Source organism: Chlorocebus sabaeus, chromosome 14 (genome assembly GCF_047675955.1).
Source record: "Chlorocebus sabaeus isolate Y175 chromosome 14, mChlSab1.0.hap1, whole genome shotgun sequence".
In the NCBI taxonomy this organism is placed as follows: Eukaryota; Metazoa; Chordata; class Mammalia; order Primates; family Cercopithecidae; genus Chlorocebus; species Chlorocebus sabaeus.
Window position 1 is genome coordinate 20,884,307 of NC_132917.1, and position 144,179 is coordinate 21,028,485.

The window sequence follows — 144,179 nt, forward strand, 5'->3', positions numbered from 1 at the left end:
ATATCCTCCCCTAGCCAATTCTTACGTTGAAGTCCTAACCTGCTAGCCCCCAGTACCTCAGAATGTGACTCTACTGGAAGAGGGGCTCTTTAAGCAGGCAATTAAGTTAAAATTAGGCCATTAAAGTGTGGGTCCTAATTCAATATGACTGGCGTCCTTAGAAGAAGAGCAGATTTCAGAAGAAGAGGAGATTTGGACACAGAGGAAGAACCATGGGAAAATACAGGAAGCCATCGTCAAATCAAAGAGAGAGAGGCCTCAGAAGAAACCAACTCCACCAACACTTTGATCTTGGAGTTTTAGCTTCCAGAATTGTGAGAAAATAAAGTTCTGTTGTTTAAGCCACCTTGCCTGTGGTATTTTGTTATGGCACCCCTAGCAAACCAAGGCAGTGCGCGCGCTCTCTCTCTCTGTCTCTCTCTCTCTCTCTCTCTCTCTCTCTCTATATATATATATATATATTTTTTTTTTAGTTGAATTATCTTTTGGAATATTGCTCTATTGCTCTTTCTAAAGTAGCTCTTTATGTAGTAAGAATATTTACTTTCTCTGTCTCATGTTGAAAGTTGTTTTCCTAGTTTTGCTTTTTCTATTTAGCTTTGTTTACATTTGATTACCTTTTAACTTTGTTTACAATGAGGTTTTAAAGTTACACACAAATTTTTAAATATCAGTGCAGTCAAACCAATCATTTCTTAATATACACAGAGTTGTTTCTGAGATTTTTATTGTGTTCGTTTCCAATATATGTTTATGTTGGTGCTAGTATCATACTTTTTAATTATTATGAATTTGTAGTATGTTTTGACATCTGTTTCTATTATTCTTTTCTTTATAAATGCAGTGTTTTCAAATTTGCATAAGAATACTAAATTGAGATTTAATAATGGCTTGTTTTTGCTGCAAATGTGCTTCATAAAAGTGTGTTTGCTTTAATTCTTTTAGATTGGTCAGTTTCTTTCAAACTAAATAATTCTCTCATATGGCTACTTTTTTCCTTTAATTCCCTATTGTTCATTTTGCTATCGATGGTTGTGTTTGGGGTGGAGGACTGTATATTGTTCCAATATTGGAATTTATATAATTTCTCTTAAGAGAGAAAGAAAAGTAAAATTACTTTAAATTTTATTTTGCTAGATCAGGGGACTAACTGCTTTTAAAGATGCAGAGCAAGAGTAGGCAGCAGCCTCTTGGCAATAATCTCACCCATATGATGATGGGCATCTTTTTAGAGGTTTGCTTTTATTTGTTTTTTTAATGTAACTAAATAGGTAGATACTCTCAGACTAGCATGAGGCAAACCTAGCAGGCCTGCAGGAACCTGAGAATGGGCGCCTCCTTAAATGTTGCACCCTAGGAGCTTCTCTTGCTCACTTTGGGCTTTTCTAAGGGTGGGCCTGGAATGAGTGCATTCTTCTGTGTGTGGAACAGGTGTCTCTCCCTGGAGCTGCGGGCAGGATTCGCAATGACAGTTGTTTCCTAGTGCACTCTCGTCTGTAGTCTCCGGCACCCTAAGTTTTGAGAATTGTTACTGGGGATTCTGCTTAGGGTGTCAGTACCACTCACTTACTTCCAAGTTAGGAATTTGAAAGGGGAGTTAAATATATTTGATTGTTTTAAGATCTTCAAGGCTATTTACTTTGGTATTTTCTTCCCATCTTTTCCCAAGCTATATATTTCAAAAAGAGTTGAAATCAAAATTCTATACAATTTAATTTTCTGCCTTTTTCACCTAAGGGCATATCAGAAAAATCCCCTAGCTTTTGATAAACACAGTTTTAATGGCCATTCAACATTTCATTGAAAAGGTATATATCTCCAGGTAATCACAGGGATGAGAAAAAAAGTTTTGCTTTGCCATTTGACATCTGATTGTTTCTGTTTAAGAGATCTTATAAGCTTATTGGCAATTCAGTTTTCTATAAATATGTATCTACTCTATGTAATGCTGGGTATTTCTTAACCCTGGTGGCTGTGGAGGGGAGATAGGTAAGGAGTTTGGATTATAAATTGTAATGTGAAATATAAAATATGTTTTTGGAACACTGAGGAAGAAATAGTTTGGCCTTGGTATTTTGGGGTATGGCTTCACTGATGAATGCATTTGAAATGGCCCTGAAGGCTTAGTAGAATTCAGAGTGAGGAACAAAGGGCATTCAAAGTAGGAAATAAAACAGCACGAATGAAAGCATGGCATAGAAAAAGCATGGAATTCAACGTTGAATTGTTTATCTGTGCTTATGACAATCCACTGTTAAGTCTAGACTATCTCCTAGCAAATACTTTAACCGTATCCTTTTATGGACCTTTATAGCTGCTGATAAAAAAATCTAGTCAATTATGTTTTATGTCCATGTATTTCCTCTTCTCTCCTTTCTTTGTTGGCAGCTGTGAAAAATAAAATGAGAGGCAATGAGTTTGATATGTGTCTTTTGTTCTTCTTTTGTATTCTGAGTTTAATTAGTTTTATAAGAAAATGTTTTGGGAAAGGGCAGTAGCCGTGGAAAGATAGGAACCAGAGAAAATGTCTGCATGGTTTTGTGTGGAGATGAGTGGATAGTTTTTCACAAAATAATTGTGGTATTCAAAGCCAGTGTGAAAACTGAAATATAAAATAGAAAACCACTTTTTGTCTTTTTACCGTTCCTTGTACACATTTCTCTTAACATCAAGAAAATTCAAGAATTGCTGAAAGTGTAGAATTTTGAGAACAAAGGATTTCTATCATATATATTGTGAGCTATAAGTGGGCATTTTATATGTATTTTAATGTTATCAGAATATATTTTAGGGGTAAAAACCACCAGCTCTGGAAAGAAGAAGGCCTTCTTTTTTTTTTTTTTTTTAATCAAATTAGTAAAAGGGCAGTGAGATTTGTTAAGGCCAGAGATGTAATGATTAGATAATATGTCAAGTCTGTGGAGAGCACTAATTGCAGCAAGAGATTAAAGTCTCTGTTGAAATCACTTAAAGCGCTGAAGATTTGTTCAAGTAAATCAGAACAATGCCCCATGTCACTAGCACTATCAGCACCCGATGAATGAACATCATGTGCTACTGCTTTCTGCCTCTTTTCACAATTGTCCTCAGGACAGTGTGGCTGTAGTTATCATACTGAGGAAGATTAAGAGCTTTGCACCTCTAATAGCAAACCTACAATTGCCCAATGGGGGAAGACATAGTGGTTTAAGTGTAACAAAAGGAAGATCTGCATCAGCTTAATTTATCCAAGCCACCAACCTATTGAAGCCACTTAGTAAAATAATTCTGAACTTTACTCAAGATAAAACTTCATGGCAGTCATCTTTTAATTTGAAAATTAGTAAATTAGCATTTCTAGGATAACTGTGCTGTGATTCAAATATAAAAGTAGTTAAATGTAATCTCCCCCTTCCTTCTTCCTTTTCTTCAAATTTAAGAAGAGAGATTCCTTCTAGGGTTAGATGTAAGTGTATTGGCTCTTAGATGAATCCAGTCACTTCCTGGTAGGCAGAATGACTAAGAATACTTTCCCTATGCTCAGAATGATATGAAGCTGTTGAAAATCACACTCTGAGATTAAGGTGCCGTGTAATACAAATGAGAGGTGTCTTCTGATTTTGAGCTTTGTAAGTTCAGAGGATATTGTGACAGGATTTAGGATGAGGTGTGGAACAGCAGTCAACTTGAGAAATATAGGGAGAAACGTATATTTTTAAAATTTGGATACATGTTAAATAAAACTTTTATTCTAAGGACTTATTTAGGTTTAAAAACTTTTTTGAATTTGTAAATGCAACTATATGCTATGTTAAAACATGGCTTACAAAATCATCATTTTTACTGTGTATGGAGATATTAAATCCTTTAAGAAAAAAACAGATTTTTGTTCCTAATTCAGGGAAATATTTTATAAACTTCTTTTACAAATATTTAAAACCCAATTTTTTTTCATAGTTTTTTACCTATTAGAGTTTTCTTAAGGTAATGATATCATTCTTTATAAAATAAGCCCTAGAACTTAAAAAATAATTGAAATAAAAATCTTGAGTATGGAGATGGGGTGGGGATTATTTTTATTGCTGCCAGTTTTGCTCCTAAAAGTTTGTTTTCTCCTTGGAATTTTCTCACTTTGGTACTGTCACCATGCTGTTTAAAGGATCTGTCCCCAGGGCCACATCAAGATTTTAGAGGATCTTAGTGACAGAAGATCACTGATAAATAAAAATATATATATATAAAAAAGACTTCACAGGCTCCAAACACTAAAAAAAATTTTTTGCCGGAGTGATTGTGCATGGAGGGTTTTATGTTATTACTAAAAATATGAAAGAGTGAGAGAGTAAAGGTGACTATTTTTATACTTCTAATAATGACTAGTTCAATGCATTACATACATATGTATTTTATATGTAACACATAAAATTCATTTAAACATATTTTAATGCCCTTACTTGCATGTGCTTAATCCAACACTGGCTGCCTCTTTAGAATTTAGACGCATGATTTTTTTTTTCCCCCCCACACAACTCCTTCTGCCTAAAACTTTCGCAGAGACATTACAGCCAACATCATACTGATAGCTTTCAGGCTCACAGATTAACATCTATAATGTGTATATATATATAAAAAATATGATATCAGTTCAATATCATGTGTTCATGAGGATAACTAATGTTTTAAAATTATATATAACTAGTATAAGAGCAATCCAGTAGGAATATACACATGGGATGATGTTGGACAGACAGAGAGAAAAAAACCTTCATTCTGTTACGTCTCTGCTTTGGAAACGAGAATTTTCCTTGAATTGTCCACCTTGTTTCCTTGCACTAAATTACTACCAGTAAGCAAAATCTGTTACCTGTGTGAATAGACTACACTTGTCTCAAATATCATAATTCCAAAAAAGATCTTGTTCTCATAGCATTTCCCTGAGGGACTCAGAACTGATTCATTCTACAGATATTTTGGTGTGTTGGCTGGATGCAAATCATTTCATAAATATTTATGCAAGATCCGCGTTTGGAAGACAACTGAATAATATCATTCCTGACCTCAAGGAGTTTATTTCTGATAGGGGAGATGAGGAAATTACAGTTATCTATAATAAAAGGTGGGTTGGAGTAAGTTCTGTATTAATGTTTATTTAATATTTAAGGAGTGGGCAGAGTAGGATTTAGTGCCATAAAAGTATTTTAATTTTAGCTCAGACCAACAAAGACTTTTTTTTTTCATTCTTGTACTCCATAGCCATGATGGTAAATTTATTTCCAGAAAGAACACTGTCAATTTGCCATTAAGAAACAAAGACATTAGATGAAAAGTTTGAATTCTTATGTGTACTTTGCCATATAGGAAGTTATCTTGCTCTTCCCACTCAAATAATGAGAGCAAACAAACAAAGGAAAACACCTGCTTATTTCACCTCTAATTGTGTTTTCTTTCATCCTGGCCCCCAAAGGCCAGATTTAGGCAACAGCTGTGCACCATGTGTGCCCAGAATCTGGAGAAATATGGGCCATGGATCTGCTGAACACACTCATTCTTTTTTTTTTTTTTTTCATGGAATAGTCATGATTGAGTTTAGTGTATTTTTCCACTTTAATGTTTAAGAGTATGCACAATGAGGGGTAATACACACACATAATTAAAATTATTCTCCAAAGCATAATGGATATACTATCACATCTCATCTCTTAATATTTGGCAGCTACAAAGATATGTGAAGAGTTGCTCTCCCTGTGGCCTACTTTTTCAGGGGAGGGGAAGAGGTCTAGCTGTTTTCCCAGTGATGAATCTGCAGATTTTAACTAGGGAATGGTATGCAATGGAGTCCTTCGAGATCGTATTGGGAAATATGGAAACTTCATCTTTGCAATCAGGACATTGCTGAGCTACACAGAGCAATGTAGGGGACACGGGAGGGGGTCAAGATGAATAGTCATTTGTTCTGGAGTACTTTAGATTGTGTGTGCTAGAGCTGGCATTTAGGTTTTCCTCAGAAAGGATTTCAAAATGTTATCAGCTTTGCCACTATGAATCTGCTTGTTTCATGTGGAGATACGGAGCCAACTAGTCAATTTAATGTGCAATAAAAGAGAAACATAACCTTTCAGAAGATTCTGTGGTGACTTCATCCTTATTTGCGATTCTGCCTGGTTGCTGGAGGCTCCCAGTAGTATTCAGGTGCTTGGGTAGAGTGCTGGGCCACAATACTTTTGCTACATTCTAAATATGACTGTATTTATTTTATTTTAAATGTGCTTTATTTTAAGACAGCCTAATTATTTTTTAAACAATGCCTCCACACCAAATAAATCAAGGTATACATAAATGAGAGCTCAAGATAACGTCAGTCCAATTCCTTGAAGTCCTGGTTTTGTGTGGATGTAAAAAAGCAGCAGCCAGTTACAATTACAAGTGATACAATGAAAGTAAATGGTTAAATTGATTAACATTGTCCCTATTAAAGTCACCTTTAAATAAATTCATATATGGGATCATATCCTCATGGTAGTCTAGCAGACCCAATATGCCATATGGACTCATGTTTTCACCAAGAAAGAACTGACAGTTTTTAAAATTAGTAAAAATATGCTTGATTTGTTTTTTACAGTAGCATCGTAAAAGGGATTTTTTTTTTTCTCTTTGGTTTCTGTTATTCTTGCCTTTGATTGATATTATGTAGTCTTTGAGGTACTTTTTGTAAAGTTTGTTTTTGAGCTTTCTTCTTTAAATGATTGCTCGTGACTATCACACTGGCGATTACCGCAACATCTGTTACTTTTCCTTCTGTACTTTCAGCAGAAGCAGCTTGACCAATGAGCGAGATATCAGGGTTGCCCCCTGTCCTGCTCTTCCCAGCCCAGCAGGGACAGCCTATTAATGATCTCCTGGATCTGGTGATGAATTTTGGAGAATATCTCCATAAATGATCATAGGCTGGTGAAGGGAGACAATCGGGCACAAACTCTATGGATATTTTCCTTGACATAAATTATGTAAAAATAAAAGATGTAATAGATGTGAAACCTACTGGCTCTATTAATCAGACATTTTTAAGTGTCAAAATAGAGTAAATGGGTTTGAATTTTGATGAGACTATGGCCTACTAAATTAAATGTGGTAATGAAGATTTACAACAAAAGTGGAAGTATTTCGGTAGAGGTTTCTAGTTGACTTATACATAAATCACTGATACAACCCCTTCCATTTCTTCCCTGCCCATAAAATTCCCCAAGACATGCATTGTTCAGGAAAGTTTATAAACTGCTAATGGCCGCTGAAAAACTGGAATATCCTGAGTTGCTACATTGCCTCTGTTTGTGGTTTGGAAGATTTCTTGTCCTTGATGGGATAGAATTAGTAACGATGTGATTTAGGGAATCCTGTGCCCATGATGTTATTACCTATACCTTTCCCCATTTACAAACAAAATTGGGCTCCAACAAAATGTCATTGATTTTGACCACGTTTACTATTGCTATTTCTATACTATCATGTTGATGCTTTCAAATATCAACATATTTACTCACAAAATAGAAATTTTGATATCTTACCATTTTTTTCCTTTTGCACAGCCCTTTCTAGTTGCTGACGTGTCTCTATTCTCAGAAGGCTAAAGGCAGCTCTGAACAACATCTCTGTGTTTTTTGCTGAAAGAATGTCTTTTGATAAACAGGTTTATCTAGAATCTTTCCTTTGTTAAATTTAGCAATCACCCTCTTTAGTAGGATACGCTTTTATAGTTGTGGGGAAATGAACAAGCTGAGTATCCTCAGATTCTCTTGAAAAGCAAATAGTTATAAAAAGTAAACCATATTGAACATTTCAACATTTCCTTTTGGATTCATGGAGTTTTATGACTAATATGAAAATGAAGGTTTAATCTTTACCATTCGACTGTTTGACTTTATTTATCTTGGTTTATTTTTCCTTATTGGAAGAGTGGGCTGGGTTGGGGGAAAATAAAAATGTCCACTTATAAGAAGAGATCCTAATAAAGAATATTGCTGGCACTGATATTCAGCTTAGAGGTTTCAACAATACAGCTTATTTGAGCTGTACATTTAGTTACTGTGTGGTAGCTCTTTCCCTGAGAAAAGAAAGCATCTTGTAAAATGTGTGTTATTTTGTCAGACTACGGAGAGCAAAAGTTTATGGTGTGGCTAGAGACGGAAAAAAAGTTCTGTTAGGCTTATCAGTGCTAATTGTGGATATTTTTGGCAGTTTTTCTGAAAGCTGCTAGCTTCTGTTAAGGAATTTTAGAGTTAAAAATAATTCAGGTTTATTATTTAAATAATTGGAAAATAGATTGATTTTTTCCTGTGGCTTAACTAATAACAGTAAAAATATTAGAGGCCTCTGTTATACAACTTGCGAAACAAAGCATTACCAATACTTTTGAAAGCCTTTGTGCACCCCACCCTAATTACATCTGCTGGCTTTATCTAAGGAAGCCAAAGTCCTGATTTCAGTCATCATCATTTCAATGGTTTTCTATATAGTTTTACCACATTTGTGTTCAATGCTAACAAAATGATGCTTAAATTTTCCATTTTTCAGTTTTCATATAATTGACATTTTTCATTGAATAGCAGTTCAGCCATTGTGATGGATGTAGCGGTACTTAATGCATTTCCTAATATTGGTCATTTGTGTCTTCTCTGTTTTTCTTTATCAGCTTGCCTAAAGGGTTATCAATTTCATTGATCTTTTTGAACAATTAGCTTTTGGGTTCTTTCATTTTCTTCATTGTTTTCACTTGGAACACTTTTTTTTAAAATATGAACATATAATGCTATATATTTCCTTCTAAATCCTGCCTATCTGTATAAGCATATTTTGGTACCTTGAGTTTTTATTATGCTTAAACATTTTCTACTTTTCGTTGTGATTTCCTATTTTATCCCTTGGTTATGTAGAAATATATTTTCAATTTCCACATATTTTGATTTTTTTCAGATATCTTTCTGTTACTAATTTATAGCTTGATTCTTCTGTGACCATAAAACAACAGATTTGACAATTCCAATCTTTTACATTTGTTAAGATTTGTTTTATACCTGAGAAAATGTTCTGTTTTGGTCAGAGTTCCATGTGCACCTAAAGAGAACATGTATTCTGCTATTATTGGGGGGAGTGCTGCATAAGTGTCAACTAGGTTAAGTTCGTTTTAGAGTCTTTCAGGTCTCCTGTGTCCTTACTGATGTTTAATTTCATGTCTTTATTGATTATTAGAGAGAACTATTGAAGTGTTCAATATTAGTTGTGGATTTCTCTATTTTTTTTCATTCTGTCATTTTTTTTCTTTCTTTCTTTCTTTTTTTTTTTTTTTTTTTGCTCTATGTGTTTCAAAGCTCTACTCTTAAGTACAAACACATTAAGGGTTGTTATATCCTCTTAGTGCATCATCTCCTTTAATGTGATGTAATATCTACCTTAAACCTGTTAATATTCCTTGGTATGAGCTTTACTTTGTCTTTCAGATGTGATTCCTGCTTTCTTTTGATTAACATTTATGGGTATATTTTTTTAATCATAGTTTTAAACATTCTATGTTTTTATAAAGTTGATTTCTGGTAGATAAAATATAGTGTGTTTTTTCAATTCAATCTTACAATCTATGTTATCTCCATTATTTATCTCTGTTATTGGCTTATTAATTGTATCTCTGTGTTTACTTTTCTCATAGTTGTGCTAGAATTTTCAATATATATTTGTCACACTGCATTTGTTTTTTCATACTCCTACTTCACAAAGTATTTTTATTAGAAAGAACTGCTTGGATTCTATCAAATATCTTTTAGTTATAAATTAAGATGATTACATTCTGTGCTTTTTGTAGAGAAAATAAATTAATTGCATAGATGTCGTAAAGCTGAGCTCTATCATTAAATAATAATTTAAACATTCATCCATACTATATGGATCCTTTTGTAACTTGCTTCTTACATTCAACATTTTGTTTTTGAGATTTAATCAAATTGACACATGAAGATTTATTCATTTTAGTTACTTCATAGTATTCATCATATGAGTAAACCATGGTTTATGTATTTATTTCTCTACTTCTGGTAGTTCTCATTTCTTTTGGCTATGATAATCAGTGCTGCAATGAATATTTTTTGTATTTCTCTCCTAATACATTGTTGATTAGAAGTACAAATAGTGGGCAACTTCCTTCTATAAATGCCAACTATATCATGTTGGTTAGTTGTGTTGTTCAAGTCTTTTATATCCTATTGATAAGCTTTCTATAATCCTAAACATTTATACACCTTAATAAGATAACTTCATAATGAATGGGTTAGATAACCTCAGTAACCTATAAAGGAGAAAGAAAAAATCCACAATTATAATAGAAGATTTCAGGATCCCAATATTAATAATTGATAAAACATGTAGATAGAAAACTAGTAAGGATATAGAAGACTCAAAGAATACAATCAACCAACTTAAGCTAGTTGACATTTATAGAAAACTCCACCCAACAGCTTCAGGATATATATTCTTCTCAAGTGCACATGGGACATTAACCAAAACAGACTATGTTTTGGGCCATAGATCAAGCCTCCTCATATTTACTAGAATTCAAATCATACTGTTTGTTTTCTGACTATAATGAAATTAAAACTAGCAGCCAATAATGTAACTTATACTTAAAAAATGAAACAATATACTGCTAAGCTATCCATGGATCAAAAGTAAAGTTACATGGAAAATACAAAAATATTTTTACTTAAATAAAAACAAAAGTACAACAAATCAAAATTTATGAGATACAGCTAATGTAGTTCTTAAAGCGAAATCTATACCATTAAATATTTATATCAGAAAGAGTATGGGTCTCAAATCAATGATTTAAGCTTCTACTGTAAAAAAACAAAAAAAAAATATAACCTAGGGCAAGTAAGAGCAAGGAAATAATACAAAAACAGAAATAAATGAAGATGGAATCAGGAAAACAATGAATAAAATCAACAAAAATAAAAGCTGATTTTTGGAAAGAGCAATATAAATGACTGACTGAGGCTGACTTATCAAGAAAAAAAGTATAAGTTTTTTACTTATATCAGGAGTAAAATAAAAAGGAATACCAGTATAATGCTTTCAGATATTAAAAGGACAATAAGGAAATATTATTACAAATTTCATGCCCATAAGTTTTACAACTTTGATGAAATTGAAAATTTCCTTGATAGATGCAAACTACAAAACCACCTTTGAGAAGAAATAGATAATATGAATATATTATTTGTTATATTAAATAAACTTATAATTGAAAACATTCTATTGGTATGGAAACTCTATGCCCACATAATTCTATTGGCAAATTATACTAAACACTTGAGGCAGAAATATCGGTTCTAGGCTGGGCACGGTGGCTCATGCCTGTCATCCCAGCACTTTGGGAGGCTGAGGAGGGTGCATCGCTTATGTTCAGGAGTTTGAGATCAACCTGGACAATGTGTTGAAAACCCATCTCTACTAAAAATACAAAAATTAGCCAGGCATGGTGGCTCATGCCTATAGTCCGAGCTACTCTGGAGTCTTAGGTGGAATGCTTGAGCCCAGAGGCAGAGGTTGCAGTGTGCCTAGGTGACGCCATTGCACTCCAGCCTGGGCACAGAGCATGCCCTTGTCTTAAAAAAAAAAGAAAGAAAAAAGAAATACCAATTCTACAGAAACTCCTTCACAAAGAAAAGAAGAGGAGGGAACACTTCCCAACTTATTTTTTAGAGGCCAGCATTCCCCCGATACTAAAACCAGAAAAAGGACTTATAAGATAATTAAACAATAGACCAATATGCCTCATGTATATGATCTGAAATTGTCATCAAAATGTGTACTGTCATTTTAGCAAGTGTCTACTGTCATTCTAACAAACTATGTACTGTCATCCTAGGAAGGACTTGGGGATGCAAATTTAAACAAGAGAATTTTTAGCATCCAACATGTTAAATTTGTTTTGCTCTATTTAAAGCCTGTCTCAGATTTTGACATTTGGACTTTCAATTAAAGTCTGACCTTTTGTTGAGTTTGAGTTGATTAACCTTTTGCAGTAGATAACTTTCCTTTAAATAGTGCCAAGAGATCCTCTGAGGAAAGAATCCAATGAATACTTATTTATAGTCATAATATTATAACTCATCAATTTTTATACTTTAAATCAGATTAAAGTATTAACTATCAAGGAAAATTAAACTTGCTTTAAAGATTTTTTTTTTCTTTAACAAAAGGAGTAAGGGTTAAACTTTGCATTGCATGTAGAGAAGTTGGAATTCTGAGATATTTGTCTGAGAAAATGTAAGGCGTCAACTCCTTTTGTTGGGGCTTAGGTATAATTAAATGTCTAAACACTCTCAGTTTATAGTAAGAGTTATGCCAGATCATGCAAACATATTCTGGTTTTAGACCTGACACTAAAGTCTGAAGTGTCAATGACTTCAGTTTTGACCATAGTTAGAATGATCTTAGTTATCCCTCTAACCAATAAAGTGCCTTTGTGACCAAGTATTTCAGTTGTCCAGGACTTAGGGAGCTCCCAGGATATTATACTTTCAATGCTTAATCTGGGAAAGACCTGGGTAAACTATGATAACTTGGTCACCCATGTCATTCTAAGTTTTTCTTTTTTTAATCTTTTTTTTATGTTCCTTGTAATGATTAAGACTTTCTCTTCTATGTGATTGATTTAAAAAGACAATTCTTATTTGAATCATTGAGCACATAGCTCTACCCTCAAAATTGTTCAAATGCAGTGGAGATTATTTTCATATTGCTGGTGTTATGCCTTTTAATTGCTAAAAAATCTCCAGGGACCACTTGCACATGCTTTGTAGACACCACTATAATCATGGTGTTGCCCTGGTATAAATATAACATGTTTCAATTTTCTGAATAGGAGATACATGAAGATATTCATTATTGAAATATTGCTAGCCCTTATTTCTCATTTCTGGCAGAAAATGATACCAACAGAATTTTTAGCAATCAAAAAATAAATGTAGGAGTCTTTATTCGTTGAATATATCAACAATAACTTCATTCACCATGTGCTGGAACACTGGATGATATATAGGGACTAAATTACCTTTAAAAAATGGCTATGGCCCAGAATCTTACTAAAGATGTAGAAGATGTGTCTTTCGCTTTGCCTTCTGTAGAATATGTCTTTTTGATAGATTTCTTAGGGTTTTTGTTTCTTCTTGTCCTTTAATCCAGTTATAGGTGGAGCAATAAGAGCGTGGCTGAAGAGGAGAGATGGAATGAGAAAGTGTGAGTAAACACCTAAGACGTGAGACTAAAAGGAAAATAGTGACTCAATTCAAAGGTTGAACTGAGCCTCAAGGAACATAGCTGTTGACTGCTGCCCTGCTTCCATTTCTAGGCAAGCCCAAACTTCCTGAGTGTTACAGGATGAATAAGGCAAACAGTCTTAACAGCTCAAGAGCTGGCCTACTCCTACAGGCACCATGAGAGTGAGCTTCTATAATATCTTTCCCTAGCTCATGGCTCCTTTCCTATATATAGGAATAAAACAAGTTTTATTATAAGTAAGAAAACATGGATATAAAACATAATTGCTTATTATCTCCATCAACCTGACCAGACTCAACAGGAGAATCAAGAGACCATTAATACCTCAAATCCTCTCAAGGGCCAAGTTAACCCTTTTACGTGTAATTTAAAATGTTCTGTTTTATAGTCTTGCTTTTTTGCTATACCACCCCTTCCATCATACCTGAACTTTCTAAGTTGGAGTTAACTAGGCCAAATGTAACTCTACCCCCTAATCATTTATGTTATATGCATATGGTTTTTCTCATTATAATGCCATTTAAAAATTTATTTTATTTCATTTTCAACTGACACATAATAATTATACACATTCATGGGGTACAGTGTGATGTTTTGATACATATATGCATTGTATAGTGATGAAATCAGGGTATTTGGCTTATCTATCACCTCAAACATCATTTCTTTGTGGTGTGAACATTTAAACTCTTCTCTTCTAGTTATTCTAAAATAGTTCATACAATATCATTAACTATAGTTACTTTATAATGTCACTTTTCTTTCATAAGGCAAAAAGTTCTGTTGCTAGGATAAATTGAAGTAGAATATGCACATTTCACCTTTGACAGATTTTTCTTTGACAGGTTCCTATGTTGGTATTGCCTTCCTTTCCTTCTGTGGTCTAATGAGGGCAAACCAGACCCTCTTTATTGGCAGTATCCACTGCTTCTAAGGTACTTCAGAGACAATAGTAAAATTATGAAGCATGATCTCTACCTTCAATAAACTTAAACATCTCTATGCATGGCTTCAAGGATAACATTCACAGAAGAGTAAGATCCAATTACGTAGCAAAAAGTATAATCTTATTTTTATGTGTCATTTAACATTAATAGAGGTTCAGTGAATATTTTAAAATAAATATGGGTTTGGGGTGGATGGATAGATTTAGATGATGTGGAGGTAAGGAAAAGAAATGTTCAGCATGCAAATAATTCTGGAAGCAAAAGCAAATATGATCTGTGTTGTTGGAAGCGGGGACTTACTGAATTATTTCCATGAACAACAGCAGATGGGAAGAAGTGGGGGGATAAGAATGTTCACTGGCAATGGTGGGGCAGGGTGGTGAGATAAGCAGTACTTATGAAAGGCCCTGAACATCAAGGGCAGAATTTTGTATTCCATGTGAAAGATAACAAGGAGTAGCTATAGAATTTTTGAGTAAGGCAGCATCAAATGGAAAATAATCCTTTGTTGTTAATTGGTGAGTATTTTGCAAATAATTTTTTTTAATTCAATATGTTTGGTTTGTTTTATTACAAAAGTAGAATATTTTAATTATGAAATTTAGGCAGTAGAAACATGTAAGTCTTCTTTTCTGCTTTTCTACTCACTATCTGAGTGAGATGCAATTAATTTGTGTATTTTCCCCAATTTTTCTGTGCTTCTATACAAACCTATAGGTTCATAACATATATGCTGTATTAATCCACTCTCCTGCTGCTGTGAGGACATACCTGAGCCTGAGTACTTTACAAAAGAAAGAGGTTTAATTGACTCACAGTTCTACAGGTCTGGGGAGATCTCAAAAAACTTACAGTCATGGCAGAAGGGAAAGCAAACATGTCCTTCTTCACATGGTGGCAGGAAGAAAAAGAATGAGTGCCCAGCTAAGGGGAAAGTGCCTTATACAACCATCAGATCTCGTGAGAACTAATTCACTATCACGAGAACAGGATGGGGGAAACCACAGCCATGATTCAATTACCTCCATCTGGTCCCTCCCGTGACACATGGGGATTATGGGAACTACAACTCAAGATGAGATTTAGGTGGGAACACAGCCAAACCATATCATCTGCATACAGAGTTTAAGCAAGATCGGGATCGTAATATTTTTGAGAGAATTTAAAGTAATATTTTAATTTCATCTTTTGCTAGAAACTCTGATACTAAGATCAGCAGTGAAAGAGAAGTTACATTGTAGTACATTTGGAAAGATTGATTCTTGTGAATAGCATCTCTTTAAGATGTTTGAATAGGTAATAAAGCCATGTGACAGGGAAACATTTCACTGGCTGCACTATTAAGCAGTCATATTTATTATGGAGGAAAGGAAAAGTTATCAGGACTGTATGGTAGAAATAAAATGAATTAATTAAGTAAATTAAGGCAAAATATTTAAATTAATTAGACCTCATGGAAAAACAACAAATTAAAGAGAGTGTTAACATTTTCATTACCTAAAGAGTATACTAAAGTAAAGATACTAGTGTGGCATGACCAAATGAGATAGAAGAAAAAATCATCAACATCAAATTGTGCAACAAAGAATGAGATCACAAGGGGAAGAATTTGCATTAAGTGTAAAGGAGTTAAACTGGGCTTTTCTGCTTAGAAATGCTGTGGTTACAGTAGCTCTTTTATGTCTTCTGTTTACCTTTGTGGTTGGTGTCAAAACTCCCAGAATCTAAAATTTCACCCTAGTTGCCAGCTAATAAGTTAGCCTGTTACTGTTTCATAGATGTTAGCAAAAGATACATGATTCCTGGGTCAGAGACAAATGACTTTATTTCTCGTGGTACACCAGTCAGCATGAACATAAGCATGTTTGTCATGTTTCTCCTAGTCCCCAGGTTATTCAGAGGCAACATGGAGAGTCCAAGATGGATGCTATGCATACAGTGGATTTTTATTTCAGCCAGGAATGGCCACATAATTAGTGAGAGTCAGTGCAAAATAAAATTCTGTGCTCATTATTCAAAAACCAGTGCCGTTAAAGGCATTAGAATATAACACTTTCCAGAACAGTGGAAATAGTGCACAATACCAATTCAACAGTTTTATTTTATTTCTTGATATCCATGTATTCTATTAAGTTCTCTAGCATTGCCTTATTGATGAGTAATGAAGGACTAAAATGAAAAGAAACTGTGATGCCAGGTGCGGTGACTCATGCCTGTAATCCCAGCACTTTGGGAGGCCAAGGTGGGTGGATCACCTGAAGTCAGGAGTTCAAGACCAGCCTATCCAACATGGTGAACCCTTGTCTCTACTAAAAATACAAAAGTTAGCTGGGCGTGGTGGCGGGCACCTTTAATCCCAGCTACTCAGCAGGCTGACACAGAAGAATCGCTTGAACCTGGGAGGCGGAGGTTTCAGTGAGCCAAGATTGCGCCACTCTAGTCTAGACAACAAAGAGTGAAACTCCGTCTCAAAAAAAAAAAAAAAAAAAAAAAGATAAGAAACTGTGGTTTGCTATATCTTCCCCTCTCCTTCTATGCCATCATTTTGAATGTTAAGTGGCAGGAAGGAAGGAAGGAAGGAAATACAAAGGAAGTAACATGAGTGTGAAAGGATATGATTAGGTTCCTTGGTTGCTTCTGTTTTTTAGAATGCCATTGCCTTTTTGTATATTCTAAGCAAGTTCTGGTACAATGGAAAGGGTGGGGTCATGGGCTGTCAGAGCCCTTACCTACTCATAGATGTGACATACTTACCTTGTACTTGCTTTGAATCTCACTGAAATCCCAGAATTCTGTGCTGGTGAGCTATTACAAATATCATGTGAATGGGGCCCCAAGGAATGGTGGGCATGCATATTGTACACCTCTCCTCTGCTCATTTGTGTGGTCCATTGTCTCTTTGTACTTCACTTACAAAATACAAGTTCAAAGATAAAATCATTAAGAATGTTAAGATGACGTAAGAAGAGTATTAAGCCAAGTGCAGGGCTGTCTTCAACTGAGTCCCTGTGCGACCACACAGATTGCATGCCCTTGAGGCTGGCCTTGATTAGAGCTGAGGAACACTGATCTTGGAGAATTCACCACCTGTATAACAAACAATAAGCAAGCTTTCTCTTTATTTTAAAAGGAGACATTACCTCATTCTTAAAGATTGTTTCTTGCAAATGTAACCCTGAAAAATGGCCTAGGTAGAGAGCTGTCAGTATATTGCATGCTTGGCATAACCAGTAAGAATGTGCAGAGATCCCAAGGCCCATTTCAGATTGCCTTTCTCAACAAAAATCAAGAGGGCAAAATATTTTTCTATGTGTCAAAAGCTTTGAATTGAAATTTTTCTGCTTGGAAATTCTGTGGTTACTGTAGACCTTTTGTGTCTCCTGCTCATCTTGTGTGTGGTTGGTATAAACAATAACTAAATTTTATGCATACATACTGACTTGTCTGTCCCATTTGTCTGCTGTTTGGATGGAAAATTTAGGGAGTCTGGAGGATAAGGTGTCTTGCCTTGGTGAAAGGAAAGATTCCGGCACATATGTGTGTCCCCTTACGGATAATGTGAATGGATGTAGGGAACGACTACTCATCTTATTTCACAGCTTGATTTATAAACTGAATTCTGGGTTCTGAAGGGGCAGATATGTATTGATCAGTTGTTTATTGAATACATTTTTAGTCAGCTTTAAAAACTTTTGCCAGGCACTGTGCTAAGGTCTGGGGATATAATGGTCATCTAGATAGACATAATTTCTGCCTACAAAAAGTTTACATTCTAGTGGGTGAGGCAGTAAAGTAGTAGAGAAATAAATAAAAGCATGTTGTCAATTCTATGAAGGAAATTTAAAAGGTGCTATACTAGAAAATAACTGGATAGGAGGAACTCACTTTGGAGAGACTGCCAGGGTAGTTCTCTCTGAAGAGACTGTGTATCTAACATAAAAAGCCAAGGGAAGGGCATTCCAGACAAAGGGAACTGCAGGTACAATGATCGTGATTAAGAAGGAACTTATTCTGTTCTAAGAATTGTTAAATAGTCAGTCTAGCTAAAACATGGTAAATGAAGGAGAGAGAAGAGGAAAGATTGAAGAAAGAGACAGAGTCTTCACAAAAACCTCCCTGAGAAAGGAGAATGCTAATACACTGTTGGCAGGAATGTAAATTAGTACAGCCACTATGGAAAACATTATGGAGCTTCCCCAAAAAAGCTGAAAATAGAACTACCATGTGACCCAGAAATTCCACTGCGGGTATATATCCAAAAGAAAGGAAGTCAATATATCAAGCAGATATCTGTGGTCTCATGTTTATTGCAGCCCTTTGCCAAGATACAGAATCAACCCAAGTGTCTGTCAACAGATGAATGAATAAAGAAAATGTGGTATACATAAACAATGGAATATTATGCAACCACAAAAAAGAATGAAATCCTATCATTTGCAGCAACATGGATGGAACTGAAAATCATTATGTTAAGTGAAATAAGCGAGGCACAGAAGGACAGAATATTACATATTCTTACTTATATGTGGAAGTTAGAAAGAAATGGATTTCATGGAGACAGAGTAGGTTAGAATTTACCAGAGTCTGGGAAGTGTAAGAGGAAAGAGGGATAAACAGACGGTGACTAAGTAACATACAAATACAGTTAGAAGTAATAATATCTAGTGTTTGATAGTATAGTAGAGTGACGGTAGTTAACAATAATGTATTACATATTTCAAAATAGCTAGAAGAGAAGAACTAAAATGTCCCCAACATAAAGAAAAGATAAATGTTTGAGGCAATGGAAAGACCAGTAACCCTGATTTGATAATTAAACATTATATGTATGTATCAAAAATATCACATGTACCACAAAGTATGTATAACTATTATTCATTAACTAAAAAATCTACTCTGAGTTGTAGCTCCCTTCAAAAACAAACAAACAACTTTTTATGGGTCTTATTACCGGGTTACCCTTCGTGGTGGCTTTATGGTATCCCTCTGTCTTTCTCTTTCTCCCTTCCTCTCTCCCTCCCTGTCTCTCCTAGGTTTCACGGGGTGTGACAGTGGTTTAGGGGCAGCTCTATCTTTGACTTTAAGAATCATCCCAGTGTAGTAGAGGATATGAAATCACTGAGGCTGTCAGCACAGAGTGTATGCTGTATCTGTAGACTAAATAGAGCCATTAACTCGGAACCGGAGGGGCTGGCATTCAGGAGGCTTCCTGGAGGTTTTTGTTCATTGGAAACATGCACCAGAACACCGCTATGAAGCTTGGCATGTGTGTCAGCCTAACTTAAAACTTTCTGTAGGTTTAAAGTGAGAAGAAGAGAGTTTATTGCAGATTGTCAAAATGGGTAGGAATATACAAAAGCAGATGCCAAGAAAATATTTCCTTGGTCAGGATAGCCAAGTATTATAAGATAAATGGGAGGACAGTTATGTGACCATACTAGAAAGGATATTATTTTGTATGATATAAAAGATCACATTTCTTTTAAGAACCTTAATCTAGATAATTTTTCTAAGCATTTTATAATATGTTTCTGTCATGTCTTCCTCTGATCCCATTTTCCATGTTATAATGCTCCCTTTCTTTGGGATCACTTATCCTGTCTTGTGTTGACCTAATTTTGTGGCTAATTGCCACATGGAACCTAAAATGCTGCTGCTGTCTGGGTCTGAAGTGCTGTCAGTTACACATCGTATTTTATGTAAAAATCTACAATGAAGACTAGCAATTATTTCAAGTAAAATCATTGGCTGTTCGCTACAATGTGGGGTATAGATAAAATCTAGGATAACCTCAATGGCTAAAAGAGGTGAGGAAGGGATTTTGAGAAAAAAGGAACAACTTCCTCAACATTGCCTTGATATTGCTGGAGGTATTTATGGTCTTTTGTGTGTGTGAGAGACTCAGGTTCTTTGGATCAATAGTTGGTGGAGGTCCCTTCTCCTGAAAATGCATCCCAGCTTAGAGGAACGTGTTCATTTTTGATGTCCTTACACTGTAGGCTCTGATACAACCTTTTAAGGGAGGGACTGAGTGTGAGAATGCTTTTCCTCACCCATGAGTTTATGAATCTTATCCACCAGTAATATAGAATGAAAAAAATCTGAAAACTTTAAAAATCCCTGATGGAAGAGCATACTTATGACTTGAACGTTTCATACTTGTTAAGACTTACATTATGGCCCAAAATGTGGTAGATGTTCTGGGTACACTTAAAAAATACATGTATTCATTCTGCTATTGTGAGTTGGAGTGTTCCATAAATGTTAATCAGGTCAAGTTGGTTCATTTTGTTGTTCAAGTCTTCTATATCCTTTGTGATTCTGTATCCACTTGGTCTATCAGTTTTTCAAAGAGCATATAGAAATCTCCAGTTGTAATTGTGAATGTGTCTATTTCTCTTTGCAGTGCTATCAGTTTTTGTATCATGTATTTTGAGGCTGTATTATTAGGTGCAGAAATATGTAGGATTATTATGTCCTTTTGATAAATTGATCCATTTATAGTTATGAATTTATTTTCTAATGGCTGTTAATTGTCTTTTCTTTGAATAATACTTTGTCTGATGTTAATATAGCCATTCTAGCTTTTTTTTGATTAGTATTATCATGGTGTATAGTTTTTTTAGTCTTTTTCTCTTAACCTATCTGTGTCTTTATATTTAAAATGCAGTTTTGTAGGTGGCATGTAGTTGGGTATTGCTATTGTATCCAAGCTGACAGTCTCTGGATTTTAAATTGTGTTATCAGATTATTTATATTTACATTTAATGTGCTGGTTGATATAGATAGGTTCATACTTAACATTTTGTTATTTTCTATCTGTTTATTCTTCATTCCTCATTTTCTTTTTATTTTTCCTGCCTTCTTTTTGGATTAATTGATCCTATTCTATCTCCTTTGGTGGCCTATTAGCTGTAACTCTTAGCTTTGTTAATTTAGTGGTTACTTTAAGACTTATAGTTACATATTTAACTTTGATTTTCAAGTTATATTATACCACCTCACATATAGTATATGTGGAGTTGTATGGTTCTGTTTCTTTAACACATTTGTTTTCAGACATTTTACTTATAAATATGTTATAAACTCGGTCTTGTATATTTATCCAAGTAGTTACCATTTCCAGTGTTCGTTCTTCCTTTGTTTAAACGCATATTTCCATCTTTTATCCTTTTTCTTCTGCCTAAAGAAAGCGCCTGCTTTTCCTGCCTTCTTTCTTTAACATTTCTTGTGGTGTGGGTTTACTGGTGATGATTTTTCAGCTTTTATATGCTTGAAAAATCTCTTATTTCACCTTCATATTTAAAGTGTACTTTGGTTAGATATAGAAAAATAGATTGACAGATTTTTTTTCCAGTATCTAAACATTTCACTCCACTCTCTATTCACTGCAATGTTTCCGACAAGAAGTCTGCTGTCACCGTGATTTTTGCTCCCCTCTGCTTAGCACACTTCCCTCCGTTCCTCCTCCCACTTCCCTCCCTCCAGCTGTTTTTATGATTTCCTTTTTATCACAGCTTTTGGGCAATTTGGTAATAGTGTATCATGGTGTAGTTTTCTTCATATTTGCATGTGTTTGTGGTTAGCTGGAATTATTGGATCTATGGGTTTATAGTTTTCATTAAATTTGGAAACTTTCCATTATTTCTTCACGTACATTTTTTCTGTTCCTATCACCCACTCACTGACTTTGAGGTTGAGGTAAGCAGTGATTTGGGTGGAAATCTACCATTGCTTTGTCTGGCCCTTTAGTTCTGACCTAGGACCCCATCCATACTTTTGTAAATTAAAAAGTATTTTCTTTTTCACTGAGAAATCATTTGTCAGTATTACCAATTTCCAGTGCTCTTGCCACTGCCTTTCTCATTCTGAGATTTCTTGTGCATTTTGGTAAGCAAATCAAGGGTAAAGGAATTCAGTGCTACCATCTGCCTTACATTTTAACTTTTTGGTCTTAACTTAGAAGAACATTTTTATAATTTTTCCTGTGCTCTGATGTTGTTTCATTTAAACCTAGAACGATGCAGTTGTTACTTTTGAATCTTAATGACCTGTGTGATGTGAAGCTAAATTTGGAAGGCTGGAGTAGGGAAAGTTGGAGTAGATTTGCTATCCATTGGATTCTAATACTGTAAAATATGGTTTTCTTTCCTCAAATTTAAAATGCCCGATTTAAATCTCATAAATATCTATGCCCTCCAAGTTATGTAATAAAATTAAACTAAACTCTAGTAAACATCATTCTCTATGCTGCAATATGAATAAGATATCAATTATTTGGGGGTAGGAGTCACACATATGTATATGGCAATTTCTCATTAACATTGACAATATCAGAGCTGTTTTTACATTTGATTAAAATACTAATTTAGCTGCTTAGTAAATGATTGAATGCCAAGAGTGTTATATAATCTGTTCACTAGGAATTAGTAATTGTTGCCAAGTATGAATGAGTCATTTCCTTGATAACACAGGAAGTACCAGGCTATAAGTTTCCATTAAGGAGGTTTGGTCAGGACTGGACTCAGCACTGGCAGAGAGGCAGCACAGCTATGTGGGAAGAACAGAGGCTGGTCTGAAGGTCTAGATTTGGATCCTAGCTCTGTTACTTAGTACTTTGTGACTTTGAGCATATTCACGTCTCTGAAAGCTCAGCTTTCCTTCTGTAAAATATCCCAATGTCTGTTGTAGAATTATTATACATAAATAGTTATATATATATGTGTGTGTGTGTGTGTGTGTGTATATATATATATACACACACACATAGTGTCTGCCTGTATTGTTGCTCGGGGCTGCCCTGGACTATGTTTGAGTAATACTTTCTGTTGTACCTAAGATGGAATTTTTTTCCCTCAAAAAAAGAAGAAAAAAACAGTACTCTTTAGGGAGAGAGGGAGAGACTGGAAAAAAATGGTGAGTACTGTCTTTGTTCCAGGATTTTTCAGGGAAAGATGAGGTAGCTTTATATTATATTGTAGTCAGTTTAAAATTTTTCTATTTTGTTTCAATGATGAAAAAATCCAAAGAAAAAACTTAGAAACAAAATGCCTCATCAATAGCTTTGTACAAATATAGTATGAACATTGAGAACAACTTGTTTTGCTGTTAAATGTATCTTAAACTAGGATACTCAGGGTTTTGTCAAATGGTATCAGAATTAGAAACAGGCTTAATTTTCTTTTTGGGTTGAATGGCTACATCTGTTCTTCAACAGTTGGAAAGCCACTGTATCCAGGTGAAGTAATTTTGCTCAGGAATTAATTGAAGATCATGGAGATACTCTGAAACCAAGATATAGGAGAATCAGTTTCAAATAGTCTTTTTAAGCAGAACAACAACAGCAGAATCTGATAACTACCAGAAAAAAATTGAGATGACTGTAGCCTGTGGTAGGGAGAGCAAACAAGATGAAAAACATAGTAGTTCGAGTTTTTTTGTGAAGGTGATGATAAATAAGGAATATTAATCTCTATTTTCAGAGAAGCCCCCTCATCTCATGTTGGTTCATGGGTACATTGTTGTTCTGAAAGACTGTCCATTATTACTTTGTTATTACAGTCATGTAGTGTATACAGTGGTAATACAGTGGCAGTACTACTATGCACACTATTTTTTGTGCATAATAGGCTTTTGATTTGTTCTTTCAATAATACTTATTAGATACCTATTATGAGTTAGGGGCTGAGGGTACAATGGCAAACAGGCAGACAAAAATCCCTGCCCTGATGGAGCTTAGATTATAGTGGAAGAAAGCAGACAATAAACAGATTAAGAAAATATTTAGTACACTGGAAGATAATGAATGGCATGGAGGAAAATAAAGCTGGAAGATAATGAATGGCATGGAGGAAAATAAAGCAGAAAAAGGGATAATGTGTGTGTGTGTGTTTGGGGGGATGGCTCATTCATGGAGGAGGCCATATTAGAGCAAACATCTGAAGGAGGGCTGTGAGTTAGTTATAGTAAGTGTCTGGAAAATGTGGAGGCTTCGATATGGAGAGACCAGCAAGTGTACAGGCTTTGCATGGGCTTTTGAGTGGTCTCTCGTGTTTGAATAATAGCAAGGAGGCTAGTGTTCCTGGAGCAGAGTGAGTGAAGGGAGAGGAAGAGATGTCAGAGATCACAGGGGGTCAGATCATAAAGACCTTCTAAGCCCCTTCTGAGTTTGTTACTTAGAGCAAAATGGGAAGCCAACACAGGGCTTTGAGAGAAGACTGATAGGATTTGACCTATTTTTAAAGGTTCAGTGTAGCTTCTGTATCGAGAGTTAAATATAAGGGGGCTAGAGAGGAAACACAAAGACTAATAATCCATTAAACAGAGCTATGTTAGTGGGTCACTCACTTGCTTCCTTATAAATGTTGTGCCAGAGAGAAGATTAGTGGCGAATACCCATTAAACCTCTGTGAGATTGGAAGGGTTGGCTTCCTCGAGGGGAACGTAAGTTTCTTTTGGCAGATAAGGAAATACTCCTCGGTGATACAGAGGCGTCCTTTCTCTTATTAGTGGTGACTTGGTGACAGGAAAGTGAAGTTGCAGGCTCCGGCCCACCTGGATGTTTCAGATCTATTTCTGGAAAACAGGTATTAGGAGGTATGCAAGGAACCTCTTTCTTTTATTTCAACTTAAAAGTTCCCTAATTGGATTGAGTTCAAGTTCTGTGTCATGGTTCTGTTTTGCTGGGAGAAGCTAATAAAGAAGGAAACTGTGGATTCTTCGGTGTAGGACAAATGGAGTGCAGCAATTAGGCAGTATTGTCCCTCCACTGGACAAAAGCCTTAAGCAGCTTGGGCAAACACCAAACAAAAACCTGTCACATGCACACAGTTGTAGATGCCTGGTGAAATCTTAGAAAATGTCTTCACATTTATCTCGGCCAGTAATAGTCTTTTCACAAAGCATTCCACACTGTGATAGCTGTATCATTAGTCTGATAATCTCAAGTTAATTCTCTATTGCTTTTTATATGGTTTGCTCAGTATATTGGTTTAGAGAAAAAGCTTGAACAGCTTAAAGAGATTGGCCTAAGAAATTGCGGGCTAGGTGGGAAAGGAGGATAGACTACCTTTAGGAAAACGTATAGTTAAATCCAAAGGTAGTGATTGTCTTTGGATAAATGAATTTCTACATCTGTTCAGTAGATGGTGAGTAATTCCCACGTGTTCCACCCTGTGCTAGGTACATGGGAATTCAACAGGGTGTCTGCCCCAGAGATGCTAATATCTCTTAGGAGAGATGATTACAGTGACACATGACACCATATGAACAATTTTCTGTCCAACCTACGGGTGGTATGGGTGGGGGGATTCTGAGTCTTTCCCCTAACAATTAGCCATATGTCTTTACAGTGGAGACCGGATATAAAGCAACAGTAAACACAGCAATTCAAAATTCATTATTAGCCATTCCTTTATGTCTAATATCAGATGACCCCTTCAGAGCATTTTGTCTTATAATATTCTGCACATAGAGTTTTGTTTTCTGCTTCTCAATCAAGTAGTTAATAAATATCAGGGTACCATCTAGCTGTCTTAAAATGCTATAGCTTCTTTCTTAATCTTTCTGTGCTATTGAATATTGGTTGCTATATAACTTAGCATAGAACTGGTTGTTTTGTTAAGCACAAAATTTCAGTGGCTTAAAGAATGCAATGAAAGTCTATTTTTTGCTCATTTAAAGGCCTGGTGCAAATGTTTGTGGTTTCCAGGTGGCTTTCTTTCACGTGGTGATTCAGGAAACTAGGATGTTTCCATTTGAGGCTCTACTGCCCCCCGAGGTCTTGGAGTCTTCTGTGTTCAGTCAGCAGATGAGAGTAGAGGATAGAGAGTTCCTACCTGAGCAGTCACTTCCTCTTCTGTGGGAAGAAAGCACTTACTTTTGGTGAACGGGTAGCTGATCTTTCTATGTATGATTTCTATTTTTTGCAAGTTGCCAATGGCAGTACTTTTAAATAGTTTTGCATAAATGGATTTTTTCTATTTTAGATTAATGTATTTGAGATGTATTTCTAGAAGTAAGTGTATTAGATAGACTTTAATTATAAAATTATATTGAATTATATTTTATTTAATACATCAATTAAAATCATAATTTATATACCTGTAAAGTTATTGGATATGAACCATCTCACTTCATTATTGTTCAGGCTCAGCTGAAGAATGTCTTTGCTAGCCTATATCCAGGATAATGAAAACCATGAGAAAACAGACATATTTATATTGTCATATTTAACTGAAGAAAACGCTGTTGCTACTATATTCAACTCGAAACATGAGTTAACTAATTTAACAAAAGAGATATACATACTGATAGGCTAAAATTATTTTACCAGTATATGCGACTTGAAAAGAAAATTAGAACATATGTCTAATAGTCTTTACATTCCTTTTGTTTATTTATAGACAGAAGAAGAAAGATATAATTTCAGGCTTCTTAATTTAGATTGAATCTGCCCCAAAGCAGGAAACATTCTTCCTACACACACATTAAAAGTTACTATTTGGAGTCTGGGCACGGTGGCTCACGCCTGTAATCCCAGCACTTTGGGAAGGCAAGGCGGGCAGATCACGAGGTCAGGAGATCGAGACCATCCTGGCTAACAGGGTGAAACCCATCTCCACTAAAAGTACGAAAATAAATTAGCCGGGTATGGTGGCAGGTGCCTGTAGTCCCAGCTACTCAGGAGGCTGAGGCAGGAGAATGGCGTGAATCCAGGAGGCGGAGCTTGCAATGAGTTCAGATTGCACCACTGCACTCCAGCCTGGGGGACAGAGCGAGACTCCGTCTCAAAAAAAAAAAAAAAAAAAAAAAAAAAAAAAAAGTTATTATTTGGAAAAGGTAATCCTTTTCATAACTTGAGATGAAACTAGATATGTGAATGAAGTTGAGCAGATCACCAATGTGAGGGATTATCATTTTGTTTTGTTTTGGTATTTCTGGCATAATTAAAACAAGACTAAAGGCTGATACTGGGATCTATTTTGTGTTAACTAAGATAATAAAATGGAAAAAAAATACATTGCTTTATAGTAAAAATTAAGAAGTTTGCATAAGAAATGATGGTGTTGGAAAAAATTCTATCAGAATTATTTTGGGGGAAAAACACCCCAAGCATCTCAAATATTTGTAGAACTCATTCCAATTTATAAAGCTTTCTCTACTTTGACAAGCTATATCACTAAATAACTACAGGTGGAGAGCATATGGAAAAATGTTCTCATTTGTTAGTTATAAAATGTTTTCATTGAATTAGCAGCCCTCCACTAATTTGGTAGGGCCCAGAAAATTCAGAGACACTCTTGAATTACTGGGGGGTGTTGTAGAGTAATACTGACTGAGGATGTTCCCACCACATAGCTAAGTGCCTGACGTGCACTGTGCTACCTGTGTACAGTAGATCTCATCCTCACAGTATCTGCAGGGCCCCTGAGGGCTGCCACATGGCAGTCAACAATCCATCATGGCTGCTTCCTGCATGACTTGATGTGGCATCTGATGAGCATGAGCCTTGAGAAACTTCTCTCACTCTGTTCAGATTGCTCCACATCTGCCAAGACCTCCGGGTCTGGGACTGCACTCCACTTAGGTCTCTATCTCTGGCGTTCCTCATATTTTTTTATTTATTTTTCCCGTCATTAATATTTCTTTTTAAATGAAGTATACTATTTTACTGCTTCTTGAATAGTATAGTATTATTCTTTTAAGTTATGGCATCTTTTTGTAAATACTATGTGGTTCTGTTTTGCTTTGTACACTCTTTCTTGATTAAGATGATGATTTTTTCAAGATCCAGCATTTGCTAATACCCAGGTTGAATGATTTTTCCTAGTTCTCACTTACTTGTTCTCTTTAAAACTCATCTTTAAAATAGTTTTTCAAAATTGAAAAAAATTAACACATGCGCTAATAAGTAATTAAAGTAGAACAAGAAGATCTGTCTGCTTGATGCCCACATCCACCATTTACTAGCTGCATAAATCTGAGCAAATTGCTTAACTTATCAATCTGGGAAATAGGGATGAAAATATTCATTTCATAGTGGGTTGTGAAGATATTCAATCTTCGCATGTTCACATGTTCAATGTTAAAGTTATATAAGAAAGTGCTTTACCAATGGTAAATTGCTATATATAGATGTTAATTATTATTGCCACTAATGGAAAATATGTTAGCACTTTTTCCTACCATATTTTGGGATGGAGACTGGGGAGATAGTTTCAACTACTTAATGTCTATTTGTTTATTTATTTATTTAAACTCAAGTCAGAATTTTTCTGAGAACTGTGGAAAACTTGAATATACGTGAGGGAGAAAGCTTTGAACCTTGAGGTGAAAAAGTGAGAGGAGACAGTGGCAGATAAATAAATGGAGAAGTTCTTTTATTAAGAAATTGACTTCTCAAACCGTACTTACTTACAGTTCTTTGTATATCTTTCCAGAACTATTCCATTCACAGGTGAACTGTGTGTGAACCACTTTTAAAAGAGTCAGACACAAATGCAAGCATACCATATGCTCTACTGCACTTTATGCACTTGACAATATATATTTGAAATCACTTTCCATTCATAAGAATCCACTTAATTCCTTTTTAAAATGATTTTTAAGTAAATTCAATTGTGTATATTTAAGGTATACAGCATGATGTTATGGGTTACATACAAGTAGTAAAATGATAACTATAGAGAAACAAATTAACATATCCATCATCTCACATAGTTACCCATTTTTGTGGTGTGGGCAGCTAAAATCCAATCAATTTGCAAAAATCCCAAATACAATTTTATTAATTATAGTTCTCATGTAGTATATGAGATCTCTAGATTTGTTCAACTTACATATCTGCTGCTTTGTGTCTCCTGACCTACGTCTCTCCATTTCCACTACAACCCTTCACCCTGGTAACCCCTGTTTTATTCTCTATTTCTGTATACTTAACTTTTTAAAGGTATATTCCACATGTGAGTGAAATCATGAAATATTTTTCTTTTAATAGTTTCATGACATTATTTTATATGGATATAAATATAGTTTATAAAAATCAGCCTACTTGATATATTATTAAACATTTTTTTTATGTTATTAGCACTGCTGCAATGAGTACCATATACCTTACCTTGTATCTACCAATATAATAATATAATAAATACCTAGAAATGCTGAATTAAAGGGCCTGGGTGTTTTACATTACAACGTGTGTTGCCAAATTGCCTTTATTTACTTTCATTTTATAGAAATGAGAACTTTGTTACATATATTGCAGTTTTTCATTTTTCAATTTGTCTTGTAATTCTGTTTCTATTTTTGCATTTAGAATTTTAAAATATTTACATATAGTTACATTTAGTGACTTATTTTCTTTTATGATTTTCAGGGTTTTGGTTAATCTACTCCAGAATGTTTTGTTCTTACCATTTTACAATATCGTTCTCTAAATCTTTAAATCTTTATTTGCTGGTTTTCATAATGCACTATAGTTATGTAACATGTCACTATTGGGGGAAATTAAGTGGTGGGTATAGACGACCTCTCTGTATAATTTTTGTAATTTCTTGTGAGTCTATAATTATTTCAAAATAATACACTAAAAGATAATAAGGTAAAGTAAAAGGTGAAAAGCATTCTAGTTTAGAAGTGCCACAGGAAAATTCAGCAACTCTTGCCTTCTATAAGTGCTCCAAGAAGACAACTCTTTTGCTTTAAGTGCCAATGGGATCTGCTGAGTTTTCCCATAGTGTGCTCTGTAGTAGTGTGATAACAACAGAAAACAGCAGCCACTGTGCATCTGGGTAGCACTACTACTAATTTTCTCATTCGTATATAACATTTCACAACTTCCCAGCATCTTTACGTAAATATTGTCATGTAATTCTCTCAACAGCCTTGTGGAGGCTCAGTGTTAGTATTTGTGCTGTACGTACGTGGAGACAAACTCATGGAAGCTAAGTGACTTGTGTGTGGTTACAGGATTTGTAAGCGACAGAGTTGAGGCCCTCCCCCAGTTGGGGCTGCTTCTGATAGGATACCACAGTGACCTTTGACCTTTGGTGACTGTTTTAGGGCAGGAGAGGACTCTGTTCTCTGCAGTACACAGCTGGTTGACCTGATAGCAGCTGTGTAGGCCCTGCTGAGAGGAGGAGTGCCATAGGATAAAGAATGTTGGGGAACGATTGGCAGAGACAGAGAAGGATGTAGCCAAGAGACAGAGTTGCTGTGACCATTGTTAACATTACTGAACTGCAGTCAATCATTTGAGTACCTACTTTGTCCAAGATTTATGCTTAGCATTTAATATGTATTATTTTATGTGTGCTTGATAAACTGTTTTTAACCTTCATCTTATAGTTGAGGAAAACAAAGCTTAGAAATAGGTAGCAATATACCCAAAGAACTTGGCTAGAAGGTGGCTGAACTCAGATCAGAACTCTGGCCTTCCTGATTCTTACAGGTTCAGAGAGAAAGGAATGAGTAAAATAGGATTAGATAGGTTTACAGATCCTTTTGCTTCCTTTCCAGGAAACGTGACTACACTGTTTTATTAACTTGCATGTGACAAATGAGATCCGAAGAAACTTTTCTTGGGAGTTATCACTTTCTCCCCAGAAAGACACAGTGGTCCTATTGCTACCACCGTTTCTCTTGCCGTCATTCCAGCCAGGCAGCAGGCTCTACAGACTGTGAGTGCGGCTATTGATTACCTTTGGCCATACATGCTTAGAGCTGTGACAGTGCTACATGCATTTTACAAGCACTTGTTTTCTGAATTTCAGCCTCCCATCCTTCTTGTTTTTATAGATGATGACTGTATTTTAATGGAATCTGAGAGAGTAGACTGGAGAAGTGCCAAGCCAGCAATTAGGCACAGTAGTTTAGTGACCTCTCCTGTGGAAGAATTGTAAGGCTCTGGAGGATAGGGACCTCTTGTAAAATAATGCATTCAGATTCAACAGACATTTACTAATAAGCATTACAATGTGGTAAACCCAGTGCTAAGCTCTTTATATCTGTAATCTTTGCAACAGTCCTGCAGTGGAGGAATTGTTTTCATTTTGAAGATGAGGGAAGTCTGAGTTCATTTGACTGTCCTAAGATCTCATCTCTCATCACTGACAGGGATAGGATTTTGACTCAGATCTCTCTGACACCAAGTGCAGCTCCCTTCACAGAATTGGTGGGTGAATCCTTGGGTGTGCAGAGATACTTACTAATTGTAGGTGCTTTAATTATTTTAATCTGGGAGTTTTCCTTTGCTGAATCCTGACTACCTAAAATGTACAGCCACTGATGAAGATCATCTTTTCAGCTACATAGTATGTTGTCCATTGGTGTCTGAGCAATTTTTCTTCCTTTAAAAATACCTGCTTGTTATTGCCACAGTTCCTAGGCCATCCATGCTCACTGCACTCCCCTTGTTTCCTCCTAAATCTCTAACCAGTAATTTTCAGTTTTATTTGCAAGCTCTTTTACCTCATGGAGTCCTTTCAGTGTTGAGGCTTCTCAGGGTTTTGTTTCGGACCGTTTCTTCTACTCTACATACTCCTCTTCACCACCACACTCCCCTGGCAATCTTCTTCATTTCAATTCCACCTGTAAGTGACAGTGTTCACAACTGTTCATCTAGACCCTATGTTTCTTTTGGGTTCCAGATCTATATATTCAGCCATTTATTCAGAATCTCATTGGAATGTGCCATAGACGTTTCAAATAGCCCATATCCTTCCCTACTTCTATGATGGCATCATTCTTGAATCCTTCTTCTTATATTCAAGCGATCACCAGGTCTTAGTGAGTCTACTCCTAAATATTTAGCAAAACCATTTTCCTTCTAACTTTACTGCCAACCCCAGAGCAGGCTGCTACCATCTCTGTCCTAGTTTTTCATGCCTCCAGACTATCTCCTCTTTGAATTCATCTCCATACTACTGACATAAAGCTTTTTTGTTTTCAAAAACCTAATTATGCTTATTCTCTGTTTAAAGATTTTGCAATAACTTTACATCTCTCTCAAGGTGAAGTCAACTTCTTAACCTACAAGGCCCTCAGTGTCTGGCCTCCTGTCTCACTTTGTTATCTTCATCCTTTCCCTCTTCCTCTAAACAAGCTACTAATGTTTTCTGACCTCTTGGTGATCTGGGATAGGCTCCCTTCTCTGGGTCTTGCTTTCCTTTTTAATAGCATTTATCATATGGAATTATAACTTTTTACATGACTGCATTCCCCCAACAGACTGTAAGATGCTAAAGGTCAGAGACTCTATCTTGTTCACACCTCTCCCCAACCAAGCACAGTGACTGACACATTGCACATACTCAATAAACATGTATTGAAGTTCCTTTTTATAGCCCTTAGCCCAGTACTGTGTAAAATCAGGCACACAGTCATTTGTTTCTATTTGGAACCTGTAATGAAAATATCAGAAGATTCAGTCATGTAGAAAACAAGAAAACCTCTCTATTTAACAGTGTTTTTCTCCTGTTTATTACATTCCCTTAGTGAAATATAGGTGATGCGATAGAAATAATTATTATATCACGTAAAGTGCAGCATCTAGCTCACCTTTACCGTACTTCAATCTTGAAATTTCTTGCCGATCAGTCTGAATTTTATATTAAAGAAAATTCAGAAGATCAAGAACAAGTGACTTATTTAAACTGCAGAAATTGATTTCAAAGAAGCGATATTATAAATTTAGCAAGAAGTAAAGCATCAAATGACTTGTCAATTTACTTTAACTGATTAAAATATGCTCGGGGCATGACTTCTCAATATACGGGTCAAATATCATAGGGAGAGTTTTCAGTGTTCATGAGAAATATGACTAGAAATTAAAATCACCTTTTTCAACTAAAAAAATGCACACTGCCACTGTAGCACAGGAGATAAGAGTCATCAGCCAGGTACAAGTGGTGTGAGCATCTGTTTATGGAGAGAGGGAGGATGTAGTGCAAAGGGTAATGATGTTCTTTGTGCCCAGGAATAAATGTCATAACTGGATGGTGCCTCGATTTCTCTTTGTCTATCTCAGGTTTATTGCAAGCATCAATGAAAGGACTATTGGGAAGAAAGGCACAAAGCATTAAATAATCTAGAATGCAGATTAAGAAAACTCAGGAAAATATAGTCCAGTTTTGAGCATAGCTGGAATTGGGGGGTAGTTATAAGATTTGCTTCAGCATTATTATGGTGCTTTTAAAGTAGAAATCAGCAGATTTGAATTATTTTCACCTAAGTGTGAAGCACCTCCTCTTGGGGTAAAGTGATTGAGTAAAAAGAGGTAGAAATATGATGTGTTCTGCAACAGTTGAATCCTAGAGCTGTTCAATGGTGTGAGGAATAATAAAGGGATGGGGGAATTGGGCCACTGGCAATGGGAGCCCCTGAGCAGCTACTTGCATGGTGACTAGGACCCTGTCTTGAGACAGACATAAAGGATAGGGTAGGGTAAGTTGAAGGGTAAAGAATAGAACAGGAAATAAAGTGGAGTAGGAGAAGGAATTTTGGTCACAGAAGATTCAAATAGCCTTCAGGTTCCTCTTTCTCTTCCTGTTTTCTTTTCTTTTTTTTTTTTTGACTGGCCCAGTGACTTGTGGAGTCACACACACTAGCATAGAACCTTCGCCATCTCCCAGACACTTGCAACCAGAAACAGCAATATTTCCAACCTGCTTCCTGCACTTATCTAAACTTTGAAAGCTCTGTGTAGTATATGTCAGTATCATGATGCCAATTTGACAGATGAAGAGAAGGGCTCAGGGAGGCTAATGTGACTTGCCCAAGGTCACTTAGTGATTTGTGTCAGAACAGGAGCTGCTGCCTCTGTCTCCTGCCCCTGCTGCTTTGTGAAGCCACATGCTGGTGGAATATGTGACCATTATGTACTGTGTGTTAGTAGAATTGATACTGTCCTTCATAACCCCAGGACCCCAGCCAGAGTTTTTGACAGCTTTTGGTCAGGTGGAAAACTGGGAGGAAATCTAAACAATATGTTTGCCTTTCTCTTCTATTATTTTTGGGAGAGATTTTGTTGTGCTTCCCAAGGAGGCTATTTTCCATTATAAATGATGCTGCTTACAATAAGACTAAAAGCTTCATTAAGCTAAAAAAAAGAGGAAAAGGAAACAAAATAGCTCACGTATCAGTATTGCATGGAAGCAGTTGTGAAGAATACATTAAAGTTAATGAGTATTAGGCTACTTAAATTATTTACAAGACTTCAAAAATTTGAATATGCTGTCTGGAAATAGAAGTTGGTTCCCTGCCACATTCTGGTCAGTTTCCTAGACTGTAGGATGATTGGGTATTTTCTCTGGGACCCCCACACTCAGGTGTAAAGGGGGGGTCCCTAAATGATTTTAGCTTAGGTAAAATGAATGGGCTTCAGTAAAATCCCACGTAATTGTGTGGAGGGTCCAGCCTTGTCCCCTACCACACTTTCCCCTTTTCTCATAGAAGTCATCAGCTCTGTACCATTCTAAACTTAATCTGAGGACTGAAGGGCTCATACCTCCTATAGGCAAAGATGAAGTCAAAAGGATGATTATTTAATGACAGAGTTTGAGGCTATGCTCTATCTAGATCTGTAATCCAACCTAGGCATGAAGGATCTCGAGTTACCATTCCTCTTCTGTATGATTTGCTTCAGAAATAATTGTCACACCTGTCACTCTTGTCTGGGTCTGAGAGTTGCAGCCAAGATCACATTTTAAAATCTTCCTGAAGAGTACAGTGTAGAGGCAGAGGGCTAATCTGGGAGTCAGGAGACTTCCCTTGTCTCATTAATGTTCGTAACTCGCCATGTAGCTTTAAGGAAGTCTAGTCTTCTTTCTGGACATCAGTTTCTACATCTGTAAAATGAGTTTCATACCATGTTGGAAAGGATTGTTGGATTAGATTAACTATTAGGTTCTTTCAGTGGAGCTTTGGTATAGAAACATGGGACTTTGTTAAGATATATTTCAAATGTACAGAATTGTGTCCTTGAGGATAATAAACAGCCATTGGCCAATATTAAAATGTTGCCATCTTTGCATCTGATTTTAATGTAACAAAAACTTTTGCATGAAGTTGGAGGATGCTGGGTACCCACATCTGATCTCATTCTACATCCTTCTTTTCTCCCTTTCTGAAGGTAATTACTATTTTGAATTTTGTGTTTAGTATGACTGTATGTGAGTTTCACAGTTTTCAAAATATCTATATATTCCTAAATAATACATAGGATTGTTTTCATGTTTTCCAACTCTACATAAATGACATTATATTGACATACCATTCTGCAACTTGCATTTTTGCTCGATATTCTTGCATGTATGATGATTTTTATTATTGTAGAGCTACTTCATTTCTTTTATAATAACTACTACTGTATATGATGCTTTATTGCACAAACATACCACAATTTATTCAGCCATTCTTTTACTGATATACATTTGCATTGTTTTTAATTTTTCACCATTCCAAATAATACTGTAATATTCTTCTGTGGCAATCTCTCCTACTGCATGTATGTGAATGTTCTCTACATATAAAGCTGGAGGTGGAAATTGAGTCATTGGTTGTATATATCATCAGCTTTACCAGATGTTGCATAATACTCAAAAGTATTTAATCACTTAAAACTCTGACAAAGAGTATGTAAGATTTCTGGTTTCTTTTCGTCATTGCAAACACTTGACATTGACTTGCTGCTTTTGCCAATCTGATGTGCTTAAAATTATTTCTAATTTTTGTAATTTATGTTTCCCAGATGACTGAGAAATGAAGTTGAAACTGTGGTTGAGCATATTTCTATATTTTTATCAGTCTTTTGGCTTTCCTGTTCTGTAAGAAATCTATTGGTATCCTCTACTATTTTCTTTACTGGATTGTTTGCATTTTTAATATTGCTTTGTATGGGTTCTTTATACATTGTGGATATATATTTCACAGTAGCATGTGTTGAATGCTTCTGCTAGTCTGTAGCTTTTTTTAATCTTTGTGACATTTTTGTTTTTAATTTAATCAGTGTGACAGATTGTATTTTCCAAAGATAGCCACAAGGGTGTCTGCTGTCCAAGAGACTCTTCTAGAACTTTGCTACTCCCTCAAAAGATGGAACCTATGTCTCTTACACCTAAAATTGGGGGAGACCCTGTGACCGCCTTGACCAGTACAGTTTGGCAGAAGTGTTGTTAGGTGACTTCTAATGCCAAGTCACACACAAAAATGCTATTTCTGCCAGGTTATCTTGGGATACTTTGTCTTAGAATTCAGCCCTCATGCTGTGAAGAAGCGCAAGCGGACTACGGGGAGGCTGATGAGGCAAGGAACCAAGGTCCCTGGTCTGCAGCTTCAGCTTCTGGTCTTGCAGAACTTGCAGCTGCCAGCCTGCACGAGCTCTCTAGCTTGTGAGTGAGCCATCCTGACAGAGGGTTACCCTCAGTCAAGTAGCACCAGATGTGAAGAAGAGAAAAGTCATCCCCACCAAGGCCTACTTACACTGTGGATTTGTGAGCATAATTAGCCATTAAGTTTCGGGTGGCTTGTTAATAAGAAATAATCGATAGAGCCAGATCTATCATTCTTATCTGTTACTGTGTCTATGTGTTATCTGTTACTGTGTCTATGTGCATGCATACACACACATGCATGTATATTCTTAAATTCTTTTCTATAATACCTCACAACCATAAAGGTATGGATTTATCTTTTTATCCAAAAGTTTTAAAGTTCCACTCTTATCTTTTTAGTTTATTTAATACTCTCATGAATGTATCGTGTGAAGTGGGGCCCTAATTTTTTCCATGTAGATAAATAGTTTTCCCAACACAACTGGCTAGTCTATCTATGGATTTTAGTGCTACCTCTGTTCTACATACATTTCTGTATACTTGTTTTTTGTTTGTTTGCTTATTCCTGTGCTAATACCACATTGCCTTATTTGCTGTAGCTTTAGAATCAGTCTCCACATGTGTCAGGACACGCTCCATTATTCAGTCTTCTAATTCACATTATTGTGATAACTTTTGGCCTTTCATTCTTCAATATAAATTTTAATATTAGCTTGTTGAGTTCTACAAAATACTTTGTTGACATTATTGATAGATTAATTTGGGAAGACTTGTGTATGGCTACATCACTTAGAATTTTTCTATTATAAATGGCGTATTTAAATATTACATTTGAATCGTTGCTATTATCAAGGAATACTTTATTTTTTCATTTAGGTATGATTTACATGAATAAAATAGACCCATTTTAAGTGTGTGGTTTGTTGAGTTTTGAGAAATGTATACATTCCTATAACATACATCTTTATCAAGACCTCCCTCTCAAATGTATACATTCCTATAACATACATCTTTATCAAGACCTCCCTCTCATCCCAGAATGCTGTCATCTCTCTTTCTAAAAAGTTCTTTCCCAGCCAAAGATAGCTACTGTTCTGGGCATTATCTGTGTAGAGTAGTTTTTTCTCCTCTTGATCTTCATGTAAAAGAAATAATTCAGGATGTATTTTGTTTAGTGCAGTTTCTTTCTTCCATTACAGCTTTTGTGAGATTTATCCATGTTGTCAATAACAATAGATTTTTCTGTTTAACTACTGAATAGTATTATATGGTATAAATATGCCACAATTTATTTATACTCCTGTTTGTGGGCATGTGGGTTATTTTCAATTTGTGACTATTATAAATAAATTTACTAAAGATATTCCTCTACAGGTCTCTATGTGGGCATATATTTTCATTTTTTTCTTGAGTAAATACCTAGAATGAAATTGCTGGGTCATAGGGTAGGTGCTTATTTAACTTTGAAGAAATTTCCAAATTGTTTTCTGAGTTGAGTTTACTATTTAAATTCCCACCAGCGATGCATAAAAGTTTAAGTTACTCCACCAGCATTTGTGCTGTTAACTTTTCAGATTTTCACCATTTTAGTGAGCATGTGGTAGCATCGAATTAATAGTTTAAATTGCATTTTGTTCTTATTATTAGTCACATTGAACATCTTTTTATGTACTTGAGTGTCTTTTCCAATGTTTGCCCGTTTTAAAATTTGGGTTCTTTGTTGTTTTATTCTTGAATTGTAGGATTAAAAAAACTATGTTCTGGATACTAGTCTTTATCAGATACGTTTATTGAAATATTCTACCATTTTGTTTTGTTGATGTTGTTTTTCAAAGAGAAGATCTTAAACAGTTGATGGAATCCAATATATACTTTTTTTTTCTTTTAGAGTTCAAGACTTTGTCATGCTATCTAAGGAATTTTTGCCTGTTCCAACATTATACATGTTTTTTCCTATATTTTCTTCAGAAAGTTTTAACATTTTAGCTTTTATGTTTAGGTCTGTGATTTACTTCTCACTATTTATTGTGTATGAGGTGAGGTAAGAATCAAGGTTCATGTTTGTTTTAATGAATATCCAGTTCTTTCAGCACCATTTATTGAAAAAAACCATCCTTTCAAATTGAATTACCTTGGCACTTGTTAAAAATCAATTGGACATGTATGTATAAATATATTTTTGGACTTTGCATTCTATTCAATATATCTGTGTAGCCATCCTTATGCCACTACTATACCACTTGATTCCTTTAATTCTGTGTTAAGACTTGATAAAAGGTAGCACTAGTTTTCCAATTTTGTTCCTTTTATAAGTTGTTTTGGCTAGCCTAGGTCCTTTGTGTTTTGATGTAAATCTAAGAATCAGCTTCTCGATTTCTATTCCTACCCAAAATATTAAACTAGCTGCTTAATACATTTTGTCTATGTTCTAGTTGGTTATAGTGAGTGTGCAAGTTCTGTGCCATCCCTAGAATGAAGATGTGATGATTAAGTTTTATGTGTCAGCTTGGCTAGGCTACAGTACCTAATTGTTTGGTCAAACACTAGTTTAGATATCACTCTGTGACTATTTTGTAGATGTGATGAACAACTACAACCAGTTGACTTAAAGGAGATGACCCTTGATAATGTGGGTGGGTTTCTCTCAATCAGTTGAAGGCCTTAAGAGCAAAAACTGAAGTTTCCTGGAGAAGAAGAAATTCTGCCTTAACACTTTTACTCCAGTCTGCTGTACTGCTCTATGGATTTTGAACTCAAACATGCAATGTTTACTCCCATCTGAGTTTCCAGCGTACCTGTTTGCTCTACAGATTTTGGGCTTCAGAAATTGACTGATGTAGAAGGGAAGGAAAACTCTTACTTTTTAGTCATTTGCATTTCATAGTAAGTTTTCCCATTGACTTACTATTAGGTTGCTACAACAGTAATCATGATTTTTGCCATTAATTGATGGCAAAAACCATCAATTTTTACTGTTGCACCAACCTCGTATTAAGTGTGGCATAAATCTGAGGGAAACTTGAAAGGTAAGCTTATATAAAGGAGAAAAGTAAGAAAACTTCATGGAAACTCCTCAGAAAGGGTAGTTTCTCAGTGTACAGAGCTATGGTTAAGAGTAATTGAAAATACATCCTCTTGGCAGTGTGCATTTTACTAAGCATTTCACATAACTAATGATGTCATCTCTTTATGCATTGATACCACTTCTGTGGGAGGCCCAGAGCTCGGAATACAGATACCCTCCAGGAACTCATGGTTTAATGAGACAGTCATATAAGCAGATAGCATGCCATGAGTACTATGAGAGGGCTAAGTGAAGGTTACTGTGGGAATACTTAAGAGCTATGGGCCATCCTTTAATTAATCAAATACATGAAGTGAGTTATTAGAAATAGGAGATATTCCAGAAAGCGGGGAGCTGAGAAGATGGCAGAAAGCTTCAACTTTGCCCCTGCCTGTAGTGGACAGGACCAGACCTTGTAGAGCTGGAGTAGCTCTCTGCAGGATAGGCTATATGTCACAGGAACCCTCCACTTTCTCACTTACACAATGTAGGATCTTCTTGGCTGTGGATAGCGTCACAGTGAGATGGCCCCAAGAGATTTATTTTGCTTAGGGAAATATTCCTTGCTTATGTGTGGACCTGCAAAAAAAAGTCCATGCCTGCCTGCCTACATAGGTAAATACTTTGCATAGCAGAACTGATCTACCACAGCTAGGAAATTCTAATGAGACGAAACTCGTGTTTAGGATCTCACCATCTACAGCTTCCCCTGGCAGCCATTCCCCATGGGTGAATGAATAGGCCTTGGAGATGGTATCCCTGTGTTTTGGGGATGCTGTCGATGCTCTGAGGGCTGTGCTTGTGCATGCCCCATTGTTCACTTTTTTGCTTAGTTTACAATGGTGCATTTATAGGAGAAAATGAAAACTCAAGCCTGGTGTTGTGTTCCCCAAAATCTTTGACTTAATTTCGAACTTGGCTGTCAGCCATGATGTAAAGATGATAAGCATCCTCAATAAGGATTTTTCAGATAAGAAGTGGACTCTCATTGGTGCTCTTGTGGCTCAGTTTCTGAATTTCTCATTTTCAAATTAGTGAGAAGTGGCAATGAGGAGCATGGGGAATACCTATTATTTCCTGGTCCAGAAGTGTGAAGTGTGTGGGAAAGTAAATAGCTATCACATCAGCCAATTGTAAGGAACAGTGCCTTCAGGGGTAAGGCAGATTTCAGGTAGAGGGAGAAGTGATAGGGAATACTCGTTAAAGGGGCTGAGGATATCAGGGATTTTTTTGATGCTGGACTGCAAGTTCCAGAGGGCCTGTGTAAGGGAATTGAGAAGGGGTAGAAGATGGGGTCAGAATATAGGATTTGAAGAGCCATAGAGAGATGAGGGATGACATGGGAGATTTAGGCCATTAACCCAGTCGCTCATTCCGAACCTTGGAAACATCCTGTTAATCAGCAAATATTGTTAATTATAATCTTAACATAGATCCCAAGTCCTAATTCTTACCTCTTGTACTGTGACCTCCTTACTCCAAGCTGCATTTTCCTGTTGCCTGGATTTCTAAGTTGTCTTCCTTCCTCCATTCTTGCCTGCCTTCTTCTTCTCCTTATTGCAGCCAGAATCTTTTTTTTTTTTTTTTTAAACATAATCAGATTATGTTTTTCTCCTGCTCAAAAGCCTCCATGGGATTCTCATCATGCTTAGAACAAATTCAAATTCTTTTTTTAGAGCTTTTATTTTAAGTTCAGAGGTACATGTGCAGGTTTGTTATATAGGTAAACTAGTGTCACAGGGGCTTCTTGTGCAGATTATTTCATCACCCAGGTACTAAACCTAGTACCCAATAGTTATTTTTTCTTATCCTCTCCTCCCTCCCACTCTCCACCCTCAAGTAGGCCCCAGTGTCTGTTGTTTACTTCTTTGTGTCCATGTGTTGTCATTATTTAGCTCCCACTTATAAGTGAAAACATGTGGTATTTGGTTTTCTGCTCCTGCACTAGTTTGCTAAGAACAATGGCCTCCATCTCCACCCATGTTCATTCTCTTTCATGGCTGCATAGTATTCCATAGTGTATATATACTACATTTTCCTTATTCAGTCTACCACTGATCGACATTTAGGTTGATTCCATGTCTTTGCTAATGTGAATAGTGCTGTAATAAACATGTGCGTGCAAGTGTCTTTATGATATAATGATTTATATTCCTTTGGGTATATGCCCAGTAATGAGATTACTGGGTTGAATAGTAGTTCTGTTTTACCTCTTTGAGGAATCCCCACACTGCTTTCCACAATGGTTGAACTAATTTACACTCCCAACAATAATGTATAAGTGTTCCCTTTTCTCTGCAACCTTGTCAGCATCTGTTATTTTTTGACTTTTTAATAATTGTCATTCTAACCACTGTGAGATTGTATCTTGTTGTGGGTTTGATTTGGGTTTTGCTAGTGATCAGTGATAGTGAGCTTTTATTCCTATGCTTGTTGGCTGCATGTATGTTATTTTGAAAAGAATCTGTTTATATATTTTGCCCACTTTTTAATAGGGTTTTTTTTTCTTGTAAATTTGTTGAAGTTCCTTATAGATGCTGGATATCAGACCTTTGTCAGATGCATAGTTTGCAAAGTTTTTCTTTCATTCTGTAGCTTGTTTGTTTATTCTGTTGATAGTTTCTTTTGCTGTGCAGAAGCTCTTCAGTTTAATTAGATTCCATTTGTCAATTTGTACTTTTTGTTGCGATTGCTTTTGGCACTTTTGTCATAAAATCTTTGCCAGTTCTTATGTCCAGAATGGTATTGCGTAGGTTGTCTTCCAGGGTTTTTCTAGTTTTGGGTTTCACATTTAAGTCTTTAATCCATCTTGGGCTGATTTTTGTGTATGGTGTAAGGAAGGGGACCAGTGTTAATCTTCTGCATATGGCTAGCCAGTTATCAACCACCATTTCTTGAATAGGGTGTCCTTTCTCCACCACTTGTTTTTGTCAGCTTTGTCAAAGATCAGATGGTTTTAAGTGCACAGCCTTGTTTCTGGACTCTCTATTCTTTCCCACTGGTCTATGTGTGTGTTTTCGTAACAGTACCATGCTGTTTTGGTTACTGTAACCCTGTAGTATAGTTTGAAATTGGGTAGCATGATGCCTCTCGCTTCGTTCTTTTTGCTTAGGATTGCCTTGACTATTCAGGCTCTTTTTTTTTTTTTTTTTTTTTTTTTTGGTTCCATATGAATTTTTAAGTAGTTTGTTTTAGTTCTATGAAGAATATCATTGGTCGTTTAATAGGAACCACACAACATCTGTAAATTCCTTTGGAAAGCATGGCCGTTGTAACAATACTGATTCATCCTATCCATGAGCATGGAATGTTTTTGCATTTGTTTGTGTCATCTCTGATTTATTTGGGCAATGTTTTGTAATTCTTGATCTTTCACCTCCCAGATTCCTACCAAGTCTTATACGAACTTCTGTACTCTGGCCCATAGCTGCCTTTCTGGCCTCATTTTCCACCATTCAACTCAATTCCTGCTGCCATGAGCCACACCAAGCCCTATGCCCTCCTGACTTGGGGAGTCCTTGCCTCTCCTATATCCTCCATCTTAAAGGCTCTTCCTTCAGATTCAAGTGGCTCATGCACTGATTTTGTTTAGGTCTGTCTGTTTTATTCGAGAGCTTATCCTCGGCCACCAGGCTAAAATAACACCTTCTTAACAATTCCCTATTTCCTTATCCTGTTTGACCTTCTTTCCTAGCTCTTGACATGACAGAACACTATATTTGCGTATTCACCTGTATACTGTCTATTACTCCGACTGTCTCCTCTCCTCATGAAAGTTCTGTGCAGGAATTTGATCACTGCTGAATTCTTATGCAATAAACAGTTTTTTAAAAAATGAAAGAATGATTGAATCTAGATTAGATAGTGCTTCCTAATATTTATATTTTAATTCTATTTTAATATTGTCTCATGTCAGAAAGCTCTGTATGGAGACTCTTCATTTCTTTGCTTGAGGGACCATTTTCTCCTTTATTATTTGACAGAGATTCACATCTATCTGTGATTATACATCATCCTGTATATCAATTTTTGTCTTTCATTACTTCCCAACTAGAAGCCACTGATTGCATATTTGCCTCGTTTATTTTTACTGCTAAAACTTTGCATGTCTGTGTCCCTACTTGCAAAATCTCTCTGGGACCTCCTTGCCTGTTGAATTTCCTTTCATTACAGATATAAGACAGGCAAGGGGGAGATTGTTGAATACTTTAGGATAATCTTAAAGTGAGCAATGCCACAGGTCTCTTAATTCTGGTACTCAAATCTAGTCTCTGCAGTAGGATTTTTAGCTATGCAAGGCACACCTCTTTGTGTGGTAGGTTTTCCTAGAGCAGAAATAAGTTTCATTCAATTTGTATTTTAGAGGTTTTTTTCCCATTTTACTTAATATTTTAATGCACATTAAACAGAGAAGGAATAAAAGCTTCAGGATGGGTCTAACTTTGGGCCATAATGGATCACAAAAACCCCAACATTGTTCCCCTAGATATTGGCAATGTTCTCCAGAAGCCTCATTTTTCTAGAAAGACTGAATAAACTGATCAGATGTTACTCATGTGTGCCCACTATAAATCTGCACAACTCTGTAATCTTAACTATCATCACTGTTATTAGAATCACCTGTACCTGAAAGTGTAACTCCCATCATGGGCCCACTCTTGGGGGAAGTTTTATCTGTTGGGGAGGTCACAATATTTTAATTATTAGAGGACCTGTCTTCAACTAGGTGTCATATTTGAACAAAGCTGTCATCCAATAACCGGAAACAAATGTCAATGTGGAATTAATTTGTTTTATAATTAGCATTCAATCTTTGATGTCAAATGGATATAATAATTTAATGGTAAGAATTAGACTTTATTGTAATTAGTTTAAAAATGATGACTACATTCAGAGCCATGCAAATTTGTGGAGAGTTGATTTTTTTTAAATCTATATATATTCCTTGGTTGAAAACTACTCTGACGATGTTGATTCTGGCCAAAATATTCTATACATTTAGTGCTAATGCAATATCATTTTCAAGTGTTTAAAATATTGACAAATTGACTTTTACTTTCTTCTTGAAGGAAAATTTAAATCATAATGGGCAGAAATTTTTCAGAAAAAGCTTGGGGGGATATGCCCTACCAGATTTCAAAGTATACTGTGAAGTAAATGTAGTGGCAATAATATGGTACTGACATAGGAATAGGTAGATAAATGAAAGAAAAGAGAAAATTCACAAACAGAACCTAGTTTATATTAGAGTTTTATATATGTTGGAGCTAGCACTTCTAATCAATGGAAAAATGTTGATTTCTTAGTCAATGATCTTGGAAGAATTGGCCTGAGTTAGCAAGAAATCCATTTTACACATTAATAAAGCTCAGCTGGATTAAATATTAAATTTTTCAGAAATCCTATTATAAGAACATTTCCTCTTAATCTTTTCAGTAGAAAAGCTTTTCACTGCTTGGCACCAAGGCCAGAAACCACAAAGGAAATGAACACAAATTTGACTTTATAAAATTTAGAATTTCTGTATGACAAATTATAACATTCATTCATTCATTTAGTCAACCAGTATTTATCATGTATCTACAACCTACAAGGCATAAACTGGAACCATATGTAGTTAATATGCCATACGATGAGTTAACATTTTAAAAGCATAAAGAATTCTTATAAGTCAGTAGTGAAAAGATGAACAACCCAAGAGAAAATGAGCAAAATACATGCAAAGGTAATTTATCAAAATACAAAAAGGCCAATAAACAACTGAGAAAATGTTCCATAGTCAAAGATGTAATTTAAAACAACAATAATATATAACTTTTCACTTATTGTCTTGCTAAAGATTTAAAGGATTGATAATATCCACTGTTGAAAAGGGTGTAAGCAAACAGGTATTTCAACTTCTGGTTTGAAAATACTCATTGCACAGTTTTTAGAGAACAATTTTGCAAGACCTAACATTTAAAATGTACATCACTTTTTACTCAGCAATTTTAGTTCTAGAAACAAATCCTAAAGAAATTACTGTACAGGTGTGTAAGGATTTCTGCAAAGGGTGTTTATTTGTAGCAATGTTTTTACTAACAACAAAAAAAAATCACCTAAACATCTGCTCATAGGGATTCCACAAATTGTTACATCTATATGATAAAATTCTTTGAAACTGTCTAAAATAAGGTAATTATTTGTGCACCTACATGGAAACATGCCCACAATATATTATATTAAGAAAGTCAGTTTTATGGCATAAAGAGAATGACCTCATTTTAAGAATATGTATGTATAAGCATTCAAAAATATGTGTGAATATAGTAATACAGAGAAAGAGCAAAAAAGTGTTAATGCTGATTGTCTTTGAATTATGGAATTCCAGGGCACTTATATTCACTTCCTTATATATGTCAGTATCTTAAAGAGCATGCTTTTATAATAAAAAGGAATATTCTCATTTGAAGAAATTGAAATCATAACACCATAAAAATAATGCATAATGATTATTCAAGGGCACAACTCTCTTCTGCATATATTTTCAATAAGGATTTATAGGATCTCTAGCCCATTTTTTTTTTTTCTTTTTTCACTAAGAAATTTGCTTTGTCAGTTCCCAATTATTTTGGTGAGCACTTCCTTAGGGTCAGACACTGAGGGCCACAGAGAGGACTAGGACAAGATGCCTAACTCTAGCGATCTTGACACCTTATAATGTGGTCAATTTGATATAGTAAGGAAGATATTTTAGCGGGAGGAGGCCAGTCAGTTCACCTGCAATAGCACCTATGGGGTTCTGAAGAAATGTATTTGAAGGAATCCTAGAGATTCATAATAAGAATATTTACACCAATGAGTCTTGAGGTTAGTTCACTGCCTGTCTGTGGCCATACTGGACCAGAAAAATGCCCCTCTTTTACAGAAGGAACCAGAGTTAGGTGCTACTTCCCTGAATGCACTGCCTGCCTAGTGGCTCTCTTGGATCTGTATTTCCAGAGCAGCCCTTAAATCCCTACTTCTGGTATTACTTCATTCTTTGGCTCCTTCATTCTTTAGAAAGTGAGAGCTTTCCTTGAAAACACCAGACAGCAGCAGACCAGTTCTATTGGCTGGCAGGAAAGTGCACAGTGTATCTGTGCATCAGTTTCCTATAGGGACAAGCTAACTCTGCTCGTGGGTAGATTGACAGAGTTCTGCTTCTCAGACTCATGCTACTGATCTCGCTTGTTGTGATTCCCCTGGGCTCAGAAACTCTCCTGCCTCCATCCTCTTATAGAAAAAAAAGTTCATCTGGCTTCCTATGATAAGCAGAGCCTTTCATGCTGGTTTGCTGTGGTCTGTGATAGAGCCCTGACATTGCTTGTTAAAACTCACAAGGGTGAGAGCACAAATGTGTCAGTCAGCCCTGAGAGACGTGATTACCCATGGGCTCTTTCCTTTTGGTCTCCCTATGTCCTGTGGGGAGGAGGGGGTAAGCCTTTCACATAATTCACATAACTGAGTGCACTGTACAGAATGTGAAGAGGAAGCAGCAGCTATAGAGACTCAGAGGAAGGAGGTATATGTCCTATTAGAGCCATAAGAGGCTTAAAGGAGCAGGTAACACGTAGGACTTGTAGGATTCTAATGAACAGGAGTGATAGAAAAAATGTGGAGAAATGCCCTAGATGTCCCTTTCCTATAGGGATCAGGTGGCCTCTGGGATGGGATGGGAGGCCTACATCATTGGGGTACTTGAGATTTATGTGTCACCAAAATATACCTGGAAACATATGATTGTTCTATAAAGCCATTTTTGGGCAGAAGAACACTAAGATGGAGGTATATAGAACCTGAGACGTGTACATCATTGGGGTCTGGAAGATAGGTAGGTTTATGATGGCTCCTTGTCAATAGTAATAAGAAAAGAGAAGCCTGTAGGGTTTTCAGGGACTTTTAATAGAAAATCAGAAACAACAGGGTTGTTGCCCAATAAATCCGAGATTCTGATTGTATCTTTCCCAACCGTGGCTCAAGCATATTTTCTCTCAACCGTAACCTCTTCCTGGAATGCCCTTCATTGTCGCTGTGTGTTTATATCCTTCTTATCCTTCAATGCCCTATCAAAGTGCACCTTCATTGAGTCCCTACAGGAGTGATGTGCTCATCCTATGAGCTCCTATAGCTTTTCGTACTTCTTTTATGTCTAGCATTATTTATGTACTACCTTGTGGTCTCTTGATGATTTCATATGTTCCATGTCCCCTGCATTAGGCCATTCTTGCTTTGCTATAAAGAAACACCCAAGACTGAGTAATTTATAAGAAAAGAGGTTTAATTGGGTCGTGATTCTGCAGGCTGTACAGGAAGCATAGCAGAAGCATTTGCGTCTATGGAGGCCTCAGGAAGCTTTTACTGATGGCAGTGGGCAAAGTGAGAGCAGGCACACCACATGGCCAGGGCAGGTGCAAGACAGAGTGGGGAGGGGCAGGTGCCGCACTTTACAACAACCAGATCTCATGAGAACTTACTCATTATGGTGAGGACAGCACCAAGACATTCATAAGGGATCTGTCCCCACAACCCAAACACCTTCCACCAGGCCCCATCTCTAACACTGGGGATCACATTTCAACTTGAGATTTGGAGAGGATATCCAAACTGTATCATCTCCTAATAGAATGTAAGCTCTGTGGACCCATCACTTAGCAAGTACCATGCTGGAAACAAATTAATTATGTAATTTGTTGAGTAAGTAATGAATGAATTAATATTTAGACAGATTTTTGTCAAGATCAGTGGTTACATTACTACCTCTTAAGGGTGTTTTGTAAATTTACAGGGGCCACTTTGGTTATCACAATGATTGGAAGGGGGTCACTGACATTTGCTGGACATGAACCAGATATGCTAGCTACCCTGCAGTATGTGATACAGTCCTGCACATAGAGTAATCCCATGGCTCACCTGATTTTCAAATAAACCTTCACATATTCAGGTAGATGAAAATCATGTTCATAATTATTTGAGCCTAGAAACAAACTCCAGTCTACATATAAACACAAAGTTTATTTTGCACTATTTTACTATACACTGAATTTTCCAGGAATGTGAGCATTATGTAAATTGAGAGAAAATTCTATTCTGTTTTGTTTGAAATTTTAGCAAGTGTTGTTCACCATTTTGGAACATTCCATCGCTGAGAGCGGTGCTGCTGATAATAAATGGAGTATACCTGTATTTGTAGAGGTTTCATTCGGGGGAAGCTATCTAACTGCTTTATGTGTTCTTGAGTAGGCATTAACTTACTAAAATACATGTTATTTTATTATAAGTCACATTATTTCTGTTTTTTAATATTATTAGGATATTTTACTGTTTTAAAATTGTGCATAGGAAAGTGATATTGGATTTCATTTTATGATTGTAAAGGACGGTTAGGTCTGATAAGTTTGAAAACTGCCGATCCAGATTATCAGGTTTCTATCTATTAACCATGGGACATGTCCAGCAAATGTCAATGACCCCTTTCCAATCATTGTGATAACCAAAGTGGCCCCTGTAAATTTACAAAACACCCTTAAGAGGTAGTAATGTAACCACTGATCTTGACAAAAATCTATCTAAATATTCATTCATTACTTACTCAACAAATTACACAATTAATTTGCCCTTCTGCAATTTGAGAAATGTGGGTTAAAGTATTCTCAATGAAAATAAACCCAATTCACATCAACAGCCTCAAAAGTTGACATTTCATTTCAACATAGCTTGATGGCTCTCTGGGGAGTTGTTTGCAGTATAATTGTTGGAAGTCACATGATGAATTGCAAATTTTCCAAAATGTTAAAAGATGACCAAATCATCTAACCCAACCTCAGTCCATCCTTTAAGCCCTGCCCACTCTTATTTTCGGGACTGGCCTTGTGATTCTTGCAGGACTGGCAAGCTTGTCACCTATTAGGAGAGTGGTTCTCACACTTCAGCCAGTATCAGAATCAATGGGAGGCTAATTAAAATATAGATTATTGGGCTGTGTCCCCAGAATTTCTGATTCAGTATTCTGAGGTTGAGCTTAAGCTTTTTAATTTTAACAAGTTCTCTAGTGATGCTGATGCTGCCAGTCAGGGGCCCACACATTGAAAACCACGTAGTAGATGCTAGAAATGAATATTTTCCCCTGCCTTGCTCCAATATGGTTTTAAACCAGGGGATATACTTTTGAAGGAAGAGAAAAACAGGAGAAACATGGAACCAGCGATGAGTCCAAAACTAATATGTGAATCCTAGAATCTTATATATTTGCTGTGGGGATTTGGGTGGGCTAAGTTTTGTTTATTTGTTTGTTTTTTGAGATGGAGTCACACTCTGTCACCCAGCCTGGAGTGCAGTGGCGCGATCTCGGCTCACTGCAACCTCTGCTTCCCAGGGTTCAAGCGATTCCCCTGCCTCAGCCTCCCGAGTAGTTGGGACCACAGGCAAATGCCACCATACGCAGCTAATTTTTTTGTATTTTTAGTAGAAACGGGGTTTCACCATGTTAGCCAGGATGGTCTCAATCTCCTGACCTTGTGATCCGCCCGACTCACCTCCCAAAGTGCTGGGATTACAGGCGTGAGCCACCATGCCTGGCCAGTTTTTTTAAGTCTCTACTTCCAGACATAGTGCATGTTTCTATAAAATTTTCCTAAAGCACTGGAAAAGAACCACTAGCTTATTAAAAACTTCTGCTTGGGACAGTGTTCCCATGGCCAGCCTGTGGAGCACAAATATGGTGGTTCATTATAACATCATTTTAAAAGTTAAACACAAATACACACACATAGGCACATACATGTGCAAACTCATATGCAGCAGATTGAGTCATGTACTTCAAGTTGGACAATTGTGTCAGAGCCATTTAATTTTAAGTAAATGACTTTAATTAGAAGCCCCTCCACCATTTTAACTTCCTCTGTTCATGTGGCTCATGTTTTCCCTAGTGGATACTTAACTACAAGACAAACTGACGGGCAGTGGAGGAGATCGCCAGCTCAAACCTTCTTCCCAAAGGAGCAAGACAGAATTCCATGTTATTTATTGTCCTTTATAAAAATCAAGTCTAATGGTCACAGTGAATCCTTTACATACGACCAAGCTATTCACAGATGAATATCTACATGTATTGATATATATCTCATCCTTCTGATTCCAAACTATGATAAACTCAGAATTTAATTCTGAAACACTGCTCCATTAGGCCCTGCAACATCTAGACAGGTATGCAAGTTAGTACATCACCAGAAGGAAAATGTTATTACTATCAGCCAATCACAAACGCACAATGATTCCATAGGATTGCGTAAAAATGCATTTGTTTTTCTCATCAAATGCCTTTTGGTTCATAGAGAGCTATCCCGGAATGGACTTCCAGGAGTTCTTTCTTTCATTCTTTTTATACCCGTTGTCTATGGCCCAAGCATCCTGGCTTTTAGCAGGTTCTGGGACAAGGAAACAATATCCTACTTGCTTCTTGGAAGGGCAGGGATAGAGCCATGCCATCGAGGCTTAGGTCTTTCCAGTCTGTAAAACTCTGTTTATTATACTAAATGCCACACTAAGCATAATTTTCATCTTTCACTATGCTGAAAGATACCCTTCCCAGATAGGATAGAGGCAGGAATAAAAGGGGTGAAGGGGATTTGAAACTCTATCCTTCTACCTTCTTTCCCAGTGAAGAATTCACCAAGAGGAAGATGACTCATATTCCTTCCATGCAGAGAGAGGATAGGGGGCAACACTCTGGTGCACATACGAGACAATCTCTGTCACATCCAGAGGGGTTTTCCATTGGGCTAGGTATGGTGTGTCCCGCCAAGCATGGGGAGAGCTTGGCATATAAATGAGAGAATCAAAAGGCAGGTCCTTGCAGAGGCACTGGGACATCTGTGTCCTCAAGTGTTCAGGAAGGCTGGTTAATTACTACAGTCTTGTGTCAACTCTAGTTTGCAGTTGCCCTGGATACCAGCAGCAATCACAACATGCTTGCTTTCCCAAGGAAGTGGTATGATAGGGAAATGAAAGAGGGATGCCAATTATTTTATTTGCATATTGAAGAAAAGAATTACCCCAGAATTGGAAAGCTTGGGGGCTTTTCAGTAATATATAGAAATACATTGTTTTCCATCTGGCATCTTGTGCGCCAATCATGCTCACTGCTCACTGTCTGCCATGCTGGCCTATCCTTTTCTGTCTCTTGGCTTTTGTGTATATGAAAACTTTGCCTTTGGTTGTTTATACTTTGCTTGGAACATAAACAGTCACAATAAAGAAGTATAGAGGGAGAGATCTTAAAATCTGATGCTTGGGAGCCTATCTTGCTGCTCTGGTCACGTGAAAGTGGGTAGAGAGAAGTGGTTCTAAAAGTTGTTGAATGTCCTTGGGCACCTAGTGATGAGGCCCTGGAGCAAAATAGGGGAAACTGACTGATTCCCTTAACGCCCTCCCTATCCTGAAGACGTGGATTGCAAGGCTCAGCCTTAGGACTGGAAGAGGCCAATTTGAGATTGGTCAGACTTGAGCACCTCGCAAACAGCTATCACAAGCCAAGTCACTGGTGCCCGGAAAGGAAATTAGCATTTATTGCATTTCAGTAAAAATGATGTGGTCCAGTTAAGTTAGATTTCCTTTCATTTACAATAGACTTAAAATCCTATTTAGCTATAATCCAGCCATTGTAAAATTGGTTACAAGGATCCTAATTTTCTGAGATATTGAAGCCTCCCATTCTATCAGAGCATCTTGATTTTATCCATTTTCATCCATCGTTAAATTTCTTATGGCTGAGAATGCCAGAGGCGACCTACCTTTCCAATCCGTTGCTGCATTCAGCAGTAACTGGATTGAGATCGGAAACATTTATTTTATTCAATGCCTTATCTGTTCTTTTCCACTGTTTTAAACACTACTGAGGGTCAGACTGAAAATCCTTCTCTGATTCTAACTGTAATCAAGCGGGAAATGGTTTTATTTTATTTTAAGCTAATATCAAGCCTAAGAAGAAAGAATCATTTCATACAGTGGCATTGAATGGCCCATTCCACCATTGCTTAAAATGTAAGTTTGCGTATCTTATCATCAAGCCCACATTTACATGATCTTTAACACTGAAAATTTATCTGACCTTTTCCCCCATTTAATTTGATGTGTTTCTTATTTGGGAACCTGTTAAAACCTTGCCACCTTCAGGGGTCTACAATCACAGGTGATCTGTCTTCTTCATGTGAATTCCTGCTGCTCTGGATGTCTATGTCACCTGTGCAATCTGTCCATCCACAGCACGATGTCCTTAGCTTACTTCTGTGTGAGTCTTGCCTCCCATACTAAGTGGGCACTTTGGAGGCTGACTATGGCTCAAGCTGCTCCATCTGTTTCACCGAGGTGATGGAGAACACTTGCTGATGGATACAGTCCAACAAGAGGAAGCCTTGTGTGTGCAAGAGTCTGGATTTTTCTGAGTTCTTGACGTTAGGATCTTGAACATGTGAGTTAGAGACTCCTAGGAGGAACTTCTTGCTCCTCAGTCCCTTCAGTTCCCTCTAGGCCTTAATGCCTTCCAGAGAGGTTGCAATGAGCTCAGCCGCTCCAGATGTGAAGTACGATGCAGTCTGGGAAGTGTGGATGGGTGAGAAGGTGTGGAGGTGCGCAATGGCAGAGTAGGAGCAGCTGCGTCTCATAGTTTGTACTGAGCTCACTGGTTTCCCAGGCCTGCAGTTTCTTTCCCTGTAGACCAGGGTTTGACTCTGCCTTGAACGCTCTTCCGCCTCCCTGCCCTCCCTGCATAGTGGCCACTTACAGCTTTCCTCTGGAGTCATCTGCAAAAAGAGGACAGACAGGACTGGAGCATTTTCTAGAGAATGTGGGTTGTGCTGATTCAGAGAAAGAGACAGGACAGGAGACAGTGCTAGTGATCCTGACCTTGGTGCTCAAACTTACAGTGACTTAGGGAGCTGACGTGCCACCTAGGCACAGTGCTGCCCCCAGTCATACATCACTGAGTAAAGGCTGACTCACTATATACCTTCCGCCTGCTCTGTTGGAGGTGTGAGAGCTTGGAGTACAGAGACTTGTCCACTATGGCCCCTGCATTTGAGTTGCTGAAACCTCTACCTAAGAGGACTGAACTTAAGTCCAGTGCTGGGCTTCATATCTCCTGGGACACATGAGCTTTGAGCCCCAACACTCAAAGAAGAGGAAATCTCTGTGGCATTCCAGCGGGTAAGAATGAGGACATAGGAAGATCAGAGAAGTCTTCTGAGTAAAATGGAACTTTATTATTTAATGGACCGGGAAACTGCCCTTCCTATTAGCCAGAATGTACAAAAGCTGAAAATGTTCTTGCTTTGATAAGGTGGAGGGAAGGATGGTACCAAAACAGTGTGGCACGAACTACACTGTGAACAGGAGATGCTGTGTGAGCTCCAGGCAGGCTCTTCACCAGCTGGAGGGGCTTCCTGTGGCTGAAGAGGCAGAAAGCATGGAAAACAATGACAAGGCGCTTTTCCTATTCAAACTTATCAAGAATTCCAGCCAGTGTGCTGACAGAAAGAATGGCTCACTGTTTGAGAAAGTTTGGGTCAAGCATTATTGTCTTTTGTTTTATTTTGTTTTCCAAAGTCAAATAGGCCTCTGATGATGCTTTTCTAAAGAATGAAACTTCTGGGGCTCTCTGGCCTTAATCACATTTTATTGCAGAAAACACATGGAAAGAGGCGTTAAATAGGAGCCTCGGCTGCCCCCGGTTGCTTCCCCAGTTCCATGGGTGCTGGACAACTGTGATTGAAGCCTTTTGCCAAGGAAGTCTTCATGCGGGGACCATAGCTTCCTTCTTTCCCCTTATCCATGTCTGTCATTCTAAATGGCACACAGGGTGTGGAAAGAGCTGGGAAGAGGGAGCCCACCTCTGGAGATAGGCTTGAACTGACCTGGGCTCTGGCTCACCTTTTGTTTTCCTTTTTTGTTCTCCTTTGCCCACTGAGGAGCTCTTGGGTTCTTTTCAGGAAACCTGTCATCTCTCCGTCTGTCAGCAACCAGCCCCTTCCTCAACATTGGCTTAAAAAGCGGTGCCAACAGGCTCAGCACCAGAGGGCAGAGAAAGTGGCCTCAGGACCACTTTACTTCTCCAGCTAGCCCTGGGGGTTGTCTGTCTGAGGAACACTGAGACTCTGTGTGCAACGGATGTGGAGTCCCTTCTGAGTAATCTGATAGGACTGGAGAGGAGAGAGAGTTCGCTCTCTAACTGACCTAATCACTCAAAATCACCTGTCTTCTAAGTCCCCTATTCCTAGAGGAATCGACTCCCCAAGCTTTGAGGAGCAAGGACAAGCTGGCCAGGAAACCCTGGTGTAGCAGAGGAAAGCAGCAGTGTGTGCCCCCTCCCCCCACTTGATGGCAGTACAACTGAGCAACTCCTAGTGCATAATTGTGTGGACCAGAGGCACTGTGACTGTGCTGTCAGCAGAGGGTGACCATCCCCTCCCTCCTAGACTACCATGGAGCAGCCTGTCGGCAAGGGGTCCAGGGAAGCCATACTACACTACTAAGGAGAAAGGAGCTCATGGTCAGACCCAAGAGAGAATTTCTCTTTTTATGACACAGACTTTCCTCCTTTGACTTTTTGCCACTGAGCTTGCTGTAGCTCAGAGATGTTCTAAAGACAGGCCATCGAAGATAAAGGTAACATCTGAAGTCATAGGTCAAGAGCTCCTGTGTCTGCTTCACCAGGGGCACCAAAATCTTAGCTCCGCACAAAGCTCTCTTCCTCAATTTTCACTGAACACTCTGTCAGCTTATATGGCAACAACTTACAAATGATGACACTGAGACTCCAGAATTGGGATTAACAACTTGGATGTTGTTTAAAAGAAGAGCTGGCGTTCAGCTGCATGACCTCTGTCCCATTCATCTTTATACCTCTGCCCCTGGAAGGCCCCATGCTGTGTAGCTATAAGAAAATGATCTTTCTTCTTTGAACTTCATCTGTAAAGTGGGGTGACCCTTCACAGGGTCTTCAGAGGAGTAGATCAAAATAAAATATTTTGCATGGTGCCTGGCACACAGCAAGCCCTTCAGAAAATGGCAGATGTTAATGTAAGGCTTTGATCATGAGGACTAGATGACTCTGGCTGTTCCTTGGGGCTGAGAAACCACGGCCTCTGAGGATAGTGGAGGAGAGCCCACAGGAAGGTCTGGCCCCGTGATATTTGACGTTATTATCCTATCGTCTCTGGTTGCCAGGCTTGCTACAAAGATGATTCACCTTAGTCCAGCTCAAAGGCTGCCTGAGCTTCTGGTTTGTATTCTACTGGGGCCTGGAACAAAGCCAGGAAGACGCAATGAAGGATGTTTCCCTTTGTGTCCCCAGCTGCTTCCTGGTTACAATGGGCCATTGTTGTGCTAGGCCACAATGGAAGAGAAGTGGAACTGATTGGCTAATTGATTCTGTCTCACGTCTTGGGCCTCAGAGGCTCTGCTCTGTCAGGGGCATCTGAGGTTTTAGGAACTTGTCTCAAACAGTAAATTAGTTATTACCGACTGGTAGATGGATTATTGATCTTAACTCATTTCTCCTTTCCTTTAGTAGAATGATATATTCATGGGCTTTTCATGTGACTTTGGAATACCTCCCACTAGAACAGGAATATATATCCTGTTGATGGTGGTCATGGCTTTAACCATGGATGTTAGGATATATGATATAAGCAGAGGCTTTGAATGTGCTTTGGTTATTTGGCTTGGCCTCTTGCATTTCTGCTATCTGCCATAAGGAAAACGTGCCTTGGCTGATTTCTGGTCCATGGAATGAGGAGACATATGGAGCATACCTGAACTCAATTCTTAGTTCAGATCCAAGCCTTGCTGAGCCCAGTTGAGAGCAGCTAAATCCTAGCCTACCTGCAGATCCGTGAGGGAGAAAAATGAATGTTTATTGTTGTAAGCCCAATGAGATCTGGGGATTGTTTGCCATGCCTCATTATTTTGAAGCAATAGCTGATGAATGCACTGACACACGGACTCTCTGCTAGACAAGGAATCAGCAGGAGAATCTGATGGCTCCAGGCTGGCTGATGTAAGTCCCTTGGAGAGAGACCCAGACTTTTCTGGACCGGGATGGCTCAGATTACCTTTTCCCCAAGAGGGGACTATAGAGAGCCCTGGCTGGGCATGACTTATCCCCTTTTGTGCTCCCAACATCCAATCTGGTATCCTACTCTGAGTATATAAATGATAAATGTATGTTAAATATTACTGAGATGAAGTGAAACATAGCCAGGCTGAAGAGGCTTGATTTCCCAAATTAGGGCTTTCTGTAGGACCATCCAAGATGCAAATCAGAGAAGAGTCTGTGAAAAGGGCAGGCCTAGTCCTTTCAGGGCAAGGCCAATGCCAGGAGAACTTTCAGAAGTGTCCTGAACCCATGAACATCATTGTAGCTTTTGCTCTCTGAGGGCTGCTGTAGAATATGCCTAGAAATATATCATTTTCTGGCTCAATTTGTCCAGGCTGCTCTAACAGAATAACAGAATAACATGGACTGGGTAGCTTAAACAACAGAAATGTATTTCTCACAGTTTCAGAGACTGGAAAGTTTGAGATCAGGGCACTAGTATAGTCAAATTCTGGTGAGGGCCCTCTTCCCGGTTTGCAGAGGACGTTCCTCTTGTTCTTCCCTTACATGGTGGAGAGCAGAAACAGAGAGAAAATAAACTCTCTTTTATCTCTTATAAGGGTTACTTATCCCATACATGAGGACACCAACTTTAGGACCTAATCGTCTCTCAAAGTCCCCACCTTCTGGTTCTGTCACATTGGGGATTAGATTTCCTCATAGGAATTTTGGGGGTGGAGAATACAAATATTCAGATCATAGCAATTTCCCATCTAGAAACAACTCTCGATCATGCTGTTAAATGTCCGCCTCCTTCCTTTTTCTGTACTCCCTTCCCGACTTCCTTCAGAAGACAGCAGACCCCACTGCGATGTTTCATCCCAGCAAAGGCTGGCTGTCAGCTGATCTTTATTTACCTTATTCCATAAGAATGTGAGAAATAAACCTTCTCAGAGACAGTTGTGTTTTTAAAGGAGATTCCCGGAGTTGAAAAAATCTTCTCTTGGCAAATAAATGACTCACTGATGATAGAGTATTCTAACGCGACTGTCAGTATTTTCTGGTAGAAAGTTCTGTGTGCTCCCCTACCCTTCCACCCCAGTCTCCCTGCAGAGGTTCCCTAAATCCTCCTGTATTAGGGCGAAGCCTGCTCATTTGCTTCTGTCACTTCTTTTCCTCTGTGATTTGGATGAGGCAGAGAGGTAGGCAATGAACTGTACAAGCTGATTCTATTTAGAATTACTGGGGGCCTCGGGGCACATGCTTGTAAGAGTGCCTGTTTGCCTTGACACTGCACTGTTGGAAAGTAAGAGGATACCTTGGGACTTCTCCAGGGGGTGGGACTCCAGAGCCTGCTTCCTGCAGCCTCATTAAGCCAACCAGTCCTGATGCCTAAATGCACATCACTCCATCCTTTTCCTTTAGCCATCTCCTCAAGGGAGTGGACATTTCAGGTTACTGTTTCCAGGGAAAGGCTGACTAAAATTAATGAAGGCTCGTCATTTTGAAATAGCTGGGTTACTTTCTGATAGCTGCAAGAGAGCAGCAGAAGACTGAGAATGTCAGGTGGCAGGGGCCTAAGACTTGGTGTCTGAGGGCTGGAACCTCAGTGTTCTCATCTGGGAATTACAGAAAATAAAAATTTGTCTCATGGGATTGTTGTGAGGCTCCAGTGAGATGGAGTGTGTGAAACCCCTCTGAGTGACAGAATTCTGTAGAGATATGAGTTGTTAACAGATTGATTATAGTGATGAATATGGTGTATTAAATAAGTGATGAAGTTTGCTTCATCTTCCTCCTGCCAGATCTGTAGTGTCATGAGGCAAAGTGCCAGTCAAGCAGGAACGCTCTGGCATCAGACAGCTTGGATTCTAATCCTGGCTCCGCCACCCACTAGCTGTGTGATCTTGGGAAAGTGACTTCATCTCTCTGTGCATAAGTGTCTCCATCTGTAGAATGGGGAAAATAGTAGTACCTACTTTCTATGGTGGTTTTCAGGTTTAAGTGAGTTAATACCTAAAAAGTATTTAAACAGTGCATGGCACACACATTCTTTCAAAAGATGTCTGCTATTTTTTTTAACTTCTTATTTTAAAATAACCCTAGATTTGCAGGAAATTGCAAAGACATGTATGGGAATGTCCCCTGCATTCTTTACCCAGCCTCCTCCATTGTTGACACTTGGCATAACTGTGATTCCATATCCATACCAGATAATTAACATTGATATAATGCACAGTGCTTTTTTAGGTTTCACCAGCTTTGCATGAACTTGTGTGTGTGTGTGTGTGTGTGTGTGTGTGTGTGTGTATGGTGGGAAGTGGGGGGGTCCATGAATGACTTTATGTAACCACCACAGTCAAGATACAGAACTAGACTCTCACTATAAGGTTCCCCCAGGCTACTCCCTTATAGCCACACCAGAAAGCTATTTTTAATGCATTTAAGTAGCCGGGAAACAGAATTCTTTTCAGTAGAAGTACATGTTTACAGCAAGAAATGCCTGACACTGAACTCGTGAAAGAGTAATCTTTCTGTCCTTGGTAATAGTCATGGAGAAGCTGGAACTTCTTAATTGGGAATTATTTAAAGTGATAATACAGGTGCGGGAGAGAAGATGGGGTAGGCTGAACTCTGAGGTCCCAACTCTAAGCCTCCATGATTATACAGGAAGGTTCCCTGCAGGAGAGGAGGTTTCATATGGGCCTTGACGAACAAGGAGGCAAAGGGAACAGGGAGAATATACCAGCTGAGCAAAAAGGAGAATCAGCCCGTCTCTGTTCCCTGACCGTGGGGCACAAAGGTATACCTCTTGGGCAGAAGTTTAGGGTTCTCTGAACAAAGTTCTCTGGGCCATTTGGAGCCCAAGCATTAGGCTTCTTTATCTTTACTCTGGATTAAGGAGTTAACCTCGGGGCTGTCCAGTGGTCAAGGTATCTGCCATGAGGCCAACTCTAAAAGACAGGTATCCCTGGTGAAAACAGGCTGCTCGCTCCCCTGGGCTGCCATTCTCTGGATCTTTTCTGTCCCCGTCCATCTCTCCTCATGGGTCTGCACTGAGTGGTCCCATAATTATTTCTTCTTGATTATCCACACTACTTTCTGAAAAGGAAATACGAGCAGGGTTTATCTCTTCTAGCACCCTCTGGGACATTGTCCTTTCTTTAGCATGCATTTGTTCTTCCTTTTTTTTTTTTTTTACAATGGGGCCTCGGCAGGTAATTTAAAAGACTAACAAACTTTGGCATAGATCACTTTAAGTGCTAGAGAGCAGGCCGGAATATTAATGAAGCCATCTAGTGATAGAGTTGCTTCCTGATGAAGGAACATATCAAAGAGGTTAGGTCCGTGAGTGTTGCTCTGCAGAGCCCCAACTCTATTATCTAGCTCTTAATTACTTCGTTAAAATTCAACAGAGGAGCTGCCCAAATCCAGTAGCGTGCCCAAGGCTTGCTGGGTGATTTCCCTGCCTCTGGCCATACGTGATTTTCAGTTCTTTAGGTCTCCAGAGATAGGAGTCGGGATCTCAGGCAGACAGACCTGCTGTTACTGGCTGTGCTAGCTTCCTGCACTAAGTGCAGCTGCCTGCCTTCTGTACAACTTCTGTGCAACTCGATTTCTGTCCCCCTCTCCCTGGTGCCTGGACGCACTGCCTATCTTGTGCCCTTGGGGAAGGAGCTGGCTTGCAAAAGTGTATATTTCAGATTACAGAAGTCTCCTTGGTTAGACGTGCACATACTTTCTGGAACTCTTTTGAAAAGATGAATTGCTTCCTCCCTGCTTCCTAAAACAGCAGCCAGGACACCATTTTACCTAGGGTGTCTCATCCCTGGGCCTCAGTTTTCCCATCTGTAAAATGAAGCTGCTACTCCACGTGGTGCCTCCATAGCTCTAAATTCTCTCAATCTTTAGGAGAACCCATTTTCTTGTAGGGCTATAATACAGTGACACCTTCCAGCATGAAACTGTGCCAGTTAGCTCTTATCCTAAACTATTGCTGTTGGCTCCTCCTTCTCAATGCTGCTCCTTTTAGTGATACCCATTGTCTGTGGACTTAAAATTACTAAGTAGCCCTGGGATCAGGAAAAACATCCTAGGCATCTTTATTTTTAAACATGATTTTAGGTCCACAGGGAAGGACATGAAGGTCGTACTAACTCTTCTTTAGAGTACAACGTATGGGCTCTTTGACAGCTGTTTTTAGATTCAGAGGCCCTTTTAATGTCTCTGGGTTTGCGTCTGTGCTCCAAGTGGAGCAGATTATTCTGAATTACACTGAATCAACAAAAGACAATGCATCTAAATGTGTCTATCACATAGAGGAGGCAACGTGTTTGTTGGTGTAAGTTATAGAGGTTTCATCTGCCTTTTCTGCGTTCCTGTGTCTGTTTTGCTTTTTTCTAATAATTATGCCTGTTAAAGTTCCTTCCGGCAAGAACAGTGGGAGTTGAGTATCTCCTGGGATTTTGCCACTGGAGCGTCCCAGGAGCCACTGAAATGAGAGGACCCCTGATGCAGACAGTGAGGTGATAGAGAGCTTGGCCCTGAGCTGTGCAGCAAGCAGGCTCAGGCAGAGAGTGTGCAGGCAGCCCCCGACAGGACGTCAGCAAAGAGCACAGGCTTCTGAAGAAGGAAAACTGGGGAGACAAGCTTGTGCTGAAGAAGTTGGAACCAGTCATGCTCGTGAGCCGGACTGAGATTTCTGAAAGACAGTAAAATAAATAAATAAATAAATAAATAAATAAATAAATAAATAAATGCAAATGTGCACCTTCTTCTGAGTACTTCCAAGGTAACTAGAGCCCTCCACAAAACCCTAGTGCTTTTCCTCTCTCTGTCTTCCCAGTAAAAGGAGAATCCAGCCCTAATTGCCTTTCTGGGGGAGGAACTTACGAATGCAGGAGGTGGAGGTGATATTTTAGGACTTAGCATTTGGCAAACAGTTGGCTCCAGAGTCCAACATTGCTTCTGGCCTCAGGAAAATGCTGGATGGAGAGAGTCCCCAGCATTGGCCAGTGTGGCATTACTCAGGGAATTTCCTTGTTTCTTTTCTTTTTCTGTTTGGTGGCCAAAATGTTGGAAGAGGATAATCTTTTCTTTTATTCTTTTTTTTTTAAAGTACAATTTTCTTTATTAAGTATAATATAAATATTCAGGATACTGTAGTTTCGTTAATGTTTAGCCTAATTCCCTGGCTAAGGAAACATGACAAATTGCAATTTGATATTTTTTTATTATTATACTTTAAGTTCTAGGGTACATGTGCACAACCTGCAGGTTTGTTACATATGTATACATGTGCCATGCTGGTGTGCTGCACCCATTAACTCGTCATTTACATTAAGTATATCTCCTAATGCTATCCCTCTCCGCACCCCACCCCATGACAGACCCCGGTGTGTGATGTTCCCCTTCTTGTGTCCAGGTGTTCTCATTGTTCAATTCCCACCGATAAGTGAGAACATGCAGTGTTTGGTTTTCTGTTCTTGTGATAGTTTGCTGAGAATAATGGTTTCCAGATGCATCCATGTCCCTACAAAGGACATGAACTCATCCTTTTTTATGGCTGCATAGTATTCATGGTGTATATGTGCCACATTTTCTTAATCCAGTCTGTCATTGATGGATGTTTGGGTGGGTTCCAAGTCTTTGCTATTGTGAATAGTGCCGCAGCAAACATACATGTGCATGTGTCTTTATAGCAGCATGATTTATGATCCTTTGGGTATATACCCAGTAATGAGATGGCTGGGTCAAATTGTATTTCTAGTTCTAGATCCTTGAGGAATTGCCACACTGTCTTCCACAATGGTTGAACTAATTTACAGTCCCACCGACAGTGTAAAAGTGTTCCTATTTCTCCACATCCTCTCCAGCACCTGTTGTTTCCTGACATTTTAATGATTGCCATCCTAACTGGTGTGAGATGGCATCTTATTGTGGTTTTGATTTGCATTTCTCTGATGGCGAGTGATGATGAGCATTTTTTCATGTCTGTGGGCTGCATAAATGTCTTCTTTTGAGAAGTGTCTGTTCATATCCTTCACCCACTTTTCGATGAGGTTGTTTGTTTTTTTCTTGTAAATTTGTTTGAGTTCTTTGCAGGTTCTGGATATTAGCCCTTTGTCAGATGAGTAGATTGCAAAAATTTTCTCCCATTCTGTAGGTTGCCTGTTCACTCAGATGGTAGTTTCTTTTGCTATGCAGAAGCTCTTTAGTTTTATTAAATCCCATTTGTCAATTTTGGCTTTTGTTGCTATTGCTTTTGTGGTTTTAGACATGAAGTCCTTGCCCATGCCTATGTCCTCAATGGTATTGCCTAGGTTTTCTTCTAGGGTTTTTATGGTTTTAGGTCTAACATTTAAGTCTCTAATCCATCTTGAATTAATTTTTGTATAAGGAGTAAGGAAGCGATCCAATTTCAGCTTTCTACATATGGCTAGCCAGTTTTCCCAGCATCATTTATTAAATAGGGAATCCTTTCCCCATTTCTTGTTTTTCTCAGGTTTGTCAAAGATCAGATGGTTGTAGATGTGTGGTATTATTTCTGAGGGATGTATTCATTGGTCTATATCTCTGTTTTGGTACCAGTACCATGCTGTTTTGGTTACTGTAGCCTTATAGTATAGTTTGAAGTCAGGTAGCATGATGCCTCCAGTTTTGTTCTTTTTGCTTAGGATTGTCTTGGAGATACGGGCTCTTTTTTGGTTCCATATGAACTTTAGTTTTTTCCAATTCTGTGAAGAAAGTCATTGGTAGCTTGATGGGGATAGCATTGAATCTGTAAATTACCTTGGGCAGTATGGCCATGTTCACAATATTGATTCTTCCTATCCATGAGCATGGTATGTTCTTCCATTTGTTTGTGTCCTCTTTTATTTCATTGAGCAGTGGCTTGTAGTTCTCCTTGAAGAGGTCCTTCACATCTCTTGTAAGTTGGATTCTTAGGTATTTCATTCTCTTTGAAGCAATTGTGAATGGGAGTTCACTCATGATTTGGCACTCTGTCTGTTATTGATTGATGTGTAAGAATGCTTATGATTTTTGCACATTGATTTTGTATGCTGAGGCTTTGCTGAAGTTGCTTATCAGCTTAAGGAGATTTGGGGCTGAGATGATGGGGTTTTCTAAATATACAATCATGTCATCTGCAAACAGGGACAATTTGACTTCCTCTTTTCCTAATTGAATACCCTTTATTTCTTTCTCCTGCCTGATTGCCCTGGCCAGAACTTCCAACACTATGTGGAATAGGAGTGGTGAGAGAGGGCATCCCTGTCTTGTGCCAGTTTTCAAAGGGAATGCTTCCAGGTTTTGCCCATTCAGTATGATATTGGCTGTGGGTTTGTCATAAATAGCTCTTATGATTTTGAGATATGTTCCATCAATACCGAATTTATTGAGAGTTTTTAGCATGAAGGGCTGTTGAATTTTGTCAAAGGCCTTTTCTGCATCTATTGAGATAATCATGTGGTTTTTGTCTTTGGTTATGTTTATATGCTGGATTACATTTATTGATTTGCGTATATTGAACCAGCCTTGCATCCCAGGGATGAAGCCCACTTGATCATGGTGAATAAGCTTTTTGATGTGCTGCTGGATTCGGTTTGCCAGTATTTTACTGAGGTTTTTTGCATTGATGTTCATAGGGATATTGGTCTAAAATTCTCTTTTTTTGTTGTGTCTCTCCCAGGCTTTGGTATCAGGATGATGTTGGCCTCATAAAATGAGTTAGGGAGGATTCCCTCTTTTTCTATTGATTGGAATAGTTTCAGAAGAAATGGTACCAGCTCCTCCTTGTAATTCTGGTACAATTCGGCTGTGAATCCGTCTGGTCCTGGACTTTTTTTGGTTGGTAGGCTATTAATTATTGCCTCAATTTCAGAGCCTGTTATTGGCTTATTCAGGGATTCAACTTCTCCCTGGTTTAGTCTTGGGAGAGTGTATGTATCCAGGAAATTATCCATTTCTTCTAGGTTTTGTAGTTTATTTGCGTAGAGGTGTTTATAGTATTCTCTGATGGTAGTTTATATTTCTGTGGGATCAGTGGTGATATTCCCTTTATCATTTTTTATTGCATCTATTTGATTCTTCTCTCTTTTCTTCTTCATTAGTCTTGCTAGCAGTCTATCAATTTTGTTGATCTTTTCAAAAAACCAGCTCCTGGATTCATTGATTTTTTGAAGGGTTTCTTGTGTCTCTATCTCCTTCAGTTCTGCTCTGATCTTAGTTATTTCTTGCCTTCTGCTAGCTTTTGAATGTGTTTGCTCCTGTTTCTCTAGTGCTTTTAATTGTGATGTTAGGGTGTCAATTTTAGATCATTCCTGCTTTCTTTTGTGGGCGTTTAGTGCTATAAATTTCCCTCTACACACTGCTTTAAATGTGTCCCAGAGATTCTGGTATGTTGTATCTTTGTTCTCATTTTTTTCAAAGAACATCTTTATTTCTGCCTTCATTTCGTTATATACCCAATAGTCATTCAGGAGCAGGTTGTTCAGTTTTCATGTAGTTCTGTGGTTTTGAGTGAATTTCTTAATCCTGAGTTCTCGTTTGATTGCACTATGGTCTGAGAGACAGTTTGTTATAATTTCTGTTCTTTTACATTTGCTGAGGAGTGGTTTACTTCCAACTATGTGGTCAATTTTGGAATAGGTGTGATGTGGTGCTGACAACAATGTATATTCTATTGATTTGGGTTGGAGAGTTCTGTGATGTCCATTAGGTTCACTTGGTGCAGAGTTGAGTTCAATTCCTGCATATCCTTGTTAACTTTCTGTCTCATCCATCTGTCTAATGTTGACAGTGGAGTGTTAAAGTCTCCCATTATTATTGTATGGGAGTCTAAGTCTCTTTGTAAGTCTCTAATGACTTGCTTTATGAATCTGGGTGCTCCTGTATTGGGTGCATATATATTTAGGATAGTTAGCTCTTCTTGCTGAATTGATCCCTTTACCATTATATAATGGCCTTCTTTGCCTCTTTTGATCTTTGTTGGTTTAAAGTCTGTTTTATCAGAGACTAGGATTGCAACCCCTACTTTTTTTGTTGTTTTCCATTTGCTTGGTAGATCTTCCTCCATCTCTTTATTTTGAGCATATGTATGTCTCTGCACGTGAGGTGGGTCTCCTGAATATAGCACACTGATGGGTGTTGACTCTTTATCCAATTTGCCACTCTGCATCTTTTAATTGGAGCATTTAGTCCATTTAAATTTAAGGTTAATATTGTAATGTGTGAATTTGATCCTGTCCTTATGATGTTAGCTGGTTATTTTGCTCATTAGTTGATGCAGTTTCTTCCTAGCATCGATGGTCTTTACCTTTTGGCATATTTTTGCAGCAGCTGGTACCGGTTGTTCCTTTCCATGTTTAGTGCTTCCTTCAGGAGCTCTTGTAGGGCAGGCCTAGTCATGACAAAATCTCTCAGCATTTGCTTGTCTGTAAAGGATATTATTTCTCCTTCACTTATGAAACTTAGTTTGGCTGGATATGAAATTCTGGGTTGAAAATTCTTTTCTTTAAGAATGTTGAATATTGGCCCCCACTCTCTTCTGGCTTATAGAGTTTCTGCCGAGAGATCCACTGTTAGTCTGATGGGCTTCCCTTTGTGGGTTACCCGACCTTTCTCTCTGACTGCCCTTAACATTTTTTCCTTCATTTCAACTTTGGTGAATCTGACAATTATGTGTCTTGGAGTTGCTCTTCTCGAGGAGTATCTTTGTGGCGTTCTCTGTATTTCCTGAATTTGGATGTTGGCCTGCCTTGCTAGGTTGGGGAAGTTCTCCTGGGTGATATCCTGAAGAGTGTTTTCCAACTTGGTTCCATTCTCCCCATCACTTTCAGGTACACCAATCAGACGTAGATTTGGTCTTTTCACATAGTCCTATATTTCTTGGAGGCTTTGTTCATTTCTTCTTACTCTTTTTTCTCTAAACTTCTCTTCTTGCTTCATTTCATTCATTTGATCTTCAATCACTGATACCCTTTCTTCCAGTTGATCGAATTGGTTACTGAAGCTTGTGCATTTGTCATGTAGTTCTTTTGCCATGGTTTTCAGTTCTATCAGGTCATTTAAGGACTTCTCTACATTGGTTATTCTAGTTAGCCATTCATCTAATCTTTTTTCAAGGTTTTTAGCTTCTTTGCAGTGGGTTTGAACTTCCTCCTTTAGCTCAGAGAAGTTTGATTATCTGAAGCCTTATTCTCTCAACTCGTCAAAGTCATTCTCCGTCAAGCTTTGTTCCATTGCTGGCAAGGAGCTGCGTTCCTTTGGAGGGGGAAGAGGCACTCTGATTTTTAGAATTTTCAGCTTTTCATCTCTGTTTTTTCCCCATCTTTGTGGATTTATCTACTTTTGATCTTTGATGTTGGTGATGTACAGATGGGGTTTTGTGTGGATGTCCTTTCTGTTTGTTAGTTTTCCTTGTAACAGTCAGGACCCTCAGCTACAGGTCTGTTGGAGTTTGCTGGAGGTCCACTCCAGACGCTGTTTGCCTGGGTATCAGCAGTGGAGGCTACAGAAGAGTGAATGTTGCTGAATAGTAAATTTTGCTACCTGATTGTTCCTCTGGAAGCTTTGTCTCAGAGGGGTACCCAGCCATGTGAGGTGTCAGTCTGCCCCTACTTGGGGGTGCCTCCCAGTTAGACTACTCAGAGGTCAGGGACCAATTTGAGGAGGCAGTCTGTCGATTCTCAGACCTCAAACTCTGTGCTGGGAGAATCGCTGCTCTCTTCATAGCTGTCAGTCAGGGACATTTAAATCTGCAGAGGTTTCTGCTGGCTTTTGTTTGGCTATGCCCTGTCCCTAGAGGTGGAGTCTACAGAGGCAGGCAGGCCTTCTTGAGCTGTGGTGGGCTCCACCCAGTTCGAGCTTCCCGGCTGCTTTGCCTACCTACTCAAGCCTCAGCAATGGTGGGCGCCCTTCCCCCAGCCTCGCTGCCACCTTGCAGTTAGATCTCAGACTGCTGTGCTAGCAATGAGGGAGGCCCCATGTGTGTGGGACCCTCCGAGCCAGGTGCAGGATATAATCTTCTGGTGTGCTGTTTGCTAAGACCCTTGGAAAAGTGCAATATTAAGGTGGAAGTGACCCGATTTTCCAGGTGCTGTGTGTCACGGTTTCCCTTGGCTAGCAAAGAGAATTCCCTTCCCCCTTGCACTTCCCAGGTGAGGTGATGCCTCACCCTGCTTGGGCTCTCGCTCAGTGGGCTGCACCCACTGTCCTGCACCCACTGTCCGACATGCCCCAGTGAGATGAACCCAGTACCTCAGTTGGAAATGCAGATATCACCCGTCTTCTGTGTCGCTCATGCTGGGAGCTGTAGCCTGGAGCTGTTCCTATTCGGCCATCTTGGTTCCATATCCGAGGATATTGTTTTCATCTTGTTTCTTTCAGTCCTGAATTTATTCAACACTTTAAATGGTTATCACTCCCCCAGTTTTATTTGAACTCTTCAGCTTTCTTTTTAAAAAGTCATTTTGCTCTTTCCTCTGGGCTGGCTCTGTCTTTTGGTCTCACTCTGTTTCTTGTTCTTTGTTTCCATGTCCTGTTGCCCAATTCCATTTTGTCTCTCTGTCTATATTTGCTCATAAAGCTCTGTCTTTAATTGTCTGTCTGTCTTTTTCTTTCCTTTCTCCTGGGTCAGGAAGGAAGTTAAGGCAGACAGACAGCTGTTCCTTTTCTTTATTTGAAATAAAAAATGGCTTTGTTGGCTGATGACAGGCAACTTGGGCTTATATGATCCTGTGAAGCCGCAGCAGAAGGACAAGAGGGAACTTTTCCATCTTGCCTCCAGGTCTCATTTTCATGGGGACAGTTCCTACTGGGAAGGAACCTTGGAGATGAAGCTGGATTTTCCATCCAATGTCTCCCGAGGCACTTAGTTCTTCTTTGAGGGGTTCAAGTGGTCCGGCTCCAAGTGTGTGTGGTGGGGAAAGGACCACTCCCAGGTTATCAGCCTTGGGTTAGGTCTGGGAGGCATTGAACTGTAAAGGACACCAGCCCTGTTTCTGAGGAAATGGAAAGACTTTCTCCTCAGTTTGGCATTTAACACCCTTCGTGAGTTGGCCTCAGCCTCTCCCCTACCGTTCCCTTCACACCTTATTCTAGTGTTTGCGTTTCTGGCTGCCTCCATGGTTCTGGTTCTTCCTAGTGTGCACTTGTGCAAGCTCTGTCCTCTGACACTCTTGTCAACTGTGGCAAACTCCTGTTCATCCACTGGTTCCAACTCAGATGCCACCCCCTCTGTGAAGTCTCTCCCAACTATAGGGAGAGTTAGTTACTCTCTTCTGAGTAACTGTTCTTGCCTCTATTGTCCTCCCACAGTCTTACAATTGTCTACTTAGGTGTCTCTCTTCCCTCTAGGCTGTGATCTCTTTGAAGGCAAGCATGATGCCTTATTTATTATATCCTTAATATCTGGCAACTAGTAAGAGGTCATAGCTTGTGGAATAAGAACTAGGAAAAGCAGTTTTAGGAGTTATATGATCAATACTAAGCTGTGTGCTGAAACTCTGAGTGCTATCAGATCTTGGAGAAGAAGGGGAGGGGTTAGCATGGGGTTTGAGGGAGACCAATGCCTCTTTCTGCACGTGTACCCCACACTTGCAACAGAAGACCAGTGGAATGGAAACAGTGAAACCTCCCAGTGCTTGCTGGAGTCCAAAATGTCCGATTTGGGGAATGGAAGTTCTAATGTGTTTCTTTTCCTGTGATCTATCTCCCTTGCCAATGCTGCTCCTTGGAGGACCAGGACCAGAGACCATGCTGGGAAACCTGGCTGCTCTTTGAGGACTGAGATGAACTTAGCAATGCAGAAAAGAACAAAGAGAGGGGAGTGCTCACCATGTTCCAGAGGGATCACCATGTTCCCTTTGATCATTTGAGGACATGAATACAACTATGGTCTTTGGACAAAAGGCATATGCCAGGCAGTATGAATTTTCTATGCAATTAGTACATAAGAGCACATGAATTGGTGCCTGGGACCTCTACCTGTTTTAGTATGATAGCACCGCAGTAAAGGGCCTGGACTTTGTATGAGCTTGGGAAAGTCATGTCACCTCTGCAAGTCTTGGTTTCCCTGGGTGTTAAATGTCAACTTAAATAAAATGCTATCTACTTTGTTTGTTTTGGAGACTTTCTATGAGAATCTGATAAACTATAACCTGTGAAAGAGTTTCAAAAGTTGTGAAAGTTTGAAGGGTGAGTATACGGTGCATGATCCTTTACAGGGTTCTTGAAAATGCAGTTACTCCAAGGGGCAGTGCTAGCAGAAGCTCATAGCTCATTCTCCTGATTAGAAAACCTTTTTGGGGAAAGGGCTCAGGTTTATTTCTAACATGCTCAGTTTAATGCAACATATTTCAGCTTCTTATGGAATCTCTACCATATGCTAAACCTGTGCTAGGCAAAAGGGGGTGGTGTGGCATGGAGATTACTCATAGAGAAGTTCTGTCCCCCAGGATCACCAAAGGGAGATTACTCATAGAGAAGTTCTGTCCCCCAGGATCACCAAAGGACCCATCTGCCTCTGATAGAGCCCTCTGCCGACTTAGTTGATCTTCAGTCTTGGCAAAGCCACACGTACGGTAACCCAGGTCCTTTTGAAAGGTAGTGCTTGTGGCAAGAATCAAAGCAATAACACTCTACTTTGGAGATACAAGCTCAAGGTGGTGAGGGTGATGGCAGGAAGAGGGAAGTGAATTAAAGAAAGATGGAAGCAATGTAATGCCACCTGCCCCTCTGCTAGCCAGAGGTTTATGTGAACCTTGCAGTGACACGTTAGTTCCTCAACAGGCACAGCTGCTTGGCACACTGGGCTACATGGGAAGGTTGGCGAGGGAAAAACACACTTTGAAGTAATCCACATTGGGAAGAAAAGAGGGTATTTATCTGTCCAATTACCTTCCAGTTCCATTTCTTACTGGTCAAGGTTATATCCGGAGGAAATTATAGCCCCTGATGGATGTTCAATAAGCCAGATCCCATACTCACGATACTGTGCTTCTTGCGAGTGGAAAAGTCGGGAAAGCTTGGCACAAGTGGGCTGCAGTCAACAGAAAGAGAGAAAGAGACAGTCGGGAGCATCTCAGAAGGCACACAGGTGTTTGGTTCTATTCCCTGACCTTTGCCTACTCCAGGCTAGGAGAGCTTGGAATCCAGCAGAGTGTGGGGGTGAATATGGCTCCACTTCTAAATCCCTTCCTTCATCTGCATCCGCTGGAAGCGATTGCATCCCACTGACGGGTTCCTCAGCTCTGAAGCCTCATCCAAGGGCTTAACAGGAACAGAGTGACTGCTGTGGCTCCACCTCAACCTCTCCTGCAGACCGATCCAGCCTTATCCTTTCCACAGTCCTTTACGAGAGGCCTGGATTCTTATTAAGAAACACTATGGATTTTTAGAGTAAAAAATCTATAGAGAGACTTCAGAAACAGTCTGGGGAGATTATAAAGAAATGTGGGCCAGTTTTCCAAGGAGATTTTATAGAATATTCAATAGCACTCATGTCATAAAAGGCCTGTGGAGGTTTCCATAGCTGAGACTGGCCCTGAATTATGATTCCCTGATGCAGAGCCCAGCAAAAGGTCACAGCATCCCAGATTAGGGCTTGATGCTGCAGCGCTTGTAAAAATAGAGCCACCTCACCTCACTCAAATGCAGTGGGGATATTAATTTCCAGGGCTGGAGTTCAATTTAATAGAAAGACAGAGTAGAAAATAGAGCTGTCTTTTCAATCCCAGTGGTCATAATAGAACCCCACCCTGCACTTCTCTGGAAACGGTCTCCCAGCCAGCTCCCAGACACACTGAAACGTACCTTGTGCTTTGCTTTCAATGATAACTGGAGCTGGGTAGCTACAGGAACAGCAATTACTGTCCACAGATGAGGAACCTGAGGCATTTGGAGGTTAATCTACTCTCTCACGGGCACAGAGCAAGGCAGAGGATGTGCCAGTTTGCAGTTAGGAAAATCCACCTCCCGAGTGGCAGCAGACGACCACAGTTACATTCCACTTTTATGGAAGAAGGAGGGTTATGAAGGTGCAGGCCTACTGTGTGGTAGGCCCTGCGTGAAGTGCTTGACATTCACATTCATTCAGTTTTACAGTGAACCTGACAGGTCAATATTTTCTCCATTTATTAGGAAACTGAGGTTCAGTGAGGCAAGGACATTTGTTCAAATAAATCTCGTAACTCTGAAGAGGCCTGGATCTGAGAAGAATGGGTGCCAGGAAGTCTGACTGGGCTAGTTTTGCCCTGTCATGGCCCCGTGACATCTGTTCTGCCTCCTAGCTAGACTGGACTCCCCCAGATGAGGAACTGTGTCCTGGCTCTTCCTAGCACCCAGCTCAGGGAGGGCTATCAAGGCTGCTGAAAGCAGGTGAGTTGGCAGAAGCTGGAGAGTGGGAAGAATTGGACCTATGCATTTTAAAAATGGGCTTGAAATGTTAACTGAAACTTTCTCTCCTTACCTTAAAGCTCAGTGAATGTCAGTCGCTGAGCAGATGGGAAGAACTGAGGATGAGTTTGTCCACTTAAATGGGAATGGAAGCTTAAGAACAAAGATATATTTGAAGGTGAGGTCAGGGATCTTGCTTGGTTGTTGAGGTACTGAAGGTCAAATGGAGAGGCCCTGATATTTTACCATTCTTTTTGTTTTTGTTGTTGTTGTTGTTGTTGTTGTTGTTTTGAGACAGAGTGTTGCTCTGTCACCCAGGCTGGAGTGCAGTGGCGCCATCTCGGCTCACTGCAAGCTCTGCCTCCGGGGTTCACGTCATTCTCCTGCCTCAGCCTCCTGAATAGCTGGGACTACAGGCGTCCGCCACCATGCCCGGCTAATTTTTTGTATTTTTAGTAGAGATGGGGTTTCGCTGCATTAGCCAGGATGGTGATTTTACCATTCTTAAGGTGGACTCACAATTGGCTCTCAATCAGCATCTCCTGGGCATATGATGACTTCCTCCCTGGACTCTCACTGTTGATCTACAGTGGCTATGAGCCTAGGCTGGAGCCCAGCAGGAAGGCTGAGCCCCATGCTTAGTGGTGGTGGAGGATTCTCAGCTGATGTGAGGGTCCAAGGTGCTTCAGCAGATGCTACCCAGGTAGGTGATCTGTGCAGGGCCAAGAGCCAGGTGCTCCTTGCAGAGGCAGAGAGGATCAGAGGTGAAGACTATCCCTGGGGTTGGGGTCATGTGTGGTCCTTGGCTCAGCCCCATCCAGACTTAGAGTGACAGAGCAGAAGAAGAACGGCGAGACTCCTGTTTCAGTGGAGGAGAGATTCTGGTTGGTGTAAATGGCCTGGCCAAGCAGGGCTACTATACCCTAAAGAGTAGAAGCTATACCATATTTACTTCTTCATTTTGGAGGCCTAACTTGCAGGTTCTCTATGTTAATCCTTGTTAAAGGTAGAATAGAGAAATGAAGAAAGACTATAAGAACAGAGTGAATGACACAGACTGGACCTTAGAGGTCAGAGGAGGGAAGGATTGGGGCTGAGCAGGGCGGGGCTGAGGTTGTTAGGGGAGCTTTGTGTGGAGCAGCAAGGCTGGAGTAGTGGATGCTGTGACATGTTGCCCAGATTTCCCTTTCAGCACTGAGGCACTCGTTTTCCCATCTGCTGGACACATTGGTGGCTGACTGTCCTCAGTTCTCTCCAATATTTGGTCTTATCTTGTCCAAGGTCAGGCCCCCTCCCTGAGGACAACCCACATTCAAGGACACAGTGGGGGTGGGAGGGATAAAGGCTACCTCTCCTTGTTTCAATGCAAGACAGCTCAAAACAGCCACCATCTCTAGGGTACCCCATGGGATTTGTGGGCTGGAATGTTCTTAAAAGAGAAGATCAATAAACAAAGTGTAAAAAAGAGAGGAGAGGGTCCCACGAGGGAAGAATGGCTTGTGTAAGCGTGCACAGGAGAGCTCAGATTATCTGCCACCCCTGCTGCCTTGATTTAGCCGGCCACCCTTCTGGTCCCTGTCAGTGGCCATCAGCAGTATGAAGTTGTCAAGGCTGGGATGATGTTTAATCAGAGCAGAGTATTACCTGGGATGAGTTTAGCTAGCCTGTGAACACTTCCCACTTTGTGGTGTAGAGGAAAGAACACTGAACCAGGAACTACGAGACCCACATTCTAATCCAGGCTATGACACTAATTTGCTCTCTGACTTTGAACCAGTGACTTCATTTCCCTGAGCCTCGTTGCCCTTGTCTCTCAAAAACTAGTCCCCACGCAAGGCCTTGCTGAACAACGGCTGCTGGTGGCTTGTCTCCATGTGCCTGGTGTGTCTCTTCTGCTGGACTGGAATTTTCTCGAGGGTGGAGGCCATGCATCCCATGTAACTAGTTCTTGCTCTGCTCCTTCACCTTTCCTCTGTGACTGCCTCCTTCTGGTTCTGCATACAATGGCACTTAGTGAGCACTGGTCTGAGGCCCCTCCATCAGGGAGTCAGTCCCTGGTCCCCCAGGAGGCACACTTCTGTGCTCCTCAGGCTCTGCCGACAGTGTGTGAGTGACACTTTCCTGGCAGTTACCCATTTGACCCTTGCAGCCTGTGCCTGATGCAACATGTGACATCAGGGTCTTTAATAGTGCCTAGCACAAGGGGCTCACAGGAAATCCCTACTAAATTGAGGGAGGTGATAAGGAAAAATGTATAGGAAAGCACCTCACAAATAAAATGTGCCCTGATTATCTGTTGCCCCTGCTGCCTTGATTTGGCCGACCACCCTCCTGGTCCCTGTCAGTGGCTTCCAATGAAGTTACCAGGGCTGTGATGACGCCGGTGAACTAATGAGGATGTTATCTGAGTCAGTGCTAGCCGTATGTCCACGACCCTGGCCTGTGATTACAAGTGGAAGCAGGAGGTTAGGTTTGGCTGTGGTCTGTGATCCTTGTCACTGCAGCCGTACGACACTCAAAAAAGATCTCATTAGTGTCCGGAGAAATCTTCCTCCCCGGCCCTTTTCTCTCCTAAAAGTGAGTAGTTTTAATTGCATTCGATCACGTTTTGCAATGAAGCCAATGTCATCTTACTGTTTTCTTATCTTCCTGCTACTCTGAGACTGTATTTATGTGTGCAGCCTGCACCTCGTGGGTGTGAAATGGTTACATGCACGACTCTGTGCGGGGGAGGACGATGAGGTTTGATGGCATCATGCGGGAAGTGTCACGGCCTCCGTATTTGTGCACAACAGAGAATGTATTTTCAGCTCATGCCCCATCTGCAAGTTACTTTTCTAGGCAAAAAGAGCAGAATCTACCCACCCACTTCTTATTACTGCAGTGTGACCAGAACACAGAGGTAGCTAGAGCAAGCCAGAGCTTTGGTTCAGAGCAGTTGGCTTTCAAATTTCAGAGTGTGGAAGAAGAACTTGGGAGGTAGGTTAAAATGCAGGTGCCTGAGCCACCTCTTTGGAGATTCTGATTTGGTAGATCTGACTAGAGACTGGGCGACTACATTTTTAACACCCTCTTCAGGCCCTTTCAGTCCATGGGCCAGCCACACTTGGAGAACCACTGGGTTAGAAAAATGAGTCAGAGTCAGATAGCTGTGGGACCGTGTACACAGAGAGAAAAGCCTTTTTGGGGTAATATTTAATTATCAGCTGGTGAATGTAAACCTGTAAAGCAAAACAATGATACAATACAGTTGATAAAGCCTTACAGTTAGGGTGGCTATATGCCTGTTTTGTCTGCGTTCATGGTTGATGTATTAATAGATCAACTAATACCTGTTTATTGTTTATTTTTTAACCTCTTTTCTTTTTAGAAAGCTGTAAGTTTGGATAATAAATCATGTAATTACCCTACTTAAAGTGAACTTTGAACAAACTTTGTGAAGAAAGGAAACACTTTTTCCTGCAAACTTAAGTTCTGAGATGAGTTAATCATCTCCCCAAACAGTGTCCTTGGAATCTGAAGGTTGGAGAACTAAGCACATCGAGTGCGCTGATTTCTCCTCTCTGATGTCCCCAGCTAAGAGATAAACTCAGGAAGGTTAAAAGGCCCCGATCTCATTGAGGTTTCTGTGGCATAAATGATTCAAAAAGGCCATCGGCATGTTTCCAGAAGCGTAACAATCATATTAAAATTATGGCTTACTCTCATTAAATTCAAATCTGTTTACATCCAACTTACTACATGTGGCCACAGAAAAGCTTCACTTATTCTAATCTCAACAATTTTCTCTCTTGTTCAACATTCAGATTTTATTTCCACAAACCCACAACTGCATTCTACATTTGAAGATGTCATTTAAGGCCAAGAAACTCCAATAAAAAAGCATTTATCAGCAGTAAAGTTTGTTTGAGGATTACCCACTGCGAATAAAGCCAAGCTCCCCTTTTAAACTGAAGCATGCTATTTCAGGAATGTGACCCCTTTCATGAATAAATGACATGGTGACATTTACAGATAAAGCAAGATTTAACTGCTATGAAAGGAGGTGACAAATGTCAGGATGTCAATAATGATCCGTGAACATAATGGTTTCGTGCCTGAGCGTTGAGCAGATACATAATGTAACTGCTGCCTGACAGAGTTCTGCAGAGAATGAGCCCTGAGCTCTGGGAGAAGTCAAGAAGGCTCCCAGCACTATGACAGTCATAAGTCTGGGGTGGTCAGTGTCGGAGGAGGGTCTGAGTACAATCTGGCCAGTACGTTAACTCCTTCTCATTGCTAGCATGTCTGTGTGCCAGGGAGGATGAAGTTTTTCTACTATGTATCATTAAATTTTGTAAGAGTAGAATTTAGATGTTGTGAAAATAGCTTTTTGGCCATGCTTTCATTTTCCAGAAGAGCCAAGAAATTAGACAAAAAGTCAGGAGAAAGTCCACGTTGTCACTATCACAGTGAGGCCAAGGTCATGGGTGGAGCCTGATAAGGTGGTGCGGCATAGACACACCCACTGAGGTCATCTTTCCCTCTGGCTTGGGGCTAGCCAGCTGTCCCAACGCATGTGTCTGAAGTCACAGAGTACACTAGTGAGACAGTGCAGAGGGCTCATCTGGATCCAGTCCACACCCACGGGACCTTTTCCTCTGGGCCATGTCTCCTGCCTCGCATTCAGGGCATTCTTCCCTCCGAGTTCTGCACCTACAGCTTTGAGTCTGCTTTCTGTTTTCTTTGGCTGGCTTTTTCACTTCCCCTTTAAAATGAGATGTCCTTTGGGAGTAGTAAAAATGTCTAATAATCAGCTCGTGAAGAACCATCCCAAATTAGTTTGCAGTTTTCTGTTATGTAAATACTGCCATACCCCCACAGCTGATTTTCAGTGACTTTTTCATATGAAGTCACTGAACACCGAGTTGGGAAGAGATACACACAAATGGCCCCAGCTTCAGGATTGCACAGCAACTTTGGGGGTCCTCTTTGCTTTTCCATAGTCACTTTCTGGCTCATTGACCACTCTAGTCCTCCAGATGAACTTATGATTTCCATGCAAGGAAGCCTGAATGTGCACTTCTGAGCCTGATGTCTCTGCAAATCCAGCCCCATGTACCTAGTTCAGAGAACAACTTCCTTCACTTTCAATTCTGCAATTTCCCTGCCTGAACCCACTTCAACTCTCAACTCCTAAGGCATGGTCAGCCCTGACCCTTCTCCCTCTGTGACAATTTCTGGGTCTGGCTCATGGTCTCCATGCCCGTGATAAGCACTCCCTATACCCATCCCTGGGTCTGGACGATGTTTTGTTTTCTTGTAAAGCATTAAAACTCCTGTGTGTTTGGCCATTATTTCATTCAACAGTGAGAAAAGGAAGCAGAGGCTCTGAAGGGCGAATTGACTTGCCTGAGGCCTTATGATGTGTCAGACCCACATTATGATTAGAACCCAAGTTTCTCAATTTTCAATGCCCTGGGCTTTTTCCCAGGTAGCATCCTATCTTCCACTACTCCCCAAGTCACCGACCTAGCTAGAGACTCTATATCCTCAGTTCCTCCTCCCCCATCCTAGTTCTCTCCCCACGGTGATGTCCTCACCATCCTCCAAGTCCCTGTGGAGCGCTTCACTGGGGGTGGGAGATAGGAGCTGTTGACAACCGTGTCCTTGTGGGGCCTCTAGTACCCCATCGTGGCACATTTTGCTCATCTGTTTTTCAGTCCCTTGATACAGGTGTAGTTTTCTTGACAAATACCATGGTCCTGTCCCCTGTGGCTGCCAGAAAAGCTATGAACTTTAAGAATAAGAGCAGGTCAGGAGATGGAGCTGTTATAGTCAGCACCGACAGGCCACCAGCCTCCACCAGCAGCATTGAGCAAGGCTCTGGGTGTGTACCTTGGTTGGGGGGACGTTTTCTCCATATGGGGACTTTTCTCTAAGACAAACAAAGGAACCCCATTCCTCCATCTTTCTGTACCGCACAGGTTTGAATTATGTGCTCTGCCTCGTGTGAGAATCCCCATGCATGGTTGCACTATGAGGTGGAGGGAGAAAGTACAGCGCCAGTGCTGTAGGGCCAGGTGGGTGAGGAGGGATGTGATGGATCCTCTCCAGCCAGAGGCCTTCCCTGGCCCCTCAGCTGGGCCAGCTCTGTCTGAGAAACAGGAGTCAGGCGAGGCAAGGGAGATGTTTCTGTTGTCTGGGAGAGTTAGGGATGAGTTTGTGGATGAAGGAGGATGGGAGAAGAGCTTTGAAAGTTGAGCAACAGTTGGTATGGAAAGGACAAAGAGTTGACCAGGACACCTGGAAGAGGAAGACTGTAGTTAAGAAGAGGTTTAGGCTGGGCACAGTGGCTTACACCTGTAATCCCAGCCCTTTGGGAGGCCCAGATAGGTGGATCACTTGAGGTCAGGAGTTTGAGACCAGCCTGATCAACCTGGTGAAACCCTGTCTCTACTAAACATACAAAAATTAGCCAGTCATGGTGGCACATGTCTGTAATCCCAGCTACTTGGGAGGCTAAGGCAGGAGAATCGCTTGAATTGCTTGAGTCTGGGAGGCGGAGGCTGCTGTGAGCCGTATCGCGTCATTACAGACAACGTCTCAAAAAAAGAAAAAAAAAAAAAAAAAAGAAAAGAAAAAGGAAAAAAGAAGAGGTTCAGAGGAGGAAAGGAACAGGTCCTCTCAAATCCATCTGCCATCTTCTTGCTGCTGCCAAGAGAGTCCAGGCTGAGGAAGCGTATCCCAAGGAGACAGGACACAGGAACTGTCACTCTTCCCACTAACATGTAAATGACTTCAGACCTTTTCCTAAAGGGGGCAGACAGGGATCCTCTGCAGGTCCTCCTGCTCCCTAAGGGGACTGCACAGTAGGGAGGACCGAGGTCATGAGGTCAGGGTTGCTGGTGAGCACCCCACTGCCATGTGTGCAGTGTGCAGACTGTGCCCACTGGCCATGAAGCGGCCCCTGACTTGGCCATTCTGAGAGGTTGGCAGCCGCTATGGGTAGCATGGGTGCGGGCTGGGGACCCTGCACCTCCTTAGCAGGCTCAGAGGCAATTAGGAGCCTGACTGACATTTTTTTTTTCTCAATACAAACTCACTTCCATCCTGCTTTACTCGTACAAGCTGACAATATTTCAACTCCAGGTAGGAGACTCACGATGCTGTCATAAAGTACATGTGGAGAAGAACTGTGAGGTAAATGCATTTCACTGGAAGTCAGTTTTGTCTGGAAGTTTCCTTGTGGTTGGAAGTTTCTTTGAAAACTTGGTGATTATTAAGATGTCAGTGGCAGAAAGATATTTGCCGCTGCCTCCCTGCTCCTGGCTGCATCTGCTCTGACAATTCTCCTCCTTGGGCCTCTGCACAGAGCAGGGCAGACACTAAAGGGTGGTAGGTGGCAAAGAAAGATCACTGAGCCTGAGCTCTGTGATGCTTGGGGTGCAAAGACCCTGCAAGGTTTTTCTCCCCTTCCACATGTGGCAGATCCCAGACAAATATGCAGCCAAAAAATGTCACAAACATGCAGGTGTTCAATGATCTTGGGGTGGCTGTAGAACCTATCTTTGAAGGGGCATTAGTAAGCCCTTTGGTCACACAAAAGCAGGAGAGAAGAAGAGGGTGGTGAAGGAGGACCTCAAACTACCCTTCCTGATGATGGAGGGGCTGTCTGCCCTCCCTGTGGCCAGAGCAAAAGCTCTGGGAGGGTTACTTTGAGCTTCACCGTTTTTGCTTGGGCTCCCTAGAGTTGTGGATGACAGTGAGAGGTGACAGTGTGCTAGCAGCCCTCACTCTCAGCGCCTCCTCGGCCTCGGCGTCCACTCTGGCGACGCTTGAGCCCTTCAGCCCACCACGGCACCGTGGGAGCCCCTCTCTGGGCTGGCTGAGGCTGGAGCTGCCTCTCTCTGCTTGCGGGGTGGTGTGGAGGGAGAGGCACGGGCGGGAACCCGGGCTGCGTGCGGCGCTCACAGGCCAGTGGGAGTTCCGGCGGGTGCGGGCCCCAGTTCGGCAGGCCTCCCACACTGGGCGGCCAGCCGGCTCCCCTGGCCCAGGGCAGTGAGGGGCTTATTAGCACCGGGGCCAGCAGCTGGGGAGGTTGCGCCGGGTCCCCCAGCAGTGCTGGCCCACTCAAATTCTCACCGGGTCTTAGCTGCCTCCCCACAGGGCAGGGCTTGGGACCTGCAGCCCACCATGTCTGAGTTCTGCCCCCCTTCCTCCCCTGTGGTGGGCTCCCGGGAGGCCCAAGCCTCCCTGATGGGCACTGTCCCCTGCTCCGTGGTGCCTGGTCCCATCGACAGCCCAAGGGCTGAAGAGTGCAGGCACGGCTGGAGACTGGCGCGGGGCTCGGGACTGGTGGGCAGCTCTGCCTGCAGCCCGGGTGCAGGATCCGCTAGGTGAAGCCAGCTGGACTTCTGAGGCGGATGGGGACTTGGAGAACTTTTATATCTAGCTGGAGGATTGTATGTGCACCAATCAGCACTCTGTATCTAGCTAATCTGGTGGGGACTTGGAGAACTTTTATGTCTAGCTCAAGGATTGTAAATGCACCAATCAGCACTCAGTGTCTAGCTCAAGGTTTGTAAATACACCAATTGGTACTCTGTATCTAGCTAACTCTGTGTCTAGCTAACCTAGTGGGAACTTGGAGAACTTTTCCGTCTAGCACTATGTGTCTAGCTCAAGGATTGGTAAATGCACTAATCAGCACTCTGTCAAAACGGACCAATCAGCTCTCTGTAAAATGGACCAATCAGCAAGATGTGGGTGGGGTCAGATAAGGGAATAAAAGCAGGCTGCCCCAGCCAGGGGCAGCCAGCTGGGGTTCTCTTCCACGTTGTGAAAGGGTTGTTTTTCCACTCTTTGCAATAAGTCTTGCTGCTGCTCATTTTTTGGGTCCGTGCTGCCTTTGTGAGCTGTAACACTCACCCTGAAGGTCTGCAGCTTCACTCCTGAAGCCAACGAGACCACAAGCCCACCGGGAAGAACAAACTACTCCAGACGCGCTGCCTTTAAGAGCTGTAACACTCACCACGAAAGTCTGCAGCTTCACTCCTGACAGGGAGACTGCGAACCCACCAGAAGGAAGAAGCTCCAGACACATCTGAACATCTGAAGGAACAAAGTCTGGATACACCATCTTTAAGAACTTTAACACTCACCGCGAGGGTCAGCAACTTCATTCCTGAAGTCAGTGAGATGAAGAACCCACCAATTCTGGACACAACAGGATGTGAGACTCTGGACCTGGGGAGCAAGGGAGGAGAGAACACCAGAGAACTGCTCTCCGGGAGTGCCCAGCAGCTTGTTGGGGCATCAGGGTGTATTCCTGAGTGCAGAGGTGAAGGGCGCTGCTGCCTGAAGGGATGTGCTCCCCACTGTGGGATTGCTGACGGGCACTGGAAGCAGTGTGTTCCGCTATTCCCCTTGGAGGCTTTCCTTCTCACCATTGTCTCCTCTTCGTTTATCCTCAGAGGGCATGAAGCTCTGACATTTCACAGCTAAGTGCCAGGCTTGTGTGGGGACTGAAAAGCGAGAGGGTGCCCACATGTTGGGAGAAGCTAAGCAGAAGCACGGGGCACAGGAGGGACCTCACAAACGGAGGTCGGCAGGGAAAGGTTCCAATCTCTGCTCTGAAACCAGCAGGGAAGAGCTGCCCCTAGGGGACCGGAGCACATGCTTTTCCTGGGCTCACAGCAGTCCTAACCAAGGGGAATCTGCAGTCCTAACAGGGGAACCTTCTGGGAGTCATGGCCTTTTTATAGCCACAGAAGACGTCCTCAGTTATTTTTATCTGCATAGAGAAGACCATGGTGATCCGGGAAGACGGGAAAATTAGGAATAGTTGCATTTCCCTACATATCTCTCATTAAGCACTGTATGTATTCACTCATAGACACCTGTTCAACACTACTTTGGGTCAGGCTGTGTCAGGGTGTGGAGAAGAAAAAGACCGAGTGTCTGTCCTTAATAATCTTTCTCTGGCTATTGCTGGATGATGATGAAGATGGTGGTGGTGGTGATGATGATGGTAACCATGACTATTACAGCAGAATCTTTCATGAAGGAAATTCGCAGCCTTTAGGGGAGACGCTGACTCTGCCCAGAACTGGCCCCATAGCTCCTGGATGAACTTTGGTCTTGGACTCCTGCTCCTGGAGTCAGCTGTGGGCTGTGGGGTCCTGATGAGAAAGAACAGGAATCTCAGGAGGAAGGAGAAGCACTCACCCTTATTCTGCTGAAATAATTATATTCGGAAAACTCCCCAGAGTCAAGAGCAATGTGCATCTAGGTTAGAGTTGGAATTTTGAAGATGAAGTCAAGTTTCTGCCCAGGTCATGCATCTTGAAATTTCATGTCTCTCTCTCCATGTTCTTTATCCTGTCATCAGGGTGCCTGGTCCACTGGACCGTAGTTTTCTGGAGGACAGAAACTGTCTCTCGGGAGCTGAGCATGGGTCTGAGTGTCCTGCACGCACTATCTCGGCTGAATTGAACACGGGCACAGCACCTACTTCAGAGGGATTTCCTGTTTTCTGCTAGGCAGCTTGAAGTTAGCAGCTGTGACTGGTCGTGGTCTCCCTGAGCAGGGGTTTCTGGTTGGCAGCCTCAGCCCTCTCCTCTGTGCCCTTTAATCCCTGCCTTCGGGCCTCCTTGATTCTCCCACTCGGGGACAACAGGACCCACGTTTCCCTCTCTGAATCCTGTGTTCCTGGAGGACTCTGGTGCTAGAGAATGGCCCACCTGCTTCAGCAGCCGGGAGCTATGTTCTCAGCTTGACTGCTCCAGAGGGAAAAATGATATTTCCTGGCAGTCAAGTTCTCAGCTGTAGCCTGTGCCTCTGAAAGATTTATTCCTTGGACAGGCTGCTCCAAACCTTCACTCTTCTGGGTGTCTTCCTGACTCAGCTCCCTGGGGCCAGTGCCCAGAGGGAGTGCTGGGGCCACTACTGCACAGAATGTGAGCCAGAGTAGTGGGCATCACTGATTTTCCTGATCCAACTATGGCCCTGGAAAGGCTTCAGGAGACAGAGGCTCTCCATCTCAGAGCTTTGTCCATTGAAATGCTAGTGTTCTGATGATGTAGATAGCATGGGAAGAGTTAGGACGAACAGGAACTTTACTGAATGTGTCTGTGACAGTAAATGTGGCATGTATTTAGAAGAAGTGAGCACGCATGTGTGAGCGTGTGTGCCTGTGTCTGTGCGTAGATCTATGCAAGTATGGGTCTGTATGAAAACACCCCCAAAGATTAGTATTTTAATATATAAATCTGGAAGAAAACACTGAGCTACAGCTTTAGTTGAAATATTTTCTTAACTACTGTACTGTAATGAGGAAAGTACTTGAACAAGAGAACAAAATATAAAGTCCAGTTTCCTTTTGAGTGGTCCATTGCTACACCCCAAAGTCTGCTTCCTGTCCTGTCTCACTGCCCTGGGCACCCACGTTCACACGTGCTGAGCCACAGGCAGATGAGGCGTGGCTGGCTCCTCGGGGCCCACGCAGCCCCAGGGGGCAGCAGCTGTGCCTTTGCTCCACTCCACTTAGCTCTACGATTAGGAGAACTCTCTGTGACTTTTAAACTTTGACGGTGAAGGGCATGATGCCAATTTTCGGGTGTGGCATTTCTGTGAATGAGCAGGAGGCAGTTGGGGAGCTATAAACGTGCATATTACAGAGCAGCATGGAGCAGCTGGGCCTCAAAGGCTGATGTTTTTCTTATATCCCACAGTTTTATGGCTCCATACCTTTAAATATTCATTTCCATTGCTCTACATGAGGACATAAAGTCAGATTGTGCTCTTACAAGTCCTGGTGGGTGCCCATCTCTGCAGTCCTCATGGCGGGTTCCTTAGGAGAGCCGGGCTGAGTCTCATCATCCCCCACTCTGTAAAAAGAGGGACAACTCCAAGCCGAAAGAGCTGGCCTGGAAGCCCCTTGGAGGGTGACATAGTTGAGTCAGCCTGCCAGTGTCTCTGTTGAGGGTCACCTCTACACACTCTTCTCCTTATTCTTCTGCTATCAGAAGTTTAATGCATTCTTTGTATACGTCTGTGGGTAACTCATAGGGGAAGAATTAGACACCCCTCTATGTTTAGAAACCCAGTTCCTGCCACAACTTCTGAAACATCCCGGGTGTTCAATTACTATTTGTTGAACTAACGAATGATTCTCCTTTTTGGTGACTTACATGTTCTTCAGTGACTGGAGCTTTCACATATAAACAATATCAGGTTGTGAATAAAATATGCAATGGGAAGACACAGTTATGAAGCTACACCGTCAGATGAAGTTACCAAGTTATTCGTTCACTTCTTCACTCACTTGCAGTCCCCAGAGCCTGGCTTTCTTCCTCGACATGAGGCCTGCAACTTAGAGGTTAACAGAGGCCAGACCAGTTACAGGCTCCTGAGCTTCAGCTGCAGTTAAGGATTCTGTTCAAGCGTGTGGTCCTCTGCTAGCCGAAACTCTTTGGGTGAAGTGAATGCCTTGGCTGCAGCAACTGCTTGTAATTTGTAACAGACAGGCACAGGCAGAATGCTCCAATTTCTTGGTACTTGGACATATTGTAGAATATCTGATCAGGCTGCATTGTTTTAGGTCTGTACACAGCCACTGTTCCTGGACAGTTATAGAGTTATCAGGAAATCTGGATGGCGGGGAGGACCCTGGGCAAACATTGAACTCAACCATTTTATGACTGTGTGTTTGATTTTCTTAGAATGACACCCTTGCACACTTCATCTAAGGTCAAACTAGTGAAAGGTAGCCATTGAATGAGAAAAGAGGCTCAGATTCAGAGTCATAAAATGTTGAAACGTGTTGTTACAGTATATAATGATAGAACACCTGTCCACCCCAGCATTTCATAGACATTTACAATTTCCTGCGTATACTGTATTTCTATAAAAGACCTGGACGCAGCACACTGAATGAACAAATTGTCCCCACCCTTGTGCTGCTGGTTTGATTATAAGAATGTTAATGACATGGGGTAGAGGCAGGAATGTGACCAACAGGCCCCATGTACTGGTATTTCCCATGAAGCGTGAAGCTACAGCCGCCAAACCCACACTTGGCTCCTCAACCTCACATTATCTTGCAACCTATGACTTAAAGGGATCACTTCCCCTTCCACATACTTCTATGCAGATTTCTCTTGTCAGTGTTGCCACTGACATCGACTGTATGACCGCAACTCCTAAATCACAGGTTACAAAGCTCTTCCCCATCCACCAATGACCTTGATCTTCACACCACTCTTGTGAGGTAGACCAGGTGCCTATTGCCTTCTATTTTTACAGATCTAAGAAATAAGGCTCAGTGAGATGATGTGACTTAGAACCATCTCATTGATTGGTGAGTGGGCTGACACCAGAACTCAGGACTTCTGAATTCTAATCCTATGCTGTCTACACTGCCACCCTGGGGTACATGCTGCCACCTAATCCAAGAAGTGTCTTTTGGAAAAGGAAGGTCAGGTTCTCCCTACAAATACTTGACTTTAACAAGTACTTCTGGTGATCATCTTCAGAGCGTCTTCAGCCAACACTGGTTTTATCCCTGAGCGCTCTCGTTTCCAGCCTCTCCCCTCCATTTCTGGGTGCTGACCTGATGCCATTCCAGCATTGCAAATGAAGCTCTTCCTGATGCCTCCTTCTGCTTTCTACCTTTCTATGTATTCTTTAAGAAGACTTGAAGTATGTGGGCCTGGGTGACAAGAGAGTGTGAATTGCTCTTGCTGGCCCCTTCTTGGAGAGAGATTGTAAGACAGAGCATAGGTGAGTGCAGCTATGCAAGGTGCACAGCGGGGACTTAATAAGGTTAGTTACATTTCAACTTCAGAATCAGAACAGTGATCTAAGGTGGAGAATGGGCTAAATGGTGAGTTAAGGACATTTGCCTTTGGGGTCTCCTCTTTCTTCTGGCAATTCTTCCAACAACTCTTTTCGTCTTCAGAGGATTTGTGCTTTTCCAAACATGTTCTCAGAAAAGGCATGAAATTCACCCATTCCGAGACTGGTGCTGGTTTTTGGGCAGACTTGAGGAATGGGAAGAAGTACAGCCCAGAGTGGGGGAGAAAGCTCTGGGGACAGGATTCCTGACATTGGCCAGCACATGGACCAAGGACCAAGCCAGGAGAGTGGATCTTTTTTGTGTTATTTTTTATTTTTTTATTTTTTGAGTTGGAGTCTCGCTCTGTCACCCAGGCCGGAGTGCGGTGGTACAATCTCGGCTCACTGCAACCTCGATCTCTCAGGTTCAAGCGATTCTCCTACCTCAGCCTCCCAAGTAGCTGGGATTATAGGCACGTGCCACCATGCCCAACTAATTTTTGTATTTTTAGTAGAGGTGGAGTTTCACCATGTTGCCCAGGCTGGTCTCAAACTCCTGAGCTCAGGTGATCCACCCACCTCAGCCTCTCAAAGTGCTGCGATTACAGGTGTGAGTCACCATGCCTGGCCAGGAACGGATCTTTGGATGCCCACCTTAGGGTCAGCTGCCCAGGGGATGCTGCTCTGGGAGGGGTGAATAAACTTCTTCTGCCAAGCTAGGGGACTGGCGCTTGGAAAAGATTTAAGACGCTGCAGCATTGCACCGGTAAGCTGTGCTTTCCACTTAGTTCTGGGCATATCACAATTCCTTTCCTTCCAGAGCCAACTGAATTAATTAGGAAAGGGAAAGAGCCCCAGTGACTTGTGCTCTGACAAGCCCTTGGTCTCTTTGAGCTCTGGTGACAGGCAGCCAGACTTCAAAGGCCCCCATGCCCTCCTCCTTTTACCCTGCCTGTCAAGAGAGGCTGCTGAGGAGCGGTGCTGGGGCTGGAGGGAGGGCGGCCAGGGAGCAGGTCTCCCTGACATTTGTCCTTCCCTCACTACCGACAGCCAACTCCAGATCAGCTCTGTACCCTGCTGCCACAGCCCCTGGACCTCTCACACCAGGGAGACAGCTCGCCTCTAAATTTAGCAGGAGGAGGGGAAGGGGAGGTCAGTGTGTCCAGGGTGAGGGCTGAAGGTGGAAGTGGAATAAAAGAGACAGTGGACAAGTGGGGGCAATGAGAGAGAGAGGAGGGAGGGGAGGGATTTCTAGTTAGAAGTAGCTGTGACAGATTGAGAGAGGAGAGTCTTTTAAAGAGTTTGTAAAATGTAGAGTGTGACTCTTTCACTGTTAGTACCAGGGAGCATTACTAATGTGTCCTAATGGAACAGTCAGTTTGCATTTGTGAGGAGGCTGAATTAGAGCTCTCTTTTAATACAGCAGGAGCCTGTTTGAGCAACTAAAGCTACTGTAACTGGAAGAGGACCAAGGGCATTGCCATTTCTGTCCAGTATAAAGCAAGGCAGTAGACGGGGTGCTTATTAAACACATACTATGTGTCCTGGCTGGAATTGGCATGTTCTCTTACTTAGCTCACTTAATCCTTACAACAGTTTGGTGGGATAGCTTTCAGGATGATTTTCTTTTTTTGAATTATGGATTGAGCTGAGGCTCGATTTGTAGACTTTAAGTGACGAGTTTAGGATTCGGCTAGATCTGTCTGATCTTAAACCCGTGCACTTTCCACTCCCGTAATAAATGAATATGAATACCCTGAAATCCTCCTACCAGAATGCAAGTCTATGGTTCTAACCTCTTCCTTCAAAAAAAGTCACACTTCTTACTTTCCTTTTAATGGAGATGACAATGATTTGTCTTTTTAATTCCCTGGCAATTTTGTTTCCATACTTTCTTGACTTCGGAAACCATGTCCGTCTTGAAGGGAGTGCAGATGACTTTCAGAAAGTTTTGGTCACCAGGACAGAGCCGAAATGTTGAATCAAAGCCCCTGTGGACTGGTCAGAGCTATGATGGCTGATGTCTTTGATCACCAGGGCAGGCCTACATGCACTTTCTCAAAAGGCACCTTTGGGAGGGAGAAGCATTTGGATGGAAACATGTCCCTAACCAGATAGGAGCACCACGTCCAGCAAGGAAACAAAAACAACATGGAAACAACCTTTGAATTCTTCAATTCTTCAAGGAAGCTTTTTTTTTTTTTCCCATTAAAAACCCAGCTAAATGACAACATTGAGATTATTCTACAGTATATTTATCTGTGATTGTGCTATTACCACCTGTTGCTAGGCAACCAAGAGTTTAAGCAGTCATCAGTGAGAGGTTAATGTTCTCAGGTCCTTCCTCTGGCTCTGTTGGCATTGACCTGGGACTTGATGCTTGGCAAGAGATGTTCAGCTGCCCTAGACTTCATTCCGGAAATGTGCCTAGGAGGTGATAGGCACGTCCACACATACTTACCTTGACCAAACAGGCAGATGAATGAATGAAGGAAGGAATATCTTTAAAGGAGCTTACTTTTTTTGAGATAACCTCCCAGTGAATTCTGGAAGTAGTTTTTTAAAGTGGAGCAGGCCTCTGAAAGTCATGTGAGTGTGAGTGTGTATGTGTGTACGTGTGTGTGTGAGTGTGTGTGTGTGTATGTACTGTCATATGCTGCATAATAATGTTTTGGTCAATCAGAAGTCATCTATATGATGGTTGTCCCATAAGATTATAATACACATTTATCCTGTACATTTTCTATGTAGGTATGTTTAGATACACCAGTACTTACCATTGTGTTACAACTGCCTATGGTATGCAGTAGTCACATGCTGTACAGGTCTGTTGCATAGGACCAATAGACTACATCATACACCCTAGGTGTGTAGTAGGCTACACCGTGTGACTTTGTGTAAGTATACTCTGTGATGTTTGCATAACAATGAAATTACATAATGATGCATTTCTTGGAACATATCCTTGTAGTTAAGTGAGGCATGACTGTATGTGTGTGTATGTGTTTGTTATGTATATGTGCATAGGTATGATGCACATGTGTGCATGTATGTATATGTGTTTGTGTGTGTGCGTGCGCGCTCATGTGTGTTTGGAGGAGGAGAGAAAGGGGAAAGATGAGGTCAAGGACAGTGGAGAAAGGGAAGGTTGGAGGGCTTCGGGGCTCTGTTGACTACATAAGCTGCCATGCATGTCACCCTGCAGGTCTAGAGCCTGGCCCCTCCATCCCAGTATCATGCTTTCTCTGCATCTTATGATCACTGTCATTGCCTCCAGTGCCCAGGGCCGACTGGAAAGGTGAGTTGTCTGCTGTCTGTCTGGCCTGGCCAGGCTCGCTTCTCCTGCTTCGCCTGGTAGATGGAGGTGCTGACCTCCAGAGTGCTGGGAGCATAGGATTCCCTGCTCTGAGCACGGGTGCAACCATGTGAGCAGTGCAGGCCTGTTTGTTGTACAGGAAATGACTGCTGAATTATGAAACATGGTTCATTTCTAGCTAACGTGTATTGTTTCCCCTGCAGCTCTTTTTATGTTAAAGCCTGTCTCTCCCAGTGTTATCTGACGGTTTCCTAGGAGATGCCCTCCCCGGCCAAGCTCTCGCTGATGCTGGAGTTGGATATTATCTGTAAGCACTAAATATCTGCTTTGTTCACTCAGTGCTGCTGCTGTGCTCTTTTTCCCTGGGCTGGTGGCTAGTTTCTTGCCAGCATCCCTCATGGCTGTGCAGAGAGAGGGAAAGGTTATATCTGCCTTCCCACATCTTCCACAGCTATGGAGATGGGCTCCCAATCCTCCCTGATGGATTTTACTTACTAGTAATTTCACATTTCAAGCTAATATTAAGACCTTTTTGGTTGCTGGTGGATTTTTCAAATAGAGACAAATTTGAGGCACAGCAATTGCCAGTATTCGCATGATGAACAGAGACCCCTTTCTCAGAAGGACAAGTTAAGCAATTTTTTTTCTCGTTATACCTCAGCTTCTGTGTCTGTAAAATGGAGCCTCTGCAGTATTATCACCATGAACAGTTGCTGCAAACTTCAAGTAGGAGCTTTACTTCCTCTTTCTTAGTCTTCTTTGACAGAAAGGTCCAAATATAGTTCCAGGCTGGCTTTTCACAATGTGATGAGAAGACAGCATTCCTAAAGTTTGAGGGAGGCTGCTGTCACCATGGGAAGAGGGTTTGACAACTTGGGCAGTAGCCACACAAAGATACAATTCCTAATTTGTCAAAATTGCTTTTTCTTAGAAGCTTTGATTATATTAACACATTCTCTATCTGATCTGATGGTGTCTCTTTGAAATTTTCTCCTTACAACTGTAACCAAAATCAATCCAATTATATTTAAAAAGTATGCATATATATTACTTCTGGAACTAAATTTAAAGGTAAATCACATATATCATGGTTTAGCCATAGATTTCTAAAATGAGAAGTGGTGGAAGAGGACAAGTAGGAATTAAAAAAAAAAAAACTGTTAAAAGATAATGCGATATCAACAAGTCTCTGAGTATAAAATCACAGTTCAACTGTTCTCCTTTATGGTACAAGAAGAAGATATAAAAGAAAAATAATAGACCATTATTTAAGGGAAGTAAATAATCCCAAGAGACTGAATAAGTTAGTATTTACGCCAAAGGAAACTTTCTCCCTGTCTCTTCTTTTCCCCAACCCTCAGCCCTGTCTCAGCTGGAGATCCGTGGAGGGACAATGTGTTTTATTGAGTTAATGACAGAGTCCCCTGAAAATGGAATGAGCACAATTGCTTAACACATGACAGAGGCTGGGCCTACTCTGCAGCTGTTTGCAAATAGAATTATGCCACCTCTGCTCTGACAGCTTCATGTATCCATCCCGTAGCCATTGATCTTCGTCTCTGGATAGACCAACTCTGTGGACAAAGTTTAAGATGACAGAGTAGAACATCATGAGTAGCAAGCTGAACCCAATTATCATGCTCCAAACTCAACTTCACAAGGCACTACCATGACACGTCACCCAGACCATCTTCACATTTCTAGAACCTTCTAGCCATTGAGAAAGACCTGAAACTGGGGCCTTGGGAGTACCATTCAAAGAGGTGGCATTCAAACGTGTTAGATTGAGACCCTAAGTAAGAAATATATTTGATAGTGCCACCTAGTACACATATACATATATAGATGTACATGCATACCTATAAAAATGAAACAAACATTTCATAAAACAATCACCTCACTATGTAGGATGTACTAGGATATTTTTGATTCTATTCCATTTCATTCCATTATAATTAATTATGACTGTAATCAGTTTCACTACTCTGACACAAATCTAGAACCAGGGTTGGGGTAGACACAGGACTCCTTTGGACAAGTCTTCCAGGTTGTCCTCTACCTGCAGACCTGAAGGAGACTCATGGAGGCTCTTGTAGCAGCCCCTACCATATTTGAATGACATCTGATAAATATTTTAAACAATAAAAAAAGGCAGGGCATTTAAAAATTTTTATGGCTTATCATTTTGCTTTAGTGTAATATGAATAAAATACAAGTTATTTTGAACTGAACTTTAATACTATAATTATTATATTAATTAGTTATAAGTCAGTTATTGTCTTTAAATTTATTTTAGAAGATGGATGGAAGTAACATATATTGGCCAGGCACAGTGGCTCATGCCTATAATCCCAGCACTTTGGGAGGCTGAGGTGGGCGGATCACAAGGTCAGGAGTTTGAGACCAGCCTGGCCAACATGGTGAAACCCTGTCTCTACTAAAAATACCAAAAATTAGCCGGGCGTGGTGGCAGGTGCCTGTAATGCCAGCTACCCGGGAGGCTGAGGCAGGAGAATTGCTTGAACCCAGGGGGCGGAGGTTGCAGTGGGCCGAGACTCCACTGCACTCCAGCCTAGCGACAGAGCAAGATTCTGTCTCAAAAAAAAAAAAAAAAAAAAAAAAAAAAAAGTAACATGTATCATTATTTATTGAAGCCTTGTATGTGCCCAGTATATTACACATGTTATCTTATTTAATCCTCAGGTTCACCCTAAAAGAAATATATTACTTTCATTATTTTACAGGTGAGGGAAACTGAGGTACAGAGGAGGGGAAGAGCCATGATTGACTCCCTGCAACTCATCTGGGAGGGCACCCAGATTTACATGTGGATCTGTTTCACTACAAAGCGGTGCCCTTGACTTAACACCCCATCACTTTCCATACAAGCTTCAAACTGAACTCCACCTTCGTTAGCTTGGTGAGCCCAGACCACCGAACACTTCTAACATCTCTCTTAGAGGTTATGTGTTGGCTCCTGCATTCAGAACTATCCTAAAAGTAACTGAAACAAGGGGCTTTTGACTCCATGGATAAACAGTTCCTGGGAGCAGACCTTGATTCTAGCCATTACTTAGAAAACAAATCAAATTCGTAGTCAGACTAGTGATGTTGTCAGAACTTTTCAAACATGAAGACTCATGTATGGACATATATGCTTGGGACCAAAAGCACTCTCCTTTTCCAAACAGTAACCTACACTTGACCTTTTGAGAGGCTGAGCTGTTGCTGAGGACTGTTTAGATGGAAGATTTGATTGTTGGTCATGAAGGCACTGAGGAAGAGACAGGATGGTGTCCCGGGATGGAAGGAAGGCTCTGGACATCAGAACTTTGGGCCTCTGTACTACTGTGTAAATTTGCAAAACCTACTTAATCCTTATGGTCTGTTTCCTCATCTGGAAAATGAGTTAAATGAGATCCACTTTATAGAATTGTTGTAATGATTATATAAGTAAACACATAGTAATGTTATTTGATTTTATTATTATTATTATTATGACTTGTCACTCCAAGCATTTAGCTTTGGTGTCTCCAATATTCAGTACTCACATTCATGTTCAAATTTGGATGCTAGGTAGAAATGAAGACTTTATATCTGCCACCAGAGAAGGCTATTTATTGTTTGTCATTGCCTGTCACAAACTCACAAAGATAGTATTTGTCTATCCAAAGTTACCTAATTCCTCAGTTTCTTATGTGACTGTAAAGGGGCCTACTTTGATCTTACCATGAACACAAATCCTTTTGAAATTTCAATTTGTCAGTTTTGATATTTGCTCCTCTCTCTTTTCTGCTCCTCTTATCCAGGAAAGGAGGCACATTGTAGTTTTTGACTTAATAATGGGACCTATGTTAATAGTAAAGAAAGTTCAGAAGCCAAGAGAAAACCCGTGAAATGATAAAAAAGGTAGATGGATATATTTTTAAAAAATGTTCTGTCAAACACCTTTGAATTGGCACCATTGAGAATACCTTTCAACATGTGGGTTTAAGAAAACATTTTGCTTTATAAAGCCTCAGAGAAAATCTTGTGAGAAAATTAGTCAGAGTTGCATAGAAATGGATTAAAGAAGGAACCAAAGGATTTAACTCATCGGTGAGAGCAGATAAAACCACGTCCTCGACCTGGAATTCCCACAGGGTCAGGACTCTGGAATTCCCACAAGGTCAGGCCTCTGGGTTTCCCACAGGGTCAGGGCTCTCCTCATTGTTTTTTCACTGCTGGTTCTACAGATAAGAGGAGATGGGTGGAGAGATATGTTGTCCTGAACCGCTCACTTGCGCAAGCAGACCACAATTGGGAGGAGGTCCACTAGTATTTGGGGAAAACCAGTTAGAAGTGGACATCTTAGGTTGGGAATTATTGAAAAGCATTAGCCCATTAGCTGTGAGAGAGATGGAAGATCATGAATCAGAGCGATATTAGAGTTCTCTATCTGGAGCTGGATAGCCCTAAAATGGCCAGGGAGGTGGCGTAGATGGCCACAGTGGATAGTGCACTGTGAGGCTTCCTGCTGGCTGGAGTTGTCCAAGGAAGATGGACCCATCACGGGCATGGGCTTCCCAAAAGGCTTGTCATGGTCCAAATGCTTCTCAGTTATTGGAAAAACAATGGTGTTCAAGGACTGGGCCATCATTTGGATCTTTCCTTGAGGTCACTAACCCTGTAATGAAGAAGTACCTTGTCACTGGATATAATGCTGGTTCCTGGCTGCTGGGGACATTCTAACTCTGGTGGAGAGCTAACAACAACATGAATCACCTTACATTTGCCTGCTGTGCCTTTCGCTTAAGGCTCTGTCTCTATCACAGGGTGTCTATGGACAGTAGTTGGCTCCCAATGTAATAGGCTGGCTTCAAGGAGCCAACTCTCCATTCCTCTGTGTTACAGAATACATGCAGACCAAAGGAAGATGCTTGTCTGCCTGTCTGGTCCATCCAGGGTCATCACCTTTAAGTACACTCTAACCCCTGAGCCCTGTCTAAGCTCACACAAAGCCCGTTTGGTGATCTCTTCACATGGATGCGTGAAGCAGTCCTCAAGGAATAATCTTACCCTAGTAAGCTACAGAGAAACCGTACACACATACCCCAAACAGTGCAGAAAGTGCAATAAATTTTACAATCAAATAAAAACTAAGTGTTAGGAGAGCAGAGATGAAGAAATAAGGAATTCTGATGAAGAAAAAGGCAGTCAGAAATTGAGAAAGCCTTCTTAGGGGAGCTAGCAATTGAGCTGTGCCTTGAAGAACACATATCTAGATGGGCAGAGACAAGGAGAGAGCTGGGAAAGGGGAAGGATTCCAGGAGGAGGGAACAATGAACAAAGGGCTGTAGGCAGGACCCAGGAGTCAAGGCTGGAATGTGTGCGGAGTGGGAAGGGAAAGTAGGGGGAGGCATCAAAGATGTGTTGAATAGCCTTTAAGTTTTCAACAAATGACAATTATTGTACAAAGCACAGGCTTAGCCACTGAGAAAGGAGGGAGGGTTACAAAATGCCCATATATCTTAAGTCTTTTGGTCTCCCTGGGGAGAACCTTGGGGCTGTTTTGGGACCATCAGTGGCCATGAGTTTTCCATTGCTTAAGTTCTCTCTGACCATCTCTCTTGCTCCTGTCTTCCTTTGTTGAACCCTTATGTTGTGAACCCTCTGACCCTTCCTAGTCCCCAATTCTTGCCTAGTTTTTGTTGACTTTGACTGACTTGTACAGCCTTTAGTTCTCTGCCTATAAATATAAGGTGACCTAATCCTTCGATGCTCTGGCCAGCCCTGAGTGGAGTTTGTCTTCATGTGAATACAGACATCTTTCGCCTTGGTAGTTCTGGCTTCTGCTGAATGTTTTCTCCCTCTAGGCACTCACTTTGTTGTTATGTAGGCACACAGTTTCAACCCTGGGACTGCTTGGAGTGTTACAGATGCATCAGGAAAAAAAAAAAAAAAAAAAAAAAAAGACCAAAAACAAACAAACAAAAAAAGCAAAAAAACTACTAAAAGAGTTCCAACTTCAATGAGTAATGAAGTTGCATGAATCCTAACTTGTGGTTCCAAAGGATTTCTGTAAGCCTCTTGATTTCCAAATGAGAAAATCATGATAAGCAGTTAATTAGCTCTTTAAGCAAAGGCGAGTCACCACAGACACTGCTGTGCACTCCACACTCTCAGGAGAGGGAGGCCACTGCCACATTCTGAAAAACATGCAGTGCAAGCATGAAAACGGAGTTCATAGAAATTCAAGTAATGTCCTTTGACTTTTCATTAAGCTGGGCATGTCCCAGTTACCCCTTGGGGACTTTCTTAATGTTATCATGGCAACATACAATTAAGTCAGATTACATTTTTTATATGCAGGGAGAGGTGCTAAGATACTATTCTAAATTATTCATCAGTTCACTTTTCACAAAACCACCCCAGATACGACTTTAAGATGTGCAATATTAAAAAAAAAAACAGATAATTTGGTATTGCTATATCATGTAAAGAAGCCTTTCTTCCTTTCCCCAGGAAGAACAAAAGACTTAATGGAACTCCACATGTGTCACTGTGCTTATCACAATTTACTGTATTACTCTGATTTATGTGGCAAGTTGTGAACTCCTTGAGAATTAACAGAAGTTTTATCCCCAGGGCTGGAATATTTTGATTTCAGCATTATAAAGCCAGGGACAGCTCTGAAAAGGAGCTCAATCATTTCTTTCTGTGTGTGTGTGTGTGTTTGTGTGGGGGTGGGGGCAGGGATGTATGTTGACCCTTGGTAATAATAAAACAGTCATTAGGGATTTATTAAGGGTACTGCTTACATATAGGCACCTCCAGAATGGCATCACACTAGCGAGTCTTCAGGGTCTCCCTTAGTTTTCCGAGAAAAACTGAAAGGAGAGAGAATGAATTGGGATGCTGAGTTATACAGCTGGAGGTCAGCCCCAGTGGGGTAGAGCTTAGTGTTAGGAGACACTCTTTCACGGGTTTCTTGCACTCCTCTGCATCTTGCAGAGTATGCCAAGATTACAAGGCCCTGATCACTCTTTATCTAGGCCATTTCTCAAAATTTATTTGCAGCAAGCGTCCTTGAAGGATGAGGTAATGTCTCCTCCAAGAAAGAGAGCAGGCTTTCTTACACGCTGCTGTAAAGCGACGCATTCCCTGAGTTAGTATTTTTCACTTCGAATGCATCTCACTTTGTGTGCATTCCTCCAGATTCACCTGTGCTGGCCCTGAGGTAATTGGGGCTCGGTGACCGTGATGATGCTCTGGCTACTGATTTTGTTGTGAGTGAAAAACAGCTTTTCTCTCTGACTCAAGAAAGCAGCCATGAAATGGTGGCAAGTTAACTTGTTAACTTGGAAGTAATGTAACATCTCGAAGCTACATAGACCCTGACAATTAATGTGTAATGCTTCCAGTGGCTTCTCTTTCCCTTGCCTATTCTGAAGATAAGATTCTTCTTGTTGGAATATCCTGTTTTACTATGCTCAGTTCTCAAATGCTCTTAAACCCTAGGTCTGAGTAGGAACCTTCTTTATTCTCAGGCTCTCAAAAAGAAGAGTTTATCATTAGCCACTAAGAAATAAAATGCCACACATAAATTCCTACTGTGCTAGGCTTTCTCTAACAGGGTGTACTCGATGAGAGTTGATTCATCGACCCCTGTGGGCAGGCTAGATAGAATCTTTGATGTGTGGAAAATAGTTGCTCCCTTGATCTTACATGTTCAATTGTTTTTTTTTTTTTTTTTTTGGACGGAGTTTCACTCTTGTTGCTGGAGTGCAGTGGCATAATCTCGGCTCACCACAACCTCCGCCTCCCAGGTTCAAGCAATTCTTCTGCCTCAGCCTCCTGAGTAACTGGGTTTACAAGCATGTGCCTCCATGCCTGGCTAATTTTTTAATTTATTTTTTATTTTTAGTAGAGACAGAGTTTCTCCATGTTGGTCAGGCTGATCTCAAACTCCCGACCTCAGTTGATCTGCCCGCCTCGGCCTCTCAAAGTGCTGGGATTACAGGCTTGAGCCACCGCGCCCAACCACGTGTTCACTTTGATGACATCATTATGGGGCTGGGACAAAAGTCCAGGTGCTTTATTTATCCACTTCTGGGCGCATCCCCAAATTCAGATTCAGGGTTCCCTGGAAACCATGCCTTTGACAGTTACTTAGATGGTGGGCCCCAGGCACTCATTTGTAGGCCTTTTTCTGTTGTTTATGGGACATGTGAAAACGTGTGAGCCTGGGCCGATGTGCAATGGAAACTCCTAGTTCAGCACTTCTCTCCTGTCTACCAGGAAGTGGTTGTGTTGCATTTGTTTTGAGAAGAAATGTGATTCTCTCCAGTCCTCCCCCAGCTGAAATTCCTGCTTTTATTACTACATCATACTTCTGAGGGGCCAACCTGGCCAAGGAGTAGGTGACAACAGAACTGCACCTACTACAACCACCACATTCCAATAACAATCGTTCTTTGTATATTAATTGTCTCCTATGCACCAGACTTCTTAAACCTATGATCTTTACATTCCACAGCAGCCGTGAGAACTGGGTATCACACTGCCTACTTTATACCCAAGGAGACAGGAACTAACTGGGTCACATAGCTTCAGGAGCTTCTGAGTGCCAGAGCTAGGATTATAACCCAGAGCTCTTTGAGTTGAAAATCTTTCCAGTTTATACTGGTGCCTCTCTAGTCCCACTTTCTTTGTAAGGCTCAGAAAGATGAGATGTGGTCTGTGAAATTCATGAAGACCTTCATTTCTCAGTTCAAATGCCCCCAAATAATCCATATCACTTACAGAATAGAGTCCAGTCTTCCTGCCTTTCAGTCAATTCTCTCTGTAGTATTGCCTCAATCATCTTTTTAGCCACATTTCCCACTCTTCACCCACAAACAGACCTTATACCACAGCCAAATCAAATATTAGTAATGCCCTGTAGCGTCATTCATTTTTCTCACTCTGTGCTTTTGCTTAGATATCCCAGCCTGAAACAGCTGAGTTTTTTCTCTAACAACTCCCTGAAATCCTACCATCTTTAAAGGTCTTAAATCAAATATTACCTCCATGAAGCCATTTCAGATTCCCACAACTGGATGTGAACATTTCCTGTTTTTGACATCACACCCTGTTTCCATGTCTCAAGGCTCTGAACACACGTGGCCTTAGTGCACCTTCCTCCTTCTAGACTGTGCTTTTGAAAAGCATGTTGTCCTGGGATCCCAGATCTTTCTTGTGCTCTGGATCCGTAAATCTCACTGCCTACCAAATATCTTCCTTGGGGAATTCTACAGAGAAATTCTCAACTTCGATACAGCCAGAACTGATCTAATCTCCTTCACGAATATAAGCCGCCTCCAGTGCTCCAGTCCCAGTCAATGACCCTCCTACACCCATTTGTCTAAGCTAGAAATAGGAATATCATCACTTACCCTTTTTTCTCCATTGGTTGTCACATATACTCAGTCGTCTAATCTTACTGCATCTACCTCCAAAATACACCCCAAATCTAAGAATTTCTCTCCATTTCGCCTGTATTTTCCCAAGTCTAAGTGACTATCATGTCTCATCAGATTACCATAGCACCTTTCTTAAAATTTATCTCCAAACATCCAGGTTTCCCTAACCCAACCCAATTCAAACTAGTATGGTGAGAGCAAGACTTAAAAAAATGCAAATCACATCATGAACTTTCTCCTGCTCAAAAAACTCCCCAGATCAGAAATTGAGCTTAGGATAAAATCTAAACAAATGGTTTGTGTGCTTTTTCTTTGCGTGACTATTTGGCACCTCTCTAGCCATATCTCTCACAGTTTTTCCTTGCCCCTTTATGCTTTGTCCCTTCTAAACCTCATTCATTTCTTCAGATAAACAATGTTCATTCCCACTTTCATTTTTCTTCACCTCCAAGAATATGCAGCTTTTGCCTTCTACCTGATTCACACATTTTTACCTGGCTACTCCTCTGCTCTATCTCAGGTGAGATATAACTTCTGAGATGCTTTCTCTGACCTCACAGCCTGGACTTGGTGCTCTCTGATGTCTTCCTGTATCACTGTTACTCCCCAGTCACAGCAGAGTGTTAAAGATGCAGTTTAACTGTCTGTCTTCCCAACTAGACTCATTAGAGAATATCTCTTAAAACCTTGAAATCTGTGAAATTCTCTCCCACAAGGTATTTGTCTCCCCAACTAGATGTGAAGTCTTAGCAGAGCTTGGGCTAGGCTCCATGTAATTATAAACCTCCACGGAGCCTAGTGTATGGAAAGCATACTAAAAACTTGCCTTTTGATTATTTGAGAAGAAAACAGGTATTTTCTGTCTGCAGCTAGTCACATGGATTATTAGATATATTCCTGAGTCTTTACATTGCCCTTTTTTTGTTGTTAAATTAATAATGTCTTGCTGGTGAGCAAGGGTTAATAGCTATTTTAAAAGGAACCAGAGAAAGTAGGAAAGAACTTGTCTATGTTCATGATGACATTAATTTATGAGTAAGGGTTGGAGGAGCAAGCCAATCAAATACTGGATGCCAAATTACCATATATCACACAATTTACGAGGCAGTCAAAAGTGTTATTAAATTGGAGACCAGAACAACCTTCTTAATTCATCCTTATGACAGTGATTGTAATGACTCTAAGAACCTGGTTTAACCTGAGTTCATCTTATGAAAGGCCTTTCATTTTAAAAAATTACATTTATTGAATTTTAAAGAAGGCTTAGTTTAAAAGGTATACAGTTAAAGCCTAATAAAAATGCCTCAATAATCAATCTATGTTCTATATTTGGGTCCGCATCAGCATCTAAGGAAGGCATGCAGTGGATCCTGGTTTATACAAACCTAGTATTGATGCATTTCTTTTTTCTCTGCAGAACAAAACAATTAATCTCCAGATTTCATCCGAGTAATCCTGCTTTTTTTCAATGCTCCCATGGCCCTAGCATCTCTCACCAGATTATAAGTTTTCTCTCCTAAGAACTCTAAAAAAGTCATTTTGACTGGCCAGTAGTGGACCTCTCCCTAATCCTTCTGCTTTGCAGGGGAAGCCAGCACCCATGCACCCAAGAAGAGCCCAGGTCAAGGAGAAGGGCTTGCTTTATCATTGTTTTGGGTCTCATTGGTCCCTGGCCTTCTGGACACAATAAGTATAATGTTACTTCTACCTCCTTTGTTGGCTTGGCTCCTGAGGAGCTGGGATACTGTAGCTGCAATAATCTTGCATGGCTTCCTACCCAGCCCCTAGCTCTAAGCACAAAAAAGATGCTCAATAACACTCATGGCATGAGCTAAGAAATACTTTTATTTATTCTTTTTAAAAAAAATTTCTTGACTTTTATAATTCACTGGTTTATGTTATCACCTAGTTTATGTTATCAATTCAAGACTGACTCAAATAAGCATGAACCTTATGGTGTGTTTCTTCATTCAGGGCTGTCCTGCTCAGGGCATTGCCATACTTAGGTGTAGTCAGTGAGGCTGGATGCAGCTCTGCCAAAGTTCATTGAATGGGAGTGAGAACAGCACTTCAGTATGCTGTGTTCCCTGGCTTCTATTCTCAGAGCAGCTGGCTTCCTTGGTGGCTGACAATCAGCCTCTTGGTGATGGCATCCATCTACTGTGCTGGAGTGGTTTTTGGCTTTCTGCAAATGCTGGAAACTCTGGAGAAGAAGGTAGCTTCTCAAATCTCAAATGAGTCTTTCTCCTAAAAGGACGTATGTCTGATGGTCCCTAAGTTGGCACATGGACTCTGAGAGGGCCTGACTTTTAAGTGGTTTAGATTATGGCTATGTGATTAGTAAGAGTTAAACATAGAAGGCCTATGGTGTGCCCAACGCATAAGAAGCACTTAATATTGTCAATGCCTTTTTCCTACTATTCTTTCACCCTGCCTCTGGATCCATCACACTTTGTCCCCTTGGTGAAGCTACTGGGCTTTTGTGGGAGGAGAAAGAGTATGAAAACCGAGAGTATGAGCTTACTCTTGAACAATAAATATAAATTATTAATATAAACAAGCTTAGAAAAATGTTTTAGGTAGAAGCAACAACTCAAACTAAGATACAGAGATGAGAAATAACAAGGAGTGCATGGGTGTATTGGGATTTCCATGGAAACTCAACGTGAGGCAAGAAGGGTCAGAATTGAGGGTGGAGAGTTAGGGATAAATCATTGAGGAACTCCTAGATGGTCCTAATGATCAAAGAGTTTGATCTGAAGTCAATGAGGGGAGCATTGGAGGGTGTTTTAAGTGGTGCTGGGAAATCTAGTCAGGTCTGCATTTTTGAAATATCACTCACTATGGCTGCAATGTGGTGGAGGAAATGCTGAGGAATTAGTTAGAAGGCTGATGCAGAATTTTACTAAGATACACTGAGGCCCAAGGTAGATCAGTGGTGTGGAGAGGAAGAAGTGCTATTCCTACCCTGCCAAGCTCTTCTGCTCCGTAATTCTTCAACTAAGGTGTTTATGGTTCCATTTCAGGATATCTCACTCTGTCTCTTTGTCTGACTCTTAATGGTGATCAAAGCCTTGTGAAGGCTCTATGCTAGAGCTTCATGCATCAGTAATGAGTAGAATAGTAGGTTCAGGAGAGGAATTTCTTTTTTTTAGGTTACCTAACATCTTACCATTGTCCTGGTTATTTGTTCATGGGTCTGAGCCAAGGTGGCTTTCAGGGACTGACCTAGTGGTGTTCTGTCTGTACTGAACTTTGAGCTACTTGCCCCTAAGCATGCCCAGCCCAACATGTTCAGCATCTCCAGCTAGACTTCCTTTCTGCACACAGATAGGCACCAGGAAGCCTCAAGAATCTAGAGTCTAAGCAGCCTCCTTATAAGGAATGGGTACCCATTGTTGCTCTCTGCTTTCACTAGGATGGGTGGGGTTGTTTATGAAATGTGTCATGTAGCTTCATACCACTTTTTGAGCCATTGCTTTGATTCTTCCTAGAATTTTAGAATCCATTACTGGTGATTAATTCTTATACCCCATTGTGTAAATTTCTTAAGAAATATCCTTGCTTATAAGTTGAATACTTCTAACAACAGGATCTCATCCTTCTTGGAAGAACTTTCTAATTTAGGATTATCAGACTTCTAAAAATCTCCACCTATATTGTTAAAAAATCTGTATTTTTATACTTTCCATACATTGATCTCTTCTATTTTCTGAACCTAGTAGAACATGATGGAGCTGAAGAGATTCCCAGTTACCTTTTCCGTCATACAGAGTCTTCTGCTCTTGAAGATGAGCATCCACTGTATATGTACTTCTTGATGTGGGCCTGTAGCTGACTGTAGCTAGGGCAACTAACATTTACAAATAATTAGGTAAACCTGGTGGGGATTAGCTGACAGTGATTTGAGAGAGATATGAAGGAAAGAAGTACCAGATAGGAACAGGGCAAGAGGAGACAGAGAAGGAGTTACCAGTTAGGACTCTCTTCAACTGTAGACAGGCTTCTATCCTGTGGCAATAGGGGCAGGAGGCAGGACTAGAGTCAGCTCCAGGCTTCCATCGTCCAAGCTTTTAACTCATTTAATAAGAGACACTCAAATATAAAACCTGAAGGAAAGCTCCTGACTGGGGTGGCGTGGGTTATAACATCATCCTGGAGCCTCTCACTGTGGCTCGAGGGATGGGGTTACCACTTTGGGTGATGCCTGTGTTGTGAGACTCTCCTGTGGCTGGGGTATGGAGAGTGGGAAGACACTGTGGTTGACAGCCCCCTCAGAGCAGTCTGGAATCGGGGAGAAACAATTCTAAAGAAGGGAGGCATTGTTTCCAGAAAAAGAGAAAGGATGTCAGATAGCCAAAATAAACTTATGTCCCTTATAGAGACTGAGGAAGAAAAAGAGGCAGAAAGAATGATTGAAGGAAGCCCATGATAACCTTATCCTTAAGCTTCACAATTAAGCCAAAGCCGCTGGAAGGGCTTAATTTCTCAAGGCCAGAGGTCTGCCTCTTCGGAGCTTTCACTCTTCTGTTTGAAGAACGACATTCATACAGCACCGGGGTGTGTTTCCTGAACAATTTGTGTAAAACAAAAGGCCCCTGGGAGCCTGAGGTTCTGTCCAGAATAGATAATGAGACATGCGGACCCTGCCCATCATTCCCCAAATGATGCCTCCTCATCTTCCTGGGTTATGGAATTGTAGAGCAGGGACTGTGACAACATGCTTCTAAGACAATGTCCTGCCCTGTCTTCTAGACAGGAACTGAGAGAAGAGGTCAAAGATCTGGCCCTGAGCCCCTGGATTTTCATGCACCCTGAAAAATCCTCCTTGATTTCAGTTCACTTTAACATATCTGGAGTTTGACCTTTTAATTGAATGGCCATTTAAATAAAATTTTAAAAAGCAATTGCAGCCCAAATATCTCCTTAATGTGATGTTTTGAAAAGTTGTTTCAGACTCTTTAAGCAAAACGCCTGCCTGTACTTTATCGTAATGATTTTCTCAATACCTCATCTCCCCAGAGCATTGGTGCATTGTAACTACCTTCTGTTTGCTGCTTAAGCTATTTATTAATCACATTCTTTCCTATTCAGCCCTAACCAGGAGAAATGACAATTTTAGGCATTTCTCAGTTACCTACTATAAATTGGCCCAATTACTATATGATCTTATAAACTATTCCTTGGGGTATTTCACCCACTCCAGCACGGTAATTGGTTTGCTAAAAGGGAAAAAGAAAAAGATAGAAAACTGGGTCTTAATGCTGTGCTATGGGGTTTTGTTGAAGTTTAAGTTTTCTCTTAAATGGTTAAAGGAGTTTAAGGTGTATGTCATTATGGTAGCAATCACATTTAATGAACACATAAATGCTCACCACAATTTTAGTGAAAATATCCCATTTTCGGCATTTATAAACCTGGAAATTGAGGCTCTTTGTCTTCCCACGCAGGGTAGGCTGTGGGATTGAAAATCTAAATTGGTTGCAGTAACCATTCACTAAAGATTGGAAGATATACCCTTCACAATCAGGGCACATAAGCATCATTTACTTTGTCTTTCTAGAACTTCTCTTCTCAGGCATTGAGATGTTTGTCCCACATCCCTGCCTCCCCCACAAAAGAAGAAGCCATTTTTAAGCTTCATTACTTGCAGCATTGAGGAAACATAGCGCCCCTGTGAGATGCTGCAACTGAGATGATGCCGCATGGATGGAGAGCAGGAGTGTGTGTGTATGTGTGGGTGTGTGTGTATTACCCTCATCAAACAGGTGATTTCCTGGATGGTATCCTGTGGGAGTCTTGACCACTGAGGACTCCAAGAATTAGAACACTTTGCCCTGTGGCTTTGGAACCTGGGTTTTATATAATTGGGCTATTTTTGGAAAAGCAAATTAGAAGTTGGAGATGGTACAGTATGAGAGGGTTAAGGAAGCCTTTTACTTGTATCATTCATATTTCCAACTTCCTTCAAACTCAGTTTAGGTTTTGTCTCCAGAAAGCCCTTCCTGAACTCCAGGCCTGAGTTAGTGACTCTGTTCTAAGCTTCAGCACCGTATGCCTCCGAGTCCCCACGACATTTCATTGAAATGAGCCATTTATGTCTGATTTCCTTTCCAAGTTGGGGACTCTGTCTCATTGCCATGTGCATAACTAGCACCCAGCACAGCTCTGATGACATGATTGTAGAATCTGACCTGGGCTCAATGCTTGATATCCAGGGGTACCTTCTTGGCAAAACCACAGCGACATATTCATAGTCACAGTCTATGTGGGTCAGAGTGGGAGGGAATTCCCTCCGGGTCTTTGGTACAGAATGCAAAAGAGAAGAGGGAGCTGCTATTGTGGGACATGCAGTAGGCTTTGGGGAGGGGACAGCCATAGTATTAGTAAAGTTGTGCAAAGGTCATATGGCAACAGAAAGGTCTGGTTGGGGTAAAGGAAAGGCAGATTGGTGAAAGGGAGCTCAGACAAAGTCCTTCCCAGCAATCAGGGAGCTGTTGCCCATAGGATATGTTTGGAGACATTGGTGGCTGCTTTCTAATCTATGGGAACTTTGCTGCCCCTGCCCCAAGTACTTTGGGGACATTAGTTTATTCTTAATATTGGAATATTGGAGACATTGCCCCCTAGTCATTGCTTTCTTTATTAGATCATGTGGTTGCCTGGGCTTTGCTATAAGTTTGGGGAGATGGGTAATTAGCTGACCTTCTAAGGTTCAAACGTAAGGGTTAGAATTCTAACTTTTTTCCTTAAAGTTGCTACTGTAATTGGTCTCATCTATTAAATGTACTGTATCATCCTTCACTGCCATGTATTTAATTATGCATTGTGGAAGGGTTTAAATAACAACTTTTACTTCTAAAAGCCTGCTCCAAGTCTTCCAGCATTACTAATAGAAATCCCAGGGAGCAGAGTCTATATTAAAATAGAAAATAAAAAATGCATAAACTGCACCAAGCCAAAGTAATGGAAATCTTGCCAAAACATAAAAAAACATATGCATAATATTTTATTAAACTTAAGAATCACACATAAATTCCTCTGTGGGATCCAAGTATGTTAGTAATAGATATACCATAAAATTCAGTTACTCAACAGTCATAAAAGATAGCACAGATCAAGTAAATGCTTCCATTTTAAAGGAAACATTTCAAAATGAGAGAAAAATACATTTACTGTATAATTACAACTGAGACAATGACAGTGATGTAGTCAGTGGCCTCAGGTCATCTCTGAGTAGCTCCAGATCTAGTGGAGAGAGTGGGAGTGGGGTTCTATATTAGTCAATGTTCTTCAGAAAAAGAGAGCTAGTGACATATGTATGTATATATACAAAGTCATCCCTTGATATACGTGGAAGATTGATTCCACGACCCCCTGCGTGTGCCAAAATCTGTGCATACTCAAGTCTGGCAGTCAGCCCGTGGAACCCACTTATAAGAAAAGTTGGCCTTTCATATAGAAGGATTTTACCTCCCTTGACTACTGCATTTTTAATTTGCATCTTGTTGAAAACAATCCACATATAAGTGGACACATGCAGTTCAAACCTGTGTTGTTCGAGGGTCAAATGTGTACATATATTTATTATAAGAGACTTATTGTAAAGAATTGGCTCCTGCAATTATGGAGGCTGAGAAGTCCTAGCATCTGCAGTTGACAAAGTGGAGACCCAGGAGAGTCAACGGTATAGATCCTGTCTGAGTCCAAAGGCCTAAGGACCATGAGATCTGATGGTGTAAGATCTAATATGAATCTGAGTCCAAATGCAGGAAAAGACAGATGTCCCCACTCAAAGACAGGCAGAAAGAGAGAGAGAGAGCTCCTTCTTACTGCACCTTTTGAAAAAAATTTAGACCTTCAATTAACTGGATGAAGCCTACTTACATTAGAGAAGACAATCTACTTTACTCAGCTTACTGGTTCAAATGCTAATCTCATCAAGAAACACCCTCATAGACATACCCAGAATAATGTTTGAGCAAATATCTGGAAACCTCACAGCCCAGTCAAATTGACACATAAAATTAGCCATCAAAGGTGCTGTCTCCTAGAATACTCCAGCAGAGGAAGGACCATCACCTGACTTTACAGTGGTAGGTGTGTGATATCTGTACAATACCACAATATAAAAAATTAAAGTAGCTAGTCTTGTACTGAACATAAGGTATGCAACATGACACCAGTGGCTTAACTTATTAGTGTACATTTCTTTCTGTCTAATATTTTGCATCTAAAGTAAAGTACTTACATCTAAAGTACCTTTGGCAATGATTATAATAAAATACAGTAGAAAAGACAAATGAATTGATATTGAAAGAAGGAATTTGACTCCTACTATAGAATATTGCTTTCCCAAGAGAAGAGGCTCAGAGTCAGCAAATGGAGCAAAGATCCTTAGTAACCTTCTGATTCTGTATTCCCGCCCAACTCATAGTTATTAATACTGTGAACTTTCCATGTTGTTGCACTTATGTACAAATTTGGAAGCGGAGGAGCCAATTTATTTAGATAGTTTCTTCCGGGATTCATGACTCTCTCTTTCTTCACCCTCATCTACCAATCCAGTGGTGTTATGACATAGGACTGGGGAAAATCTCCCAAGGCTGGAGGGTTGAGGTTAAAAAGCAACAATTGCATGATGACAGTGGTTCTTTCCTTGTCTTGTTCCTCCATGACCACATCTCAGGAGGTAAGTCTAGGCAGCAAAATGCCATTTGTATGATAGGACTGTTTTAGGATGGAGTGAGTGAAGAATGCCAGAGAAACTGGTTACATTCTCATGCAGTAGGCATGTTGCTTGAACTTGGGTGCCCTTACTCCTGAGAATATACAAAGATGTAGAACAAACATGGCATCTTCTTGAAGCACCAATTTTGTCTGGTAATTTTGAGGAAAAATGATTTTCTATTAAGCCAACCAGATGCTTCACTGAGTAGAATACAAAATTTGCAAAAATTTTAAAAATTGCAACATGTGATTTCAGAGAAATTTTATGCTTATGGCCAGCTGCTGTGAGTTACATTTCCTTCCTTGGGGTTGAGTGCATACCCTCTTCTGTAATTAAAGATATTTAGGTGGAAAAGTTTGAGAGCTCTAGTGAAGATCATTTTCAGGTAAGTGGTTTGGTTTCTATACTCAAATATTTTGTTGATTTGCTGTCTGTCTCTGGGCAATACACCTGTTCTCTCTTTACCTGTGCCTTCTCATCTACAAAGCTGAAATAAAGTTGTATTTGTTTAAAATCTCCAGGCTGAAACAAAATGATCTCTGGAACACTTCCGAGCTGCTGGCTCTTTAATTTTCACTGGACTTGAGAAAAGTAGGTAGCTCTTATGACATCTATGTTGTGTCCATCTTCTATCCTATTCCATTGAGTATTCTAATTGCCCTGTATCTCTAGGTCATAGCCTCTGAGAACCGTCTCTGGAATGCCCTAAAAGATGCAGGATTTCAATGTTGATGCAGAATGTTCCTCTATCCCCTTATCATTGGGAAGAGTGATTGCAGCCATCTAGCAGGTGACAAACTCCTATCAGCCTAGTGGGGGTAGCTGTGGAAGCACACGCCTTATTAAACACAACCATGACAGATTGAAGTGATGGGAACACTTGCTAAATGGTTTGGCAAAGACAGAGATCTTTTGGCCAAGTAAAGTCTGGAAATTACACATCTCAAATCCATTACAGAATAGCTTTATACTGAGGTCATAGTGATTTGGATATTCTAAAAAGTATCATGCCATTGACAGATTCTTCCAACATTTGTACAGAAAATCCCAAGGCACTTTTGTTTTGAGGAAATCAAATTTGAGTGAAAATTTAGTAAAATGTAATGAAGACACATTTGCATTGTTTGGGATAATCTGGTTGTAAATGCAGCTGGTAGTTTCTTCCTGAATGGTAGAAATGCAGGAGACCCAAAGGGATCCAGTTTAAAGGCTCCTGTCTTCAGGGCCAAATAAAGGTGGGATACTGACTTTTCATCTGGAGCTGTTCTGTTGGAGTGTTTTACCCTAGGATGGTGACTTAAAGGTTCCAGCCTTCCTGAAAAACTCAACATTCATCGCTTTTCTGTATTCTGGGACAAGTCATTATATAGCACTGGGTCCAATAACAAGCATTGTCATCAGTGACATAAAGAGACTGCTTTTGCCTTGATGCCTGTAAAGTTATTCATTTACTTACCCAATAAACATTTTTGAATACTTACTATATGTTAGACATAATAGGATTTGATAACTGTATTATTTCCATTTATTTCTAAAAGAAAATTTAACCAAACCTATTGGCATCTATTGGTTTGAGTGCCAGGGAATGTTCACTTCTTGTTTCTGTTTTCCCACCCAACAGTCTTGAACAATGAATCTCCTTATAGCCTAACCACTGGGCCAGACCAGCTATCTCAGTGTTCCAGTTATTTGTGGCAACACAAAATGGCAGCCTGAGGCTGGAACCTTTTGCTTCTCCTGACTGTAGTCTACTATATCCCAAGTTTAGTTGCACCAGAACTCTTAAGTAAACTCTGGAATTTTGTACAGCCAGAAGACTAGTAAGTGTTTCCCAGTAGACTACAAGCTTCCGGAGGGCAATTATGATACTCTGTCCTTCCTCTGCAATGACACTTATCATACATTACTGTAGCTTCTTATTGAGCTGCCTCTTATCCCTTTTTGACTGGAAACTCTCAGAGGACAGTGGTGGTGTTTCCCTTCATTGCTGCTGTATTGCCAAAGTTTATAGACATATCGAGGTACCTAGAAAGTACCCAACAAATGTTTATTGGTTGAAAAATAAATACTTTATTGCCTTTGACCTTCTGCTAAATTCTAGCAAAGGGAAGGCGGAATTCTCCCACAACACTCATCCCATCTTCCTTGATTTCCCAATATTTTGTGGACTCATTGTAAGAGTCAGAGGGCAGGATATCAAGTTAGATCCATTGACAATGTATATTTGGCTACTACACAGTATGAGATGTAATTTCAGCGAACTAATTTTACTTCAAATGACAGTGAGACATAAATACAATTTAGAAATGTGTTGTTTATAAGCTCAGTAAATAATCCAAAGCCTTTAATGTTTTAGTGAAATAACACCATTTCCAAGAAAGTTAGAATCATTAATCAAATTCTAGAGTAAAGGTCAAATTTCTTTTGCTGTTTCTTTTTCATTTTCACACCTTTCATTCAGATGATAGTAGATTTGGTAGGCTGAAAAGAAATAACAAACATACAAAACAACAATTTTGTTCTAAGAAATTCTTACTTAGGCTTGTGGTCTGTTCTAGAATAAAATCGTATCATCATCTTCCTGTGAAAAAATGGAAATGTCTGGTCAAAACAACCAACTTTGCCTTTAGCAAATTCTTGTAGTCTCATGAAAACATAAACAATGCCGTTTAGACAGTTTTGTCTATAAATACTGACTCATTAGAAGCCAAATAAATGGCACATACGTTTTAATGAGTGATTCTGTGACAATTGTGATTGAAAAGCATAGCTGAATTTGGGAAAATCATGAAAATTATGGAACTTGAGGAGGTGTTTGTGAACCATTCCACACTTGTCTAATGATTATTGAAACCCTTCCTCCCTTCCTCTATAGACAAGGCCTCATGGATGTAACATTGAATAGATAACCATGCCTTTCAGGACATTGTCTCAGTGGGACATACACATTTATGTCTGGAATTACAGTGTCTTGTGCTCTGAGAGTTCTGAGCAGAGCACTGAGAAAGCACAGAGAAGAGAACTGGATTTATATAATAGTTGACATCTGAGCTAAATCTTCAAACTGATTGGGAAGTCTCCTGCTACAGAGGACAGACTTTTTTAAGCAGGAGGAAAAATCATGCAGATATGAAGTCATCAAAGAGCTTGGTGCATGGAGAAATGTCCAGGAGAGTATTTTGGTTGGAGAGGATGGGTGAGCTCAGGAAAATATGAACAATGCAGTTTACACAGGAGATGGTGGATGAGGAGAGAAAGGTGGTTTGCTCTGCTGTGGGAGGAGCCTGAGTGGCAAGGTGGGAAGTGTGATGGCGAACAGAGCGATGGGGGCCATCATGTGTGTAAGGCTAAGGAACTACAGCAATTCCAATTCAGAAAATAATACTTTTATAATGTCGAGATAGTTTATGCTAAGGGCAGGGGAAAGCTATCCCAACTTAGAGGTCAGGAAATGCTTTCTGGAGGGATTGATATCTGAAGGGTAAGTAGGAGAAATCAGGGAAAGTGGAGAGGGAAAAAATCATTCTGAGGATAAGGACCATCTTGTAGAAACATGAATGAGAGAGGGTAGCGCATGGAAAAGAATGATGGATGGAAAGGAAAGAGCGGATGGAAAGGAATAGAAGGGAAGTGGGGAACAGAAAGGAGGGGAGGCAAGTGGCAGGGAAGACACATTCTAAGAACTAAGTATTTGAGTATGACGGGAGGATTGGAACAGAAGTTAATAAATGAGTGTTGAAGAGATGAGACTTGAGATGAAAGCAATGGTTAGATCAGGCAGGTCCTTGTAAGCAATCAGGATGGGGGAACCTCTGAAGTGTTTAAAGTGGGGAGGTGATGTGGTCAGCTTTGCGGTTAAAAAAGATCACTCTAGAGACTTGAGTGGATAATCCATGGGAAGCCAGGAAATCAATTGATAAGCTGCTTCATTCGTCTAGAAAAGAGGTGATGGTAACCCAAATTTGCCAATATGTATTGGCAAGAAAGTTGAGGACGTTAGTAAGAAAGGGACTGAGTGAGGACCACAGAGTTTAAACTCATTGGAGAAGAAAGTGAAGACAGGAGTGCATTTGCAGAGACCAAGAGGTGGTTCTGTGGAAGGTTCTGTGTGCAGAAGGTTGACTGTGGGAGATGTGGGAGGGATCATGCTAAGAGAGTGTACTCAGAAGGCAACGTCTGAATTTGTTGTGGTTGTTGTTTCAGAAATAAGAGTGGTTGTTGGTAAAAATAAGTTCTTCCATGATGCAAACAGAGGAAAGATAAACAGAAAAGAATTTGCTTAGGTGAGGAGGACTGGGCCGAGTGAGTGCAATGTTGGAAGCCTGGGCTCCAGGGCTCCGGGTCGAGAAGAGAGTTGTGGGACAGCTGCCGCAGGCTTTTTTGATGGAGATGTGCTATAGGACTGGAAACATGATGATGATGAGGGGTGGGAAAATGGCCCATGAGCAGAATGACCCAAACTTGGAAGAAGCAGGGTAACTTTTACAGGAAAACAGTGGGAAATCTTCTAGAAAGAACACTGAGCAGCTGTCAGAGGATGTGTAAGAATGATCTGTCTCAAGATGTAAGGGAAGCAGAGGGGCTTCCCCAGGAGAAAGCCACATTTGAGGTAAGGCAAGAAGGTGAGAGGAACTTTTGTTGAAAAGACCTAGACCATGTGGGACCTGGTTTGGGGTTCTGGAAGACACAGATTTAGGAAGAAACGAGAGAGATGCAGGCTGGATAATAAAGTGAACCTGGATATGAGGCACGTGGGTTTTGATGGCCGTAGATTTCCAAAATGCTGGAGGGAGATGGCTGCTCAAGCTTTTAGAGAGGATTAGTGATGCACGCTTTTATTAAACGTGAAAATAATAAGCTACCATTTCCCCTAAGTGGACTTTGTGTATTTACAACTGGAGCTGTAGCTTTATGGTACTGCCAGTTGGCCTATTTCTGATCACAGCAGAAGGATGCAAACCCATAGGGCATCTCTGGAGATCTCTGTCCTGGACACAAGCCATTGGCTGCTTTACTGACCCCTCCAATTGGTAATGATGAGATATCTAGATATACTGTTGCAGTAGCCAAGAAAAAATAATTCACTAAAAGATTTTTATCTCCAGCTCATTTTCAGAGACTTCCTCAGGAAAGACATGCTTTCTCTTTTTGTGTATTTAAAGAAATAAGCTCTAACCTTGAGGGAAGACAGAATCAAAGATCTGGCAACCACATTTGTCATAAATAATGAATGAGAAAACATTTAAAAATTAATTGGGAAAAATTAAGTATCAGTGTAGTACTTGTGCAAATTGGCTCATGGGAGTTGTGGTAGGTTCACCTCACTGATGAGCTGCCTATATGAAATCTTCTTCTGTGGTATTCTTAAAGCATTGCCTAGGTTCTTCTCCTCTCTCACCATTAGCTCCTTCCATTTTTCATAAGTGGGTGATCCTCAAACCTCAACTCTCAAGCTTGTGTTCTCCAATTGTCTATTCTTTGGATTCCACCGGTATGTGATCAGTCCCTAATTCCATTTTCTTTCTCCACATCTATCCTGTTCACAAAGTCCATCTTCTCAAAGCACTGATTTATTTTTCTTTACTCTGTTTAAAAAATATCTATAGATCATTCTCTCCATGGCTGTCTGTTATCTCAATCCTACATTCCAAGACCCAGCCCCAGTGCACCTTCTCCAAGGAACATGTTTTTCATCAAAACCTTCATCTTTCCTTGTTGACATCTGCTTCCAAAGAGCTCAACCTATGAAAATTGGTACTGGACATGGTCTAAGAAAAGCAGGTGATTAAATGGGGCTTTAGATGTCTAGATATCAGATTGACAATAAGTAATTAGCCTGTGTACCAATCACTGGTATGCAGACAGTGCTTGGCCAAAGATAACATTCCTCTTGCCAAAACTTTCACTAGTGATGAAATTGAATGGCGAACTGGGGGAAGGAAATGTTCTAGCATGCAGGATGTATCAGGTTTTTTTTTTTTTTTTTTTTTTGAGGCGGAGTTTCACTCTGTCGCCCAGGCTGGAGTGCAGTGGCCGGATCTCAGCTCACTGCAAGCTCCGCCTCCCGGGTTCACGCCATTCTCCTGCCTCAGCCTCCCGAGTAGCTGGGACTACAGGCGCCCGCCACCTCGCCCGGCTAGATTTTTTTTGTATTTTTTAGTAGAGACGGGGTTTCACCGGGTTAGCCAGGATGGTCTTGATCTCCTGACCTGGTGATCCGCCCGTCTCAGCCTCCCAAAGTGCTGGGATTACAGGCTTGAGCCACCGCGCCCGGCCCAGGTTTTTAAGATAAATGTATGAAATGAGTAAATAGTATCTATAAGTGTGGTAGGATTGGATGGCTATTATAAATTCCACTGATGCTTTACAGTGAGATAATGAAGAGTTGAAGGTGAGTAAATGCAATAGAAAACCAGAGGGCATCTTTGGTTTCATACAAAGAAGCTCTCATCTCAAAATCAAGAACCAAGCTAAGACTTAATAGTGATAGTGGCTGACTTTTAAAGTGATAGTGGTTAAATGCCCAACCACAGTAGGTTTGTTTTGTTAGAGTTCAACCAGAACTAAGAATATTGCCCAGAGGGGTGGTTAAGTCCCTAGGAAGAAGGATCACGGCAACATCATGGCATACACGTGCAGTAACGTTTCTCAAGTCCTTCTACAAAGACACCTGAGGTCATTTACATGAGTAACTGCACTGAGGAAAGGGGATCACCAAGGCATTCCAAAGACTATTGAGCATAGATTTGAGTGATACTGATACCTGAAGACCAAAATTATATGATGCTACTGTTGAAGGGCAGGCATATGAAGTCCTGTACGAAGTCAGATGGTCATTTTCCCAGTCTTTAATATACATTTGGGCTTGACATACTTTGCAGTTGGTGCAAGAACCATATTGGGGCAATAGTCTGTGTGGTAAAACCTACTATAGAGGAAAGAAGGAAGACTAGGATCTTCCCCTTCCCCATTATATCCCTGTAGTCAAGATAGTGAGTCAAAACCAAAATCACATCATAGAAGGGATGATTGAGATTAGTGTCATACTTAAAGGATCTAAAGGATGCAGAAGTAGTGGTCTCCATCGTAACTCCATTTATTTCATAAATCTGGTCCTTTCAAAAACTGGATGGAACTTGGAGGACGATGGTAGATTCCCATCATATTTCCATTTATTTCATAAATCTGGTCCTGGCAAAGCTGGATGGAACTTGGAGGATGATGGTAGATTACTGCAAGCTCAACTATGTAGTAGTCCCAATAATAGTTGGCTTGTCAAATGTATTATGTTTTCTAGAGCAGATTATTACAGCCTATGGTAAAGTATATGGTAAGCAGTCATTGATTGGCAATTGGATTTTTTCTATTGCAATCACAGAAATGGTTTAGAAACAGTTTACATTCACGTCATATGGAATGGACAAACTCATGCATTTACATTTTTGTTCCAGGTCTATGCTGTCTTGCCCTGTATCAAAATATAGTCTGGGGAGTTCCAGATCAGTGCTGTCCAATAGAAATAAAATATGAACCACATATATAATTTAAATTTTCTAGTAATCAAATTAAAAAAGAAAGGGAATAGAAAATATTAATTAAAAAATATACTTTATTTAACACAATGCTTCCAAAATAACATTACTTCAACATGAAACCAACATAAAAATATTAGTGAGATTTTTTTTTTTTTGGTACAATGTCTTCCATATTTCTGATGTGTTTTACACTTACAGCATATCTCAGTTCTGATGCTAAATGTTCATGGACTATACATGATCTCATAACATTTATCTTTGAAAAAGTAGATTCACATGCCCAATTGTTTCAAAAGCACTTTAAAAATACCTGATAATTGAATCAATTACCAAAAAGAATAATTTTTTCTTTAATACTTTCATCCACATTGACACAATGAATGTATCTTATGTATCTTTTCTAAAGAGTTGATTTGACTTTGAAGCAAATGTGTATTTGTTTCAAATTTAAGACTGCTAAAATTAATGAAATTCATTAGCTCTTTTGTCAACTCAGTATTATTAAAATGGAATGCAAAGGGTTAGTGCACAAATTGAAAAGCAGCCCTAAATTTATCAATATCAAAAAGTGTTCACCAAGTTTTTCTCATAGATTTTGTAATCAATTTATTTAATACTATTGATTACACTTAAAATCTTCTCCATATTGGTTCATGTTGGAAAAATACATGAAAATTCTTACTGATTTGTGTTATGAAAACTTCTAATTTTAGCATAAATTTGCATATATGTGTACCTAAGTCACAAATATACTTTTGCTTTCCATAGAGCTTCAAAGTTAGTTTATTCCTATGCAGTGTAACATCAGTGAGAAAATGTAGATTGCATTGCCATTTGTTGCCCTTAATTACTGGATATTTGGCAAGCATTCTTTTTGTTTTGAGACGTTTACAGTTTATTGGATTTGTAGATTATATTCAGGAATTTTCTGTACAATTCTTCCATTACTCATCTGAAATAAGATTATTAATTTTATTGTTTTTTAGTTATTTCAAACATTCTATAACCTGGTGACAATTCATAGCTTTTTTTTTTTTTTTTTTTTTTTTTTTTTTTTATTCTTTAAGTTCTAGGGTACATGTGCAGGTTTGTTACATATGTATACCTGTGCCATGTTGGCGTGCTGCACCCATCAACTCGTCAGCACCCATCAACTCGTCATTTACATCAGGTATAACTCCCAGTGCAATCCCTCCCCCCTCCCCCCTCCCCATGATAGGCCCCGGTGTGTGATGTTCCCCTTCCCGAGTCTAAGTGATCTCATTGTTCAGTTCCAACCTATGAGTGAGAACATGCGGTGTTTGGTTTTCTGTTCTTGCAATAGTTTGCTGAGAATGATGGTTTCCAGCTGCATCCATGTCCCTACAAAGGACACAAACTCATCCTTTTTTATGGCTGCATAGTATTCCATGGTGTATATGTGCCACATTTTCTTAATCCAGTCTGTCACTGATGGACATTTGGGTTGATTCCAAGTCTTTGTTATTGTGAATAGTGCCGCAACAAACATACGTGTGCATGTGTCTTTATAGTAGCATGATTTATAATCCTTTGGGTATATCCCCAGTAATGGGATGGCTGGGTCATATGGTACTTCTAGTTCTAGATCCTTGAGGAATCGCCATACTGTTTTCCATAATGGTTGAACTAGTTTACAATCCCACCAACAGTGTAAAAGTGTTCCTATTTCTCCACATCCTCTCCAGCACCTGTTGTTTCCTGACTTTTGAATGATCGCCATTCTAACTGGTGTGAGATGGTATCTCATTGTGGTTTTGATTTGCATTTCTCTGATGGCCAGTGATGATGAGCATTTTTTCATGTGTCTGTTGGCTGTATGAATGTCTTCTTTTGAGAAATGTCTGTTCATATCCTTTGCCCACTTTTTGATGGGGTTGTTTGTTTTTTTCTTGTAAATTTGTTTGAGTTCTTTGTAGGTTCTGGATATTAGCCCTTTGTCAGATGAGTAGATTGCAAAAATTTTCTCCCATTCTGTAGGTTGCCTCTTCACTCTGTTGGTAGTTTCTTTTGCTGTGCAGAAGCTCTTTAGTTTAATGAGATCCCATTTGTCAATTTTGGCTTTTGTTGCCATTGCTTTTGGTGTTTTAGACATGAAGTCCTTGCCCATGCCTATGTCCTGAATGGTATTACCTAGGTTTTCTTCTAGAGTTTTTATGGTATTAGGTCTAACATTTAAGTCTCTAATCCATCTTGAATTAATTTTCGTATAACGAGTAAAGAAAGGATCCAGTTTCAGCTTTCTACTTATGGCTAGCCAATTTTCCCAGCACCATTTATTAAATAGGGAATCCTTTCCCCATTTCTTGTTTCTCTCAGGTTTGTCAAAGATCAGATGGCTGTAGATGTGTGGTATTATTTCTGAGGACTCTGTTCTGTTCCATTGGTCTGTATCTCTGTTTTGGTACCACTACCATGCTGTTTTGGTTACTGTAGCCTTGTAGTAGAGTTTGAAGTCAGGTAGCGTGATGCCTCCAGCTTTGTTCTTTTGACTTAGGATTGTCTTGGCAATGCGGGCTCTTTTTTGGTTCCATATGAACTTTAAAGCAGTTTTTTCCAATTCTGTGAAGAAACTCATTGGTAGCTTGATGGGGATGGCATCGAATCTATAAATTACTTTGGGCAGTATGGCCATTTTCACGATATTGATTCTTCCTATCCATGAGCATGGTATGTTCTTCCATTTGTTTGTGTCCTCTTTTATTTCACTGAGCAGTGGTTTGTAGTTCTCCATGAAGAGGTCCTTTACATCCCTAGTAAGTTGGATTCCTAGGTATTTTATTCTCTTTGAAGCAATTGTGAATGGAAGTTCATTCATGATTTGGCTCTCTGTCTGTTACTGGTGTATAAGAATGCTTGTGATTTTTGCACGTTAGTTTTGTATCCTGAGACTTTGCTGAAGTTTCTTATCAGCTTAAGGAGATTTTGGGCTGAGACAATGGGGTTTTCAAAATGTACAATCATGTCATCTGCAAACAGGGACAATTTGACTTCTTCTTTTCCTAGCGGAATACCCTTTATTTCTTTCTCTTGCCTGATTGCCCTAGCCAGAACTTCCAACACTATGTTGAACAGGAGTGGTGAGAGAGGGCATCCCTGTCTTGTGCCAGTTTTCAAAGGGAATGCTTCCAGTTTTTGCCCATTCAGTATGATATTGGCTGTGGGTTTGTCATAAATGGCTCTTACTATTTTGAGGTACGTTCCATTAATACCGAATTTATTGAGAGTTTTTAGCATGAAGGGCTGTTGAATTTTGTCAAAGGCCTTTTCTGCATCTATTGAGATAATCATGTGGTTTTTGTCTTTGGTTATGTTTATATGCTGGATTACATTTATTGACTTGCGTATGTTGAACCAGCCTTGCATCCCAGGGATGAAGCCCACTTGATCATGGTGGATACACTTTTTGATGTGCTGCTGGATCCGGTTTGCCAGTATTTTATTGAGAATTTTTGCATCGATGTTCATCAGGGATATTGGTCTAAAATTCTCTTTTTTTGTTGTGTCTCTCCCAGGCTTTGGTATCAGGATGATGTTGGCCTCATAAAATGAGTTAGGGAGGATTCCCTCTTTTTCTATTGATTGGAATAGTTTCAGAAGGAATGGTACCAGCTCCTCCTTGTACCTCTGGTAGAATTCAGCTGTAAATCCAACAATTCATAGCTTTTGCACAGATACACTGCATAGTGTATATGTGCAAACTATATCACTACATCAACTATATCAATGATGGTTTTCCTAGAGTTTGCTTCAGAAAACTGAACACGAATATTTCAAGTATGTATCAGATAGTGGGACAAATCAATAACGGAGACATCAGTGTCTTGTTTTAAAATTCCAGTAACTTAACAGTACTGTTAAGTCAAACTTGGATTAGTGATGGAAATGAATTTTTCATATTTAGGTGAAAATGTTTTTTGAGAGTTACAAAACATTTTAAAAGTCTGTGTGATGAGTCTGAATTTTTAGGTTGCAAATTGACATTTGTTTATACATTTGGAAGTCAAAATGAGACAAAATACACCAATGTATTAATTGGGCTGTGTCTCTTAATATTGTGTGATTTATCTAAAGCTAAATAAAAGTACTCGTAATTTTTCAAATTTGAATCAATTTATTTTTGATAGTGTTAGAAAGGTCTAGTATTCTAATGATACTTGTTTTATTGCTTAATTGATGATTTTTTACTATTTGTAAAACATGTTTTTTTGTATTTTTCTCATAATTTTAAAATTCTTTATTTAATGACAAATTTTTATTTTAGAGATGGAATCTTACTCTGTTGCCCAGGCTGGACTCAAACTCCTGGGCTGAAGTGATTCTCCAGCATCAGCCTCCAGAGTAGCTGGGACTGCAGGTGAGCAGCACCATGCCTGGCTTCTCATAATTTTTAAATAAACTTTCTATAACTGGAATAGTAATTCCTTTACCATCTCTAAATTCAGAAATCATTTTCTATTTTGTGTAAGAATTCAAGATATTTTATAGCTGACCAAAGTTACAAGCTCAGATCCCATTAAGACTCTTCCAAAATTATTGTTGGATATTTAATACTAATTCAGTTAACTAGATTTATTGATTGCCTTTTTTACACTTGGGAGAAACCTTATCAAATTCATTATTTATTGGCTGAAAATGTCTCCATATTTTTTACTTTGTTGTCTTGAAAAACTTGTTACACAACAAACCACATTATTATTATTATTATTTTTGGTTTGCTTGACTGTAACAAATTGCAGTCACCATTGCAATCACCATGAAACGTGTGACATACTTTCTTCCAGTCTTTTTTTTCTTTACCTTTCCAATTATAGTACTAGCTTTTGCATTTTCATTCAATTCTACATCAGTAATATGCCTTCATTTTGATGTTAAAAATTATCCTATTCATTTCTTTAAACTAGAAAAATGGTTTAGTTACATTATAATAAAAACAAGAATAAATATTTTAATTTAATTACCAATTACATTTTATATTGGTATTATTGGGATATTTAACAATTGCAAAAAATATTTTTAAAAACGCAATATTACACTTATACCTGGAAAAAAAAATGTAGTGAATTCTTGACATCTGCTCAATTGGTGGTGCGTTTATATGTAATACTAGAAATAATGCATGCCCCTCGTATGCGCTTTATATATAGTAATATTATTCCATGAAATGGTTAACATGCTGTGTAATCATACAAAAAAGGTGAAGTTATGTGTAACAAAAAAAATTTACACTGTTTCAGTCTCTAAATTTAAATTCATTAAAATTAGTTTAAATTAAATATTCAGTTTCTCAGTTACACTAGTCACATTTTATATGCTCAACAGCTACCATGATTTTAGTGGCTACCATAATGGATGACACAGATCTAAGACTTCTGGACGTCTTGCAGAACATCACATTTATCCATTACATCAATGATATCATGTTGACTGGGCTAGAAGAAAAAGAGGTAGGTGGCATACTGAAAGCTATGGCAAGACTCATGGGGAGCAGAAGAGGAATTTTGTAAATATTCGGGAACCTATTATATTCATAAAATTATTAGGAATCCAGTGGTCAGAAGCATGATACAACATCCCTCTGAAAGGAAAAGAGAAATTATTGCATCCTGCACCTTCTGTCTTGAAGAAGGGAGCACAACAGTGCTGGTAGGACTTTTCAGTTCCATTGGTAGTGTATTCTACACATAGAGATATTGCTCTGGCCCACACGCAAGTAACCCCAAATCCTGCCAACTTTGAGAAGGCCCAGAACAGGCGAAGTTTCTGCAGTCCTACCACTTCAGCCATATGATCCAATAGACTCTGTGGTGTTGGAGGCATCGGTGGTGGCAAGAGATGCCACCTAGGGGTTGTGACAAGCTCCAGTGATGGAATCCCAAAGCAGGCCCATGAGGTTCTGGAGAAAAGCCATGCTAACTGCGATGGAGAATTGTGGTTCTTTGTTTGTGTGTTTTTTGTTTTTTGTTTAAAAAAGAACAAAAATCAGCTTCTAGTGTACTACTGAGCCCTGATAGTGACAGAATGCCTGACAGTGGGGCAACAGGTGACCATGTGGCTGGAACTCTCCATCATCATTTGAGTCCTGTCAGGCCTTCCAAGTCATAGGTTGGGTAGACCCACAACAGTCCATTGCAAGGTGGAAGTGGTGCATCTTGGGTTGGGCATGAACGGGACCAGAGGACACAAGCAAGTACCTGATAGGTAGCCCAGATCCCAGTGGCACCCACTACTGTTGCATTAGTGATTGTCCCTTGGGTCACACCTAGGAATGTGTGGGGGATCTCATGCAAGCAGTTGAGGAAAGAGGAAAAAGGCTGATCTTGCTTACCAATGGGTCAACTTGTTATGTGGGTAAAAACCAAAAATGGACAGCCACCTCACTACAGCCTGGCAGTATCCTTGAAAAACAGCAGTGGGAGAAAATTCTCTTAATTGTAAGAGCTTTGGATAATGCACTTGGCCATCTATTTTGTATGAAAAAAGAAAAGGTTTAATAGATATGGTCTCATGGGCAGTAGCAAATAGAAACAGATTGGAAGATCAGTAACAAAGAAGTCTGGGTTGATAATATGTGCATGGACAAATGCGAATTGTCATGAGGAGTGAAGATTTTTATAGTACATGTTGTACATCACCAAAAGAAGAGGCACTAAACAACCAAATAGGCAAAATGGCTCAGCTGGATGATGGCAGCCATCCTCTGTCATCAGTCACTTCAGTGCTGGCTGGAGGGATACACGAATAGAGTGGCCATTATGGCAGAGATGAATGCTACGCACGGGTTCAGCAACATGGATTCTGAGTTACCAAGGCTAATCTATTTACTCCCATCACCACCATCCAGCCTGCCAGCAACAGAGGCCAGTGCTAAACACCCAAATGGCACCATTCCTTGAAAATATAAAGTGGCCACTGGTGGCAAGATAATAACACTGGACCCCTTTCATCCTGGGAGGTGAGCAGTTTGCTTTCACAGGAATAAACACATAGAACTTGTGTAGGTATAAGATTTTCCTGCCTACAGGGCCCAGCCAGCACCACTATTAAAGAGTTTATGTTGTGTTACATTCAACAACATTGGATACAACTGGAAAGGGGAAGAGGGAGGGTGGGATGGGGCCGGGGGTAGGGGAGAGAGACAGCAAGAGAGCTGCATTCCCAGAATGAAAGGGGTTCAGATGCCTAGAAAAGTATCAGTAAAGGGGAGTGGGAGACAGAAAGTTGGAAGGTTTTTCAAGGGGTGGATCATGGAAAGGCTTTGTAAGCCATGCTAACAAGTTTGAGCCATATGGATATAGGTAATCAATGAAGGATTTTTTTTTTTTTTTTTTTTTTTTTTTTTTTTTTGAGACAGAGTGTCACTCTGTGGCCCAGGCTGGAGTGCAGTGGTGCAATCTTGGCTCAGTGAAACCCCTGCCACCTGGATTCAAGAGATTCTCATGCCTTAGCCACCCAAGTAGCTGGGATTGCAGGCGTGCCCCACCATGCCTGGCTAATTTTTATATTTTTAGTAGAGATGGGTTTTGCCATGTTGGCCTAGCTGGTCCTTGAACTTCTGGCCTCCAGAGATCCTCCTACTTTGGCCTCCCAAAGTGATGGGATTACAGGCGTGAGCCACCGTACCAGATCCCACTGAAGGATTTTAGAAAGGTGGGTGGCGTGATTAGATTCACCATGAACTCCTTATTATCTTGGACTTTAGTTCTTACTTTATTTGTTGAGAAGAAGAGAGATGTGAAATTTGGAACTAAATTATAATCCATGTGAGCCAGGCCTCTGTCCTATTTATCTCAGAAGAATGCCCTCTCATTTTTATAATGAGACAATTGCCAAGATTATACTTTTTTAAAGTAGCGAAAACATACAAAAAGAGTAAAGGGGATCTTTGCCTGCTCATATTTGTGAAAACCAAGAACAGAATATAGAAATGCCCAAAGAGCATGTTTGAATACATCTCTTTGTAAAACATGACAGAAAGGAGTGATTATTTAAATTGGACAGGACTTTGCATTCCTGGCTCCTTGGTGGCAGTGCCTTTTGTCTGAACTCTCTTACTAGAAAAATGTCACAAAGGATAAAAAATGAGTCCAATAAGTTTTATTCAATTTCAGAGTCTATTATATATTCTGTTTTACACAAAGCATATAATTTTAAATTTCATAGATAGGCACACTGAACATACACTTGGTAGATATACAGCTATTTGTATGAGTGAAATTGAAACCCTCCAGGGAGGGTACATTAATAATTCCTTACTTGTAAGACAGAACAGCCATCTCATATTCCAAACAAAGCCCGGCCAGCACAGAAGTGATTCATGGTCATTTATGAAAACTGATTACCAATCACCAGATCTTAAAGCCATGGCAACATTTATTTTTCAATCTCATAAACAATAAAGCTCCTTTTTGTTAAACACATGAGGGACCTCTTTCCCACGGAGGAGTTAATAAATGCAAAAGCTAATTTTCCACATCTGACAGCATGCATGAAAGCTGATGAATACATGTATGATAAACACATATTTCAGAAGAAAGAAAAATTAATGTGTATATACCTACATAACGTTTTCTTTCACTGGGGTGTTGATCTAAGAGTAGCAGTCGGGGGAACCTGAATCTTTTTTTTAGTGCCTCAAAGGCAAATATTTTCCTAATTGAACAGTTTAAAATATTCAGTTCATTAATCCTAGATAAAAGCCATATTCATATTTAGCTTAAATGGTTATTTTCAACAAGATATATTAAAATTGTGGTTTCTATATTTAATAATGAGAAACAAGAGATCACAATAATGCCTGATTTATAGCTTATTCTCAATACTTGGTAAAGACATTAGACAAACCATATATGAATTTTCTACGAACGAAGTGTCCTAAGGTACCACCAGGAAGAATCAGCATGGTTTTGTGACCCACAGATCCTGCTGGGGCTGCTTTTTCCTATTCCAATGGTTGAATGCCAGGCCAAGTGGACACAAGTAGCAAGGTCATTCTCTGCTTGGCCTTCACTTGTTGTGTCAGTGTCTTTTATGTGTCCCAGGAAGACGGTAACTTCTCCAATGTCAGCTTGAAAGCCTGGAAGTCTTCTCCCCCATCCTGTAACCAAAAGTGGTGGTGAAGGGATATGAAATCCAACACTGAGTAAAGGGGTAGGCAGAGGGTGGGGGGATGGAGGAACACAGACAAATCAATTTCGCATGATGTGCATAATAGGTCTTACATTTGGAAGTGCTTAAAACATGTTCATTCGAGTGGGCTGAAGAAGTTTAAGAAATAAGCAGTCCTAAATCAGATGATAGGTTGGGCCATTTTCAAGGATAATGTGGCTGGAGCTGAGCAAGTTGAAATTTTCCTGGCAGAAGTCCATTGGTATCTTTGGACCCCTGTATGAAGAATACGTAAATGTAGAAGCAATGTGGCTTCTCCTAATCTAACTCTTGAGTTCGACTTTGAAGCACTGGACCTGGACGTAGTCTTTCCAGAGTCTTAGGACCCCCATGTCTAGGTATTCATTAGAAGAGGCGAATCCATGTCCAGTCTTTGGCCCCTGCCTTGTTACATCTCTTCCTTGTCCTTTGGCCAAGCTCTGCTCCAGGCTTGAGCCTTTTTTATTTCTAGAACACAATTTGATTCACTCTTGTTGAAAATCTTGACTGGTGGCATCATTAATAATACATTCATTACCTCAGTCAAAAATGGCCAGCTTCCTGCCTTCTTATCTACTTCCTTGAGCATGTTATTGCCAAACCATGAAAAGAAGTGGAGTTGTGGGGACGAAAGTAGTTCAAAAATTCCAGTCCAGTTCCGGCCACAGGAACAATCTTTAATTCTTGTTTTGCACCAAATATACAATCCCTCCTGGGTCTGTTCTAAGCTGTGTAAGCAGATAATTTCCAGTTTTTCAATGGCATTTTTAATAGTTACCTTCTGGAATTCAACTTTCAAGGGATTTCCTGATAAGAGCTATGTAATCAGGATGGAATCTCTTATTAAAAGGATTTTCCTTTTCCAAATCTTGAAAAAAGTCTGTTTCTGTCTTCTCAAATTATCAGGCTATCTATCAATAATTGAAGGTGAGATTGAAACTATGACCTTGGCAGGCAGTGCAGAAGATTTGCTGAAGTTGTTCAATAGTGTGAGCTATTTTTTAGATTGCGGAGTGTTTTTAAACTATATTAAAAGTAAACTTCTTTTCACACTCTTCAGGGGCCTGGGAACAGGTTCATTTGTTCAACAAACATTTCACTTATTCAACAATCAGTAGTATGAAAGTAGAGGAAAAGAGTGAATTGAGGAAGTTTCCAGTTGCCCTTCACACTGACTCTCCTTGGCACTTTGCTGCTGATGGGTCCATCGTTGGCCTACTTACCATGGTGTCCCACAGTTATCAAGACAATTCTAAGTCTGTCTCTGGATAAATGATGCACTGGGCCCTAGTGCATACAGACCTTCACCTGAATCATGGGGGGATATGTTAAAATGGCTGCAAGCCAGATACACAGTCAGTATCTAAATGGAAGGACTGAGAATCTGTGTTTCCACAAGTGAATCCCCAGGTGATTCTCAGGCAAACTAAAGTCTGAGAATTAAAGCATCAGAAATTGTGCCTAGAAACCTGCCTTCATAAGTTAATAGAATGATCTTGGACAATCTATTTAACCCCTCAGTGCCTCAGTTTCCTCATCTGTAAAATGGCAGATAATAACAGTGTCTACCTCATGGGAGTAGTTTTAAGGATTATGTAGTTAATACATGTAATTAAAACACGTTCAATGCTTAGACCAGTGCTTAGAAGTGCTATGTAACTGTTTTCAGTTGTTATTGCCATTAGTTCTAGGATTGCTAATAGCAGGAGACTCAGCCTGTACGGTTTTCCCTATGGACCTTCAGCTGTGCCCAGTTTCAGGGCACAGCAGGGTGTCTGGAGGCAGTCTCTTGTTTTATGCTTAATTGGGAGAGGATGAGCAGGGGGCATATTTTGAAACTAGGGGCCTGAGAGAGCTCTGGGCAGTAGACGGTGGTGGAGGTAGTTTAAGTCTCAATACTGCCCCCTAGTGGCAGTATAAACTAAGGCCGTAACCTATTTCCTTTACCTGTTAAACGGAAGTGAATAAATTAATGGCTACTCCCTTTCATCTCTTCAGTTTTACCTTTTGAAACGAATGGTTAAAATAGGGACATTTCCTGTTAACTTGACTTTGGTGTTGTGTTCTCTGACCCAAAATTGGGAAACCATGCTAAAGGGTGATTGACAGTGAGCTGGTCAATCTTGGCTATCCCCTTCCTCCAAGTTATATTGTGGGAGGCTAAGGAAAGAATTAGGAAAGAATGGAGAGGCGGAGAGTTCGTTGGAGATAAGAGTGTTAGTGTGCAGAACGTTCCCTCCTGTCCTGTCTTCTGCCCCCTCCTCCTCTCAAAGCCGAGTGGGAAGGGGCTTCACACAAAGATCAGAAAAACTTGACGTATGGCTAGTGAACTTTAGGAGGGAGAGGTGCTGGGATGTGGCTCAACCTGAGAAAGTCCCAGGTGAGCAGCTGGCTGGAGTTCCTTGTGGCGGCAGAACAGAGACAGGACTACCGTAGAGTGAGCTGCCCTGCCGCCACTGTGGGGCAAAGGTGCTTGTTTTCTGTGGGTCAGATGTAGAGTCTGGGGGACAGAGGAGGCCTTGCACCATCTTGCAAAAGAGCCTTGGCCACGAGGCATCCTGCTTGGGGGTGAGGTGGGCTCTGCAGAAGGTTTGCACTATTAGCTGCAGAAGCCATGGAGCATCCTTGGAGGGGGTTAGCTAGAGATTGTGCTAAGGAACTGCAGTCAGAGAATGGGGAATGGGAGGAGAATTTCTAAATACCCAGAAAAGCAACCTGAGAGAGAAAGGATCAAGTCCTACATATGGACAATTACTACACTCAAGGTACCAACACTGGATTACAACTCTCCCTGACAAGAGAGGCCTTTTCTTTCCTTCCTTATCTCTTCTCCCTTCCTTTCACCTGACTATGGAGAAGTCAGAAGTGGTCATGGGGGAGGAGGTGAAGCAAACCAAATCTGAAATTGTCCATGCCCCTCCAACTCTGCCGATGTAGGATGTAGGTTTCTGAGCTTGGGACAAACCAAAGCTTGGCAACAGGACTGATTTTATATTGAATGAGGGTTTGAAAGTTTAATATTAAACTTGACTGGGGTTTTCCAAATCATGAAGTAACTGAAAATGCTGTAGGAACTGTCCAGGATTTTATCTGACAAGGAAGACTGGTTCTATGAAGCAGGTGTAAAGGGACAGCAGTGAGATAGAAGAAAGTTACCTTTGGCTTGCACGCTGCCAAGTCCAGCTGGTTCATTAAACTAGGTAGCCTTGTAATGTTGTAAGATTCAAAGGAGCTAATGTGTGGGAAAGTATTGTGAATATTATAAGGTGATGTACATATTTTGAAATTATTTTTATATATAAGTGTAGTTGAAAAAAATAAGACAGAAAAGACCTATTAAGCACCTACTCAGTGCAAAGTTGACCTTGATTTCAGTGTTTAGAGGATGCAGGAACAAAATACGACATTGTTCCTGCCTGCGGGGAGCTTATTGTCTTTAAAGAGGGACAGTTGCAAATCCCACCATTTCCTTATCCTCTTTTCTGCCAGGTCAAATGAAGTCAGACAGCAAAGCTGATTGAATTTTCAATCTTGAAAATACATCATGGAACCTGATTTTCCAAAGAAGTGATTCAAACTGAACAGCAAGTTAGCTTACCTTATTGCTGCCTGTCTCAGAACTCAAGCTCACACTTCTCTTATCTTCAAATACTCACCTGTTTCTAAGAATCCGCCCACTGCTCTGGGTCCCGATGCCTCGATGCTCCATCTTGCTGCCCCAGTACTCTCTTTACTCTCAGGGAGAAGAATCCCCTTCTTGTGCCACTAGAATGTGGAACAGAGAAGAAGGAAGAACTGGCATAATACAGACCAAACAGATTTTAAAAACAAGCAAGCAAACAAACAAACAAAACCACATCCAGTTCCATCAGCCACACCTGGCAGTAAAGCACTCAGTGGCCAACTCAGCAGTACCACTTTGGTTCTTCTTAGATGGCAGCATCTTCTTAGATAATGCTGTGCCTGATGCACAGTAGAAGCTTAATAAATACTATGACAAATTAATGTCTTTACTGATTATATATAGTTTTCTGGGTGACAGCAATTAAGATAATCCTATGTCTTCCTTAATCCAGGCAACAGACAGCTTTCTGTTTAAAATCTGTGTTCTGGATAATCAGGGTATACAGAATACTGATGTATTACCATAGTATCAAACTGCAATATGGCAGTTAATCTAGAAGTATATATAATGAGAATATTGGCTACAACAGAAAAACAGGGGCTTGTCTGGTCTGTAGCTCTCAAGTGTGAGGAAACAGTTTAGTCAAACAAGTTGAAAAATAAAACAAAATTTAAAAAGGATTAAAAAAAAAAACCCTGGTTCTTTGTTTTCCGGTGGAGACCATCTCTATGCTGAACTAAATTTAACTTCCCCATTGTGTATGATCGCCCTCCAGTGTGGGGCTACTCTGCCCTAGAGGGACGACTTTCCCCTCGATGAGGATTAATCCCACTCTTGACCCACACAGATGGTTTTAGTGACTGTATCTTTTGTGCAGCTCCATTTCTTCGCAAAATATGCAGATGAGATGTTTCTTCCAGCCTCTGGAGATTGAGGTGTCTGGGATACCTGAGTGAGAGAAGAAAGGAGCACCAAGAAGTGGCAGCTGAAGCCAGATTGCACAAGCGAGACAGGAAGACCATCAAAGGCAGACAGAAAAACTCAGAAGAGAGCAGCTGTCTGGGGCTATTTATCATGTAAACAAAGTCAGAAGCCTTTCAGTCTTCCTCCTATATTACATCAGGGTTCATTTTAAAAAGATACGCAACTTCGTGATCACAAGTTATTAAAAAAAAAGTAGAAGAGATGGAAGTGTGGGTGTCATGCATTGTGAAAAATTGTCCATTTAAAATGGATAGAAAATGGAGGCACAATTTTATCTTATGACAGTAAACTTATCTAGAATGCTGCATTCCCAGAGCCTATCAGCTGAGAATTAGTTGATTGAGCATCTTCTGCTTGTCTTTGTCAGGCCCACAGATACATGAAGACTGGTCTCTGTCCTCAATTTGCTTACAGTTTGCAGGTGCTACACCAGTGAGAATTATGTGTATCTCACATAGGGCGAGTATTGATGGTTGCTCCGCCAAGCCTTTTAGTGACTCTTACCTTGCTCTTCATGCAAAGAATATATCATGTACTCTGTGCCACCCAGGGCCATTCTATCACAAATTAGAGCTCCATGATCCTGATCCTCAGAGTTGTAGAATGAATTCCATCCTAGGATCCAGAAAGGAGTTTTGCAGGGGTGGGGTTTGGAATGGGTGTGAGAATAACCCACAACCTAGGGAAGCAGGCTGCATCACAAAGCCTGAATAACCAGGCCCCACAGTGGTTCCTGGAGCTCTAAGCAGAATCTACCTGCCCAGAGGCAGCATGTGGTTGGAGGGGAAAGAGCCTACCTGGTAGGAGATGACCTAGCTATCAGTCATCCTTTTAAAGCTACAGGCTTTGGGGGAAACATTTTTCTTTTGGAACCTCAGTTTTATCATCTGAAAACCAAGAGATCTGACCTCACACCCTCTGTAAAATTCTTCCTGAGTTGACTTTCTGATTAGGCCATTTCCTCTTGCTGTGCTATTGTCGTTCACAGCTGGATCTGTTTCACTGACATTTGGATTAAGCCCAGTGAGGCAGTAAATAAACAGCACAAAGTTCTTTATATGATAATAGGGTGGACCCTGGCTGGCTGAAGGCCCTGTGCACCCAGGCACAATGGCCCCAGAATTCTGCATCTGACTCGGTGGTTCCCACATTATGTGCAATAGACTTTGGTGAGGACCAAAGAGAGGCATTGAGGAACCATGTCCACCCTCACATCCTTGATCTTGAATGTAACCTTCACACTGCTGGTTTGTTCATTGGCGTGTTTTGGAAGACTTCTTAGCCAAGGTCCAGTTGCCAGAATGGCCAACTCTTCATATCTGAACTAGCCTTTGTGTTTTCCCATAGGTCACATGCTACCTGATTTGAGAAATTAGGACACATTAAAGATTGTATTAATTCCCAGTCATTCCTTCAAAACAACAACAACAAAAAATGACTGAACAAATAGTCATAAGTTTATTTAATTTCTATTTGCTCAGGCTAGACATCGTAAGATACCCTTAAGCCTCCTCTTACCTTGAGACTAATATGTAATTGGTAATGAAGTCTTTTGTTGTTTCTCCATGCTGCTGTTCCTCTCTGTGTCTATGTCTACCACCCTAATTTAGGATCATCTCACAGTTTATCTTGACTACTACAATATTTTCCAGAATGGCCACCATGCCTCATCTTTCAACATTTCCAAATCCCATTTGTCATATGTGTATATCTACATTAGTTTGATATATCTTAAACCTTGGCCATGGTTTTCTCTTAGACAGAAACATCAGTGTTTTCTATTGGTCCAGAAACAAGTCCAAATTTCTCAGCTTCATATTTAGTGCCCTCTACCCTCCCTCTCCATCCTCTGTTTATCCTCATCCTGACATAGTCCAACACAAAACCTGTCTTGTCATCATGAAATTTTTAGCGAATCTCCAGATGACTTCCATTTCCTTCCATTACACATCATGCACATACCTTAAGCCCTCCACCATGCTGTAAGCACTTTAGGGGTAATATTCAAGCTGACTTTCTCTATCTCCCATAATAGCTAGCCAGGAGTGTGACACAGACTTCATTTTAGTTCTTATAGAAAAAATCAGTGATTGTCCCCCACAAAGCCAATGCCATTTCTACCTTCAAGTCTTTCTCAAACAATGCCCTCTTCTTGGAATGCTCTCTTCTGCTCACCTTTCATTTTTTGATAACTTTGGTGAGTTAAAGTTAATTTTCATCTAAAGTTTCCCTTTTCTTGGCATAAAGCTCCTGATAATCTGTTCTTATCATATTAGTTTTGGTGGCATTGGTAATTAAATTCCCCTTTTTATTCCTAATATTGTTTATTCATGTGTTCTGTACCTTTTATCTTGATCAATCTTGCTAGACGTTTGTTAATTTTATTACTTTTCACAAGGAGCCAACTTCTAGCTTTTGTTTTACCCTCTCTATTGTATATTGCTTTTCTATTTTATTAATCTGCTTTTATCTTTATTGTATGTTTCTACTTGCTTTGGGTTTAATTTGCTGTTCTTTTTATAACTTTCTAAGACAGCTGCTTAGTTCAATACTTCTCAACTTTTTTTCTTTTTCCAACATAAGCATTTGAGATTCTGGTCTTGCTATCACGATTGTTTTAATTGCATTTCATAATGCAGGAAATTGCTACATAGCATTACTATTTAGCTGTAGATATTTTTGGATTTGTTATACGATTTTGTCTTTGATATGTGTATGGTTTAGGAGGGGGTGCTTATATTTCCAAACATGTGAAGTTTTCCTAGTTATCTTTTAGCTACTATTTCTTACCTAATTGCTTTGTGAATTTAGCATGAAACCAAATCCTTTCTAATGTGTTGAGATTTTCTTTATGGTCCAATATATTGTTGATTTTGGTTGAAAAGATTTCATCATCTTAATTGTTGGGTGGAATGTTCTAGAAATGTCCATTGTGTGAGGCAGCTAATAGTATGGTTTCAGTTGATATTCTTAATGGTTTTATCCTCTACCTACGCTAATAGCTACCAAGATAGTTGTTTAACAAAATCTTTAATGTGGTAGTTTGTGCATTTTTCTGTATAAGTATAGAAGTATTTGCTTTAAATATTTTCAGGATATATATTAAGTATATATGTACCATGAATGATTATAACTTTCTGATAAACTGAAACTGTTAACATTATATAGTGACCTTTTTTCTCTCTCTATTTTCCCTGAGTCAATTTTGTCTGATATTGATACAGTATTCTTTAATATTTATCTGGTATATATATATACATCTTTTCATTATTTTACTTTCAATCTTGTGGTATCCTATGTCTTAGATATGTAGGATATATCTAACACAAAACTGAATTTAAATAACACAAAACTGAATTTATTTTTATCATCTTCAGTCTTTGTCTTTTAACTATAATATTTTATGCGTCAATATTTTTCATAATTACTGATATTCATACACAATATATTGATTTCTATGTATATATTCATACTTAACATATTTATTTGTGTTTTCTATTTATAGCATCTTTTTTTTTTGAGACAAGGTCTTGCTGCCAAGGTAAGCTGTGACACAGTCCTAAATTAGGGTGGTAGAGATAGACACAGACAGGAACAGTAGCATGGAGAAGCATCAAAAGGTTTCATTACTGATTACATATTAGACCCAAGGTAAGGGGAGGCTTAAGGGTGTCCTAAGCAAATATTCACCTCAGCTAGAGTGCAGTGGTGGGATCACAGGTCACTGTAGCCTCGAACTCCCAGGCTCAAGCGATCCTCTCCCTTCAGCCTCCTAGGTAGCTGAGGCTACAGGTGAATGTCATCACACCTGGCTAATTTTTAAAAAATACATTTTTCTAGAGAAGAGGTGTCACTATATTGCCCAGGCTGGTCTGGAACCCCTGGGCTCAGGGGATCCTCCTGCCTTGGCCACCCAGAATGTTGGGATTACAGGCATGAGCCACTGCACTTGGCCGTATAGCATCTAATTTTTTTCTATTTATTTTGTCTGTTCTATATTTTCCCCTTTCTTGTCTTACTCTTGAGTGATTTTATGTTTTATTATTACATTTCTCATCTTAGAAGCTATACACTCTATTTTTCTTCTTTTAGTGAGTGTCCTAGAAATTTTAACAAGCAAATGTAACTTGAATTCTAGAGTTAATCAATATTTTGAACATTAGCCTCAACAATGACTCTATAAACCACTGTCTTTATCCCTCTCACCCCTCTCCTATTTGTTCACAGCTTTGAGATATAATTTGCATGCAATTTGCTCGTGTAGAATGAACAATTCAATGATTTGTGGTATATTCAGAGTTGTGCAACCATTGCCACTATCTAATTTCATAACATTTTCATTACCTGCAAAAGATGCCCATACCCAGTATCAGTTACTCCCCATTTCCCCCCCTCTAGCTCCTGTCAACCACGAATTTATTTCCTGTGACTATGGATTTCCCTATTCTGGAAAGTTCATATAAATTGATTATACAGTATGTGATCTTTTATGATTGGCTTTTTTCACTTACCATAATGTTTTCAAGATTCATCTATGTTGTGACATATATCATTACTCCATTTTTTGTGGTAAAATAATATTCCATTGTATTGATAGGTGTTCTAAATATTTTTAAAACTAAAGTTGGCTTCAATGATTATTTTAAATCTGAAGGCCCCTTCTTTATTTATTCCCTAATTTGGAATTATTTACTTTGTTGACTCTTCCTGCTAAGTCAAGACATTAAATTTAGCTTTTTTTAGTTCTTTGTAGCAGGTAGTTGAGTCAGGGAGCTCCACTGGGGGACAAAGTAACCATCCAAAGGCCTTCTTTTCTGTCATTTGACTCTCCTGCCCATCATTCTCCACAGATCAAACCATCTTCACTAGGGAGCCAGCATATTGAGGTCTCCCTCTCCTCATATTCTTTTGGCACAATTTTAAGCCCTAAGTATGTCCCTCTTGACAGAGATGACCTTGTATTCAGTTACCACTGACCGTGGTGAGAAGCCCTGGGTAGACATGAATGATCCCTGCTGTTTCTCTCCATCTTTAGAAAGGCAGTCGACTTAGGTATCTTTTGAAAGGCCCTCAGGGAGAGGGTAGGTACTCAAGAAACAACTGTTGAACAAATAAATGATCAGAGTCTTTGACTTCTATTTTGTTCCATGATGATTGACTTCTCTGAGCTAAATTTCATGTATCTGATTCCTGATGCCTGGATAAAGTGAGCTGAGATCAAGGTGCTAATAATGCACCACTCTGGGCACCTTCTCTGAGCCTGGCTTCTTGATCTCAGTGGCATGGAAGGGGTCCAAAGAGCAAGCTCTTATTATTTACAGCATCCACAGGGGTTGCAGTGGATACAGAACAAATCATCTTCCCCAGCCTGGCTCCATTGATGCCTCAGACTTCTGAGGACTGGAAGGAATTTGTTACAATTTTGATTTCCCTAGTTCAGAGGGGGCTTAGATATATGTCTATCTTAAGCTCCTTATTGTCTTTCTGCATATTGTGTGGCAAAAGCAAGGTCTCAATGGAGCATATTCAAAAGGGAGATCCAGAGAGGAATTTGGATCAGATCTGATTAAACCATAATCCCCTTATTATTACCACCTTGGAAAGCAAGCACTGCCTAGCACCAGTGGTGGGGCATATTTTAGAGTTGCTTATATGGCTTGTTCTGATAGGACACAGTGACCCAGGAGGCCTTGTACTGACCTCATAGGTGGGGAAGTCGTCTTTGAATTTGCATTTTTAAGCCAAGCTGGGAATGGCGAGCAGTGAGGTTGAACAGATGGGACTGTGGCGACTTCACTTTGGGGTAATGAGAAATCAGCATTCGCAGATAGCAAAGGGCTCAGGAGAGACACGATGTAGCAGCTTAGGACAGTTTAGAGAAGGATTAGGGAGGCAGTGAAGAATCATCACTGCAGAGCTGTCTGCAGCTTCATGAAACCAACACCTTGCCCTTATTCTTTCTTTCTGAAATAGAAGTTGGTTCATCAGGAATGCCTGATCTTAATACAGTTGAGAGAATGTATATCTCTTTTTTAAAAGAGTGAATAAGTGGAACAAAAATGAAAATACGGTGTTGCAGCCTAGCAATAACGGGGGAAGATTTCACATAAACCAAATCTAATTTATAGTTGGCGCTTGCGAAGGGTTGTGGAGCCTTACACATAATAGAGGCTTAATGGGTATTTGTTGAATTTAATGATTTGAATCATTTGCGGCAAAACAAATTCCACTTTGTCTGAATTGCTCAGATCGGTTTCCTCCTCGCTCCATTTAGCGCAGCAGGCAGGTGAGAGTTTCCATGTGCAGCAGAACCACAGGATGATGGGACCCTTGCCCATCCACACAACATCCCCTCAGCCACAGAAGCATGTGACAGTTGTGCTGAAACAAAAAGATTTTGGCCTAAGTCCTGGGTTTCTAATTTACCTGTTAGTAAAAATACAGTACTCGTCAATGAGAAATAACATTTATAATGAAACAACACAATGTCTGGCACAGGCTGGCCCTCAATAAACTTTTGTTACAAAAATAAATTGTGATTTCCCCACAAGGTAGTGTTTATAAAAGTTGGTGACTCCAGCCTGTAATCCCAGCACTTTGGGAGGCCGAGGTGGGTGGATCACCTGAGGTCAGGAGTTCAAGACCAGCCTGGCCAACATGGAGAAACCCCGTCTCTACTAAAAATACAAAAATTAGCCTGGCATGGTGGTGCGTGCCTGTAATCCCAGCTACTCGGGAAGCTGAGGCAGGAGAATCACTTGAACCCAGGAGGTGGAGATTGCAATGAGCCGAGATCAAGCCACTGCACTCTAGCCTGGGCGACAGTAAGACTCTGTCTCAAAAAATAAATAAATAAATAAATAAATAAATAAATAAATAAATAAATAAAAATAAAAAGTTGGTGACTCAGTCTCAGGACTTCCCACTAAAATATGAACATTCATGCATTCTGAGAAAAGCATGGAAAAGCCTAATAGCCAAAAAGTGTGAATTAACTTGTGATGATGTCTGAGATGCCTTTGGATTAATTGTGATAAGATCTGTAGTTGATTGGAAATCCTGAGCATGGGCTGGGGCTGATGCCTTTATTTTTGGAAAGACAAGCAGCACACCCACCCTGAAGCAAAATTAGGAGAAGGCTACACTAATGGAGAACTCATAGAAAAATCTACTTTCAAATGAAATAGAGAATGTTTTAGTCCACCCAATTACTACTTACTTTCCTTTATCGCTCAGAGAATATAAACCCCATTTAATATATGGGTTCGGGGCAGAAGCAGATCAAGTGAGAGGCTGTTTTTAGTAGTAAAATTAGAGGAAAGTGCTGTGGCAAAAATAAAGCACTCCAGGAGTGGGAGTTTTCATCTGCAGTTAAATGAAAATGTCTGGAAGTGGGCCCTCAAGGATCAGGAGTCAGTTCAAGCTCTCCGGATGATTCTCATATGTAGCTAGGGTTGCAGTCCTCTAGAGAGATAATAATCAAAAGACGTGTTTCTCAAATTATGTGTTAAAATACAGATAAGCGACCCTCCCCAAGACATGCCAAATCAGAATTTGGGAAGGAAGGGCTGGGTCTTGGGGTTCTGCCTTTTTAAACAAACTCTTCAGCTGAGTTTTATACTTACTTAAGTGTGAAAACTGATGACAGTGGATTGCAAACTTAGCTACACATTAGAATTGTTTGGGGAGCTTTTTTAAAAAAGAAAAACCTGATGCAGAGGCCCCAGGGATCAACCAGTTTAAAAGCTCCCCAGCGAGTTCAGTGTACTGCAAGGATTAAGAACCACTGAACTAGAGGCTGTGTATGTTAATAAACCAGTAAGCTTAAAATATGAGAGAAAAATTCCTATGGCAACAATATGGACAGAGAATACATTCCTTTTGCTTATTGGTTACACAGATTTCCAGTTCTGAGATTATTAAGCTAATGAGACAAATATGGAGCAATGGGAAGTGCTGCAATCTATGGCCAACCAGGCTTTACTAGCAGAGTTAAGGATTAAATACTAGATGCACTCCTTTTAAAACAGGAACATGATAAGCATGTTCATGATCATTAAAATTTGTTCTGGAAGTTTTCACTAATGAAATAAGACAGGACAGAAAAATGCAAGTGGAACTTGCATTTCGATCCCTCTCATCCCTCTCCTATTTTTCATAGCTTTGAGATATAATTTGCATGCAATTTGCTCATGTAAAGTGAACAATTCAATGATTTGTAGTATATGCAGAATACTGAAAATGTGTTAAACAGGTTAGCAAAATAATATTTATTGTTGATGTTAGAGTCTCTTGCCTAGGACACCTGATGTATAACTAATAAGGATGCTTAGCAAGTTGATAAGATATGAAAGCAAACATTTAAAAAGCACTCACTTTCCCACAATTTAACATTAACCAATTAAAAAAAAATAGATGATGAAGTCATTCACATGAGCAAGGAAAATAAATCTGATGTCTTTTTTTCTTTTCTTTCCTTTTTTTGAGACAGGGTTTCACTCTGTCACCCACACCGGAGTACAGTGGTAAGATCATGGCTTATGGCAGCCTCCACCTACCTGTGCTCAGGTGATCCTCTCACCTCAGCCTCCCAAGTACTTGGGACTACAGGTGGGTGCTACCACACGCGGCTAATTTTTGTATTTTTTAAAAGTGGAGATGGGTTTTTGCCATGTTGTTCAGGCTGGTCTTGAACTCCTGGGCTCAAGCTATCCACCAGCCTCAGCCTCCCAAAGTGCTGGGATTAGAGGCATGAGCACCATGCCCAGCCCTAAGAGAAATCTTAATTAAAAAGGATAAGACATATAAGGAAACCACTTAACACTAATGAGCAACATAAAAGATGTCTTATATAAATGGAGAGATTCACCTTATGCATAGATAGGAAAGACTGATCTGTAACCATCTCAACTTTCTGCAAATGCATTTATAGTTTTAACAGAATTTCAAATAAAGTCACAGTGTTTCCTTATTTAAAAATTGATACGATTATTCTAAAGTTCACCTAGGAGAACGAGTGAAGATTGTTTAAGAAAATTGTACTAGGCCAGGTGCCGTGGCTCACGCCTGTAATCTCCAACAATTTGGGAGGCCTAGGTGGGTGGATCTCCTGAGGATAGGAGTTCAAGACCAGCCTGGCCAACATAGTGAAACCCTCTCTCTACTAAAAAAAAAACAATACAAAAATTAGCCGGGCATGGTGGTGCGTGCCTGTAGTCCCAGCTACTCGGGAGGCTGAGGCAGGAGAGAATGGCGTGAACCTGGGAGGCGGAGGTTGCAGTGAGCTGAGATTGCATCACTGCACTCCAGCCTGGGCGACAGAGCAAGACTCTGTCTCAAAAAAAAAAAATAAAAAAATAAAAAAATAAAAAAAAAAGAAAATTGTGTAAAAGACATACATGCCCTACTGTTTATGACAATGTATAAAACTGAAAAATCCAGTGATGCCTTTCAAGAGGAAAAAGTATTGTAAAAGATGGAATAGAAAAATGAATGAAATAAAAAAAACTTGTGAAAACATCCCTAAAATACATATACATTCATGTGATTTGACAGTGTTTCAGATCCTTGGAAAAATTAATTATTCAACAATTAGAACCAGAACAATTGATTTACCTTTGGAAAAAATGCTCGTTAGATTTTTACGTCATGTAACAAAGTTAATTCCAATTCAGTTAAATGCCCTTTTATAAATCAACATAAAAATGACTACCTTAGTAGAAAATATATAAAGTTTATAAACCATTTTTAAACGAAGAAATGTAAGTGACCAACAAGAATGTGAATTTAAAAGAATATATTTTTCATTTATTTACTTTGCAAAGAGAAAAGCTGTGAAGAGGTTGTGGTAAATTGGCCTCTCCTACTCTACTATTGAGGGTGTAATTTCGCATAATCATTTTTGGAGGGTAATTTGGAAGCATGTATTAAGTCTTAAGAATATGTATTCTTAAAACGTCCAGAACTTTCAGTAAGTAATTCCACTTCTAGGAATTTTTCTTTAGGATATAATCAGAGATTTGTGTAATGACTATGGCATAAGGATTCCTAGTACTACATTATTTTTATAGTGAAAATTAGGAAAAAACCATAAATGTTCGTAGCAGGGAATTGCTTAAATTTTGGTTTAGTTCTGTAACGTAGTTCTGTAAAACCTTAACAAACTATGTTTTCAGAGAAAAATGACAAGGGAAAAGTGTGTGCTGTTAATAAAAAAAAAAAAGCAGGAAAAAAACCACAAAAATTAATTTATATATTAGCTTTTGTGAAGAGGGAGTTTAAACCACCCCAGACTCTCTGGCAGAATCAAATTTGGCATATTTTATTGAGTAATATATTAGGAAGTAAAATAACTCTGTGTAATTATAAGGTCTTGCTCAGATAGGGGTGACTCTTCTCTTGCTTTTATCTTGCCAGAATTAAAATGACATTTTGTATCTTTGACTAATTCTTCTTCCCCTCCTAAAAGTGGGTATATGAGAAAGCGGCATGGACAAGAGGGCAGAAGCTGTTGCCACTGGGGCAAGTATTCTCTCCTGCGATCCTTTTCTCTTTGTCCTTCTCTCTGGTGCCAGGAGCCTGTCATGGACTCTCCTTCCTTATATTAAAGTGGTAGGAGGCAAGATCCCAGTCCAGGCTTAGGAGAAGCAGAGAAGGTAGGGCCTTTGGTTTCCCCAGCACAAGGAAAAACAATCCTTCCTCTTGCTCATTAGAGCCATATGTTAGGGCTGGGGACCAAACACCAGGTAAAATCATTATGATCTAGCTGTCTCTCATCCTCTGAATGTATTTATTTCACTTGGAGATCTTTCACATTGTAGTGTTCTAGGACAGGACTGGGTGGTTTAAGCCTTGATCTAATACTATCTTAATCTCATCAGAATTTCTCTTTGTCTCGTCTCTCTCTTGAGAAACTGATTTTACAAATAGAGAATGGCCAGACCATATATAAAAATAGAACTCTGACTCGCAATCTGTAGCAATCAGTCTAGAAGGACAAACCACAACCTCTGTAGCAATCAGCCCCAAGCAGTCAGGACTTAATCAATAACTGCCAGCTGCACTATTTTTTGCCCCCGTTTCCAGTTTAGCACTAACCGGGGGAAGCCAAATACACTGTCCTTTCCAGTTACACGGGATGCCCTGATTCTAGTTAGCCTACCTCCAGCTTCCCTTAGGCCAACAATCTCCAATTGTGACATATCTGAACCTTCCCTTTTTGTTCATTATAAAGCTTTTTTACTCTGCTGCCTGCCTTTAGTGTCTCTGAACTGGAAGTAATGGTGGCTGACTTCCTTGCTCTAGCAAACTTTGAATGCTCTTCGCTTGTTCTCATTTGAGTGGTCTTTGTTTCCTTACTTTATCTATGTATTTTCCTATAGGTATATGACTGTATAGAGAGAAATATATACCATAAAGGGAGAACTATCTAGTATCTGTAGAAATATACACAATAATCATAATAAATATATATTGCTGCATTGGTTTCATATTGGAAAACTAAATGCGCAGGGTGGTCACGTTGGAACTCAAGGAAGGCCTGGCTTCCAGCACACTTTCAAGAAGTTGTAAAACTCCAGGAAAGAAGAAAAGCTATAGGCTGGAATCAAAGAAGTCTCTGGGAGTGAGAAACTGGAGCAGAAGCCAGGTGGAGACAGGAAGTCAGAGGTCAGTGTGATTTTTCTGTAGTGCAATACGATTATGTAAAGGACTAGTCTGGAAGTACTCTTGTGAGTAGAGAGGGAGAGAGACTGAAGGCAGGGATGCTAGCGAAGCCTCTCCAATAGGGTAGAAGAAATTCTGAGATCACTCAAGAAGAAGGGATAAAATACTACTACTTTGAGCCATATTGTGATGGCTAATTTTATGGGTCAATGTGACTGGGCCACTGGATGTCCAGATGTTTGGTCAAACATTCTGAGTTTCTATGAGGGTGTTAATGGATTAGATTAAGGTTAAAATCAATACTCTGAGTAAAGCAGATTTTCCTCCACAATGTGGTGGGCCTCATCCAATCAGTTGAAGGCTTGAATAGAACAAAAGACTGACCCTTTCTCAAATATGACAGGATTAGCCTGTTTGAATGCCTTCTGAGTGAAACATCAACTCTTCAGTTCTATCACAGCTACTGGCTGTTGGACTTAAACTATGGCATTGGCCCTGTAGATTTTAGACTTGGTCTTCATAATGACATGAACCAATTCCTTATAATAAATTTCTTTGCATATAGGATATTTTCTATATAAAATATAGAAAATTTATATATAGGATATATATATATGTGTATGCACATGTGTGTGTGTCTAAAGGATATATATACATAGGCTACAGATAGGATATATATAGGTTCTGTTTCTCTGGAGAACCCTATGGTATACTATAGCATAGGAAATGTTTCCTGTTCTATAGGAACCATTTTTCAGGTTTGATTAGACTTAAAAGGCTAAGCTGGTATTTTGAATGAAGGAAATTGAAGCTTTTAAGCTAAAGAATGAAATCATTAGTAGAAATGGAAAAACAAAGAAGGCCAGAAATGATATGGGGCAGGGGAAGGAGGGGATTGGCTAGTTCTCTTTGGTCTGTATTGCGTTTTAAATGACAGCAGGATATCCAAGAACAGCTGAGGAGCCAGCCTATAAAACATCCTCAGTAATGTTATTTGAAAGGAAAAAAAAAGCAGTAAGATATAAAAGTCTAATGAATTATAGAGAGACTGATTTCTTGAAACAATTATCCCCAGCTCTGACACCACAGGTTATCACCAGTTTTCTTAAGGAATGTCACCAAATTTTAATCAAAATTAATTTTAGTTTATTTTGCTCACTAATCATGATCTGAAACAGCACACACCAGTGGGGATGAAGTGGAATGAAGTAGTCTCTCATATACCACTCATATTTTGCAACAACAAGCAAGTTGTAATTGTTATGCAAAACTATCTAGATTGCCAGTTTACACTGAACTCAGTGGGTGACCCCTTCACTCTCCAATTCTCGTTGCGTGTGCATAACCAGACTCAATGGTGTACAGAGGGACTGCTCAAAAACGTTGACTGTCAAATGCGTAAACATGAACCAGGGTTAGAAAAACAGGATTAATGCAGCCTGTCTAATGAGTGTTCTCTGCAGAATGACTCTTCAGCGAGGAGGCAAACGTCCAATAGATTCAAGAATGTAACTAGAGCAGCAAGAACAGGTCCACCGGTGGCGTCACTCTCCGAGCTGTCTGATGCCCTGCTTTGCGCTTCAGTCCCTGCACACTGAATCGTTAACCTTTGGCACTGTGTAGGGTTCAGCATTTCAGAAGTGTCTTGATTATGAAAAATCTGCCAGCACTAATGGGGAACCTCTGACCCAGGTGCCAGCCCAGCCTTACAGCTCCACAGCTGCTGCAATTTTGATTGAAAAACAGGTCTCTGGTGTCAGGAACAAAGTAACTGGGAATTGGGCCACCTGTAATAGTTACACTTTTATGCAAACCATGAAGATTCATCTTCTTTTCTTTTTTTTTTCTTTTCTTCTTTTGCTTTCAAAGGACGGATTTTCTGCATTGTCTGAACACAACACATACAAATCACCATCTTCAACTGCCTTCTACTGATCCATTTCAGTTAGGGACCTACTGCGTGCCAGCTCACTGCTAGTTGCTGTTTTTTTTTGTTTGTTTGTTTGTTTTTTTTTTGTTTTGTTTTTGTTTGTTTTTTTTTTGTTTTATGAGAGAGCGTCATGATTACACACACCCACACCCACATACACATGGGTGAACACTGGTGCCAGGTGCTGTAAGTCACATTAATCCTGCCTGGTAGTCAGATAAGAGGGAAATCACTGTGGACTTGAGCAGCTGGGAAGGCTTCTTGGAAGAGGAGTAAGCGGTCTGGGCATGGAAGAATGAGTGGGATAGGCAGAGAAGAAGTGGAAAGGGCCTTTAAAGCTGGGAAAACAGTCTGGATTGGGGCTTTAAACCACTAGAGTTCTGCTTGGAGGTCATGTTTACGTCACTAGTACTTAACGTATGACAGACCACAGCGCTGATTAAATATCAGCTTACCTATTTGTTAAGCCTTATATATTCAGGGGATAGTAGACAGCATGCTCTGGATTTTTCAAAAATCCTCCAAAATGAAATGAGCCCCCAAAACCCCAAACAACCTCTGTAAGAGCCCCACTAACATGTTTCTGTAGCTGTGTTTTTCCCAACTTCCTTTTGTGAAAGGACGTGATCATTGCGTGGTAGAACCACAAAAATTAGGTTCGAGTTCCCAATGTGCAGTATGCCAAATACTGACACATCGGGGCTTAGGAGTAGAGAAAGGTTTATTTGATTTGGCCAAAGTGTGAGGACGAGAGGCAAACTCTCAAATCCGACCTGCCTTTGAATATAACTGGGGGCTTTTACAAGTAAGGAAGGTATGCAGGAGGTGAGATCCCTCAGTGATGAAAGCTGCTTTTGTCCTTCTATGATCAGACTTCTGGATGCCACCACGGAGGTCTGCATGACCTAAGGATCATTGTTCTTTAAAAGAAAAACAAGTTCATTCATCTTGCAGGCAGCCCCATGGGTAAGGATATGAAGTTAATCAATTATGAGTGACTACCCTCTACCAAAATGACTATGTGCACGCAGTCATGCCTGGAGGAAGAAAAGGACAGAGAAAGGAAAATAAGTAAATCAAACACCTGATTATTTTTACCATATAGGCTTAGTTGCAATTATACTTCTTTTCTGAGTGAACATGAGATTGTTCTAAAGACATTAACAAAGGTCTTTCAGCCTGTTCACTCAGTCAACACAATTTCTGAGAGCCTCTTCTAAGCCAAGCACCATTCTAGGAACTGAGTATACCAGTGAAAGAAACAAAAATCCCTGTCTTTATATCACTTATTTTGTAGTGTCTGTAGTGGGGAAAGATGGTTTTTTAATAAAATTAATAAGTAATTTCTGTAATCGTTTAGAAGGTGATTAGTGATACAGAAAAGGTAAACCATACATGGGTTAAGGAAACAGGTGTACTAAGGTATAGAAATGCAACTATTTTTCCTGATGCATTTCATGTTTTCATCATATGGTTTTTATTTAGATATTCATGTGCCATAAAATTCATTCCTTTAAAGTATATAATTCATCACTATTGTCTAGAACATTTCGTCATCTGCCAAGAAACCCTGTACCTGTGAGCAGTCACTGTTCATTTCCTGCTTCCCTCAGTTCTTGGAAACCAATAGTACACATTCTGTGTTTCTATGGATTGGCCTGTTCCGGGCATTTCAAAATAATTGAATCACAGAATATGTAGCCTATTGTATCTGGCTTCTTTCACATATCTCAGGGGTGTTAATCTTTTGTCTTTCCTGGGCCGCACTGGAAGAAGAATTGTCTTGGGCTACACATAAAATACACTAACACT

General features: G+C 40.1%; 1 long non-coding RNA gene across 3 annotated transcripts; it reads left to right on the plus strand.

Moving 5' to 3' along the window:
- Window positions 1–22,765: 22,765 nt before the first annotated feature.
- LOC140713419 (uncharacterized) lies at window positions 22,766–93,003 on the plus strand. Of its 3 annotated transcripts, XR_012095497.1 has the most exons (4): window positions 74,410–74,733; window positions 89,180–89,272; window positions 89,494–89,597; window positions 92,035–93,003. It is a non-coding gene; the product is annotated as an uncharacterized lncRNA (long non-coding RNA). The 3 variants fall into 3 exon arrangements; XR_012095498.1 differs by lacking the exons at window positions 74,410–74,733; window positions 89,494–89,597 and adding an exon at window positions 22,766–22,833; XR_012095496.1 differs by lacking the exon at window positions 89,494–89,597.
- Window positions 93,004–144,179: the final 51,176 nt, after the last annotated feature.